Raw genomic sequence first — 102,068 nt, 5'->3', positions numbered from 1 at the left:
AGTTTGGCCAAACTCATGCCAGTCGCTTCGAGAACACTGTCCAACCATCTTATCCTCTGTCGCCCCCTTCTCCTTGTGCCCTCCATCTTTCCCAACATCAGGGTCTTATCCAAGGAGTCTTCTCTTCTCATGAGGTGGCCAAAGTATTGGAGCCTCGGCTTCAGGATCTGTCCTTCCAGTGAGCACTCAAGGCTGATTTCCTTCAGAATGGATAGCTTTGATCTTCTTGCACTCCATGGGACTCTCAAGAGTCTCCTCCAGCACCATAATTCAGAAGCATCAATTCTTCGGCAATCAGCCTTCTTTATGGTCTAGCTCTCACTTCCATACATCACTACTGGGAAAACCATAGCTTTAACTATACAGACCTTTGTCCACCAGGAATACTAGTCTGTTTTGGGCACAAGTGCTGGTTGTGAACTATATGTGACTTATGTCCAAGCTACCTGAATGACTGTGTTCCCTCATTTGAAACTGCCCAGGTTCTGAGGTCTACAAGGGAGGCCCTTCTCTCACTCCCACCAACCTCACAGGCCTGCTTGGAGAGGGCCTTCTCAGTGATTGCTCCCAGACTTTGGAACTCCCTTCCTGGAGAAGTTAGACTGGCTCCCTCCTCCTTGTCCTTCTGGAGGCAGGCAAAGACTTTCCAGCAGGCTTTTGGGAAGTGCTGTTTTAATGAAAGGGCTGCCGCCATACTGTTTTTATTGCAATTATTTGTTTGGTTTTAATGGATGTGCTAGATGTACACACACTATCAGTGTTTATTTTTTTAAAAAATAATAGTTTTTCCTATGTTTTTAGTGATTCTTAATATTATCTGTAAGCTGCCTTGAGTCCCATCAATGAAATGATGATGATGATGATGATGATGATGATGATGATTTTGTTGTGATATTATTACAAACTGAGCTGCAAGAAGCGAGGTCACTTGACTATGAGTCATGTTTTCATCCTGTGGGAAATCCACCAGCCTTACTAGCTTCCCACACATGTGATGTTATTGTAATGTACTGTTGTATCCTTACTTTCTGTTCTGGCTCAGAGATGCTGGACGTATTATGCACAGCTCTGAATATCTGAGCTGGCACGCAGAGACATACTCTGCACTTTATCTACAATAAAGTAGGTTTTAGCCTACAAGGCTTGTGTGTGTTGTTCTTGCAAGCTGGGAACAATCACATATTATCGATGTGCCCCTGGACTCCAGTAGCCAGGAGTGCACAGAGGCTTCGTCCCGCCCTGGGGGTCAGTCTCACAACGTGCCCCCGCGGGAAGTCTCATAACAGATTTCACTTCTGGAAATGTAGCAGAATGCAGTGAAAGTTTATGGTGGGACTGCCCAGAGGTATTTAAATTGTGGGAAGTGATTTGTGAAGAAATTGCCAAAAATACTCCAATACAGTGGTACCTTGGTTTACAACCATAATCCGTTCTGGAGGTCCGGTTGTAAACCAAAACAGGTTGTAAACCCAAGGCGCGCTTTCGCCAATGGGGCCTCCAAAAAAAAGGGAGGGGGATGTAATCCAAAAAAAGGGACACACATTTCCGGGCTTGACGTGGTTGTAATCCAAAACAGTTGTAATCCAAAACGGTTGCAAACCAAGGTAACGCTGTATCCCATACCAACTTTACCACAGATTTGTTTACGAAATCTATGGCACGATCAGCTCCCAGGGACTTTCAATGTGGATGCTTCTGACGGCCAGAATTTCATTTGGACACGCTTATGGGACTGGCAACTTTTAATTTGGTGTGAAGTTTAGCGCTAACTGGAAAAAATAACACACGTGTAAATTACGTATTGCCAACGGCTCTGAGGGTCCTGCATGGTTTGGTGTGATTTTTATCATGCATACAACAAATACAGATACACAGGACTCCATCTCTAGAAGATTGGCTTTTCTCATAGCCCTAACCTGATTTAAGTCTCTTCCAGATATACTGCGCTGCTTTTCTTTGTATTAGCACTTCCATTATTTTTATTGTGTCGTATTTGTTTGGCTTCCATAATAATCATAATAAATCCGTACCTGTACAATATCCACTTCACAGACACAACTAAGGAACTTTTAACAGCAAGAGGAAGAGGAGCAATCCAAGCTTAGCTACCAGACAAATAGGAAAAGTGGATTCCAGAAGGAAAAAAGCTGGGGAGAACAGGGGTGCACACTATATATTGGGGGGGGCAGACAAACACAGGGGTGAAACTAGGCTTTCTTTCACACGGGTCAAAGACTCAGTTCAACACCCCAACCCCACCGATGTTCTTTTGCAAACACAAAAGTGTTCCATGTACCCATTCACACCGCTAAACAAATTCGTTCTTAAAGGGCATAAAAAGTAGGCAATGTATTATTCGAGTTCAAATGTTTTATTTTTTAAAAAATAATGTTTTTTTGATCTCCAGCATAACAAAATATCCCAATATAACATATATATATTTTAAAAAATTAATTTTTCATTTTCACCTTTTACAAATATTTCAACAAGAAAAACAAAATATTTTTATTCTGCATATCCAGTTCAGATATATTTACTAATTTCCTCTTATCTTCCCCTTAATCATCTCTTACTGCACATGTTTATATCAGTCCCGCTAATGTTTCAATTTGTTTCTCCCCTGTGTGTGTTCTGTAATGTATAGTAATCTGCATTGGCCATCAGAAGCTCTTTTAACACTCCATGTACTTTAAGTGGCTTCTCCCCGGTGTGTGTTCTTGTAATGCCTGTCTAGGTGTGATTCACATCTAAATATTTTCCCACACATGAGACACACGACTCTTCGTGACCCCATGGACCAGAGCACGCCAGGCACCCCTATCCTCCACTGCCTCCCGCAGTTTGGCCATGCCAGTCGCTTCGAGAACACTGTCCAACCATCTCATCCTCTGTCGACCCCTTCTCCTTGTGCCCTCCATCTTTCCCAACATCAGGGTCTTTTCCAGGGGGTCTTCTCTTCTCATGAGGTGGCCAAAGTACTGGAGCCTCAACTTCAGGATCTGCCCTTCCAGTGAGCACTCAGGGCTGATTTCTTTAAGGATGGATAAGTTTGATATTTTTGCAGTCCATGGGACTCTCAAGAGTCTCCTCCAGCACCATAATTCAAAAGCATCAATTCTTCAGTGATCAGTTGTCTTTATGGTCCAGCTCTCACTTCCATACATTACTACTGGGAAAACCATAGCTTTAACTATACGGACCTTTGTCGGCAAGGTGATGTCTCTGCTTTTTAAGATGCTGTCTAGGTTTGTCATTGCTTTCCTCCCAAGAAGCAGGCGTCTTTTAATTTCATGACTGCTGTCACCATCTGCAGTGATCATGGAGCCCAAGAAAGTAAAATCTCTCACTGCCTCCATTTCTCCCCCTTCTATTTGCCAGGAGGTGATGGGACCAGTGGCCATGATCTTAGTTTTTTTGATGTTGAGCCTCAGACCATATTTTGTGCTCTCCTCTTTCACCCTCATTAAAAGGTTCTTTATTTCCTCACTTTCTGCCATCAAGGTTGTGTCATCAGCATATCTGAGGTTGTTCATATTTCTTCCGGCAATCTTAATTCCAGTTTGGGATTCATCCAGTCCAGCCTTTCGCATGATGAATTCTGCATATAAGTTAAATAAGCAGGGAGACAATATACAGCCTTGTCGTACTCCTTTCCCAATTTTGAACCAATCAGTTGTTCCATATCCAGTTCTAACTGTAGCTTCTTGTCCCACATAGAGATTTCTCAGGAGACAAATGAGGTGATCAGGCACTCCCATTTCTTTAAGAACTTGCCATAGTTTGCTGTGGTTGACACAGTCAAATGCTTTTGCGTAGTCAATGAAGCAGAAGTAGATGTTTTTCTGGAACTCTCTAGCTTTCTCCATAATCCAGCGCATGTTTGCAATTTGGTCTCTGGTTCCTCTGCCCCTTCGAAATCCAGCTTGCACTTCTGGGAGTTCTCGGTCCACATACTGCTTAAGCCTGCCTTGTAGAATTTTAAGCATAACCTTGCTAGCATCTTAGTGCACTCTAAAACCATTGCTAAAACTAAGAGCACAATTAAGAGTGTAATCTCCGTTATAATCCCAACAAGACGTGGAAGCCCCTGCAGCTGGTTGCTGCAAAATGCAAGTGTGCACCTTGCTGAGAAGGAGTCTTTTCAGTCCCTCACCTGCCAATGGTGGCAGCCGCCAGCCAGCCTCCAGGCCCCCATCAAGGTATTCCCTTCTGAGCTCCTGTTTTACGTTTATTACACTCTTATTAGTATGCTTGAGGAGCAAGAGCTCCTTTGCCATTATCAGACAGACGCCACTGGCAATACTGACCAGTGAAGCTTCCCTCACCCAATAAAGCCTTTTGGTGGCAGCTGAGACAGTCATGAACTCATGGCTATTCTGAAAACCAAGCCTGAGAGCAGTTACAGCGAGCTGTCTTTATACATCTGCAGGGCAGAAATGGGCCAAAGCTAAAGGCCAACCAAGTGCCAAGTTCCTAACATCTGGCACTGCTGCTTAGTTCTAATTTGCCAACATCTTCGGGGGGGGGGGAGAGCAAAGAATATTTTTTAATAATAGCAAACTCTCCCTGGTGGCATCTTTCTCTCTCCCTGTTTCTAAATAAACACATTATAATATTAATTCCAGAATGACCATTCATTCTGACGTGATTGTGGGCCTTTGACGTGCTCCGTCTAGTGGGGGGTGGGACTGATTTAACATCCCATCTAAGCTCTTACCAAGAAAGAAAGCTAGCAATGTGTCAAACCAATCCTGGTTGAACCATAAAATCGTAGAGTTGGAAGGGACCATGAGGGTCATCTAGTCCAACCCCCCTGCAATGCAGGAATCTTTTGTCCAAAGTAGGGCTACCAACTAGGCTGTGGAAGCCTCCTTATCTGTGGAGCTCCCACTCACAGGTTCCATTGTAAAAGTGGGGTGTCTTCCTCCGGAACCCCACCAAAGAAGGAGGAGTCCTGCCTGAAAAAGAATCTTCTTCGCATCACCATTAAAAGCATTTCCTTTCCTTTACTGTCTATCTTTAATCTTTGCCAGGCTGGAGTTCTGGCCCTGCAGCCTTCCTCATTTTCTTGCCAGGGGAGCTTCCTCCCTCCCAGCATCCTTCTGAGGATCGTGGGAGGGAACGCTTGGAGGTGGTGGGGAGAGATGCAGGTTCCTGGGAGGGAGGAAAGGGCAAAGGGAGCCTCAAAGCCCCTGCAGGCATTTTCCTGCCCTAGATATTTTGTTGGTGAATGATAAGCCTGCCTAGGTGTGGAGATCCCACTGTTTCCATGATAAAAGAGGAACGCCCCCCTCCTGAACCCTACCATGTCAGGACAGTGGAGTCATGCCTGAAAGAAGATCTTTTCCCCACCACCATTAAAAACACCCCTTTCCTTTTCTGTCTGCCATCCTGGAGCTGTAACAGGGCTGCCTCCCTTCCATTCTTCCTCCTGTCTTTCCCCTCACTGGCAGTGTGTGTTCAGGGTTTCAGCCAGAGGACATTCCCCCAGCCCTGATGTGTGCCTCAATCCTTAGAACATCCGACTCTTAATCTCTGGGTCAGGGGGTTTGAGCCCCATGTTGGGCCAAAATTCCCTGCATTGCAGGGGGTTGAACTAGATGACCCTCAAGGTCCCTTCCAACTAGGCAATGCTATGATGCTACCTGGAGACCCCAGGAGGTGAGCCAGAGACTTTCTCTACATGCAGAGCACAGGCTCCGCCAGTCCTTTCCTTATGCGAGCTGTTGTTGTTGTTCAGTCGTGTCCGACTCTTCGTGACCCCATGAACCAGAGCACGCCAGGCACGCCTATCCTTCACTGCCTCCCGCAGTGTGGCCAAACTCATGTTGGTAGCTTCGAGAACACTGTCCAACCATCTCATCCTCTGTCGTCCCCTTCTCCTTGTGCCCTCCATCTTTCCCAACACCAGGGTCTTTTCCAGGGAGTCTTCCCTTCTCATGAGGTGGCCAAAGTACTGGAGCCTCAACTTCAGGGTCTGTCCTTCCAGTGAGCACTCAGGGCTGATTTCTTTAAGGATGCGAGCTAGCAGGACCAAATCCTGCGTGGTCTCCTGCCCCCCCCCCCCGCAGCACAGCCCCCCTCATTTCCCAACCAGCACCTGCCTTCCTCCTCCCAGAGCCATCCTGCCTCGCCTTCCCTCGGCTGCACATCCTCCTGCGCCTTCCCTCCCAAATCCGCTTCTCCAGCCTCGCCTTCTTGCCCTGCTCCTCGTTTCCTGGGGAGCCGCTGCATGACCATCCTTCGCACCCATTGCAACTTTCTTTGAGCTGATTTTTTTGGGATGGTTCCATGCATCTCCCCCCCCCCCACCAGATCCCTTTTCTGGAACCATCCCTTTCCTTTCTCTCTTTTCCTAACCTTGGGGGGGGGGGGAAACAGCATCTCTTGCCCGCACCAAAATCGCATTCTTCCCAGTTTTTCAAATGGAGGAGAAGGGAATGCACGCTTTTTGTCATTTCTGCCCTCCCTCGGAAGTCCCCTCTTAAGACTGCAAAGAGGAAGGGGAGGGGACCTAGAAGGGGAGATTCTAAGAGTTTATTTAGGGATTCCCTCTGTTGTGCAAAGAGACAACTAAAAGCAGGGAACTGCATGGATTCCGTGATCTCCTTAATAATGCAGGGATGGGTCCTACTCCTTTGTCACCCATCTACAAGTTGCAAGGAGAATGTGGGGCACCGTTGGAACAAAGAAAAGGGATGCACAATCACTAAAAACATTTCTAAATCAATTTCTAAACCAATGCCATGAATCCTAGTGTACTAGAAATGACCAAGGGTCTGCGTAAAGGAGCCATCAAAAAATCCACACAGGAGAGAAATAATATAGATGTTTGGAGTGCGGAAGGAGCTTTGCCCATGGAATTAGCCTTGCTTTACCCAAGAGAACCCATATAAATGCCTGGAATGTGGAAAGAGTTTCCGTCAGAGTGCACATCTCGGCTCACATCGGAGAACTCATGTTGGTGAAAAGCCATATACAGTAAATGTTTGGAATCTGGAAAGAGCTTCAGCAAAGCTTGGGCTGCTTGACGTCAATTGCCCCTCCTTCTCCTGCCCGCCCCATCTTCCACTCCCATTTTTATTGCACCTTTCCATTCTCTTACGCCCCCCCCCCCCAGGCTCCTTCACTCCACTTCCCATAAATATCTCTGTGATGTTTTCTTTTCTTCAAAAGCCAGAGAGCAAGCAAGTAAGAAACGTTTGCATTTTGGAAATCCCCCAGGTTCCCCAAGGCTCAGTTAGAGGGGACTTCCGGGGAGGGGCAGGGGAGAGAGAGAGGGAGAGAGGGAAAGAGAGATAAGGCTCAGTTAGAGGGGACTTCCGGGGAGGGGCAGGAGAGAGAGAGAGAGAGAGAGATAAGGCTCAGTTAAAGGGGACTTCCGGGGAGGGGCAGAAGAGAGAAGGCTCAGTGAGAGGGGACTTCCGGGGAGGGGCAGAAGAGAGAGAGAGAGAGAGAAGGCTCAGGGCTCAGTGAGAGGGGACTTCCGGGGAGGGGCAGAAGAGAGAGAGAAGGCTCAGTGAGAGGGGACTTCCGGGGAGGGGCAGAAGAGAGAGAGAAGGCTCAGGGAGAGGGGACTTCCGGGGAGGGGCAGAAGAGAGAGAGAAGGCTCAGTTAGAGGGGACTTCCGGGGAGGGGCAGAAGAGAGAGAAGGCTCAGGGAGAGGGGACTTCCGGGGAGGGGCAGAAGAGAGAGAGAAGGCTCAGGGAGAGGGGACTTCCGGGGAGGGGCAGAAGAGAGAGAGAAGGCTCAGGGAGAGGGGACTTCCGGGGAGGGGCAGAAGAGAGAGAGAAGGCTCAGGGAGAGGGGACTTCCGGGGAGGGGCAGAAGAGAGAGAGAAGGCTCAGGGAGAGGGGACTTCCGGGGAGGGGCAGGGGAGAGAGAGAGAGAAGATATATTGAGCGGAAAAACGCCTGCCGGCTCTGAGGCTCCCTATGCTTCTCCCTCCCTCCCAGGAACCTGCAGCTTCTGAGCTCCTCAGGAAGGATGGAAGAGGCTGATCCTGCAAACCTAGCGAGGATGGAAGGAGGAAGGTGGACGGTTGACCTCGTCAGGCTGCCTCTTGCATCCCTCCCCACAACCTCCAATCGATCTCTCCCAGGACCCTCAGAGAGATCTGGTGAGTTCCAGGGAATGGAGATGTGGGACCCGGGGAGATGCTGGGAGTGAGGAAGCTCCTCTGGTAGTAAAACGAGGAAGGTTGCAGGGCCAGAACTCCAGGTTGGCAGAGGTAAAAGGTAGAAAGAAAGGAAAGTTTTTAATGGTGATGTGTAGAAGATTCATTTTCAGGCATGACTCCTTCTTTCTTCTCTGGTGGGGTTGAGGAGGAAGACAGCCCTCTTTTTAGCATGGAAACCGTGAGTGGGAGCTCCACACATGGGGAGGCTTCCACAGCCTAGTTGGTAGCCCCACCTTGGGCAAAAAGATTCCTGCATTGCAGTGGGTTGGACTAGATGACCCTCATGGTCCCTTCCAACTCTACGATTTTATAATTCATCCAGGATTGGTTTGACCCATGGGGGGGGGAGAATTTGGGTGCATTTTCACAGCATCTCTCTCCTCCTAGATTTCTTTCTTTGTAAGAGCTAATATGGGGTGTTAAATCAGTCCCAACCCCCCCCCCAACCCCCATTAGATGGAACACGTCAAAGGCCCACAATCATCTCAGAATTAATGGGCATTCTGGAAATAATATTATACTGTATTTATTAGAAACAGTGAGAGAGAAAGATGTCACTGGGGAGAGTTTGCCATTATGAAAAAGCATCCCTTTGCTTTGTCCTTTGGCAGATGAGGGACTCCTTCTCAGCAAGGCACACAGTTGCATTTTGCAGCAACCAGCTGTGAGGGGCTTCCAAGTCTAGTTGGGATTGTAATGGGGATTACACTCTTAATTGGGATATTATTATTATTATTATTATTACTGGTGATATTGAAAAAATAGGAATATTTTGTATGCATTCTGAATAATTTCTCAAGAGTTCAGAGCTAACCGGTACATCATAATATAATTTTTTTAAAAGAAAAATTGCTGAGGACCAAGTCCAAGATAAATGACCCCCTTGTTGCTCCTTCCACCTTCTGGGAAATGAAATTGTTGGAGAGGCGATGGGGGAAATTGTTGGAAGGATGAGAGAGAGAGAGAGAGAGAGAGAGAGAGAGAGAGAGAGATTGAGATTTCAGAGGGGGCATCCTGTTAGGCTGCAATAGATTGTAATGGATTGCTTTGAAATAACTTCGGCAACAGATGGGGGGGGGGAGGAATCACCCCCAGCCGCCCTGTATTTTGTCAGAACAAAAGCAGCAACCCTACTTTATGGGGTCTCGTGAACCAGAATCTGCAATGACCCCAGCACCTTATAAGTTTTTCTTGGGGGGGGGGAGATACTGGCTCTTCAAGGGTTAAAGGCAGCGATGATATTACTACAGAGGACTTCCTGGGGGAGGGAGAAAGCGCCACTTCCTCCTGCATTTGTCACATTTGAAAAGCTGCAGAGCTGAACACTGAGGGGTTTTTTTTGACGGGGAGGGGCTCCCATGTCAGAGCAGCTGCTTTGCAGGAGAGAAGCCCTCCTGGAGAGGGCAGTTTTGCAAAGGGGCAGCAGTGGGGGGGGGGAATGTGTGGGGTTGCACCCCCAATTCAGTCCCAAAAGAGCTGTGATGTGTGCAAAAGGCTTTAAGGGGGGCAGGGGTGCCCCAGGATGAGAGCAAGGCAAGAAGACTAGGTGGGGGGGGAGGCAGTTTTAGGGTGGGGCAGGAAAGCCCCCAAAGGAAAGGAGGCAGGATGTTTTGGAGAAAGAGGGGTCAATGCTGGGTAGAGGGGGCAGGATTAGGCCACAGGGGATGCCGCTGGGGCTTGAATAGTGGCATTTCTGCCTATTGAGATGCTCTGCCCTAGAGCTACAGCCCCTTCCTCTAATGTGGGGTTGGGGGAGGAGGAGGAACGGAGTTCGAAGCTGGCAGAGAGGAAAGGAAAGGGATGTTTTTAATGGTGGTGGGAGGAAGATCCTCTTTCAGGCTTGACTCCACTTTCCGCGCATGGTGAGGTTCAGGAGGGGGGCACTTTGCTTTTACCAAGAAAACTGCAAGTGGGAGCTCCACACCTAGGGGGGATTATCGTTCACCAACTGAATATCTTGCACAGAAAAATACTTGCAGGGCTTCTGAGGCTCCCTTTGCTTCTTCCTCCCTCTCAAGAACCTGCAGCTTCTGAGCTCCTGGGGAGGTTGACAGAGGCTGGTCCTGCAAACTTAGCGAGGATGGAAGGAGGAAGATGGACGGTTGACCTGGTCAGGCTGTCTCCCACAACCTCTGACCGTTCCCCTCCAGGACCCTCAGAGAGATCTGGTGAGTTGCAGAGAATGGAGATGGGGACATGGATGGATGCTGGGAGTGAGGAAGCTCCCTTGGCAAGAAAACTAGGAAGACCGCAGGGCCAGACCTCTGGACTGGCAGAGATTAAAGATAGGCAGGAAATAAATGTTTTGAATGGTGAATTGGGCATAGCCAGGATTTTGGGGCTGCTGTCTACCAGCTACATCTGGTACACAGACTGTTGTACATGCTATGGTTATCGCCCGCTTGGCTTGCTACAATCAGGGCCGTCTTAAAGAGATTGGCCGCTGTGGCACGACGATCCCTCGGCGCCCCCGGTGGGCCGCCTCTCCGCCCACCTCGCTCCCACGCTGGCCGCCCCTTGGGAGGGGGGTGGGCAAGCGGGGGATGAGGGGCGTGGCGCTGCAAGCCGGCCGCCCTCCGGAGCCCCAGCTGGAGTACTGGGAAGGGCGCGCAAAGCCCCGCGCCGCTCCAGCGCCACGCCCCTCATCCCCAGAGGGGCGACCAGCGCGGGAGGGAGGTGGGCGAGTGGGGGATGAGGGGCGTGGCGCTGGAGCGGCGCAGGGCTTTGCGCGCCCTTCCCAGCGCTCCAGCTGGTGCTCTGGAGGGCGGGCGGCTTGCAGCTTGCCCGCCGGCGCGCAAGCGCCCGCCCGCCCATGGGGGCGGTCGCAGGTTGGGGAGGGGGCGCCCGGTATGCCAGCGGGCTTGCGGGGGCGCCCCTGGGGGGCCTGGCGCCCTGGTGCGCCGCGCCACCCAGCCCCTATGACGAGACGGCCCTGGCTACAATTCACTCTAGGTGGGGCTCCCTTTGAAGGTGACTTGGAAACTACAGTTAGGTAATCCAGAATGTGGCAGCTCAACTGGTGACTGGGAGCAGTTGTCAGGAGCATATAAAACCAGTCTTAAAGGATCTGCATTGGCTCAGAGTATGTTTCTGAGCACTGTTCAAAGTGCTGGTGCTGACCTTTAAAGCTCTAAACAGCCTCGACCCTGTAGACCTGAAGGAGCGTCTCCAACCCCAGACCCTGAGGTCCAGCTCTGAGGGGCTTCTGCTGGTTCCCTCATTGCCAGAAGTGAAGTTACAGAAAACCAGGCAGAGGCCCTTCTCAGTGGTGGCACCCTTCAGTTGTCAAGGAGATAAAGAACTATGTAACTTTTAGAAGAAGGCAGCCCTGTATTGGGCAGTTTTTAATGTTGATGGTTTATATATGCTGTAAGCTGCCCAGCGTGGCTCTGGAAACCCAGTCAGATGAATGGGGTATAAATCACAAAATCATCACCATCATCATCAGATGTTACATAAAGTCTCACTAGGATTGTGATTTGCATTACATTTTTAATTGTTATCTTCCCTTATCTTTAGCAGGTGATGAACACGACAGTCATCGCTCTCGGGTCTCATCAGAAAGAATCAAGCATGAAGTCAAAGGAAAGACCTTTCAAGATCAAGAGGAAACAAGTTCAGAAGAGAAAAACCAAGAAAAGGATGGGAGGAATAAAGGTCTTCCTGTGCAGACTGATAACAGCCATAGAACCCCTGTGCAGAAAAAACATTACAAGGGGAAGAGATCGAACGATAGCTCTTTATGTGGCAAAACATTCAAAGGTAAATCTAGCCTCAACTCCCACTGCAGAATCCACACAGAGGAGAAACCGTGTAAATGCTTGGTGTGTGGAAAGAGCTTCAGTGACAGCTCAGTCCTAAAATCACATGAAAGAATTCACGCAGGACAGGAATCCTACAAATGCTTGCAATGTGGAAAGAGTTTCAGTCGTTACTCAAACCTTAGAAAACATCAAGAAGTCCACAGCAAGGAGAAACCGCTTAGCTGCTTTGAGTGTGGAAAGACCTTCAGTCGCAACAGAAGCCTTACAGAACATCAAAAAAATCACACAGGGGAGAAACCGTATAAATGTTTTGACTGTGGAAAGAGTTTCCGTCACAGCTCAAACCTTGCATCGCATCAAAAAATACATACAGGGGAGAAACAATATAAATGTTTGGAGTGCGGAATAAGCTTCGCTCACAGCTCAGGCCTTACATCTCATCAAAAAATTCACACCGGAGAGAAATCTTATAAATGTTTGGAGTGCGGAATGAGCTTCGCTCACAGCTCAGGCCTTACATCTCATCAAAAAATTCACACCGGAGAGAAATCATATAGCTGTTTGGAGTGCGGAAGAAACTTTGCCCATCTAATTAGCCTTACTTTACACAAGAGAACCCACACAGGTGAGAAACCATATAAATGCTTGCAATGTGGAAAGAGTTTCCGTCAGAGTCCACATCTCATTTCACATCAGAGAACTCATACTGGTGAGAAGCCATATAAATGCTCAGAGTGCGGAAAGAGCTTCAGTCAGAGTTCACACCTCACTGTGCATGTACGATACCATACAGGAGAAAAACCATATAAGTGTGTGACGTGTGGAAAGAGTTTCTGTACTAATACAGAACTTATTTGCCATCACAGGATCCATACAGGGGAGAAGCCATACAAGTGCTTTGAGTGTGGAAAGAGCTTCAGCCAGGGTATTAGCCTTCATATACATAAAAAAATTCACAGCGGAGAAAGACCGTATGCATGTTTTGAATGTGGAAAGAGCTTTGGCCAGAGTTCAAGCCTTAGCACACATCAGAGAATTCACAGAGGGGAAAAGCCTTATTCTTGTTTTGAATGTGGAAAGACCTTTACTTGCAGCTCAGCCCTTCGTTCTCATCATAAAACGCACGCAGGAAAGAAACCATAAAAATGATTGCAATATGGTGGAAAATTCAAAGATTCATAGAAGCAAGAAGCCACAACAAACTCAGGCCAAGTTAAAAGTATTCATATTTTTCTCTGAATATATAAGAGGGTGTTCTGTTCTAGCCAGCAGCAAAGCTCAAGACCTGTTTCTTTCATTCTTGGGTGTCTGTAGTGCATCTCAAAAGCCCCCACAGGCCATTGTGACAACATTTCAAATCCTGTGAGTCGTTCTTTTCTCAAAAGTGGAATTAAAGAAGCTGAGCGAGTCACAGAAAAGAACTGGGGGATGTTGACTGTAAGGAACAGCTTTGAATATACAGTAGACGAAAGGAAGGACTAATATTTTCAAACTCTTTATGAAAGCATCTAATCTGGAAAAAGAACATGGACAGTCCTAAACATTCATGTGCTGCTTGTCAACTCCAGCAGGCTTTTGGCTGGTGTTCCTGGAGACAAGATGGCTGCTTCTCAAAGACCCTTGGTCGTTTCCAGTGAACTAGTTCATTAAGTAAAGAGGGCCAGGATTTATTGATTTGTTTTGTAATAGCCAGGTAGTTTAGAAATGTTTTCAATGATTGTGCATTCCAACAGTGTCCCACATTCTCCTTGCACCTTGTAGATGGATGACAAAGGAGTAGGACTTATTCCTGTATTATTAAGGGGATCACGGAATCCATAGAGTTCCCCGCTTTGCAGATTCAACTGGTCTAACTCTGATCTTCAAACACGTTAAGATGTTTCAGGGCTTCTCAAAATTTTAGTTGTTTCTTTGTTCAACCGAGGGGTCCGTAAATAAACTCTTAGAACCGCCCCTTCCATTTTAGCCAGGGTTCTTTGAAGCATACAAATCTTCAGGATAAACTTTGGTAGGAGAAGGAGGCCACATGCCTGGAGTTCATTACAGGCACAGTTAGTGCTAACTAATTTAGATTTACCCAATCGGCAGCTGTCTGCTCTATGCGATGCGTTAAAATATATCTAACACAGATGGATTATCACAGGAAGGAAGGGGGAAATCCAGTTCAATAAGTGTTTTCATTTTGGAAATTTTAACCCACTTCTGGTCATACAATCGGATGCCTCTGGTTTTTAGGCCAGGGAAGAATTCAAGCAGTGCATGGCTCCATTTTGAGGACTGGATTTGGTGTTCATCCCAGAGTGAAGAAAAGTTAGTTAAAAGGTGTGTGTGTGTGTTAAAATTTTGAAATACAGTAGACACTAATAGTTAAAGAAATAAAGGATTTTCCATAATAAGCAATCATTGTATACCTGTGCATATTTGGGGACAGGGAAGGAGGTTACTTGAAGGAAGGACTAGGAGTCTCATGGAAAATAGCTGTTCCCTCCAGAGCTCAGACAGAAGGATAAGCAGCTCAGTCTACACAGAAGGGCAACATGGAAAGAGGAGCTGTATTGAAGTCAGCAGCTTTGCTGGGTAGATTGGGACCACTGTTGTTTATTTTGAATATTTAATACTTCTCCTTTCAGTCCAATGATTTCAACACCAGTCGGATGGCTGGTGCTTTAAGGGAGCCTCTTGATGGCTATGCAAAGGGGATAAATTGAGTATCTCCTTCGCTGAGGAAGCAATCTGGATTCTCTCTTGCAGTCTGCCACAATATGGATATACGTTGACTATTCCATCTCCCTTACCAGGACAATCCGCACTGCCTCTCGGTCTGAGGGATTGTCTGTGGTGTTTTGACCAGAGAGAGCAGCGATTGGGTTGAGGGCACCATGCTGCACCTCAGCTCCCCTCACTGAGCTGAGGGATGTGGTGGTGTTGGAGAACCCTCCCACAACGGTGTTTGGGGTGGCGTCCATGCTGAGGCCTGTGTGGGACTTAATGGCTTTCTCGACATCCCTTGGGCTGTCTCAGGATCCCAGTGGCCCAACACATGTGGCTAAACCAGGGCTTTTTTCAGCTGGAACTCACAGGAACTCAGTGCCGGCCCTTCTCAGGTAGGTGCCATTGCCATTATAAGAGAACGAGGGAGGCGTTCACGGTGAGTTCCGGTGCCTCTTTTTCTGGAAAAATAGCATAGGCCTAAACCACAGAGCCTAGGGCTTGCCGATCAGAAGGTCGGCGGTTCGAATCCCCATGACGGGGTGAGCTCCCGTTGCTCGGTCCCTGCTCCTGCCCAGCTGGCAGTTATGAAAGCACGTCAAAGTGCAAGTAGATAAACAGGTACCGCTCCAACGGGAAGGTAAACGCGTTTCCGTGCGCTGCTCTGGTTCACCAGAAGCGGCTTAGTCATGCTGGCCACGTGACCCAGAAGCTCTACGCCGGCTCCCTCCGCCAATAAAGCGAGATGAGCGCCGCAACCCCAGAGTCGGACACAAATGGACCTAATGGTCAGGGGTCCCTTTACCTTTTTTAACAAGTGCTCAATTTGTCGTCCTCCCACAAAAAGAGTGGATTGGAAGCCACCTAGAGTGGCTGGAGGAACACAGTCAGATAGGCAACATTTAAATAATAAAATTATTATTATTATATAGAAAATATAGAAATATTCCGTATGCATTCTGAATAATTTCTCAAGAGTTCAGTGCTAACCAGTACATCATATTATAATTTTTTTAAAAGAAAAATTGGTGAGGACCAAGTCCAAGATAAATGATCCCCTTGTTGGTCCTTCCACGTTCTGGGAAATGAAATTGTTGGAGAGGCGGTGGGGGAAATGGTTGGAAGGATGAGAGAGAGAGAGAGAATTTCAGAGGGGGCATCCTGTTAGGCTGCAATAGATTGTAATGGATTGCTTTGAAATAACTTCAGCAACAAATGATGGGGGGGAAGGAATCACCCGCAGCCGCCCTGTATTTTGTCAGAACAAAGGCAGCAACCCTGCTTTATGGGGTCTCATGAACCAGAATCTGCAATGACCCCAGCACCTTATAAGTTTTTTTTTTTGGGGGGGGGGGGGAGGAGATACTGGCTCTTCAAGGGTTAAAGGCAGCGATGATATTACTACAGAGGACCTCCTGGGGGAGGGAGAAAGCGTCACTTCCTCCTGCATTTGTCACATTTGAAAAGCTGCGAGGGAGGAGATTCGGCAGAGCGGAAGACTGCCTTTTGCAAGGTAGGAAAAGGGGGGTGTTTTTTTGGGGGGGGGTCTCCCGTGTCAGAGCAGCTCCTTTGCGGGAGAGGAGCATGCATGGGGTTGCACCCCACAATTGAGCCCCGAAAGAGCTGTGGGGAGAGCAGAGGGGCTCGGGGGCTGCAGGGACGCCCCAGGAGGAGAGCATGGAGGCAGTTGTGGGGTGGAGTAGGAAACCCCCCCAAAGGAAAGGGAGGGAGGCATCGATGTTTTGGAGAGAAAGGGGTCGGTGCTGGGTAGAGGGGGAAGGATTAGGCCACGGGGGATGAATCTGGGGCATTTCTGCCTGCTGAGGAGATGCTCTGCCCTTGAGCTACAGCCCCTTCCCCTAATGTGGGGTGACTGCCTTTTTTGGGGGGGCTCCCGTGTCAGTGCAGCTGCTTTGCAGGAGAGGGCAGTTTTGCAAAGGGGCAGCGGTGGGAGGGAGCATGCGTGGGGTTGCACCCCCAATGCAGCCCCCAAAGAGCTGTATGAGTGCAAAAGGCTTTAAGGGGTGCAGGGGCGCCCCAGGACGAGAGCAAGGCAAGAAGACTAGGCAGGGAGGGAGGCAGTTTTAGGGTGGGGCAGGAAAACCCCCAAAGGAAAGGAGGCGAGAGGGCTCTGGGAAGAGGAGGAAGGAGGCATTGCTGTTTGGGAGAAAGAGGGGTCGATGCTGGGTAAAGGGGGCAGGATTAAGCCACGGGGGGGGGTGCTGCTGGGGCATTTCTGCCTGTTGAGGAGATGCTCTGCCCTAGAGCTAAAGCCCCTTCCCCTAATGTGGGGTTGGGGGGAGGAGGAGAAACAGAGGGAGGCAGCCCTGTCACAGCTCCAGGCTGGGAAAAAAAGGAAAGGGATGTTTTTAATGGTGGTGGGAGGAAGATCCTCTTTCAGGTTCACTTTCCTGGCATGGTGGGGTTCAGGAGGGGGGCACGTCTCTTTTACTGCAAGTGGGATCTCCACTCCTAGGCAGGCTTATCATTCACCAATAAAATATCTTCGGCTGGGAAATGCCTGCAGGGCTTCTGAGGCTCCCGTTGCTTCTCCCTCCCTCCCACCCAGGAACCTGCAGCTTCTGAGCTCCTCAGGACGGATGGAAGAGGCTGATCCTGCAAACCTAGAGAGGATGGAAGGAGGAAGATGGACGGTTGACCTGGTCAGGCTGTCTCCCACAACCGCTGGCTGTTCCCCTCCAGGACCCTCAGAGAGATCTGGTGAGTGGCAGGGAATGGAGATGGGGGGATGGAGGGATGGAGAATGGAAACAAGGGAAATCCCTTCAGGCTCCCTTTGCTTCTCCCTCCCTCCCTCCCTCCCTCCCAGGAACCTGTAGCTTGTTTATACTTCTGAGTTCTGCAAAATAGTTTCAAAGAGGCGGGATCTGTGATCCTAGAAATGAACTGAGTTGGGGCTCCCCACCTCCAGCACCATCTGAGTCTGGGGGAGGTCAGCTGAGTTCCAGGAGGTTGGGGGGGGGATGGATGGATGGGAGGGAGGGAACCCCCCACCCAAGTGAGCAGAAAAGACACAGGGAAGAAAAAGCAAGAAGGTCTTGATTGGAAGAAGGGAGGGGAAGAGGAGCAATGTGTTTCTGGGTGTCAGAATAGGGAGAATATGCACAGCCGTCCATTGCAGATTTACTCCTAAGTAAGCTCCACTGAGTTCAATGGGATCTACTTTCAGGTCACTACTTAGCGTACCATGCCCACCTTAAGAAAGGATAGAGAAAGCAGGCAGATTAATTTGGAATCACAAAAACATGTTTAAAACCTGTTGGGGAACTGTTGCAGAGGGTATGCCCAGGGGCAGGAGAATATCTAGGGCAGGAGAATCCCTGCAGGGTCTCTGAGGGTCACTTTGCTTCTTTTTCCATCTGAGCTCCTCAGGAAGGATGAAAGAGTCTGATTCTGCATACCAAGCTAGGATGGAAGGAGGAAGATGGACGGTTGACCTGGTCAGGCTGTCTCCCACAACCTCTGACTGTTCCCCTCCAGGACCCTCAGAGAGATCTGGTGAGTTCCAGGGAATGGAGATGGGGACCTGGGAAGATTTGACATCTTCCCGCAGGGCCTGCAAGACGGAGCTGTTCCACCAGGCCTTTGGGCAGGATGCAGTTTGACTTACTTTCCTTTGTATAAATCAAGCCCGAAGGAGGCCCCAATCCACTCACAGTTCCTTGTAGGATCAGTGGAAACAGTTGGTCCTGGCAAGTATTAACCACTCTCAACTCCAACCTGATAATTGCCACCTGCTTAGATTTTATCTTGTCTGAATTAATTTTAAGATGCATTTTAATTAATTGATGTTTGTTTTTTATGCATATTGTGTTTTTATGATGTTAGCCACTCTGGGCTATTATTATTATTATTATCATCATCATCCTGCAGACCTAGCGAGGATGGAAGGGGGAAGATGGACGGTTGACCTGGTCAGGCTGTCTCCCACAACCGCTGGCTGTTCCCCTACAGGACCCTCAGAGAGATCTGGTGAGTGGCAGGGAATGGAGATGGGGGGATGGAGGGATGTTTGGGGGTGAGGAAGCCCCCCTGGCAAGAAAACATGGAAGGTTGCAGGGCAAGAGTTCTGGGCTGTGAGAGATAAAAGGTAGAAAAGGAAAGGAATGTTTTTCAAGGCTGGAATGGGTGCAGGATTTCTGTTGGGGGGCAGGACTTTTGTTAGGGGGGCAGAACCGGCTTGATTGGTCAGTTAAGTATTTCTAATGTTTTGCTTGATCTTGGGGGCTGCCCCCCCCCCTTGGCTAGGCCTATGAATGGTGGTGTGAAGATAATTCTTTTTCAGCGAGTTCCATAGTATAACGTCGTTTCATTTGCAACATGCATTTGGAATATTTTGTATACATTCCGAATAATTTCTTAGGAGTTCGGTGCTAACCGGTGCATCATTTTATAATTTTTTTTAAAAAAGAAAAATTGGTCAGGATCAGGCTCCTTCCACCTTTGTTGCTCCTTCCACCTTCTGGGAACTGAAAATGTTGGAGAGGCGATGGAGGAAATTGTTGAAATGATGATGATGAGAGAGAGAGAGAAATCCCAGAGGGGGCATCCTGTTAGGCTGCAATGGTTTGATCTGGATTGATTTGAAATTGATTGTAAGGGATTGCTTTGACACACAACTTTAGCAGGGGTTACCTTTCGGTGATAGTGTGTAAAGCCAAAATCACATATAGTTGGGACTAACGCCTTGGATGGCGGCTAACAGATTGAGGTTGAATCCTGACAAGACAGAAGTACTGCTTTGGGGGGACAGGGGGTGGATTGGTGTGGTGACTCCCTGGTCCTAAACAGTGTGTCTGTGCCCTTGAAGAACCAGGTGCACAGCCTGGGTGTCATTGTGTCCATGGAGGTGCGGGTCAATTCTGTGTCCAGGGCAGCTGTCTACCAGCTCCATCTGGGACACAGGCTGAGACCCTACCTGCCCATAGACTGTCTCTCCAGAGTGCTGCATGCTCTAGTTATCTCCCACTTGGACTACTGCAGTGCGCTCTATGTGGGGCTACCTTTGAAGGTGACTCAGAAACTACAATTTATCCAGAATGCGGCCGCTAGACTGGTGACTGGGAGCAGTTGCCAGGAGCATATAACACCGGTCTTAAACATTGACTCCCAGTACGTTTCCAAGCACAATTCAAAGTATTGGTGCTAACTTGTAAAGCCCTAAATGGCCTTGGCGCATTTCCACCCCCATTGCTGAACTGCGGGATATGAACGCACTGAACCCGAAAATACCGGAACGTGTTATTTCCGGGTTTTGGCACTTGCGCAGAAGCGCTAAATCGTGCTTCACACATGTGTAGAAGCGCTGATTCGCAACCATCACCTGCGCAGACATATCTGAAGAAGATACGCAGTATCTGAAGAAGTGTGCATGCACACAAAAGCTCATACCAAGAACAAACTTAGCTGGTCTCTAAGGTGCTACTGGAAGGAATTTATTTATTTTTTTATTTTGTTTTGACTACGGCAGACCAACACAGCTACCTACCTGTAACTGTATAAATGCTGTAAGCTGCCTTCGCGTGGGATGTAAATAATAAAATCATCATCATATTTTGCAGAAAGTCTCACTGAGATTCTGATTTGCATTACATTTTTAATTGTGATTTCCCCTTAACTTTAGCAGGTGATGAACACAACAGTCATCGTTCTCAGGTCTCATCAGAAAGAACCAAGCGTGAAGTCAAGGGAAAGTTCAAAGGTAAATCTAGCCTCAACTCACACTGCAGAATCCACACAGAGGAGAAACAGTGTAAATGCTTGGCGTGTGGAAAGAACTTCAGTGACAGCTCTGGCCTAAAATCACATGAAAGAATTCACACAGGACAGGAATTCTACGAATGCCTAGAATGTGGAAAGAGATTCAATCGCCGTTTCAACCTTAAAATTCATCAAGAAGTCCACAGCGAGGAGAAACCACATAGCTGCTTTGAGTGTGGAAAGAGCTTCAGTCGCAGCAGATGCCTTAAATCGCATGAAAAAATTCACAGGGGGGTGAAACCATATACCTGTTTTGACTGTGGAAAGAGTTTCCATTACAGCTCAGGTCTTCAAACTCATCTAAGAATTCACACAGGGGAGAAACAATATAAATGTTTGGAGTGCGGAATGAGCTTTGCTTACAATTTGAGCCTTACATCTCATCAAAGAATTCACACTGGGGAGAAGCCGTATAAGTGTTTGGAGTGCGGAAGGAGCTTTGCTCACAGTTGTAGCCTTACTTCACATAAGAGAACCCACACAGGGGAGAAACCATATAAATGCTTGGAATGTGGAAAGAGCTTCAGTCAGCGTGCACACCTTACTTCACATAAGAGAACCCACACTGGTGAGAAGCCATATAAATGCTTTGAGTGTGGGAACAGCTTCAGTCAGAGTTCACACCTTACTGTGCATGAGCGAATCCATACAGGGGAAAAACCATATAAATGTGTGACATGTGGAATGAGCTTTAGTAACTGCACATACCTTGTTTGCCATCGCAGAATCCATACAGGAGAGAAGCCATATAAGTGCTTTGAGTGTGGAAAGAGCTTCAGCCAGGATGCAGGCCTTCGTATACATCAAAGAAATCACAGAGGTGAAAAACCATATACCTGTTTTGAGTGTGGGAAGAACTTCATTCACAGCTCAAGCCTTACATCACATCAAAGAATTCACACAGGGGAGAAACCATATAAATGTTTGGAGTGTGGAAAGAGATTTGCACATGGATCTAGCCTTACTTATCATAGAAGAACTCACATGGGATAAACCCTATATATGCTTGGAATGTGGGAACAGATTTGGTCAGATTTCACAACTCATTTTGCATAAGTAAATCAAGAGGAAAGAAATATTTAGATGCTTGTAATGCGGAAAGCATTTTAATTAGAGCACCGCTGTTGCTAAACTTCATGAAATTCGTAGAGAATTCTCATGGTACAAATCATATACACTTGCTGTCACGAGGGTGCCGTTGTGCCGAACCTCCACTTCAGATTCTCCCCTCGTTACTAAGTGAATTTTTAATCAGGTGTTCTGGGTCAAATTACAATGCACCCCACCTGTCCCTCTGAGGTCCGTCTGTTATTTCACTTCCCTTTTATTAATAATCTGGGAATTTCTTAGTAACGGGTGTTTTCCTGTCCAGCGGCCGTGGCCGGTTATATCTTCTGCTCTGGGCTTCAGAGGTTAACCTCTCCTTTGCCTACAGTTCAGGGTCTCTCTTTATTAGATCCCCTCACTATATCAGTTAGCTAAGCCCTCTTAGCAACTCTGTGGCAATACCAGGGTTTCCGCCCGCTAGCCCCTCCTGAGGGAACTCCAAGACACAAACTACCGGTATCACCCTTTAGTTTAGTTTTGTCCTTTCCCTGAGTTCACCTCCTCAAGAGCCTATATAACTCACTGGACCAAATGAACGACGATATTTTCTTAGCTTAACAATAAGAGGTCTTTATTTCTTACAGAACATAGTGATGGTTCATAAGCTTCGTTTCATAACAGTGTAAACTCTTTCAGCAACATAAACACATCTTCAACGATCCTAACCTAATCTAACCTAAACCTAACCTGGCCCCACACCCTCCTTCCAGTCACCACTCTCCCCACACTAACGGCTCTTCCCTCCTTTTAAAGAGCGGAATGTCCCGCCTCCCAAGGGGTATCTGCCACTCAAAGTGGGGTGCCCATGAACTCCTAAAACACCGTGGGTTTCTGAACATCCCCTAACTTAGATCTGATTCATTACAGCCGTCAACTGCTCACCGGGCTAGCTGCCTAGTGATATCAGTGGTGCAGAGAGTTTCTTTCACTACTTTCATTTAAATCAACAAAAAAACAAACAAACACAGAAACATGGAATGTACACCCTCAGAAACCTGAGCTGTTGCCTAGAGTGCCTGTTCCACCACCAGCAGTTACTTCCTGGCATTGAGACCCTTCCTGCTCTCTACGGTGGCCGCTAAGAGAATCCCTCTGTGTCTGTTTGGCTTTCTGCTCTGTGACACAAAGGGCATGCCTGGTTGTAGGGGAAGGTGGTGATTGTAGCATACCAGAGGCATCATGTCACTTGGCTGCTGTGATATTTCTAACACAACAGATTCCTGTCTCTATTCAGGGCTGGAGCATCTGCTATCTAGCTCCTGTTGTTCCACTATTTCCCAGCTCCTGGGATGTGTCCCATCTCAAACCACCGCAATCCTAGGTCCATATTCCCTTCCTATTCCCCCTCTCTGAAGCATATTGGAGTGGTGGTCTCCATCACTCCTGCTCATCTCATCTTTGAAAACAGACAAAAGGACAGGCTAATATGGTCACACTCTTCTCAAAGAAGCATGTTGTGCGGGAAAAGCAGGGACAGGCATGAACATCATGTGAACTCCTGCAAGTTTCTGGCTGGTGCTCTTGAATACGAGATGGTGCCCTTCCATGGACCTTGGGCCAGATCCTGCACAGCAGTTATTGAAAGAGGGCCAGGATTCCTTGCTTTCGTTTTGAAGTAGTTGGGTAATTTGATTGTAATTAGTAATGAGGCATTTCCATTCTTTGCTCCAGGTGTGTCCCACCTTTTTCTTGTAACTTCTAGATGGATTATTAAAGCATGATCTTTGAGCAATATTATGGGGGTCAGAGTAATACATTTTGTTACATGGGTGCTGTTGTAGTTACCTTTCAGTGGAAAGGTGGAATATAATCAGGTATAAATGCACATGCACAAACACACATGCATACTCAGAAATAATAAAATTCATTCTTATAAACCTCCGGAGGAGGAAGCAACATGCCTTGAATTAATTCCAACATATTGTTCATTACAAGCAGAAGTAAGGGCAACTAATTCAGATTAACACCATCAGCTTCTGTCTCCCTGCCTTTTTAGAATGAGTAAGAATGCTATATTCTAAAACATATTGGATTATCAATTTTTATTTTTAAAGGAAGGAGGAAATTTGAGTTCCCATAAGTGTTTCCATTTTCAAAATTTTAATGCACTTCTGGTCATACAAATTCTTCATGGCATTTTTGAAAGCTCTAATGGAAACAGGCTGTCCCTATTTTTGGAACAGGGCAGAATTAAAGCTGTGAAGAGCTTCATTTTAGGAAGAAAGTGAAGAAAATTGAATTTAAAAAACCAGCTATTTCTTGAATGTTGACTATATGCAGAATGGTAAAAAGTACAAAAATGCAGATACTATAGACGTTAACGGTTAAAGGAATAAATTCACAATAAACAATCCCTGTGTACCTGTGTGTGTATATGGGGAGGGAGGAAGGAGGGGAGGCAAGTGTGTCTGAAGGAAGGGCTCATGGTCTCAATAATTGTGATTATTCAGCCTGGAATTTACCAGAGCCTGGGGCTCTTTGTGAGTATTGTGATGGGTGGGCAATTTTCTGCTGATGTTTGGGCTGAATGTGGCTACTTCATTGGGAAGGGTTTCCCTCCTAATATTTCCCCTTTGTAGTTTTAACTTGAACGTGAGAGTCACCCAAGCCCTTTCTAGTTCCACGAGTCATTTTCTGTGTCTTGTGAAATCCTCTTTGCTAAATGACCCAAACGGAAGATGGAACCCTAAATGTTTCTGCATCTGTTTTCATAAGCGAACATCAGACTTCCTGGGTTCAACCTCTACCCCTTTGGCACCTAATGAGATTTCATGCCCAATATTTTAAATAGCTTTTGTACATGTCCACCAAACGTGATAAAATATCCCTTTATGTTCCTTTCATTCCCAACATGCATTTGGAATACTTTGTATACATTCTGAATAATTTCTCAGGTGTTCAAGGCTAAGGGTGCATCATTTTATATATTTTTCAAAATAAGAATTGGTGAGGATCAGGGGCAAGGTAGACGATCCCCTTGTTGCTCCTTGTTGCTCCTTCCACCTTCTGGGAAATGAAAATTTGGGGGAGGCAATGGAGGAAATGGTTGGAAGGATGAGAGAGAGAAATTCCGGAGGGGGAATCATGTTAGGCTGCAATAGATTGTAATGGATTGCTTCGAAGTCGATTCTGCAACAAGGGGGCGAGGAGGGTGAAAGGTTGTTTTCTGCTGCTCCAGAGAAGCGGACACGGGGCAATGGATTCAAACTACATAAAATAAGATTCCACCTAAACATTAGGAAGAACTTCCTGACAGTAAGAGCTGTCCGACAGTGGGATTTGCTGCCAAGGAGTGTGGTGGAGTCTCCTTCTTTGGAGGTCTTTAAGCGGAGGCTTGACAGCCATCTGTCAGGAATGCTTTGATGGTGTTTCCTGCTTGGCAGGGGGTTGGACTGGATGGCCCTTGGGGTCTCTTCCAACTCGATGATTCTAGGAGGAATCACCCCCCCAACCGCACTGAATTTTGCCAGAACAGTTTGGGTGCAGGTGGGTGGTTGGGAGAAATACTGGCTCTTCAAGGGTTAAAGGCAGCGATGATATTACTACAGAGGACCTCCTGGGGGAGGGGGGATGCGTCACTTCCTCCTCCGTTTGTCCCATTTGATAAACTGCGAGGGAGGAGATTCGGCAGAGCGGAAGACTGCCTTTTGCAAGGTAGGAAAAGGGGGGGGGGTGTTTTTTTTTTTTGGGGGGGGTCTCCCGTGTCAGAGCAGCTGCTTTGCGGGAGAGGAGCATGCATGGGGGTTGCACCCCACAATTGAGCCCCGAAGGAGCTGTGGGGAGAGCAAAGGACCTCGGGGGCTGCAGGGACGCCCCAGGGGGAGAGCATGAAGGCAGTTGGGGGGTGGAGTAGGAAACCCCCCCAAAGGAAAGGGAGGGAGGCATGGGTGTTTTGGAGAGAAAGGGGTCAGTGCTGGGTAGAGGGGGCAGGATTAGGCCACGGGGGGTGAATCTGGGGCATTTCTGCCTGCTGAGGAGATGCTCTGCCCTAGAGCTACAGCCCCTTCCCCTAATGTGGGTTGGGGGAGGAGGAGGAACGGAGGGAGACAGCCCTGTCACAGCTCCAGGCTGGGGAAAAAGGAAAGGGATGTTTTTAATGGTAGTGGGAAGAAGATCCTCTTTCAGATCCACTTTCCTGGCATGGTGGGGTTCAGGGGGGGGACGACGTCTCTTTTACCGCAAGTGGGAGCTGCACTCCTAGGCAGGCTTATCATTCACCAACAAAATATCTTGGGCAGGAAAATACCTGCAGGGGCTCTGAGGCTCCCGTTGCTTCTCCCTCCCTCCCTCCCTCCCTCCCTCCCTCCCTCCCTCCCTCCCTCCCTCCCTCCCTCCTAGGAACCTGCAGCTTCTGAGCTCCTCAGGAAGGATGGAAGAGGCTGATCCTGCAAACCTAGCGAGGATGGAAGGAGGAAGGTGGACGGTTGACCTGGTCAGGCTGCCTCCCACAACCTATGACCGTTCCCCTGCAGAACCCTCAGAGAGATCTGGTGAGTGGCAGGGAATGGAGATGGGGGGATGGAGGGATGGAGAGTGGAAACAAGGAAAATCCCTTCAGGCTCCCTGTGCTTCTGCCTCCCTCCCAGGAACCCGCAGCTTGTTGAAACCCCTGAGTTCTGCAAAATAGTTTCAAAGAGGCGGCGGGATCCAAGAAATGACCTGAGCTGGGGCTCCCCATGTCCAGCACCATCTGAGGCTGGGGGAGGTCAGCTGAGTTCCAGGAAGTTGGGGGGGGTGGATGGATGGGGGGAGGGAACCGCCCACCCACCCAAGTGAGCAGAAAAGACACAGTGAAGAAAAGGCAAGAAGGTCTTGATTGGAAGAAGGGAGGGGAAGAGGAGCAAAGTGTTTCTGGGTGTCAGAATAGGGAGAATATGCACAGCAGTCCATTGCAGATTTACTCATGAGTAAGCTCCACGGGTGCTGTGGCAGGTGACGCGGATGTGGGTGGTGCTGTGAGTTAAACCACAGAGCCTAGGGTTTGCTGATCAGAAGATCAGTGGTTCGAATCCCCGCGACGATGTGAGCTCCTGTTGCTCGGTCCCAGCTCCTGTCCACCTAGCAGTTCGAAAGCACGTCAAAGTGCAAGTAGATAAATAGGTACCATTCCAGCAGGAAGGTAAATGGCGTTTCCGTGTGCTGCTCTGGTTCACCAGAAGCGGCTTAGTCAAGCTGGCCGCATGACTCGGAAGCTGTACGCCAGCTCCCTCGGCCAGTAACATGAAATGAGCACCGCAACCCCAGGGTCAGCCACGACTGGACCTAATGGTCAGGGGTCCCTTTACCTTTACCTGTAAGCTCCACTGAGGGACGCGGGTGGTGCTGTGGTCTAAACTACAGAACCTAGGGTTTGCTGATCGGAAGGTCAGAGGTTCGAATACCCGCAACGGGGTGAGTTCCCGTTGCTTGTTCCTAGCTCCTGCCCACCCAGCAGTTTGAAAGTACGTCAAAGTGCAAGTAGATAAATAGGTACCACTCCAGCGGGACGGTAAATGGCGTTTCCCTGTGCTGCTGTGGTTCGCCAGAAGCGGCTTAGTCATGCTGGCCACATGACCTGGAAGCTGTACGCCGGCTCCTTCAGCCAATAAAGTGAGATGAGCGCCACAGCCCCAGTCGTCTGTGACTGGACCTAATGGTCAGGGGTCCCTTTACCTTTATGAAAAACAATACACTGATTTAATAATAAATGATGAGGACAGATGGTATGCACATACAAAAGGGGGTGAGACAGGGCTGACCTCTATGCCCTCTATTATTCATTTTTCATTAGAAACACTAATTACAGAAATCAGAAAAGATGAAGAAATCAAAGGAATAACATTGGGGAAGAGACCATATAAAATAAAGGCTTTTGCGGATGATGTAATATTAACATTAGAGGAACCGTTAGAGACTATTCCCAAAGCCTTAGAAAAAATAAAAACTTTTGGAGAGGTCAAAACAAAATTAAAAAAATCCTTCCTGTAGCACCTTAGAGACCAACTAATTTTGTTCTTGGTATGAGCTTTCATATGCATGCACACTTCCTCAGATACACTGAAACAGAAGTCACCAGACCCTTATATATAGTGAGAGGGTGGGGAGGGGTATTACTCAGAAGGGTGGTGGGAATGGGTGATATGCTGATAGGTGTGGAAAACCTGTTGGTGACTGTTAACAACTGCAATTGGTCTTACAGGCTAAAAATATATCGTGTATAAGAATCCAGTGTCTCTATTCAGACCAGGTCTCGCCATGGTTTTAAGTTTGGTAATAAGTTGCAATTCAGCAACTTCTCTTTCCAGTCTATTTCTGAAATTCTTTTGTAATAAGACAGCTACTTTGAGATCTTGTATAGAATGTCCTGGGAGATTGAAGTGTTCTACTGGTTTCTGTGTCTTGTGATTCCTGATGTCAGATTTATGTCCATTTATCCTTTGGAGGAGGCTTTAGCCTGTTTGTCCAATATAGAGAGCTGAAGGGCACTGTTGGCATTTGATAGCATACACAATGGTAGAAGATGAGCAATTGAATAGTCCTGAGATGGTATGTTTGATGTTGTTTGGGCCATTAATGGTGTTGTCCGGGTGTATGTGGCTGCAAAGTTGGCATCTTGGTTTATTGTACCAGTGTTCATGTTAAGTCTGGTTGTTTATATTACTGTGGGTGAGGAGTTGTTTAAGAGGATCATGCTTTTTATTTTACAAAGAGAAAAGGGAGTGTTGAATGGACCCCGCTCAGCAGCTGATCAGCAAGAGATCGGGAGAGAGATAAGAGTCCCAGCTCCCTTTCAGCCCCACCCTCCATTGTTGAATGTGCTGCAGAGGGAGGTTGTTTGTTTCCCCAGCGACATGTGACTGGCTGATTAGGTTATCTGTCTGGAAACTGTAGAAAAGGCTCCCTTTCCTTTAGAAGCTGCAGAAATGTGAGTTGAACCCCATAAAAATTGGGCTTTCCCTCTTTGCTTTTCCCCCTTTGCAAAAGGAGCTTTGCTTTTCCCCCTTTGCAAAAAAAGTGCAAAAAATTTAGCTGATCCTCAGAAAACCAGGGCTTTTCCCTTTGCAAAAAAGCTGCAAAACTTTTAGCTGATCCTCAAAAAAACCAGGGCTTTTAGAAGAGGAAAACCAGAAAAATATTTTTTTTCTTGTTTCCTCCTCTAAAAACGAGGTGCGCCCTATGGAGCGAAAAATACGGTAACTGTCCACGGGTCCTTTACCTTTACCTGTATATATGCTGTAAGCTGCCCCGCGTGGCTGAGGAAACCCAGCTAGATGGGTGGGGTATAAATAATAAAATCATCATCATCATATGTTAAAGAAAGTCTCACTAGGATTGTGATTTGCATTACATTTTTAATTGTGATTTTTCCTTAACTTTAGCAGGTGATGAACACAACAGTCATTGTTCTTGGGACTCAATAGAAAGAACCAAGCATGAAGTCAAAGGAAAGACCTTTCAAAATCAAGAGGAAACAAGTATACAAGAGAAAAACCAAGAAGAGATTGGGAGGAATAAAGGTCTTCTTAAACAGACTGATAACGGCCATCAAATCCCAGTCCATAAAAAACATCACAAGGGGAAGAGAAAAAACCATAGCTCTTTATGTGGCAAAACATTCAAAGGTAAATCTACCCTCAACTCGCACTGCAGAATCCACACAGAGGAGAAACCGTGTAAATGCTTGGTGTGCGGAAAGAACTTCAGTGACAGCCCAGGCCTAAAATCACATGAAAGAATTCATGCAGGACAGAAATCCTATGAATGCCTAGAATGTGGAAAGGGTTTCAGTTGTTACTCAAACCTTAGAAAACATCAAGAAGTCCACAGTGAGGAGAAACCATATAACTGCTTTGAGTGTGGAAAGAGCTTCAGTCGCAACAGAAGCCTTACAGAACATCAAAAAATTCACACAGGAGAGAAACCGTATACCTGTTTTGACTGTGGAAAGAGTTTCCATCACAGCTCAGGTCTTAAATCGCATCAAAAAATTCACAGCGGGGAGAAACTATATACCTGTTTTGACTGTGGAAAAAGTTTCCACCACAGCTCAGGTCTTCAAACTCATCTAAGAATTCACACAGGGGAGAAACAATATAAATGTTTGGAGTGCGGAATGAGCTTTGCTTACAATTTGAGCCTTACATCTCATCAAAGAATTCACACTGGGGAGAAATCTTATAAATGTTCAGAGTGTGGAAGATGTTTTGCTCATAGAGCTAACCTTACTTCACATAAGAGAACCCACACAGGGGAGAAACCATATAAATGCCTGGAATGTGGAAAGAGCTTCAGACAGAGTTCACACCTTACTTCACATAAGAGAACCCACACTGGTGAGAAACCATATAAATGCTTTGAGTGTGGGAACAGCTTCAGTCAGAGTTCACACCTTACTGTGCATGAGCGAATCCATACAGGGGGAAAACCATATAAATGTGTGATATGTGGAAGGAGCTTTAGTAACTGCACATACCTTGTTAGCCATCGCAGAATCCATACAGGAGAGAAGCCATATAAGTGCTTTGAGTGTGGAAAGAGCTTCAGCCAGGATGCAGGCCTTCGTATACATCAAAGAAATCACAGAGGTGAAAAACCATATACCTGTTTTGAGTGTGGGAAGAACTTCATTCACAGCACAAGCCTTACATCACATCAAAGAATACATACAGGGGAGAAACCATATAAATGTCTGGACTGTGGAAAGAGATTTGCACATGGATCTAGCCTTGCTTATCATAGAAGAACTCACATGGGATAAACCCTATATATGCTTGGAATGTGGGAACAGATTTCGTCAGATTTCCCAACTCATTTTGCATAAGTGAATCAAGTGGCAAGAAATATTTAGATGCCTGTAATGAGGAAAGCACTTTAATTGGAGCACCGTTGTTGCTAAACTTCATGGAACTCATACAGTAATTCACATGGGAGAAATCATACACCAGCTGTCACGAGGGTGCTGTCAACAGCTTACTGGCCTAGCTGCCTAGTGAAATCAGTGGTGCAGAGAGTGTCTTTTACTACTTTCATTTAAATCAACAAAAAACCACAGAAACATGGAATGTGCGCCCTCAAAAACCTGTGCTGTTGCCTAGAGTGCCTGTTCCATCCCCGACAGTTACTTCCTGGCATTGAGACCCTTCCTGCTCTCTATGGTGGCCGCTAAGGAAATCCCTCTGTGTCTGTTTGGCTTTCTGCTCTGTGACACAAAGGGCAGGCCTGGTTGTAGGGGAAGGAGGGGAATCTAGCATACTAGAGGCATCATGTCACTTGACTGATGTGATATTTCTAACACAACATATTCCTGTGTCTATTCAGGGCTGGAGCACCTGCTATCTAGCTCCTGTTGTTCCATTGTTTCCCAGCTCCTTCCTTGTTCTGGGGTGTGTCCTGTCTCAAACCACCGCAATCCTAGGTCCATATTCCCTTCCTCTTCCCCCTCTCTGAAGCATATTGGAGTGGTGGTCTCCACCACTCCTGCTCATCTCATCTTTGAAAACAGACAAAAGGACGGGCCAATATGGTCACACTCTTATCTAAGGAAGCATGTTGTGTGGGAGAACCAGGGAAAGGCCTGAACATGTGCTGCTGGTGAACTCCTGCAAGTTTCTGGCTGGTGCTCTCAAATATGCGATGGTGCCCTTCCATGGACCTTGGGCCAGATCCTGCAAAGCAGTTATTGAAAGAGGGTCAGGATTTGTTGCTTTTGTTTTGAAGTAGTTGGGTAATTTGATTGTAGTTGGTAATGAGGCATTTCCTTTCTTTGCTCCAGGTGTGTCCCGCCTTTTCCTTGTAAATTCTAGATGGATTATTAAAGCATTATCTTCGAGCATTATTATGGGGGTCAGAGTAATACATTTTGTTACATGGGTGCTGTTGTAGTTACCTTTCAGTGGAAAGGTGGAATATAATCATGTATAAATGCACATGCGCAAACACACATGCATACTCAGAAATAATAAAATTCATTCTTATAAACCTCTGGAGGAGGAAGCAACATGCCTTGAATTAATTCCATCATATTGTTCATTACAAGCAGAAGTAAGGGCAACTACAGTGGTACCTCGGGTTACAGATGCTTCAGGTTACATACTCCGCTAACCCAGAAATAACGCTTCAGGTTAAGAAATTTCCTTCAGGATAAGAACAGAAATTGTGCTCTGGCAGTGCAGCGGCAGCGGGAGGTCCCATTAGCTAAAGTGGTGCTTCAGGTTAAGAACAGTTTTAGGTTAAGAACGGATCTCCAGAACGAATTAAGTTCTTAACCCTCCCCTCTGCCCCCCAAAAAGAAAGTGGATTGGAAGCCACCTAGAGTGGCTGGGGGAACCAAGTCAGATAGGAGGCATGTAAATAAATTATTATTACTGGGGGGGGGGCTCTTTTTGAGTATTGTGATGGGTGGAGAATTTTCTGCTGATGTTGGGGCTGAATATGGCTACTCCACTGGGTAGCATTTTACTCCTATTTGCGGTCACACGTGCAAATCCCTGCCCATGGTGCCCACCCCTTCACCAAAAACATGGGACGAGACCAAGGTATGGGCTCAAATTGGCCACAACTTTATTAATTTCAGAAGTGGGAGAACTTGGCATAGGCCTTGGCAGGCAACCCTCTCAGCCCGTGAGCTGAGGATATGCAGGATGTAGAGGCACAGCGGGTGGGGACTGCAAAGCACACACTTAACACAGCATGCCCACCCACTAGCCTCGGTCCGGGAGTTTGACCTGTGTGCTGCTGCCTTGAGGTCAGGGACTCCCGAATTTTGCCCTCTAACGGGCCCCGCACGCGCCGCCGCTTGGGAAGAGGAGCATGGCCGCTCCCTTCCCCCAGATGATAGACTAAAGGCAGCCTTGCCAAGGCCTAACTCCGCCAAAGTTGTGACGAAATGCTGCGGGGGCGGCAAAACCTGCCAATGCAGGGGAAATTCCTTCCCAGTCCCGAATACGGCAACCATCTAAGACCACAGCATCGCCCGCTGACCTGTAACGCAAGAAGTTAACCTGCAAACAAAAGAATTATTGACTTGATGACCGCAACCTACCGCACCCACTATAAAGAGAAAGTTGAGTTAATTAGAGGGAAGGGGAGCGGGTGAACCTGCGGGAGGGAAACCGAAAGGAGGGAAAGCTGGGCGGCTGTGCCGCTTTTACCTGGCCCTTGACCCTGCCCCCGGCCTCTGTCCTTTTGTCCCATCCTGGCCGGAGGCAGGCCAAGGGCACACCTGAGCCGGGGGGGGGGGGGAGGGGAACCTGACCAGGCGATCCTGCCCGCTTTTGGCACCTAATGTGATTTCATGCCCAATATTTTAAATAGCTTTTTTTACATATCCACCAAACGTGATAAAATATCCATTTATGTTCCTTTCATTTCCAACATGCATTTGGAATATTTTGTATACATTCTCAGGAGTTCAAGGCTAACTATGCATCATCTTTTAATTTTTTTTAAAAAAATAAGAATTGGTGAGGCCCAAGATAAATGATCCCTTTGTTGCTCCTTCCACCTTCTGGGAAATGAAAATTTTGGAGGAAATTGTTGGAAATGATGATAGAGAGAAATTCCGGAGTGGGCATCATGTTAGGCTGCAATAGATTGTAATGGATTGCTTCGAAGTCGATTCAGCGAAAAAGGGGGCGAGGAGGAATCACCCCCAACCGCACTGTATTTTGCCAGAACAAAGGTAGCAACCCAATTTAATGGGGTCCCCCTGAAGCAGAATCCACAATGTCCCCAGCACCTTACAGTTTGGGTGTGGGTAGGAGGGTGGGTGAGAAATTCTGGCTCTTCAAGGGTTAAAGGCAGCGATTATATTCTGAGAGAGAGGACTTCCTGGGGGAGGGAGAACGCGTCACTTCCTCCTCCGTTTGCCCCATTTGATAAGCTGCGAGGGAGGAGATTCGGCAGAGCGGAAGGCTGCCTTTTGCAAGGTAGGAAAAGGGGGTGGGGTTTGGGGGTCTCCCGTGTCAGAGCAGCTGCTTTGCGGGAGAGGAGCATGCATGGGGTCAATTGAGCCCCTAAAGAGCTGTGGGGAGAGCAGATGGGCTCGAGGGGTGCAGGGACGCCCCAGGAGGAGAGCATGGAGGCAGTTGGGGGGGGGTGGAGTAGGAAACCCCCCAAAGGAAAGGGAGGGAGGCATGGATGTTTCGGAGAGAAAGGGGTCGGTGCTGGGTAGAGGGGGCAGGATTAAGCCACGGGGGGAGGGTGCTGCTGGGGCATTTCTGCCTGTTGAGGAGATGCTCTGCCCTAGAGCTACAGCCCCTTCCCCTAATGTGGGGTGACTCTGCCTTTTGCAAGGTAGGGAAAAGGGGGGGATATTTTTTTGGGGGGGGGGGCTCCCGTGTCAGTGCAGCTGCTTTGCAGGAGAGGGCAGTTTCGCAAAGGGGCAGCGGCGGGAGGGAGCATGCGTGGGGTTGCACCCCCAATTCAGCCCCCAAAGAGCTGCGATGAGTGCAAAAGGCTTTAAGGGGTGCAGGGGCGCCCCAGGACGAGAGCAAGGCAAGAAGACTAGGCAGGGAGGGAGGCAGTTTTAGGGTGGGGAAGGAAACCCCCCCAAAGGAAAGGAGGCGGGAGGGCTCTGGGAAGAGGAGGAAGGAGGCATTGCTGTTTTGGAGAAAGAGGGGTCGGTGCTGGGTAGAGGGGGCAGGATTAGGCCATGGGGGATGAATCTGGGGCATTTCTGCCTGCTGAGATGCTCTGCCCTTGAGCTACAGCCCCTTCCCCTAATGTGGGGTGGGGGGGGGGGAGGAGGAACGGAGGGAGGCAGTCCGGTCACAGCTCCAGGCTGGGAAGAAAGGAAAGGGATGTTTTTAATGGTGGTGGGAGGAAGATCCTCTTTCAGGTTCACTTTCCTGGCATGGTGGGGTTCAGAAGGGGGCCACGTCTCTTTTACTGCAAGTGGGATCTCCACTCCTAGGCAGGCTTATCATTCACCAATAAAATATCTTCGGCCGGAAAATAGCTGCAGGGCTTCTGAGGCTCCCTTTGCTTCTCCCTCCCTCCCAGGAACCTGCAGCTTCTGAGCTCCTCAGGAAGGATGGAAGAGGCTGATCCTGCAAACCAAGCTAGGATGGAAGGAGGAAGATGGACGGTTGACCTGGTCAGGATGTCTCCCACAACCGCTGTCTGTTCCCCTCCAGGACCCTCAGAGAGATCTGGTGAGTGGCAGGGAATAGAGATGGGGGCATGGAGGGATGGAGAGTGGAAACAAGGAAAATCCCAGAAACCTGCAGGTTGTTTAAACTTATGAGTTCTGCAAAATAGTTTCAAGGAGGCAGGATCCTAGAAAGGACCGGCTCCCTACCTCCAGCACCATCTGAGGCTAGGGGAGGGAACCCCCCAACACAGTGAGCAGAAAAGACATAGGGAAGAAAAGGCAAGAAGGTCTTGATTGTAAGAAGGGAGGGGAAGAGGAACGATGTGTTTCTGGGTGTCAGAAGAGGGAGAATATGCACAGCAGTCCATTGCAGATTTACTCATGAGTAAGCTCCACTGAGTTCAATGGGTATCTACTTTCAGGTCACTACTTAGCGTACCATGCCCACCTTAAGAAAGGATACAGAAAGCAGAGATTAATTTGGAACCACAAAACATGTTTAAAACCTGTTGGGGACTGTTGCAGAGGGGATGGCCAGGGGCAGGAGAATAACTAGGGCAGGAGAATCCCTGCAGGGCCTCTGAGGGTCACTTTGCTTCTTTTCCCATCTGAGCTCCTCAGGAAGGATGACAGAGTCTGATTCTGCAAACCTAGCAAGGATGGAAGGAGGAAGATGGACGGTTGACCTGGTCAGGCTGTCTCCCACAACCTCTGACTGTTCTCTCTCAGGACCCTCAGAGAGATCTGGTGAGTTCCAGGGAATGGAGATGGGGACCTGGGGGTTGTTGAGGGTCAGAAAGCTCCCCTGGCAAAAAAAATAAGGAAGGCTGCAGGGCCAGACCGCTGGACTGGCAGAGATTAAGGACAGGCAGGAATGGAATATTTTTTAATGGTGACTTGGGCACAGCCAGGGTTTGGGGGCTGCTGTCTGGTACACAGGCTGAGACCCCACCTGCACACAGACAGTGGTACATGCTCTGCTTATCTCCCGCTTGGATTGCTACAATGTGCTCTAGGTGGGGCTGCCTTTGAAGGTGACTTGGAAACTACAATTAATCCAGAATGCGGCAGCTAGACTGGTGACTGGGAGCAGTTGCCAGGAGCATATAAAACCGGTCTTAAAGGATCTACATGGCCTCGACCCCATAGACCTGAAGGAGCATCTCCAACCCCAGACACTGAGGTCCAGCTCTGAGGGACTTCCGAGAGCCAGTGTGGTGTAGTGGTTAAGGGCAGTAGACTCGTAATCTGCGGAACCGGGTTTGTGTCTCCGCTCCTCCACATGCAGCTGCTGGGTGACCTTGGGCTAGTCACACTTCTCTGAAGTCTCTCAGCCCCACTCACCTCACAGAGTGTTTGTTGTGGGGGAGGAAGGGAAAGGAGAATGTGAGCCGCTTTGAGACTCCTTAGGGTAGTGAAAAGCGGGATATCAAATCCAAACTACTCCTCTTCTTCATTGCCAGAAGTGAAGTTACAGGGAACTAGGCAGAGGGCCTTCTCAGTAGTGGCACCCTTCAGTTGACAACGATGTAAAGAGCTATGTAACTTTTAGAAGGCATCTGAAGGCAGCCCTGTATTGGGGAGCTTTTAATGTTTGATGGTTTATATATTTTGTAAGCTGCCCAGCGTGGCTGGGGAGACCCAGCCAGATCGGTGGAGTATAAAAAACAAAATTATCACCATTATCATCATCACCACCACCTCCACCACCATCAGATGTTACAGAAGGTCTCACTAGGATTGTAATTTTCACTACATTTTAAATTGTCATCTTCCCTTAATTTTAGCAGGTGATGAACAGGACAGTCATCGTTCTCGGGTGTCATCAGAAAGAACCAAGCATGAAGTCAAAGGAAAGACCTTTCAAGATCAACAAGAAACAAAACCACAAGAGAACAACCAAGAAGAGATCGGGAGGAATAATGGTTTTATTACGCAGACTGATAACGGCCATTGAATCCCAGTCCAGAAAAAAACATCACAAGGGGAAGAGATCAAATGATAGCTCTTTATCTGGCAAAACATTCAAAGGTAAATCTAGCCTCAACTCACACTGCATAATTCACACAGAGGAGAAACTGTGTAAATGCTTGGTGTGTGGAAAGAGTTGCAGTGACAGCTCAGGCCTAAAATCACATGAAAGAATTCACGCAGGACAGGAATCCTATGAATGTGGAAAGAGTTTCAATCGCCACTCAAGCCTTAAAACGCATCAGGAAGTCCACAGCGAGGAGAAACCACATAGATGCTTTGAGTGTGGAAAGAGATTCAGTCGCAACAGAAGCCTTACAGAACACCAAAAAATTCACACAGGGGAGAAAGCATATAAATGTCTGGAGTGTGGAAGGAGATTTGCACATGGATCTAGCCTTACTTATCATAGAAGAACTCACATGGGATAAACCATATGTATACTTGGAATGTGGGAACAGATTTGGTCAGATTTCACAACTCATTTTGCGTAAGTGAATCAAGAGGAGAAAAATATTTAGATTCTTGTAATGAGGAAGGCACTTTAATTTAATTAGAACACCACTGTTGCTAAATTTCATGGAATTCATACAATAATTCACATGGGAGAAATCGTACACCTGTTGTCACGAGGGTGGAGAATTATAAAAAGTAAAAAAAATGCAGATGCTGTAGATGTTAATGGTTAAAGGAATAAATTTACAATAAACAATCCCTGTGTGCCTGTGTGTGTTTCTGGGGAGAGAGGAAGGCCTTGTGGTCTCAAGGAATCTGCTGACATGGCATTCACCATTCACCCAGAAGCCATATGTGGTCCAAGTGGTTGAACAAGGGTTTAGGATTTATATCAGAGGTAGATTTAACCCCAGCAAGTAATCTGGGCCCATGGAAGTTTCTGAGTCATCTTTAAGGGAAGCTCCAAATAGAAGACATTGCAGTAACCCAGCCTGGAAGTTACCAGAGCCTGGAGTGCAGCTGCCAAGTCACCTCTGTCCAAAATAGGATCCAGTCGGAGAGCCAGCAGGAGCTGGAAAGAGTAAATGGGACAACCAGTGGCTGAGAGAAGGAGAGGTCTTGGAAGGAAGAAAGATCTTGGGAGGGAGGGGACTGAACTGGATTGCAAGGAAACAAGTATATAAATTGGAAATGTTTCTTCAAATCCAAGCACAGATGTGATGGATAATATGACTGAATGCCGGTTGCTGAAGAGGGCGAGGGGGAGCAGTTACTGCCCATTTCTGAGAGAAATCTAGTTTGTGAGGCTCCTGGCAAAATATAAAATTCCTTCCAGTAGCACCTTAGAGACAACTAAGTTTGTTCTTGGTATGAGCTTTCGTGTGTATGCACACTTCTTCAGATACACTGAAATGGAAGTCACTATAGTAAGAGAGTGAGGAGGGGTATTACTCAGAAGGGTGGTGGGAATGGGTGATTGGCTGATGGGTGTGGAAAACCTGTTGATGACTGTTAACGACTGTAATTAGTCCTAAAGGAAAAACAAGTGCATACTGAGAACTGCAACCAACAGATTGAAAAACCAATGTGATGGATGTCAGAGTAGGTTAAATTTACATGAGATTTTCCTATTAATTGTTACACAAAAAATAAGCATGTTGAAACACATTAAACATTCTGAGGTGTATTCTGTTTATATGTAGGAACTGGGGGAGAGGAAGATCAGTCTCAAATTTTTGTACTGGGCTTTCAGGTTGTTGTTCAGTCGTTCAGTCGTGTCCGACTCTTCGTGACCCCACGGGCCAGAGCACGCCAGGCACGCCTATCCTTCACTGCCTCTCGCAGTTTGGCCAAACTCATGTTAGTAGCTTCGAGAACACTGTCCAACCATCTCATCCTCTGTCGTCCCCTTCTCCTTGTGCCCTCCATCTTTCCCAACATCAGGGTCTTTTCCAGGGAGTCTTCTCTTCTCATGAGGTGGCCAAAGTACTGGAGCCTCAACTTCAGGATCTGTCCTTCCAGTGAGCACTCAGGGCTGATTTCTTTAAGAATGGATAGGTTTGATCTTCTTGCAGTCTATGGGACTCTCAAGAGTCTCCTCCAGCACCATCAGGTAGGGGAACTCAGATTGCTAATGAGCTATATAGCACAAAGTTGGGAGATAAGGAATAATGGATGTTCTAAAGGGCACTGAGCAAAATCACTTCCTTAAGTTCCAAGTGCCCAGAAGTGAGGGGTGGTAGTAACTGGGAAGATAATCTTTCCTGCTTGGCAGGGGGTTGGACTGGATGGCCCCTGTGGTCTCTTCCAACTATGATTCTATGATTCTAACCTGCATATCAATAAACATAAATAAATAAATGAAAAATACATACCCAATAAATTGTCCTCTCAGGTAAAAATAACGACTATGGATCAGTTCTCACTAGCAAGTGTAGCAAACTCATACTGATAGACAGGAAGGCATCAAAGAAAAAAATAACCCATGCCGTGTATTGTAGTGTTGAACTGAGTTTCCAGCTAATCCTGTCCTCTCTACCCTTATTTTTCCAAAACATCAATGCCTCTCTTTCAGGACCAGGGAGTCCTCCACACCAGCCTGCCCCCTGTCCCCCCAAAACAATACTTCTGTCTTATCAGGATTCAACCTCAATCTGTTAGCCACTATCCAAGGCATTTGTCCAAACGATATGCAATGTTGGCTTTACACACTATCACCGAAATGTAATCCCTGAAAAAGCTGTGTGTCGAACTGTACAACCCATGTAATAGTTTATTGTCACCACCAGTTGGGAGGGAACTAAGGGTCTCCTAACAACTCTCAGCACCCTTAACCAGCAAAACAAGGTCCCAGAAATCTTAGGTGATTTCATGGGGGATATGTGCTGTGAATGTGGCAGAACAGATTTGTGGTTTTTTTTTTGTGTGTGTGTGTGTCACTCTCTGTCCTAGTATATTCACAGCCCTATTCTAAAGAGTTTCTATATGAAGTGGGAGTGGGGAATAAAAGGAGGGAAACAACCCCTTGAAGAGTGGAGTAGCCACATTCAGTGCAAACGTCACCAGGAAACGGACCGTCTACAAAGACCCACAATGGACCCCCACACCCCCCAAGCAACACAATATTACCAATCTGCTTTGTGTCAAAAACCAGGCTGAGCCGTGATGTACTGAGATCGCCCCACAGTTGCCATGCATGACAAACACAACTCCTGACATTACTTCTGCTGGTTCGTTCTGGTTGTCGTTTCCTTGCTGTAGCAAGAGCTGGCTGAAGGCGCGTCTGCAATGGCCTTGGAGGGCTAACATAAGTTTTTTGAATGAGCCAAGATGCAATACAAGCAACAGTATGAGTTTTGCTTCAAGCTGGGAGAGAGAGACGCTGTAAAGATGGGTGCCACGATGAACTTTTTACTATGGTCAAAACAAAATAAAAAATTCCTTCCAGTAGCACATTAGAGACCAACCAAGTTTCTTTTTGGTATGAGCTTTCGTGTGCATGCACACTTCTTCAGATACATGTAACTTTTTACTATGGTTTATTTCTATGGATCACGGCATCGAGACAGTTGGCATAATTTGATCTAAAAAGAGATCCCCGTGATGACCTATTTGGACCCTGGTGCTAGTTCTTAGCTTTATTATTATCATTATTATTAAACATGTCCTGGAAGTTAGGAGTAAATATTCTCACATCCTCATGCAGAACAGTAATCTTGCATTTGAAGCAAACTTTATTGGCTAGAAACTACCACATGTACACTCAGGAACCAAGTCGGATAACAATTTTTACTAGGGTTACTTCCTTTTAACTACCAACTAGTTTACTAAAGGTAAACAAAAATGGGATACAGAAGGTACTTACAGGAAACAAACAATGTTACAGAGGCGTAAAGGTACTAGGGAAGAAATAATATCACCTTATAATAATTATTATTAATATTCTGTTGGGAAACACCAAGAGTGGCTGGGGAAATCTAGCCAGATGGGTGGGGTATAAATAAATTATTATTGTTGTTATTATTAATCTTTCATCCCAAATACCCCTCCACTCTCCATTGGAATACACTGGCTCCAAACAGTATATAATGTTTTTCAGTGGTTGCCAGCTCACCAAGTCCCCAAAGGATGCCCTCTATACTTTTCATGCATCTCAAGGAACAGCTTTATGCTTCCCTGGACGATTGACGAGCAAGATGTGAGTTGCAAGTAAACCTCCTTCCACATTCAAAACATGCACGAGGTTTCTCCCCACTGTGAATTTTTTAAATGTGTACTAAAGCTTGAACTCTGGCTGAAGGTTTTTCCACACACAAAGCACTTCTATGGCTTCTCCCTTGTATGGACCCTGTGATGGTAAGTAAGTTATGTGTTAGTACAGAAACTCTTCCCACATGTCAAACAATTAACTGGTTGTTTCACTTATGGATTTGCTTATGCACAGTAAGGTGTGCACTCTGAATGAAGCTCTTTCCACATTCCAAGCATTTATATGGTTTCTCCCCTGTGTGGGTTCTCTTATGTGGAATAAGGCTAGCACTGTGAGCAAACCTTTTTCCACACTCAGAACAGGTATACGGTTTCTCCCCTGTGTGAATTTTTAGATGCGATGTAAGGCCTGGGCTGCGAGTGAAGCTTTTTCCACACTCAGAACAGGTATACGGTTTCTCCCCTGTGTGAATTTTTAGATGCGATGTAAGGCCTGGGCTGTAACTGAAGCTCTTTCCACACTCAAAACATGTATACGGTTTTTCACCTCTGTGAATTTTTTGATGTAGACGAAGGCCTGTATCCTGCCTGAAGCTCTTTCCACACTCAAAGCACTTATATGGCTTCTCTTCTGTATGGATTCTGCGATGGCTAACAAGGTATGTGTGGTTACTAAAGCTCTTTCCACATGTCACACATTTATATGGTTTTTCCCCTGTATGGATTCGCTCATGCACAGTAAGGTGTGAACTCTGACTGAAGCTGTTCCCACACTCAAAACATTTATATGGCTTCTCACCAGTGTGAGTTCTCTTATGTGAAGCAAGGTGTGCATGCTGACTGAAGCTCTTTCCACATTCCAGGCATTTATATGGTTTCTCCCCTGTGTGTGTTCTCTTATGTGAAGTAAGGCTAGCACTGTGAGCAAAGCTTCTTCCGCACTCCAAACATTTATAAGATTTCTCCCCAGTGTGAATTCTTTGGTGCGTTGTAAGGTTTGTGCTGTAACGAAATCTCATTCCGCACTCCCAACATTTATACGGCTTCTCCCCTGTGTGAATTCTTTGATGTGATGTAAAGCTTGAGCTGTGATTGAAGTTTTTTCCACACTCAAAACAGGTATACGGCTTCTCCTCATTGTGGACTTTGTGATGTTTTTTAAGGTATGAGTAACAACTGAAACTCTTTCCACATTCTAGGCATTCATAGGATTCCTGTCCTGCGTGAATTCTTTCATGTGATTTTAGGCCTGAGCTGTCACTGAAGTTCTTTCCACACACCAAGCATTTACACGGTTTCTCCTCTGTGTGGTTTCTGCAGTGTGAGTTCAAGCTAGATTTACCTTTGAATGTTTTGCCACATAAAGGGCTATCATTTGTTCTCTTCCCCTTGTGATGTTTTTTCTGGACGGTGATTTGATGGCTGTTATTAGTCTGCATTAGAAGGCCTTTATTCCTCCCATTTTCTTCTAGGCTTTTCATCTGTGATCTTGTTTCCTCTTGATCTTGAAAGGTCCTTCCTTTGACTTCATGCTTGGTTCTTTCTGATGAGCCCGAAGAACGATGACTGTCCTGTTCATCACCTGCTAAAATTAAGGGAAGATTACAATTAACAGTGTAATCCAAATTACAATCCTAGTGATACTTTCTGTAACACCTGATGATGATGATAATAATAATAATACTAATAATATTCGTATCCTGCACATCTGACTGGGTTTTCGCAGTCACTCTGGGCTGCTTACAGCATATTTATAACACAGTAAAACATCAAACATTACAAACATCCTGGTACAGGGCTGCCTTCGGATGCCTTCTAAAAGTTATGTTGTTCTTTATCTCCTTGACATCTGAAGGCAGGGCGTTCCATAGGGACATAGAATATTCATTCCCCTGTGTGCAGTCATGGGTTTATTGTTTTTCACATGACTGGGTATGTGTTTTGATTCCACAGAGTGGGAAGTGACGTAGACAGGATGTTTTGTCTTACTGTGTTTCCCTGAAGTGGGACTATTGTCCTTTGTTCTTTCTCTTTGCTGTCTGATGCTAGAGAGAGAGGGAGCCATGTTGAAGTCCTCTGACTGTGTATAATATGCAATAACGTAGGTTAGCCAACATGCTGAGTTGCTGTGGTCTGCCTGATATGACAACCACAATTCCCTAGGAGTGGGGGGGGGCTGGGACTAACTACCTGTGTCGTGTGCCTCTTACCCAGCCTGCGCCTCCTCCCACATCATACCTCCGCCTACCCAGAACCACTGAAAATGGGCCTCCTCCTGCTCCTCCCCTCCCAGGCGCATCCCACAAAATGCCCTTATAACTGTTAAAAACAGTTTAAACACTAAAAGCAAACAAACCCAATTGAAAAGCATATTAAAAACAGGCTCTCAGCAGTGTAGTATCTTTTATCTCTGAGAGCCCAGATCAGGGGTAGGCAACCTAAGGCCCGTGGGCCTGATGCGGCCCCATCACCTTCTCAATCCAGTCTGTGGATGGTCTGGGAATCAGCGTGGTTTTTACGAGAGTAGAATGTGTCCTTTTATTTAAAATACAGCTCTGGGTTATTTGTGGGGCATAGGAATTTGTTCACCCCCCCAAATAAATAGTCCGGCCCACCACATGGTCTGAGGGACGGTGGACTGGCCCGCGGCTGAAAAAAGCTGCTGACCCCTGGCCCAAAGCTCTGGCCCTTTTCTTGCCAGAGTGCTTTCCCACTGTCAACATCCCTCCATGTCCCCCTCTCCATTCCCTGGAACACACCAGATCTCTCTGAGGGTCCTGGGAGAGAACGATTGGAGGTTGTGGGGAGGAATGCAGGAGGCAGCCTGACTAGGTCAACTGTCCATCTTTGTCCTTCCATCCTCGCTAGGTTTGCAGGATCAGCCTCTTCCATCCTTCCTGATGAGCTCAGTAGATGCAGGTTCCTGGGAGGGAGGAAGAAGCAAAGGGAGCCTCAGAGGCACTGCAGGCATTTTCCTGCCCAAGACAATTTGCTGGTGAATGATAACCTAGCCTAGGTGTGGAGCTCCCACCTTCCTTGGTAAAAGAAGGGCACCTTCCTCCTGGACCCCACCATGCGAGGAAAGTGGAGTCACGCCCGAAAGAGGATCTTCTTCCCACCACCATTAAAAACATCCCTTTCCTTTTTTGCCAGGCTAAAGCTGTGACACGGCTGCCTCCCTCTGTTCCTCCTCATGCTGCAACCCCACTTTAAGGGAAGGGCCTGTATTTCGAGGGCAGAGCAAACTAGCAAAGATGTATAAGTCTGATAATAAATGTTGGAAATGTAAGGAAAAAGTCGGTACCTTTTATCATGTGGTGGGAGTGTAAGAAGGTAAGGGCATACTGGGACATGATATATCATGAACTGAGAAAAATGCTGAAATATACTTTTGTTAAAAAACCTGAAGCCTTTTTACTAGGTATCATAGGTAGAGACATTAAAAAGCAGGATATTAAACTTTTCCAATATGCAGTGACTGCAGCTAGGATTTTGCTAGCACAAAGGTGGAAACAAGAAGAAATACCGACAAAAGAGGATTGGACAGTGAAACTAATGGAATATGCAGAACTGGACAAAATGACGGGAAGAATCCGGGAACAGCGGGACCAGAAATTCATCATCGACTGGTTAAAGTTTACAAACTATTTGATTAACAATTCGCAGTTGAATACGTTAATAGGACTTCAAGAAGCTTTGTAGTTAATGTGTAGAAATATTATTGCAATTATGGTAGTTAGAGTGAGTAGGAGACCTATGATAGTATAAGCAACGGTAGATTAAAGAAGTATAATATTAAGATACAAATCTGAATGCCATGTGGAAGGTCTGAGGGAAGTCACGGCTATGATAGCCAAAATGGATAAATGAATGTGAATGCATATTTTATTTTTTTGTAGTAATTTAGTATAAAATAATAATAAAAATTAAAAAAGTAGTTCGAGCATCTCCTCAGCAGACAGAAAGCCTTCCCCAGGCAGGGCCGAGACTCCGCGCCTGAAAAGCCCTTGCTCAGGGGGAGCAAGGCTATTTGTAGGCAGCTCACTGGGCTTGGACCCCCCAGCTCTGTTGCAGCAGTTCATTTTACAGCTAATGGTTCTCTTCTTCCCATCCTTAAAGTCTTCCCTCCTTCATCTCTCCCAACACCTTGGTGCGTTCCTAGGGCTGGTCTGCTATAGAGAGAGACTGCGCCCTCCTTGGGTGCCTTCCTTCTTAACCCCAAAGGCATCGAACAAAAAAAGAGTCCATGCCTTGTATGTGTTGAAATGAGTTTACAGCTGATCCTGCCGTCTCTACCTCTTTCTCCAAAACATCAATGCCTCCCTCCTCCTCTTCCCAGAGCCATACTGCCTCCTATCCTTTGGGGGGGGGGGTTTCCTGCCCCACCCTAAAACTGCCTCTTCCCACGCCTTTCCTTCTTGCCTTGCTCTCCTCCTGGGGCTCCCCTGCACCCCCTTAAAGCCTTTTTGCACGCATCGCAGTGTCAGTATTGTAATGTCTCATTCTCACACGCAGCTCTTGGGGGGCTGATTTGGGTGTTGCAACCCCACGCATGCTCCCTCCCACCGCTGCCCCTTTGCAAAACTGCCCTCTCCAGGAGGGCTTCTCTCCTGCAAAGCAGCTGCTCTGACAAGGGAACCCCCCAATATATATATATATATCCCCCTTTCCCCCACCTTGCAAAAGGCACAGTCTTCCGCGCTGCAGAATCTCCTCCCTTGCAGCTTTTCAAATGCAGGAGGATGTGACGAACGGAGGAGGAAGTGACGCTTCCCCCCTCTCCCAGGAAGTCCTCTGCCATAATATAATCGCTGCCTTTAACCCTTGAAGAGCCAGCGCCTCTCCTACCCCAACACACGAACTGTATGGTGCTGGGGACATTGCGGATTCCGCCTATGGGACCCCATAAAGCGCCCCCCTCTTTGCCAGAGTCCCTTGGAGGGAACGCTCTCTTTTTCTTCCTGCATTTTCTTTTCTTTTCTTTTCTAATTTTTTTATTGCATGGTTTTAATAAATAATAATAATAATAATAATAATAATAATAATAATAATAATAATAATAATAATAATAATAATAATAATAATAATTTACAATTTGTACCCCGCCCGTCTGGCTGGGTCTCCCCAGCCACTCTGGGTGGCTTCCAACAAATATTAAAATACAATACAAAGTCGTTAACAACACAAGATTACACGATAAGATTACAAACTTCCAACCATTAATCAAATCTTTTTCAAAAACAAAAATAAATGTGATTACATACAAACGTATTTGGTTGTTTGTGTGTTTTGATTTCACTATTTTGCATATAATACAATCATTACCATAAATAAGTAAATAAAAAATAGGAAAATAATAATGATGATTTTCAGGGCGGTGGGATTTGCATTCTGCAGAGGGTCCGCTCCAAGGTTAAAGTGAGACAGCTGTGTGTCATAGTGGTTAGAGTTACCCCTCTTGATATTAAGGTGGGACATTTCATAGCCCTGATATGTTACAGCAGAATGCAAAAGAATTCTTTCTCAGTCCCTGGTAAAGAAAAAAAAAAGCACCCCATCCCAGACCTTTCTGCCATTTCAAAACCATGGTGCTGGGAAAACCATCTGAAAGCCATGCCCACCTTGCAAGGTTACTGAGAAGATAAAGGGGGGGGGAGGGCACAGACAAACCCTATGAACCATCCGGCTGCTGGTTCCAGAAGGTAAGGATGGCCATATGGTAATAATAATAATAATAATAATAATAATAATAATAATAATAATGAAAAATTATTTATACCTCGCCCATTTGGCTGGGCTTCCCCAGCCACTTTACGCTGCTTCCAACAAAATATTAAAATACAATAATCTATTAAACATTAAAAGCTTCCCTAAACAGGGCTGCCTTCAGATGTCTTCTAAAAGTCAGGTAGTTGTTTCCTAGACATCTGGTGGGAGGACATTCCACAGGGCAGGCGCCACTACTGAAAAGGCTCTGGTTCCCAGTAGCTTCACTTCTCGCAGTGAAGGAGCTGCCAGAAGGCCCTCGGAGCTGGACCTCAGTGTCTGGGCTAAACAATGGGGATGGAGACGCTCCTTCAGGTATACTTGGCCGAGGCCATTTAGGGCTTTAATGGTCAGCACCAACACTTTGAATTGTGCTTGGAAACGTACTGGGAATTATTGTAGGTTTTTCATGACCATTGTTATATCGTCTTGGCGTTCACTCCCAGTCACCAGTCTAGCTGGCTGCCACAATCTGTATTAATTGTAGTTTCTAGGTCACCTTCAAAGGTAGCCCCATGTAGAGCACATTGCAGTAGTTGAAGCTGGAGATAACCAGAACATGCACCACTCTGGGCAGGCAGGGTCTGAGCCTGCGTACCAGATGGAGCTGGTAAACAGCTGCCCCGGACACAGAATGGACCTGCGCCTCCGTGGACAGCTGTGAGTCCAAAATGACTCCCTGTCTGCACAACTGGTCCTTCAGGGGCACAGACAGAGGCGTCTTTCCTGTTGGGCTCACTGGCGCCTTGCCCCAGGGCGCTTGCCTCTCAGGGGCACCCCAGTGAGTGGGGGAGCTACACGGCTTTGCCAGCGGCCTCCCCTTTCCCTGCACCCGCCAGCTGCGCCTCGCCAATCATATGTCTTCCGGGCATGCAGCTTGCCTCCCAAGCCTCCGCAGGACGAGAGCGATCCCTGCAGAGGCTTAGGATGGAAGCTGTGCCCCCCCCCCAAACTATATGGCTGGCTGGCGTGCAGCGCTCTTTCCCTCTCTCTCTCTCTCTTTTGCCCACCTGCCCTGTGGGAGGATTTAGGGTTAGGGTTAATGTTATTATTATTAATCACTCATCCGAAATACCCCTCCACTCTCCATTGGAATACACTGGCCCCAAATAGTATATAATGGTTTTCAGTGGTTGCCAGCTCACCAAGTCCCCAAAGGACCCCCTCTATACTTTTCATGGATCTCGAGGAACAGCTTTTTTGGTTCCCTGGAGGATGGACCAAGAAATGGGTGGGAGAGGTGGTGTAGCCTTGGTGTCACAGGTTATTGATGGGGAGTTCTCAAGCAAAACACACAGCTCTCTGGATCTCGTTTCATTTAAGATAGGTATTCCCTTCCCCTCTCTTTCTTACTTTTAGTGTGAGTCTGTTGCCAAGTTGTCACACCAACTCGATCTTCAGGCTTTTGGAATCGAAAGGGATTCTTTAACTCATTAGATTAAGGTGCCCATTTTTTCCCCTTTATTCCCCTTGGGGCATAGGATTAAGGGTGAACAAATAGTCAGAACAGACACACTTCCTAATTCCAGAAAAAGACCCTGATGATGATGATGATGATGATGATGATGATAATTTATTATTTATACCCCAACAGAATTAAAAGCACAATAAAACATCAAACATTAAAAACTTCCCAGAACAGGGTTGCCTTCAGATGTCTTCTAAAAGTCAGGTAGTTGTTTATTTCCTTGACATCTGATGGGAGGACGTTCCACCTCTAAGTAGTGGGTGTATGTGGGAATACACTTCGTGGGTTCCTTTGAACCCGTGGTTATTTGCTTTAAGTTAATGTTATTTATGCACTATTTTATGTATCCTTCCGTTTAAAAGTGAAAGCAAAAGTAAGGCTCAGTGGGCATCTTGCCACTGAGATTACTCCGCCTAATAGTTTAGTTCCAGAGGTTTGAATTTGTCAATGATCGTTTATTCTGGAGGCTGGGAAAAGTTGTATGGATGCTGTTCAGAGAAATATTTTGGAGATATGATCCCACTAATGAGGAAGTCTCCTGGCCGGTAATAATTGTTTGCTTCATTTTCTTCCCTGACCAGATTCAAGGGGCATTTTGTCTTTAGGTGCCCAAAGACTCCATGGGGCATCAGCAGGAGTAGTAGTAGTAGTAGCAGCAGCAGCAGCAGCAGCAGGGATCTCATTCTGGCTCTGCTTCCTACACGTTTCTTGTGAGTGGATCCTCTCACCTCCCAAACTAGCTAATCAGAAGAATACAGAAAGTCTTGCAAGACCAAAGCTGCACCACCGATATGGGTGGTGTTCAGCTGTGGCTTCAGAGCCATTGGACTCCACGTAGTATTCCCCACATCCCTTCTGCCCGTTCTCACTCAATGTATCTCTGACACAGGAGATGTTCTGTATATCATACTACCAAGGCGTAGTAAGTAACATCACACCGATCTTGATTCTGATGTTTAGACAGTTTCCCAAAAATGTCTCTTGAGCTTTGGCAAGAATGAGGATAGATCACTATGATTTTCATAATGATAAGGGGAATAAGGTTCACTTCTGTAATATACTGGAGCCCTTGTGTGGCTTGAGGGGCAGGTGCAGAGGTGTAGAAAAACATGTCTGCAAGAAAGCACAGGTGTTTATCCAAAATTTATCATGAGTTGAAGGTGGGGGGAGTTGGCCTGGACTTTGATGATGGGAATCTGGACATTCTGATGGAGGTCCATCTAATTTGGTATTCTGCTTCCCACAGTAGCCAAGACCCCTAGATCCTTTTTACACATACACTTGGTAAGCCAGGTGTCTCCCATTTGTCCCTATTGAAATTCATTTTGTTAGCTTGGGCCTAGTTCTCCAATCTGTTAAGGTCATCTTGAATCCCGATTCTGTCTTCTGTGGCATAGGTACCCTTGCCCTACTCTTAAATTCCTGAATCACATTGGAGCCTTATTTCCCCCTACGGGTTCCCACGGTTGCGCCTGGTGAGAAAACATGGAAGCAGAAAAGACACCTGAGGCTGCTGGCTTCAGAGAGAGAAAGATTTATTTTCTGCATGCAGAGGTACCTGCGTTGTTTTGTACAGCCAAGCAAGTACAAAAAAGTCAATTTTCAGACCGTTCTTATGGACAGTTCCCTGGCTCATCTTCCCACCCCAGGAGTCTTGTCCATATAAGGAACATTTCCTGTTGTACATTTCCTGTTGTACATATAAGGCAAAAGGACATTTAGCCCTGAGTTGGTTCATGCGCACTCCAGCAAGGCCATCCTATCTGTGACCTAGACAATTCCTCTCTGTGCAAGGACAGTTACTCTCTGTGCAAGGTCGACCTTCTACTGTTATCTCCAGATTCTTAGTCATAGCTTGCCAGAAAGAAGTGCAATGCAGATCAAAGTTCACAGCTTTACAGAGAGGTTTCATAAAGAAAAGCTTAACAGAGGCACTTTTATACTTCTGGACTAACAATACATTCAGGTAAATATATACAGGTTAGCTAATTAACCCTTTCAACATCTCCTCTTGGGTCTGCAGATGAGGTTCTACCAATAATTTGCAGAATAATGGACTCTTTCTTGCATACAAGTATCAATCAATCTTTATTATTACCATCACAGATCAGCCACTAAGTTACAATACGATTTACAATTTGCAATTTTCAGGCCAGGAGAAGACCATAAGGCAATTTTCAGGCCAGGAGAAGACCACCAGGAATTAAAATCAAAGGAATTAAAATTAAAAAGACAAGGATATATGTGGGCATTGGTACACATTCACATTCAATTCATAGTTAGAACAGATTGCTGAGTGCTAGTATGGTTGTAAGGAGATTTAACCATTCAATTCCCAGTTTTCCATTATGATGCATGTAATTTAGCCACTCGAGGGTGCAAGTTTGACAAAAGGAGGGAGTGATACAAAATTATCATATCTGTCTAGGAATTTTGTTCAGACGGGTGTAATATATAAGGAGTGAATGTCTTCATAGTATGAATAGTATAGTACTATGTGCTCAACCATTTCCACGCCCAATTAACAAGAGCCGGCATGTTAGTTAAAGAGTGTGCGTGTGAACATCTCCCATCCAAAGAGCACATGGAAAGATATCAAAGTGGGCCTAAGACAAATTCCAAAGCATAATCTGCTGGGACAAAGCTTTTGCTACAATTTCCCTGAGTCATACACCGTAAAAGGATAGAGCGAATCTGACTCAGATGAGGATTAGCAGTATAAAAGCCAACGTAGCTAGTCAGGTATCTAGTGGGAATCAGGGAGTGACAAAGCAGTTATTATACATTCATTTTCATTATTCATAATTTATGCAAAACAAAGAGAGCTATATGGAGCTATAATCTGAAGACTACATGCCCACAGTGCTACCCATTGTCAACCTGGAATGTTTCAAGCATTAGATGTCATCTTAAATTTCTCTTGTCAGGTGTTGCTTTGTATTCAGATCAGGTCTCAGTATAATGATGTAGCACTTGGGAAGGAAGATGCAGCCCAGAAGCCCAGCACTGGAAGCCAACATAGAGAAGACCTGCACGGCTACCATGTACTTCCCCTTGGTGCTCAGGTAGGTGGGCACAAAGGACACCCAAACACTGCAGAAGACCAGCATGCTGAAGGTGATCAGCTTGGCTTCATTGAAGGCCCCAGGTAGCTTCCTGGCTAGGAAAGCCACCGTGAAGCAAATGGCAGCCAGGAAGCCCATGTAGCCAAGGGCAATGTAAAACATGGCCACAGACCCTTCATTGCATAGAAGGATGATCTCTGCAGCTTGGGAATGCATGTCAGAATCTGGGAATGAGGGAGAGTTACCTAGCCAGATGATGCAGAGGAGAACTTGGACATTGGAACAGGAAATGACAATGGAATTGGCGAGACTCCTCCCTAGCCATCTCCTTGCCCTGTTCCCTGGCTTTGTGGCCTGGAAGGCCAGAACCACAGTGATGGTTTTTGCCAAAACAGAAGAGACGGCAACCGAGAAGATGATGCTGAAGGCTGTTTGTCGGAGAAGGCAGGTCACTTTCCTTGGCCTCCCAATAAAGAGGAAGGAGGAGAAAAAGGAAAGCAGAAGGGAGAAGAGGAGGATATAGGAGAGGTCTCGGTTGTTGGCTTTCACTATGGGAGTCTCCTTGTATTTAACAAGGATTCCTAACACAATGCCTGTTGTTAAAGACAAGAATATGGTAACAGAAGTTAAGATGATCCCCAATTGTTCTTTGTAATCTAGGAAAGTGATAAACTTGGGGACACATTGGTCTCTGTTATTGTTTGGATGCTGATCTTCTGGGCATTTGGTGCAACGTTCTGCATCTAAGGAAGAGAAAAAGAGCAAGAATGAAGACACACCTCTTTACATTGACCTGTGACAGTTTATTATTATTTGATTATTTATTTTTGCAGTAATCCACTACCTTTCCTCCAAAGGGCTCAAGGTAGTGTACATGAATATCCTCCTGCCCTCTTTATATTTACAACAAACCTGTGAGGCACGTTAGGCTGAGAGAGACTTGTCTAATGAACAATTTGCAATGGTGTTGTTTTAAAAAAAAAAAGTGTAAATGATAAATTTATCCAACATCTCAGGTAATTTTTATGTTAGCCGGACTGGAAGGAGATTGTTATAAGTAACTGCCTTCTCAAATTTCACTTTTTCTGTATGGTTTTTTTGTTATATCTCCACCCCCATCGATCTATCCGGACACTGAGGTCCAGTGCCGAGGGCCTTCTGGCGGTTCCCTCACTGCGAGAAGCCAAGTTACAGGAGACCAGGCAGAGGGCCTTCTCGGTAGTGGCGCCTGCCCTGTGGAACGCCCTCCCATCAGATGTCAATGAAATAAACAACTATTGGACTTTTAGAAGACATCTTAAGGCAGCCCTGTTTAGGGAAGCTTTTAATGTTTGATGGATTATTGTATTTTAACATTCTGTTGGAAGCCGCCCAGAGTGGCTGGGGAAGCCCGGCCAGATGGGCGGGGTATAAATAATAAATTATTATTATTATAGCTAATGCAAACGATTTCCTCTTCTGTGCAATGCTCCTAGTAGTCAGATCAAAATCGTCCATCACTTGTTTTGCAATCATGTTCATATAATGCACCATATATTTTGTGTTTGTGTTTCTGCTTTGCTGTTTTAAATATTTCCTTTTAAAAATTATTCCCCCTTTGTCTTCTGTTACTTGCACACACACACACACACACACACACACACACACACAAATTTCCTTTATTGTGTGATTTGGTTTCTTTGATCATTGAGAGCACAGCTGAAAATAGCCAAAGACTATGTATACTAAGCTGTCTCCCTGTTACCCACATTGGTCTGCAATGATTGCTTCCTTACTTTCAGCTTAATTCCTGGAAGAAAGGGCGGTGATTAAAAACAGAGAAGCCAATAAAACACCTATGTTCAAAAATGCATTATTGCTCTGCACATAGTGTTTCTGGGTGACTCTTTGCCCTATTTCTATTCTCCCAATTTATATATTTGACGTTATACTTTGTTTTTAAATGCCAACCAGAGTGACTGGGGAAACCCATCCAGATAGGCGGGGGCGGGGTATAAATAATAACATTATTATTATTATTATTATTATTATTATTATTATTATTATTATTACACCGAGTGTTTCTTTAAAAAGGTACTACAATAAACAGCCCAAGTCAAAAGATGTGTTCAGCCCATGCGGTGTGATTGTATTGAGAAGATGAATCACTTTTATGGTGATTGCTACCAACTTAGATGGTTTTGAAAAAGAATCTTAGGATCAGAGGCTCCTGACTGTCAATTGCTGTGGGATCTTTTGCAACCAGGGCTTTCAGTTTTCTGTCAGCAAAGTTCAGTCCAAACTCCCCCCCCCATACTTTGAAGCCACATCTGCGATTTCTCACAAACACATTTTTTTCTCCAGCAATACACCTGCTCCTCAAGCCACACAGAGTCTCCAGGATATTGAAGGGATGAGTTTCCTTGCCTTTATAATTATTACAATCATAGAAATTATAATTTCAGAAGCTTGGGAGGCATTGCTGGAGGTTTCCTACACATTAGGATCAAAGGCAGCCTGAGGTTAATTTTTGCACTGCGCCTTGGGAGGGGAAAAGTCGGAACCCGGAATATCTCTTGCATCAGAGACAGACTGAGTCAAGATTTAGAGCAGGTGAAAGGGTGGGTGGGTGGGTGAGGAAGGCTTGCATAAATTTATTGCCACTGCAGCTTTGGTCTCCCAATAGCTTTTGGGGAGAGGAAGGTGCAGAAGGCAGAATGATCTCTCTCGTGGTTCTGTTTCTACTTTTGCTGCTGATGCCTCATGGAATCTGTGGACACCTGAAGACAAAATGCCCCTTGAATCTGATCAGGGATCAAAACAATGCAAGCAGTTACTACCGCCCTGGAGACTTCCTCATCGGTGGAAACACATCTCCAAATAAAATCCTTCTACACCCATACAAATTTTCCCAACCCCCATTAATGAAGGTTAAGCGGTAAGTTAGTAGGTGCAGGTGGATGCCTTTGTTTCTGTATCCTCTGCTCCGGTTGTTCCTATTTAGAAGGGAAACAGTTCCTATTTCAGCATTGCTACCTAATACAAAGATTGCAAGTGTGATTGAATGTGTGCAGACCCTCCAGGTGTCTCTGTTTTCCAGGGAAAGTCCTGGATTTACAGAAGACGTCTCAGTTTCTGTTTTGATCCAGGAGTGTCCCACTTTTACTTGTTGTTGTTGTTCAGTCGTTCAGTCGTGTCCGACTCTTCGTGACCCCATGGACCAGAGCACGCCAGGCACGCCTATCCTTCACTGCCTCCCGCAGTTTGGCCAAACTCATGCCAGTAGCTTCGAGAACACTGTCCAACCATCTCATCCTCTGTCGTCCCCTTCTCCTTGTGCCCTCCATCTTTCCCAACATCAGGGTCTTTTCCAGGGAGTCTTCTCTTCTCATGAGGTGGCCAAAGTACTGGAGCCTCAACTTCAGGATCTGTCCTTCCAGTGAGCACTCAGGGCTGATTTCCTTCATAATGGATAGGTTTGATCTTCTTGCAGTCCATGGGACTCTCAAGAGTCTCCTCCAGCACCATAATTCAAAAGCATCAATTCTTCGGCGATCAGCCTTCTTGATGGTCCAGCTCTCACTTCCATACATTACTACTGGGAAAACCATAGCTTTAACTATACGGACCTTTGTCGGCAAGGTGATGTCTTTGCTTTTTAAGATGCTGTCTAGGTTTTCCTTAGGTTTTCCTTAGGATGTCCCAATTTTCATCGGAGAAATGCAAGAGGGTATGGAATTATCCGACCCCCGAGCCAAGGAGATAAGTAACTATACATACACATACATACATACATTCTTTTATTCGACTGTCGGTCAGAAAGAATACATTTGTACAGAATTAAAAACCTCTGAAGGAACTTTGAAGAAAAAAGAAAAAGAAAACAAAACCCACAATGGAATGGAGCTAAACAGATAGCCCCATATCAGAAATAAGTAACTATACAACCTCTAGAAGACATCTGAAGGCAGTCCTGTATTGGAAAGTTTTTAAACTTTTGCCGTGTTTTTATATAGGTTGAAAGCTGCCCAGAGTAGCTGGGGCAACCCAGTCATATAATAATAATAATACAAATAATAATAATAATAATAATAATAATAATAATAATAATAATTGTCCCTATTTTCATTGGAGAAATGTTTAAGGTGTATGTGTGTGGATTATATGTATTCTATAGCAAGAAGATCTGCATGCATCGTACAAATGAGCATTTGGAGAAAGGGGAAGGGAGCGTGAGAGCTCGGCCGGTGCTCATTGATGTGTTAGTTACAAAGTATTTTGTACTGATAATGTGGGAAGGGGATGTGGGTTTTGTTTTTGTTTTCTTAAAAATGTTCCTCAGTCTGAAATAAAGTCCTGGATCAGCCAATGGTGGCCCATATATTCCAGTATCCTGCTCTCACAATAGACATCCAGATGTGAGCAACCAGAAAGCAGGATTTGAGCAGAAGACCCCCTTCCTCCATTAATTTGTCTAATTCCCTTTTAAAGCCACCCAGGTTGGTGTGTGTTCCATAGCTTATCTATGTGTGTTGCATAAAGTTTTCTCCCTCCACGGATCTCTCCGTTATAGCTGGGTGCAATGTCAGTTTGAGAGAACATTTCTTTCCCCAGTGCATGCTTTGTTGTTGTTCAGTCGTTCAGTCGTGTCCGACTCTTCGTGACCCCATGGACCAGAGCACGCCCTCTGTCGCCCCCTTCTCCTTGTGCCCTCCATCTTTCCCAACATCAGGGTCTTTTCCAGGGAGTCTTCCCTTCTCATGAGGTGGCCAAAGTACTGGAGCCTCAACTTCAGGATCTGCCCTTCCAGTGAGCACTCAGGGCTGATTTCTTTAAGGATGGATAAGTTTGATCTTTTTGCAATCCATGGGACTCTCAAGTGTCTCCTCCAGCACCATAATTCAAAAGCATCAATTCTTCATCGATCAGCCTTCTTTATGGTCCAGCTCTCACTTCCGTACATTACTACTGGGAAAACCATAGCTTTAACTAGACGGACCATTGTCGGCAAGGTGATGTCTTTGCTTTTTAAGATGCTGTTTAGGTTTGTCATTGCTTTCCTCCCAAGAAGCCGGCGTCTTCTAATTTCGTGACTGCTGTCACCATCTGCAGTGATCATGGAGCCCAAGAAAGTGAAATCTCTCACTGCCTCCATTTCTTCCCCTTCTATTTGCCAGGAGGTGATGGGACCAGTGGCCATGATTTTAGTTTTTTTGATGTTGAGCTTCAGACCATATTTTGCGCTCTCTTCTTTCACCCTCATTAAAAGGTTCTTTAATTCCTCCTCACTTTCTGCCATCAAGGTAGTATCGTCAGCATATCTGAGGTTGTTGATATTTTTTCCGGCAATCTTAATTCCGGTTTGGGATTCATCCAGCTCAGCCTTTCGCATGATGAATTCTGCATATAAGTTAAATAAGCAGGGAGACAATATACAGCCTTGTCGTACTCCTTTCCCAATTTTGAACCAATCAGTTATTCCATATCCAGTTCTAACTGTAGCTTCTTGTCCCACATAGAGATTTCTCAGGAGACAAATGAGGTGATCCGGCACTCCCATTTCTTTAAGTGCATGCTTAGGCAAGTGCAATGCATCTGGTGAATATATTTGGGTCTGAGTATCAACCCACTTTCTGCTTACTGCTGACTTCACTTGCGCAAGGGGGACTCAAAGAAAGAGAAATAGAAAGTCATTCTGGCCTCGTGATATCTTTTTTATTTTTAAACTGAAGGACTCAACCGCCCACAATTTGCTGGGCTGAGAGTGATATTTACTGACATACAGTGCAATCCAACGCATGAAAAATAATTCTGAATGATTGAACAGGGTTTCCTGCCAGGCAAGTGGGTTTGGGATTGCATCCTTATTCCCTTTCTAGAACACAAACTGAGCACTCAAAGGGGCATTTTTGTGTCCACATTGTTCAGAGATATATATTGCCCAGAAAAGTCCTTAGATTGATAAAAGAAAGGATGTGACATTTTCTTTTTAATGTACTGGCAAATAGCAGCTTTAAACATTTCAACGTATCTTTTTATTACAGTGCAACGAAAAAGTTCTACTGGCACATCTTGTCCTTCTTGTTCACCATCCAGGAGATCAACAGTGATCCCAGGCCCTTACCCAACATCACCCTAGGCTACAAACTCTATGATAACTATTTTGATGGAAGGATCACTTCTGATGCCATGCTAGACCTGGTTGCAGGCAGAGAAAGCAATATTCCCAACTACCACTGTGGAAGACATAATAACCTTTTGGCCGTTCTTGAAGGGGGCAATTCCGTAAACTCAAAACAGATTTCAGCCTTGTCAGGCGCCTACAAAATCCCACAGGTATGAAGGGTGGGGCCTGGAGGGGCAGAGGAGAAGTTCAACTGCAGAAAATTCCACTTTCTTTCCAGTGAAGTCGAGACAGAATCCCCCAAAGTAGATAATGCTTAGCTATTTGTTGTTGTTGTTTTTCAGTCGTTCAGTCATGTCCGACTCTCCATGACCCCATGGACCAGAGCACGCCAGGCACGCCTATCTTTCACTGCCTCCCGCAGTTTGGCCAAACTCATGTTAGTAGCTTCGAGAACACTGTCCAACCATCTCATCCTCTGTCGTCCCCTTCTCCTTGTGCCCTCCATCTTTCCCAACATCAGGGTCTTTTCTAGGGAAGAAGAAGAAGAAGAAGAGTTTGGATTTGATATCCCGCTTTTCACTACCCGAAGGAGTCTCAAAGCGGCTAACATTCTCCTTTCCCTTCCTCCCCCACAACAAACACTCTGTGAGGTGAGTGAGGCTGAGAGACTTCAGAGAAGTGTGACTAGCCCAAGGTCACCCAGCAGCTGCATGTGGAGGAGTGGAGACGCGAACCCGGTTCCCCAGATAACGAGTCTACCGCTCTTAACCACTACACCACACTGGCTCTCCAGGGAGTCTTCTCTTCTCATGAGGTGGCCAAAGTACTGGAGCCTCAACTTCAGAATCTGCCCTTCCAGTGAGCAGTGAGGGCTGATTTCTTTAAGGATGGATAAGTTTGATCTTTTTGCAGTCCATGGGACTCTCAAGAGTCTCCTCCAGCACCAGTAGGTTTTCGCATACTGCATAGCAATTAGTAACAACTTGTAAGGTTGGCGGATAGGCATTGGTTATATTTGGTTGCTGGAGGGGTCAAAATTGATTGTGGCTGCCCCTCCAATGCTGCTGCTGCTGCGCGGGGAATTCCGTTAAAGGAATCCAAGGGCTCGACATGCTTTCGTCCGTATCCCCCGGTCAGGGGCCAGGGCCACGCAAGAGCCCCTGGGAGCATTTGGGGAGAGGCGAGGGTCAGACCCCCGGCTCCCATTCTCTCCCCAAAGTGTTTTCTCTTTACTGACAAATGTCAGTTCTGTCCCCAGCAGGACAGATAGTCGGAACCAATGCCTAAGCAACCACTCACATAATTTGTATTTTAATAAAGTTGTGGCCTAAATAATGCCAAAAACCTTAAACTTAAATTTATGTCTGAAGTGTGATTTATTTGAGGGGTGGTTTGGGGACCTCGACACGCAATGTTAGCAATTTTGAGACTCCTTCAGGTAGTGATAAAGTTGGATATCAAATCCAAACTCTTCTTCTTAGACTTCCCTCTGCCCCTCCATGGTTTTCATGGAGGTATCAATGTACATTACAATCCTGTCAAAGTTTTTAGTTGTGTACAGTTTTCTCTGAAGTAACATATTTCCCCCCCCCCCATTCCTTATTAAAGTTTCTATCTTCCTGGTTTCTGTTTTTCCTGGTCATTTTCACCATTTCCACATACAGTAGTCCATCATCTTCATCAACCACTCGTCTCTGGTCGGGACTTTATCTTCTTTCCATCTCTGGGCCAATAGTATCCATGCTGCTGTCGTCACATACATAAATAATCATTTCTGCTCCTTTGGTATCTCTGCACCTAAAATTCCTAGTAAAAAAGCTTCTGGTTTTTCCCCACAAACGTTCTTTTAAACACCCCCCACTCATTATATATCATTTCCCAGAATGCTTTTGTTATTTTGCATGTCCAAATATTTCAGCCTACAACTCCAGCCAGTCCAACCAGGACAAATTGTGTATTACAATGACAATAATAATTTCAAGTTAATAAATATCTGTTCATTATCCTGGACCAACCTCTTCCTTTCCTCACTAGATCAGTTATGGCTTGGCTACTCAACGTCTTGATGATAAAACAGAGTTCCCGTTTCTCTACCGGATGCTCCCCAGAGAAGAAACTCAGTACTGGGGGATTGTCAAGTTCCTCCTCTATTTTGGATGGACGTGGATTGGCCTCTTCGTTTCAGACAATGATAATGGTGAAAGGTTCTTGAGAGCTTTGACTCCTCTGCTGATCACCCATGAAATTTGCATTGCCTTATTAAAGAGACTACCAGAAAAGTATACATCAGACATGCTCATCCAGAGTGCACCCTTTGCCAAATGGAGACAAGTAAATGTATTTGTTTACTATGAAAACACTCACTTGGCATGGCTAACCATCATAATAATACAAAGACAACTGGAAGAACAAATTGGGGCAAAAGTCTGGATCTCAACAAATTTTCAGGACATTAATTTGAATTTTTCTCTTCCTCCTGATTACTTCCAGTACATTCATGGCTCTTTCGCCTTTGTCATGAAGCCTCCAATAAGGAAAGAATACCAACACTACAAACCAAATTCTGTCCTTCTTAAACAGTTTTGGAGTGAAGCATTCCATTGTTTCTATTCAAAGCATTTGTTAGCTGTAAAAGGTTGGACGATATGCACAGAGAATGAGAAACTGGAGATGGTGCCTGCAGAGGAGGTGGAGAGAGTCCTGTCTCAAGACAGCTACATCACTTACTTCAGTGTCCAAGCTGTGGCTCAGGCCTTAAATGCCGCATATTCACCCAGATCAAAGTTCATGCTGATGGTGAGTGGAGGAGACAGGATGGAACATCTAAGGCTGCAGCCATGGCAGGTATTACCTTTCCTTTTTTGTTTCCTTTGTTTCCCACTGCAATCCATTTCCCCAACAAATATATAAAAGGAGGGAGAAAGGTTGTTTTCTGCTGCTCCAGAGAAGCGGAAACGGGGCAATGGATTCAAACTATAAGAAAGAAGATTCCACCTAAACATTGACAGTGGAATTTGCTGCCAAGGAGTGTGGTGGAGTCTCCTTCTTTGGAGGTCTTTAAGCGGAGGCTTGACAGCCATCTGTCAGGAATGCTTTGATGGAGTTTCCTGCTTGGCAGGGGGTTGGACTGGATGGCCCTTGTGGTCTCTTCCAACTCTATGATTCTATGATTCTATCTCTGGAATCAAATTTGGTAGCGAGATATTCCTTTTGTTTTGTTGAAAGGGTTAATTAGCTAACCTGTATATATTTACCTGAATGTATTGTTAGTCCAGAAGTATAAAAGAACTTTTTAAGCTTTTCTTTATGAAACCTCTCTGTAAAGCTGTGAACTCTGATCTGCATTGTACTTCTTTCTGGCAAGCTATGACTAAGAGTCTGGAGATAACAGTAGAAGGCTGACCTTGCACAGAGGCACAGAGAGGAACTGTGTAGGTCACAGACAGGATGGCCTTGCTGAATTGCGCATGAACCAACTCAGGGCTACCGTATTTTTCGGTCCATAAGGCGCTCCGGACCACAAGACGCACTTGTTTTTTAAAGGGGAAAAACCAGGGAAAAAATATTTTCCTGGTTTTCCTCCTCTAAAAAACACGGAGGGGAGTGCTGGAGGGGAAGCCCCTTCTCCCTTCACAGCGGCTCATCCCCGCTTCCTTAAAGGGACATGGGGACGAGGGGAGAAGATTTCTCCCCTCCTCCCCATGTCCCTTTAAAGCAACAGGGGATAAGCCTGCTTTTGGCGTCGGGGCACAGGGTGGTGGAGAAAGCAGCAGCATCCCCGCTGTTTCCTCCACCATCCCATGCCTTGCACCGATCCCAAAAGCCTGCTTTTGGGATTGGCGGGCAGCGCGTGGGGTGGTGGAGGAAATCCTCTACCAACCTCCCTGCCGCCCACCGATCCCAAAAGCAGACATCGCAGCTGCCTCCCCCCACCTCCCGCCGAATACGGCGGGGGATGGGGGGAGGCAGCAGAGATGTTGGTGGTTCGTGCCAGCAGCTCCGTTCACGGAGCTGCTGGCACGATCCACCAACATCCCTTTCGCTTCTTGCCACCTCCCCCCATCCCCCGTCGCGTTCGGCGGGACGTGGGGGGAGGCGGCGGAGGTGTTGGTGGATCGTGCTAGCAGCTCCGTTCACGGAGCTGCTGGCACGATCCACCAACATCCCCTTCGCTTCTTGCCGCCTCCCCCCATCCCCCGTCGCGTTCAGCGGGACGTGGGGGGAGGCGGCGGAGGTGTTGGTGGATCGTGCTAGCAGCTCCGTGAACGGAGCTGCTGGCACGATCCACCAACATCCCCTTTGCTCCCCGCCGCCTCCCCACATCCCCCGCCGCGTTCAGCGGGACGTGGGGGGAGGCGGCGGAGGTGTTGGTGGATCGTGCTAGCAGCTCCGTTCACGGAGCTGCTGGCACGATCCACCAACATCCCCTTCGCTTCTTGCCGCCTCCCCCCACCCCCCGTCGCGTTCGGCGGGACGTGGGGGGAGGCGGCGGAGGTGTTGGTGGATCGTGCTAGCAGCTCCGTGAACGGAGCTGCTGGCACGATCCACCAACATCCCCTTTGCTCCCCGCCGCCTCCCCACATCCCCCGCCGCGTTCGGCGGGACGTGGGGGGAGGTGGCGGAGGTGTTGGTGGATCGTGCTAGCAGCTCCGTTCACGGAGCTGCTGGCACGATCCACCAACATCCCCTTCGCTTCTTGCCGCCTCCCCACATCCCCCGCCGCGTTCAGCGGGACGTGGGGGGAGGCGGCGGAGGTGTTGGTGGATCGTGCTAGCAGCTCCGTGAACGGAGCTGCTGGCACGATCCACCAACATCCCCTTTGCTCCCCGCCGCCTCCCCACATCCCCCGCCGCGTTCAGCGGGACGTGGGGGGAGGCGGCGGAGGTGTTGGTGGATCGTGCTAGCAGCTCCGTTCACGGAGCTGCTGGCACGATCCACCAACATCCCCTTCGCTTCTTGCCGCCTCCCCCCACCCCCCGTCGCGTTCGGCGGGACGTGGGGGGAGGCGGCGGAGGTGTTGGTGGATCGTGCTAGCAGCTCCGTGAACGGAGCTGCTGGCACGATCCACCAACATCCCCTTTGCTCCCGCCGCCTCCCCCCATCCCCCGTCGCGTTCGGCGGGACGTGGGGGGAGGCGGCGGAGGTGTTGGTGGATCGTGCTAGCAGCTCCGTTCACGGAGCTGCTGGCACGATCCACCAACATCCCCTTCGCTTCTTGCCGCCTCCCCCCATCCCCCGTCGCGTTCGGCGGGACGTGGGGGGAGGCGGCGGAGGTGTTGGTGGATCGTGCTAGCAGCTCCGTGAACGGAGCTGCTGGCACGATCCACCAACATCCCCTTTGCTCCCGCCGCCTCCCCCCATCCCCCGTCGCGTTCGGCGGGACGTGGGGGGAGGCGGCGGAGGTGTTGGTGGATCGTGCTAGCAGCTCCGTTCACGGAGCTGCTAGCACGATCCACCAACATCCCCTTCGCTTCTTGCCGCCTCCCCACATCCCCCGCCGCGTTCGGCGGGACGTGGGGGGAGGCGGCGGAGGTGTTGGTGGATCGTGCTAGCAGCTCCGTTCACGGAGCTGCTGGCACGATCCACCAACATCCCCTTCGCTTCTTGCCGCCTCCCCACATCCCCCGCCGCGTTCGGCGGGACGTGGGGGGAGGTGGCGGAGGTGTTGGTGGATCGTGCTAGCAGCTCCGTTCACGGAGCTGCTGGCACGATCCACCAACATCCCCTTCGCTTCTTGCCGCCTCCCCACATCCCCCGCCGCGTTCAGCGGGACGTGGGGGGAGGCGGCGGAGGTGTTGGTGGATCGTGCTAGCAGCTCCGTGAACGGAGCTGCTGGCACGATCCACCAACATCCCCTTTGCTCCCCGCCGCCTCCCCACATCCCCCGCCGCGTTCAGCGGGACGTGGGGGGAGGCGGCGGAGGTGTTGGTGGATCGTGCTAGCAGCTCCGTTCACGGAGCTGCTGGCACGATCCACCAACATCCCCTTCGCTTCCCACCGCCTCCCCCCATCCCCCGTCGCGTTCGGCGGGAGGTCGGGGGAAGCGGCGGAGATGTTGCTGGATCGTGCTAGCAGCTCCGCTCGCCGAAAGAAGCTTCTTTCGGTGAACGGAGGTGCTGGCATGATCCAGCAACATCGCTGCTGCCTCCCCCCACCTTCCGCCGAACGCGACGGGGGATGGGGGGAGGCAGTGGGAGCGAAGCCTTCGCTCCATAAGACGCACAGCGATTTTCCCTTCCATTTTAGGAGGGAAAAAGTGCGTCTTATGGAGCGTAAAATACGGTAAATGTCCTTTTGCCTTGTATGTACAACAGGAAATGTTCCTTATATGGACAAGAGGAAGATTTCTGGGGTGGGAAGAGAGCCAGAGAACTGTCTATAAGAACTGTCTGAAAATTGACTTTTTTGTACTTGCTTGGCTGTCTGAACACCGCAGGTACCTCTGCATGCAGAAAATAAATCTTTTTCTCTCTGAAGCTAGCAGCCTCAGGTGTCTTTTCTGCTTCCATGTTTTCTCACCGGGCGCAACCGTGGGAACCCGTAGGGGCAAATAAGGCTCCATTTCGTGGAGGCCCATTCAGGATTCTTACGTTCCCCGGCCTGAGAAAACAGGAAGTCTGAGGCGTCACCGCACAGCGAAGAGGCTCTCCCAGTCTGGCGTTTGCTGGCCCCAAGCGCGCTTCCTGCCTGTTTGTGCGAAGGGACTGGCTCACCCCGGAGGGAGAGCCAAATCGCACCGCAGGCAGCGGGAGAAAGAGACAAGCGGCCGCAGGGGGGAAGGGAAGTAAGATCTGCAGAGGACAGGTAAGCTCCACAGGGGGAGCAGCTTCCCAGGGAAGGGGGAGCGCAGGATGTGATCGATCCTGCAACGGCAGTGAGCAGTGATGCCGCCGTTATGGCAATGAGCCATAGAGGGCCGCCGTTAGCCTGGCAGTGAGCAGAAGTGCCGCCAGGGGGCCAGCAGAGAGCACTGGGTGCCGTTGGTCTTTGGGAAGGAAAAAGGGGGGAGGTTTAATTTGTGCATGGTGAATGGTGTATGGGGACACTCCACTGAATGTATTGAGTGAATGAGACGCAGGGACTCAGTGTCCCTAGCAAAGCGGAGTGTGTGTGCATGAAAAAAGTCTGGTTAGGTGGAAGGAGTGTCCCATGTCAAAAAGGGGGGAAAGCAGGTAACCTGAGGTAGCTGAGACGGGGAATTGGAATTTTTGTTGCTGTGTAAAAAATTTATGACTTGTAATCATTTTATGATATTGTGAATATTTTTCCTTCAGTATGTGTGTGTGTTGTGTGCCTGTCTGTGTCTGCAGTGATCGTGCTGTGTGATTTTTGTGAGTTTGTCTGTGTCTGCAGTGATCAGCCATGCCTTGTGAAGTGAACTTTTTGTATGTGTGGGCCTGGGTGAATTTCTGTTGCCTGTGTGTGTTGGTCCCTGTTTGAGGCTTGCATTTATTCTGGAAAGGTGGTGCAGAAAGCAGCCCTAATCTGTGTGGTAAGGGAACTCTGTGTTCCCAAATTGTTTCATTTCTTGCTGCATTGCCAACGAAGTCTGTGAAGTCTGTTTTTCTTTCTTTCTCTCTTTGCCTTAACACAACTGTGTTTTGTGTCAAAGCAAGAGCCTCGGGTCCTGGCGAGATGGGATAGAGGAGAGGAGACTTGGCCCTTCTTGTAGGAGTTTGATATGTGGTTGCACAATGGCAGTCCTCTTGTATTTGTTGTTTTGTTTTGTTGCCCAAGGAATCTGTTTGAACCCCAGGGTTGAGTGAGTGTGTTTTGCAAATTGTTTGTGTGCCAAGGTATGTATCTCCAATAGAAAGGGCTGAAAAAGTATTTCTCTGAAAGGTTTAGGTGAATGTAAAAGTTTTCTTAGCATTGAAAGGAGGGCTGCTCTTGCAATCAGGAAAGTTTGTTAGTTTGTTTTTAAAGCTAATACAGTCTTATTTTGTTTCTTAATTGACCTTTGTTAAACAATGAGAGCGGGGAGACGGACAGAAACAGAGAGAAGCCTTAGTTTAAACAGCAAGGATTTTTCTCTTTGCAGCAGTGAACCTTGGAAAGGAAGGGAATTTGCCTCCCACAAGGGGGGGGGGAGAGGTGATTATGTCTTCTGAGCAGATTGATGATCTCCAACAAAAGTTGATTAGAGGAAAAGTTTTATATCCCAGGTCTTAAGTTTTTCAGGGAAGGTTTTGAAGCAGAATGTATTTGGGAATGTAGATGTTGGTTTGTGGGATGTGTAATGAAGAAGAAGGGAATGTTGAAGCAAAATGGGAAGGGCTCATGGCTAGCAACAGGAGACCTGACAGTGCAAGTTAGGATTTGGAGGAATTTACTCCATTGTAAGTTTGAACCTCAGGAGGAAAAGGGGGCAGAAATTTTGGAGTGATTGGAAGAAAAAAATGATGATAAAGTGAAGGTATACATATCATAGAATCATAGAGTTGGAAGAGACCACAAGGGTCATCTAGTCCAACCCCCTGCCAAGCAGGAAACAATATTGAAGGCAATACACCGCCCTCCATGCCAAGGTTGCAGAGCACATCTGGCGGGGTGAATCCATTGTCCAAACCATGGAGAGGAGCTGGCGGCCCGCCAGGTTGTTGCCATGGAAGCATGAGACGATGAGAGAGGCCTGAAGATGGCTCTGATTCAGAGGTGGTAGATATAGTAAGCCCTTCAAAGATTGTTTTAAAAAGGCCAGGGGCTCTCCTTATTGCCCTGTCCATAATTTGTTGTTACCTAAAAGAAACCTGAAAATTGTCACTCTTTGAATGAGCACATTGAGGGTTCAACTCCATTGTCCAAATGAAACACCGTTGTGAGGAGTTAGCAATCTTGCTAAGCTGGCCGCCACGCGTGAGATGATGAGAGCGACCTACCAATGGCTCTGAAGCGAGATAAATAGGCCAAGTTCTGTTCTGTCTGACAACCCAACTCTGTCAGAATTTGTTCCCTACTGCCCTGTTCCCACCTTAAGTCCTCCTGAGGGTCAAAAATAGGTTGGTGGTGGTGAGTTAATTCTTGGACACAAGGTCCTGATAGGCTTGGTGAGGTGGTAAGTAGAAAATTAGGTACTGAGGATCAATGGCTGGTGCTTGGATGCAGGAAAAAGAAGAGGAGGGAAAGTTAGTCTCTGATATGGCTGTTGGAACTGGTAATATAATTGGGATGGAGAAATGGAACATCAGAAAAGAGAAGAAGACAGTAAGGAGAAAATAGCTATACCCAAACACCCTAGATCACTTGTACAATGTTATATTGGAGCGGATTAGTTGCTATGTAAAAGTTTTCTTAAAAGGAGAATGTTCTGAAGGATGTCCAGATAGTGAGAATTGCAATGGCTCCAGTAGTGTGTCTGAAGGTGATGTTGAAGAAATGGATCTTATTTGGGAAAAATTGTACCTTTCTGCTCCCTGACATTAGCAGAGTTTTATGTTAAATTGGTCTGAAATTGTGGTAATGGTGATGATGATGATGATGATGTTACCTTACAGTGTATGGATATGGATATCTAATAAAGGTGAATATCCAGTATTACAAATTTTGGTATTATGGGATGGAATCAACCCCCTGGGGGATGACTGAAGGGTTAGCGTATAGTTAAGAAGATATATTCTTATATTTATATATCAATCTGATGTGCAGGAGTTGGAGTTATTAATGCTATGGATTTAAAAGTTCTGGATAATAAGTTGGCATCTTTAGGTGGTCATTTTGAAATGATAAATATTACAGGAAGATATTAATAGATAGAAGACTTATTATCTTCAATATCAATATAAATTGGAAATTGTTTAAAATATTTGGTATTGTGTATTTGTGTGTATTCTAAGTTTAGAGTGTTTGCATAGATTGGAAAAATGAACTAAATTATTGCTCTGGGCCAAAGAGTAGACCATGTAAGATCAAGGGGTGGAGCTATGGGATAATCATTGCGGAAGAATATTGTATTTCGAGGAGATAGTGATCCGGCATGGTCAGTAATACCTTGTGAGTGTATGGGAGGCCGTCCTTATTTGGTTGGGTTATTCTAGCTTACCTCAAACAGGTAGGAGGACTGAGGTGTGATCATTATTGATACCTCCTTCCATTGTGGTTAATCTGTGAGGCCAAAAGAAAGGCAGGAGGGGCCCAAGACACCACCCTCCAAGCGCAGATATAATCTCTGTAACTATCTCCTATTCTTTTAGCAGGTGCGCCCTCTAATGCCGTGTAGCTTTGCTAAGACAGTTTTATCCCTATGCAGCGATTCTGAAACCTAAGTGGCAAGGATCCTACACAGTCTTTATGGCAACACTGCCAGTGGTGAAAGTGGCTGGTGTCCGCCTCCTCATGTGGAGACAGGACTTGCCACAGCATGCCGAAACATCCCTTGAAGCTGGAGATCCAGCGAAGCAACAAAGGCCAAGAAGCAACAAAGGCCTGCTGCCAATGCACCATTGGCCCTGCGCACGCCTATAGAAGAAAGGGAAGGAAAAGAACATTGAATGGGAGGACTGAATGATCATATTGCCTTAATTTATGTTGACCAGTTACCAGATAATGTGACCAATTGAACAGTTTCTGTAATTAGTGTTAGGAATATTCGAAGTAAAGGATCCTTAGTTGAACCTGTTGATATTGTATCCCCCATTGTTATTTTGCTTCTATGCCTCTGTATTCTCTGCTTAATGCAATGCATGCATATGATGATTTATAAAGTTGTGTCACGGATTCTTCAGCTCATTGCCCTTGCTAGAGAATATCAGTCATTTCCCAGGGATGCGCTGGAGAAGTCCAGCGGTCCGGGAGAAGAGGAGGGAATGAAAGGGTTAATTAGCTAACCTGTAGATATTTACCTGAATGTATTGTTAGTCCAGAAGTATAAAAGAACTTTTTAAGCTTTTCTTTATGAAACCTCTCTGTAAAGCTGTGAACTCTGATCTGCATTGTACATCTTTCTGGCAAGCTATGACTAAGAGTCTGGAGATAACAGTAGAAGGCTGACCTTGCACAGAGGCACAGAGAGGAACTGTGTAGGTTACAGATAGGATGGCCTTGCTGAATTGCGCATGAACCAACTCAGGGCTAAATGTCCTTTTGCCTTATATGTACAACAGGAAATGTACAACAGGAAATGTTCCTTATATGGACAAGAGGAAGATTTCTGGGGTGGGAAAAGAGCCAGAGAACTGTCTATAAGAACTGTCTGAAAATTGACTTTTTTGTACTTGCTTGGCTGTCTGAACACCGCAGGTACCTCTGCATGCAGAAAATAAATCTTTCTCTCTCTGAAGCTAGCAGCCTCAGGTGTCTTTTCTGCTTCCATGTTTTCTCACCGGGCGCAACCGTGGGAACCCGTAGGGGCAAATAAGTCTCCATTGTTTCACCCATTTTGGACGAAAATCTAAATAGTGACACTCGTGGTGAAGGCAAACCTTTCTGCCTATTCTGGTTATGACAGAACACCCCCCTACCATCTAGGTCTTGTTCTCTGGTGCCCTGAGAGAGATGCAAGTCATAAACGGCCTCAGCCTAGTATACCTGAAGGAGCATCTTCACTCCCATTGTGAGATCCTGCACCAAGGGCCTTCTGGTGGTTCCCTCACTGCGAGAAGTGAAGCTACAGGGAACCAAGCAGAGGGCCTTTTTGGTAGTGGCACCCACTCTGTGGAATGCCCTCCCATCAGATGCCAAGGAAATGAGTAACCTTAAGAAACACGAAGGCAGTTCTGTATAGCAAAATTTAACGTGTAATTTTTAAAATGTTTTTATGTTTTTATCTATGTTGGAAGTTCCCCAGAGTGGCTAGGGCATCCCAGTCAGGTGGGATTGTGAGAGTGTGTGAGCTTTTAGGGTTAAAAACTCAGCAATGTGTCCTACATCACAGGTTGACGTTGCACACATCCGAGAACTATGTACGGGTCTTCTGTGTAACGTGATATGTGTTCAGTCTGTTTTCGGCTTCCAGGCAAGATGGGAGTGTTCTCTCCTGGCTGGGAGCCCTTAACAATAAATCTTCCTCTTTTTTATGAGCCGGAGTTGCTGTGTCTAATTGCCAGAGCTAAATACAGATGCTAGCTGCTGTTTCCGCTTTCCGCTTTGAAACTCTGCTTTGAAGAAGAGAGAAAAAAGACTTTTAAACACACTGCGGAAGTGTGCTGGACTCATGGTGTGTCGCAGCTAAAATGTCGGTGGCCATGAAGGACTTTTGCATCTCATGACTCTGCGACGCTGCGATGTTAACTAGAATGTTAAGACTGAACATAAATAATAAGATTTTTTATTATGTAGCCTTTGTATGTGACAGTCTACAGGGCTGAGATATTCAACACAGTTTCCTATTTCCCTAATGCTGGTGTTTCCCCTGCTATTTCAGCTTCATCATTTCTTAAGAGAAATCCAGTTTTTGAACACTTCCATGGGCAGCCTCCGACTTGACGAGAATGGGGAGCTGCCAGGCAACTATGATATTGAGAACTGGGTGGTGCTTCCCAATAAGTCTCGTTTTAGAGTGAAAGTTGGGAGTATAGAGAAAGAGTCATCTACTTATTTCAAGCTCACAATTAATTCAGAAGCCACTGTGTGGCCCAAGGGTAGAAACAAGGTAGGAGACAATTGAAGCCACATGGTAAGTGTTGAGCTTGAATAACCTGTCAAGTAGTTCCAAGGGATCTTCAACTGCAACCCGTGGCACAGTTATCCGGGCGTAAGTCCTTTCGAATAGGTAGAGCAGTGGTTGGAACCTGCAGGCCCCTCATATAGCAAATCAGAATTCTTTTGTATAACAACAACAACAACAACAACAACAATAATTCAGAAGGCATTTTAAAGTCAACTTCTTCAGGTGTTGGCTTGTTTAGTTGCTGCTCTTCGTAAGTGTGTTTGGTTATTGCAGTTACAGGTAGGTAGCCGTGTTGGTCTGCCATAGTCAAAACAAAAGAAAAAATTAAAAAAAAATCATTCCAGTAGCACCTTAGAGACCAACTAAGTATGTTCTTGGTATGAGCTTTCGTGTGCATGCACACTTTTCAGATACACTGAAACAGAAGTCACCAGACCCTTAAATATAGTGAGGGAGTGGGGAGGGGTATTACTCAGAAGGGTGGTGGGAATGGGTGATGGAAATCGGGACACTTGGAGTTTGTGATGGAAAGGTCAGATATATAATTTTGGAACAAGCAAGCAAACACATCCAGGAGGTTTCCCTACCATGTCATTCTGCACCAAAAGTGCTTCCCAGGCCGAGGGCCTTCTTGGTAGTGGCACCTGCCCTGTGGAACACCCTCCCACCAGATGTCAAAGAGAAAACCAACTACCAGACTTTTAGGAGACATCTGAAAGCAGCCCTGTTTAGGGAAGCTTTTAATGTTTAATAGATTATTGTATTTTAACATTCTGCTGGGGAAACCCAGCCAGATGGATGGGGTATAAATAAATTATTATTATTATTATTATTATTATTATTATTATTATTATTATTCCTGAAAAAAGTGCATGTGATAAGAAGGACAAGAGATCCTGTAGGGTCATTTCCAAACTCTGTAAGTGAACTCTGTAGACACAAATACTCCCGTTACTGTCCCTTTGATGCAGCATCTTCTCTTCATGATTAGACCAGGCCTCGCTCCAGGTGCACTGAAAGCTGTCGCCCGGGATACGCCAAGGTAGTTCAAGAAGGAGAGGCAGTTTGCTGCTATGGTTGTGCTCCATGTGTGGAAGGGACCATCTCCACTTGGGAAGGTGGGTGACTCCAAGGGAGAACTAGAAAGAGGCCAGCGGTTAATTCAGAGGCATTTTCTGATGGAGATATTTTTGAATGCGGACCCTTTCTTGACGTCTCTATTTTTAATCACCTTCATAAATTACAGGAAGTAGGTTGAAACAAATGACGTCAAGGAAGCGAACTGTGGGCTACAAACTGGTGATCATGGAGAGGGCATGGAGGGCCAGATATATAATTTATATTAAATAAATCTATTTCAGGTGGAACGGGGCAGTATAACTTCAGTAGAACAGTTCCGCCCACAAAACAAAACACCATAATTGTCAAGGGTCAAGGTAAATAGGTGTGTCTTCAGCATTTGCAAAAGCTGTACAGTCAAGACACCAGAAGCATCTCTGGGGGACAGTCACTGCCTTTCATCTTTATCTACACCACAAGGAATTTCTGGCAATAAAATTTGAGGAAAAAATTATGCGCCACCTCTGTCACCTGAGGGGAAAGGAATGGTACAAGGGTAAACAGTAAATATGTAAATGAAGAAATCAATGTTGTCCATTCCTTCTTACACATTCTTACCTCCTGACTTCAGCATATTTTTTTCCAAAATGCAATAGACAAAGATAGTAATGGATGAAAATGATGCTAAGGCACCCTTTTTCTCCCCCTCAGATGCAAAACATTGCACCAGATGTCCAGAAGATCAGCATGCAAACAAGGGTCAAGTTCAATGTGTTCCCAAAGTTATCACTTTCCTGGCCTATGAAGAATCTTTGGGGCTCCTCCTGGCTTCCTTTGCCTTCTTCTTTTCCATAACCACAGGCTGTGTACTAGGAATCTTCCTTAAATTCCTAGAAACTCCGATAGTCAAAGCCAACAACCGAGACCTCTCTTTCATCCTCCTTGTATCCCTCCTGCTTTCCTTTTTGTCATCCTTCCTGTTCATTGGCCAGCCAAGGAAAGTGACCTGCTTTCTCCAACAAATAGCCTTCAGCATCATCTTCTCAGTTGCTGTCTCTTCTGTGCTAGCCAAAACCATCACTGTGGTGCTGGCCTTCCTGGCCACAAAGCCAGGGAACAAGGCGAGGAGATGGCTGGGGAAGAGTTTGGCCAACTCCATTGTCCTATCCTGTTCCAGTGTCCAAGTGATCATCTGTGCCATCTGGTTGGGAATCTCTCCCCCATTCCCAGACTCAGACATGAGGTCCCAACCTGGGCACATCATCCTGAAATGTAATGAAGGGTCTGTTGCCATGTTTTATGTTTCCCTTGGCTACATGGGCTTCCTGTCTGCCATCTGCTTCACAGTGGCTTTCCTGGCCAGGAAGCTTCCAGGGTCCTTCAATGAAGCCAAGCTGATCACCTTCAGTATGTTGGTCTTCTGTAGTGTATGGGTGTCCTTTGTTCCCACCTACCTGAGCACCAAGGGGAAATACATGGTGGCTGTGCAGATCTTCTCTATGTTGGCCTCCAGTGCTGGGCTTCTGGGCTGCATCTTCCTTCCCAAGTGCTACATTATTGTGCTGAGGCCTGATCTAAATACAAAGGAGCATCTGATAACAAAAACCAAACAGTGAAACAAAATGCCAGGAGGTTTTATTTCATTCAGCCACTCTTTTGCAAGTGACACCTGTTGAGGGGCAAACAGTGCATGAGGGAATCTTAGGAAACAGGGTTGACGCTGCAGGTGAGAGAACTCCCCAGAACCTTATTGATCCCCCAGATACATTACACCTGCCTTACCATGCAATTGCCAATACCAGCTGGGTATCTGGGATCTGGTGGGTAATTGGGGATTTTTTTGTGTATTTCAAGTTGGGAATGTTCTCTCAAACTAACATTGCACCCAGTTATAAAGCAGAGACAAGGAGTTTCTGCCATTAATTATCCTACCTGTGCAATCAGTTCTCTCCTCAATTTCATTGCAATGACAACTGCAGTTTGTGGAATAACTAGTCACATATAACTGACCCAAACACTTTGTTCATCATCTGAGGCCATTCTTTGTTTGCCCCCTCTACAAGAAATCCGGTAGTTGGCAGCATGAGAACGGGTCTTTTCTGCAGTGACTCCCCATTTGTAGAATGCTGTCCTCAGGGAGGTTTGCCTGGTGCCATCATTATATGTCTTTACGTTCCAGGCAAAAACTTTCCACTATAACCAGGCCTCTTTTCTTTAACTATCTGCGGCCTTTTAGATGTCGGTCGGATGTTTTAATGCATTTCTTTTTCCTCTCGGTTTTAATGTATTTATGGGGGGTTTCTCCCCTCGTTTGTTTGGTTGTAAGTCGTTTTGGGTTGTCCTGAGCAAGATAAATTGACTAACAAATTTAATAAATAATAAAAATCGTAAAAATCTCAATACTGGCTGTGGTTGCAATCCAAATCTACCACCAGCATCATAGCCCCTCCTGGTCTTCTCTTCCGAATGGTTCAGCTCAATGGTGAGCCAGTGTGGTGTAGTGGTTAAGAGCGGTAGACTCGTAATCTGGTGAAGCGGGTTCGCTTCCCCGCTCCTCCACATGCAGCTGCTGGGTGACCTTGGGCTAGTCACACTTCTTTGAAGTCTCTCAGCCCCACTCACCTCACAGAGTGTTTGTTGTGGGGGAGGAAGGGAAAGGAGAATGTTAGCCGCTTTGAGACTCCTTCGGGTAGTGATAAAGCGGGATATCAAATCCAAACTCTTCAGCTTGCTCAGAGCTAACCATCAATTCTGGTACACTATGAACCACTGATGCAGTTGCTGTGGATACTGGCATATTTTGTATCAGATCCTGGCCACACTCTGAACACAAGTCTTCCATAACAATAGGATGGCTGCATCCTCCAAGTCACACCAGAACACTTCTGATTCTCCCCTTTCCTGCATTCAGCGCCATATCCATTGGATTTCCTAATGTGCTTCAGTGGAGACCCAAGGTGGGCAGGTGGGCTGAAGGGCCTGTGGAGACCATATTGCATTGGGGCCTTTTTAATTTTTTTTTTTAATAAAAATGCTTTATTTTAATGTTTCAAATTATAATACATACACATATTTCCGACAAAACATACACAACCTACATACATTTTTCAACATCTTAAAAACCAAACACTCCATCATACTTTCCTTATCTTCATCACACTCTACCCACCACCTTTGGGGCCTTTTTAAAATTGGGGCAGCAATTGGGGTAGAGGAGGGGTCTGGGCTGTCACAGGCACCACAGTGGAAGAGAGTGAGGAAAGGGACCAACTCCTCTTTGTATAATTTCCTGCTTCTCTTCATCTTGTCCTGCAATCCAGACCTTTGGAGGACAAGGGCAGGGTGGGTTCTGGTGTGCCTCAAGCTATCATCCCAAATACAGGAGGTACTTTCCAAGTTCAGGTGGAAAAGTTAGAGGCAGAAGTCAGCATCGCTTCTAGGAACCAAAGGTGGCGCTTTCCCCTGCCCAACCCAAGAGCCAGCTGTCCCCTCTGCCACAATCGCATTCCCACCTTGTAATCCCAAATGTGATTTGTAGGGTCACCACCAAAGATGAGGTGGAAACCGGGAGATTTTTCAGTCAGACCTAACAGTGCATGTCTATGCTAGTTAGTAAATGAAAGGGTTAAGGACCACAGAGCTGTAAATTTATAGAGGAGGCATGGCCTGGACACCCCCCTCTCCATTGGGGAGGGAGGGAGGCATTAGAGTGGTACCTTGGTTCCCAAACAGCTTTGATCCTGAATAAATCGGCCCCCGAACACTGCAAACCTGGAAGTAAGTGTTCCTGTTTGCGAATGATTTCTGGAAGTCGGACTCAGTTTCGGCTGTCTGCATTGTTTCCAGGGCCAATCAGAAGCCACGCCTTGGTTTGCAAATGGATTGAGTTTGAGAACCAATGTACCACTGTATTTGTTTCCTGTTCCTATCTTTTTCTTTCTAGTAGCACCTTAGAGACCAACTGAGTTTGTTCCTGGTATGAGCTTTCGTGTGCATGCACACTTCTTCAGATACACTGAAACAGAAGTCACCAGATCCAAGGTATTTCAGTGTTTCAGTGTATCTGAAGAAGTGTGCATGCACACGAAAGCTCATACCAGGAACAAACTCAGTTGGTCTCTAAGGTGCTACTAGAAAGAATTTTCGATTTGGTTTTGACTATGGCAGACCAACACGGCTACCCACCTGTATCTTTTTCTTCTTTTTGACCCATGTAAGCTGAGCAGGCATCTGAGGCAGGGGCTCCAGACACCAGACTCAGACCAACTTCTGTATTTTGCAGCCAAATTATCTTGTTGTTTCTGCTGTAGCATTGAACAATGCATGAGTGAGACTTCTGATTACTGTAAGTAAAGCATTTAAATTTACTTAGGTTTGTGGTCTATTTACTTCGAGAGGGGTAGAGACATGGGGAGAGCATTGTGAGTGATTAATACCAAGGTATTTAAAAGCCCAACAACCCATGTTTTCCACACTTTCCAAAAGCTGCATATATTTCATGTGGATGTCATATAGAGGAGGGAGAAAGGTTGTTTTCTGCTGCTCCAGAGAAGCGGACACGGGGCAATGGATTCAAACTACAAGAAAGAAGATTCCACCTAAACATTAGGAAGAACTTCCTGACAGTAAGAGCTGTTCAACAGTGGAATTTGCTGCCAAGGAGTGTGGTGGAGTCTCCTTCTTTGGAGGTCTTTAAGCGGAGGCTTGACAGCCATCTGTCAGGAATGCTTTGATGGTGTTTCCTGCTTGGCAGGGGGTTGGACTGGATGGCCCTTGTGGTCTCTTCCAACTCTATGATTCTATGATTCTATGATTTCAGCCTTAATCTCCACTAGGGGCTCTTTTAGTTAGAGAATGAGTCAAGCCCAATGCAGCCATTTTTTCTTTTGTATCCCAACAGAAACTGCAGCTAGTATAGATTGTTGCTGAAATATTTTTAACTGAGACAGCTCACTGTGAAGACTGCTCACCAAAATCACCAGATGGTTTCTGGTGCTGATATCTAAGACCCTGTAAAGTAGTGGGTGGACATATCAGACGACACAGCAATTCCCCGACAGTTCTTGTTTATTCTTTGGCTGGAACAGAAGTGAGCTGAAGGGCTCAGCAGCCTGCTTATATATAACTCAGCTACAAGCAACAGTAACAACTTTCTGTAGTTACCCAATCCACGAACGTCACTTTCAACCCCTCATTTGCATGTGCGGACCTGAGTGAGAACTGCAGCAGAATGAACTATACACAAACACACACCCCTAGTGGCCTAGGATGAGAACTTCAATACATAACAGACCCTATAAAGCTTAAATCCAAGACTTGAAGTAGTGAGTTCTTTAGGGCTGGCTAAGACCCCTGATTGTGGGGTTCCTATATGTGTTTGCTTGGGCAATGTGAGAAGAGGATGCTGGACTAGAATCATAGAATCATAGAGTTGGAAGAGACCACAAGGGCCATCCAGTCCAACCCCCTGCCAAGCAGGAAACACCATCAAAGCATTCCTGACAGATGGCTGTCATCTGACTAGATGAGTCAGTGGCAAGATCCAGTTACAGGTAGGGTAGCCGTGTTGGTCTGCCATAGTCAAAACAAAATAAAATAAAAAATTCCTTCCAGTAGCACCTTAGAGACCAACTAAGTTTGTTCTTGGTATGAGCTTTCATGTGCATGCACACTTCTTCAGATACACTGAAGCGGAAGTCACCAGACCCTTAAATATAAGAGCCAGAAAACACCTTTTTTTGGCAAAGATGACCTGCAAGCATCATTTGCTAACCTTTGCTGCTCATATTGACAGCAGGACCTCTGCTCACTTTACTATAGGGTGGATGAGGAGACACTGCGCACTCTTGGCACCAACTAGAACTTGGGTGAGCTTCAGGACTGGCTTCCTGACCAAGCTATACATGGCAGAGAGCTGCTATTCTCTGTGAGTGGGAATAAGAGAGTGAAGTTATGCAAGCCTTGGTAGGTCTTCTCAGAAGACTTATTGAATAAGAATCACCCGCATTTCTTTCTTGAGCACCCCTTGAAAAGAAATGTCAAGTGTAGGGTTGTTGGAACGACACAGATTGACCATAACAGCCATACAGGTCAAAAGGGGAGGGGGATCTGGTGGGCCTAATCCGGCCTATAGAACAGGGTTTCCTCCCCACTGTCTGAAAAGCAAATGTTGGTCCTGACTTTTGCGAATGTGTTTTTCCACAAAGTTTAGATATGTTCAGCTGCCACTTCCCTTCACCATCTTAGAGTCTAGAGTGACATCTGCGGGCTTTTGCAAAACATGTTTTTCTCCAGCCCTGCACCTGAGCATGGAGCCATGTAAAGAGTGCAGGATGTTGCAGAGCTTATTTTAGGGCAGGTGAGATTTTAGATTTAGGGCAGGTGAGTCAGAATATGTGATCATGAGCTTGTCTTCTATACCTTCAGATGTGAAGTCTTGCTTGGAGTTCATCAGCTTTACAAGAATTTTTTATTTTATAATTGAATTTTTATTGTATAATTGAATTTATATCTGTAGTGAAGTTGATGGTTTGTATTGTTGTTACCAAAGAAAAGTCCAGACCTTGAAGAAACCGTTGGTGAAACGGGAAGCTTGAAGCTAGCCACCCGTCGGGAGAACACACCCACATGTTGGAGGGATTCTGAATAACCTTCCCCAACATTGTGAGGATGGACCTACGCGTCTGATAGACATTTGTTATACCATCTTCATCATTATATTGAACATTTATGGCACTTTGTATTTTTGCACTTTGCAATTGCACTTTGTACTAGCACTTTGATGATTTAAAGCATATATAGGTTTGCCTCTGATGAAATATTTATAAATGCCCTTTGCATTATGATATTGTCAGTTTAGTTTCATATTTATGCAATTCTTCCAGTGATATACACGGTTTTGTATTTTTTCTGAGTTACAAGAAGGGTTTGGCTTCATTTAAAAAACTGCGGGGAGCATTCACAAGGGAGAGGGCTGTTCCAGGCAATCCCAGAATGATGGTGAATTTTCTTCTTCTTGTTCTTCTTCTTCTGCTGCTATTGCCTTATGCAGACTGTGAGATGCAGAAGGCAAAATGCTCCTTAACTCTGGAGAGGAGTCAGATAGACCCATTCAATTATTACAGGCCAGGAGACCACCTCATTAGTGGAATCATCTCTCCCACAAAAGCTATATTTCATGAACAAACCTTCAACAGGACTCCCTCTACCAGCTTTAAACAGTAAGACATTTTGTGGGGATGGAGTTATTGCTTGACAGCCATCTGTCAGAAATGCTTTGATGGTGTTTCCTGCTTGGCAGGGGGTTGGACTGGATGGCCCTTGTGGTCTCTTCCAACTCTATGATTCTATGATTCTAAATCTGCTACTTCACTGAACTGCAGGATGACGACACAATCTGTATATTTTTTCAGGAAAGGACACACAAAGTACTGGGAAGTGCTCTCCTTCTTGCTTGCCATTCAAGAGTTCAGCCGGAATGACAGGCTCTTATTCAACATCACCCTGGGCTACAGCATCCATGAGAACTTTTTTGATGGAAGGGTGACCTACGATGCTTTGCTAGACCTGCTGTCTACTGGGAAGGCAAATATTCCAAACTACAAATGTGGAAGATGGAATGATTTACTGACTGTTCTGGAAATGGCTGACTCTCAAAACTCCATCTTGCTTTCAGGCACATTGGGCATCTATAAAATCCCACAGGTAGGAAAGGAGAGGGATATGGCATTTTCTGGCTGAGCCTCATTGCAGAGAACTAAAAGAGGGGGTAAAAGTGATGTGCAAAGTGAGACCGAAGAGTGATTTGGGAGGGATTTCTCTTGGTGGACAGACACATATCTTGATTCTCTCAGATGATCATCTCTTCTCAAAGCAGTTTTTTTTCACAACGCTGACTTTATTAAAATGAACAAGATGATATCCCATTGATGATAGTTGTTCTGCAGACTCCACTGGAGAGCCAGTGTGGTGCAGTGGTGAAGAGTGGTAGACTCGTAATCTAGGGAACCGGGTTCGTGTCTCCACTCCTCCACATGCAGCTGCTGGGTGACCTTGGGCTAGTCACACTTCTCTGAAGTCTCTCAGCCCCACTCACCTCACAGAGTGTTTGTTGTGGGGGAGAAAGGGAAAGGAGAGTGTTAGCCGCTTTGAGACTCCTTCGGGTAGTGAAAAGCGGGATATCAAATCCAAACTCTTCTTCTTCTTCTTCTTCTTCTTCTTCTTCTTCTTCTTCTTCTTCTTCTTCTTCTTCTTCTTCTTCTTCTTCCTTTGGAGACAATCCTCTTCAGTGGCTTTGAAGTTCCTGCTACATTTATTTCCTCTCTGCGTATCTATTAAAAATGAAGCTACAAGACAATCAGTCTCATTAGATTGAATTATTATGGGTTCCTTGGGCCCCATTAAAGGCTTAGATATATTAAATGCAACTTTTACTTCAAATCAAAATCATAGGTATAGTTTTAATGATTCTTTTCTATGTTTTTAGCTGTTCTTATTTTATCTGGAAGGGACGAGGGTGGCGCTGTGGGTTAAACCACAGAGCCTAGGGCTTGCTGATCAGAAGGTCGGTGGTTCGAATCCCCGCAATGGGGTGAGCTCCTGTTGCTTGGTCCCTGCTCCTGCCAAACCCAGCAGTTTGAAAGCACGCAGTGCAAGTAGATAAATAGGTACCGCTCCGTCACAGGTACCGCTCTGTGCACAGCTCTGGTTCGCCAGAAGCGGCTTAGTCATGCTGGCCACATGACCTGGAAGCTGTACACCGGCTCCCTCGGCCAGTAAAGCGAGATGAGCACCACAACCCCAGTCGTTCGCGACTGGACCTAACGGTGAGGGGTCCCTTTACCTTTACCTATTTTATCTGGAAACCACCTTAAGTTCTCATCAGTGAAACATGGATAATTTTGCACAAAGGGGTGCTTCCCCCTTATGCTGGAGGGGCGGTCAGAACATTATAACCTAGTGGCATACGTGGCAGGATTGCTCCAGTTAAAAGAGTTCTGGACAAAAGTATTTTCTGAGATCTCTTTAACTAGACAAATGGTTCACCCCACCGCTTCTCTGGGTCTTCTGAACTTGTTTGCAGATTCAGATGGATACCTGAATAGCAAGTAATTTCTTCTGTATGTGTAAAAGTGGAATACGATGGAAACATTGTGGTACAGGTGTCTGTGTATCTAAATACTAAGGAAAGTGGACTGGCTTCCTGTGAGTGAAACACTGATTTTTTTTATTTAAAACTTTTTATAATCCACTTCATATTTTAAAAAATATCTATGTGTTGCACAACATCAAAACGGTAACAATATCATTAAATTAAAAATGCAAGATGAAAGTAGTATAAAAGCATATAAAAACAGAAATTCAAGAAATCCATACAGGCAAAAGCAGGCTTCTGTATTCTGGGTGTGGGGAGATATATCTCTACAAGGGAAGTGTTTGTTATCTGGGGTAAGAAATATGTGAATATATAGAAGAATTTTACTTGATTAAACACACTAAAGTGCAACGTGCATGTCAAAGCCTGGAGATAACTTATAGACAAACAGTCAACTAATGGCACAACTCTGCCAATAATCTATATATATAAAACGCAAGTGTCTCTGCATCCAGTCCCTGTGTCTCTGGGTTTGCGCTACTGAGCATGTGCCCCACGGACACAGGGATTGGAGCAGAGAGACAATCGGTCCGGGAGCAGCGGCGGCAGTTGAAGCGGTGGTTGAAATGGAACGCTGGCACTCCAGAGGCTGAAGGGCGGCCGAGAAGGGAGGACACACTGCCACTCTCGCCGCTGGGCAGAAGGAGGAGGAGAACCGGGGGGGGGGGAAGCCTCCCGGGAGATGATGCCGCCGCCTCCGCCGCCGCCTCACCCCCCTCGCTTCCCCACCCACCGCCCCACACTCCGAAAGGGGCTGGGAGCCCCACACATCCGGAAGGAAACCTGTTCTACCTTCGTGCAGTAAGTATGTTTAGGACAGGAACAATAAAAGGAAACACGCCGTCATTTCTCCCTCAGGAATCTTAACGCCGTGTAGGGAGCGCATGGTTTGCCCTGCTCCCTGCACTTCAGGACTTTGGGTTTTGTGTCAGAAATGTTCTAGCGCCTGTTATTTTAACGGGTTTAAACCACTAGTGTATATAATAATAATAATGTCAAAGCGCAGTGCAAACACGCAAATTTTCCTGCAGATAGTTATTTCTTGATGTATCGTGTTAAGTATATAGTATTGTGAACTGAAGAAGCTGTTGCGAAACCTGCTTATCATCCGGAGTACAGGTCCTCTGATCTACTGTACTGCTTTTGCTGAGGAACGGTGAGGAGGTGTTCCTCTGTGTCCGCCACTCACGCATAACCCGTGCCTCTACACATGGCTATGTGAACAATCCTTTCCTGTGACCGGAACATGACTTTGCGCTTCTAATAGGGAACTATCTGCAGGAAAATTTGTGTGTTTGCACTGCGCTTTGACATTATTATATACATTATTGGCAGAGTTGTGCCTTTAGTGTGTTTAATCAAGTAAAATTGTTCCACTACACCAGTGTGGTGTAGTGGTTAAGAGCGGTAGACTCGTAATCTGGTGGACCGTGTTCGCGTCTCCGCTCCTCCACATGCAGCTGCTGGGTGACCTTGGGCTAGTCACACTACTTTGAAGTCTCTCAGCCCCACTCACCTCACAGAGTGTTTGTTGCGGGGGAGGAAGGAAAAGGAGAATGTTAGCTACTTTGAGACTCCTTAGGGTAGTGATGAAGCGGGATATGAAATCCAAATTCTTGTTCTTCTTCTTTATATTTGCAAGCCATGTTGGTGTTTTGGTCTTGGTGTGTCATAATCGGTTTAACACTTGATTCTTTCTTTGTATGTTGTTGTTGTTCAGTCGTTCAGTTGTGTCCGACTCTTCGTGAACCCATGGACCAGAGCACGCCAGGCACGCCTATCCTTCACTGCCTCCCGCAGTTTGGCCAAACTCATGCTAGTTGCTTCGAGAACACTGTCCAACCATCTCATCCTCTGTCGTCCCCTTCTCCTTGTGCCCTCCATCTTTCCCAACATCAGGGTCTTTTCCAGGGAGTCTTCCCTTCTCATGAGGTGGCCAAAGTACTGGAGCCTCAACTTCAGGATCTTCCCTTCCAGTGAGCACTCAGGGCTGATTTCTTTAAGAATGGATAGGTTTGATCTTCTTGCAGTCCATGGGACTCTCAAGAGTCTCCTCCAGCACCATATTTCTTTGTATACCTTGTAAGAAATATGTGGGCTTTGAGCCAAAACAAGCCAACAATCTTTCTTTCCTTGCCAGGTCAGCTATGCTTTTGTCTCTCATGGTGTGAATGATAAGAGGCATTTCCCTTTTTTCTACCGGATGGTCCCCAAAGAAGAAGCTCTGTACCCAGGGATTGTCAAGCTGCTCCAGCACTTCAGATGGACATTCATCGGTCTCCTTGTGCCAGAAACTGACAACGGAGAAAGCTTCAAGAAGACCTTGATGCCTGTTCTCATTGAGAGTGGGATTTGTGTTGCCATCTTGCAAAATATCCCACTAGGGAATAGGAATGATGCAGTGATCAATTATCATTCCTTCTTCAAGTGGAGACAAGTCCATGTATTTGTTTTTTACGTGGACACGAATTATATCTTAATTGGAATACAAATGATACAATTTGTATTTGGCATGTTAATAAAACCTCTTGCAGGGAAAGTCTTGATCACAACAGCTATGGGGGAACTCACTTTGGACTTAATGCACAGTAGCATATCTTTCCAACATATCCATGGTTTTCTTTCCTTCCCTATTATGATAAAGGAATGGAGAAACTACGATATTTTCCCTCACCTTTTCCCTGTTATTGAAAAGATTGTGGAGACAGATTATAATTGTTTCTATTTAAGGCATGCATCATCAGTGAAAGGCTGGACCAGATGCAGAGAGAGAAAGAAACTGGAAATATTGCCACAAGATTTTTTGCGAAGAATCCTCTCTCTAGACAGCGGCAAGATTTACAACACTGTCCAAACTGTGGCACATGCCTTAAATGCTGCATATTCTCAGCAGAGGGCGATGAAGCTGGAAGCTCAAAGGCTACAGCCATGGCAGGTACCGTATTTTTTGCTCCATAGGGCGCACTGAACCATAGGGCGCACCTTGTTCTTAGAGGAGGTAACAAGAAAAAAATATTTTTTCCGGTTTTCCTCCTCTAAAAGCCCTGGGTTTTTTTGAGGATCAACTAAAAGTTTTGCAGCTTTTTTGCAAAGGGGGAAAAGCAAAGCTCCTTTTGCAAAGGGGGAAAAGCAAAGAGGAAAAGCCCCGTTTTTATGGGGTTCAACTCACATTTCTGCAGCTTCTAAAGGAAAGGGAGCCTTTTCTACAATTTCCAGACAGATAATCTAATCAGCCAGTCACATGTCACTGGGGAAACAAACAACCTCCCTCTGCAGCACATTCAACAATGGAGGCTTGGGCAAGAGGGCAGGGTGAAAGGGAGCCGGGGACTCTTATCTCTCTCCCGATCTCTTGCTGATCAGCTGCTGAGCGGGGTCCTTTAAACACCCCCCTTTCTCTTTGTAAAATAAGAAGCATGATCCTCTTTTGGCCCCATGGCAATTCAGCTCCAGGGACCACCATTCGCTCCATAAGACGCACAGATATATTCCATTACTTTTTAGGAGAAAAAAAAGGGCGTCTTATGGAGCGAAAAATACGGTATTCCCTTTTCCAACAGACAATTGTCACTTTTTTTTCCAAGATGACAAGGAGCCATTAGTGAGCTCTCTTTCATACAGTCAGTCAACCAGCTCTAATCACACCTAACAGTTAGCTCAGCCAGCCCACATTTATACTGAAGGAATGAAGACAATGGTGTCTTGCTGTGTAATAAAATTACATGTTTTCCTTCACTACTTACGTAGGTCTAGCAAAACGTCATTTTAGGTTCAGTGATATATGTTCGCGGATAAGCATATACAGGATGGCAGCCTTAGTCTTTCTTACCTGTATGTTCCCTTGAATTAATGTAGCCAACTTTTTAAGGACACACAACTCTCAGCCACTGGTCAAAGGAGAGCCAAGCAAGAAATGGGCGAAATGGAGTAGCCAAGGTGGGTTCCTGTCTTCCAAATGCTGGTGTTCTCTTTGCCATTCTAGCTCCACCCTTTCATGGGAAACTCCCAGTTCTACAATTCTTCCATGGACAGAGTGTACTTGGATGAGAATGGCGAGTTGGCAGCTGACTTGGACATTGTGAACTGGATGAAGTCTACCAATAAGTCCATTTCTAAACTGAAGCTTGGGAGTATCAGTAGACAGGGATTCACCATCAACCAGAATGCCATTGCATGGCTCAAATGGAACAATAAGGTAGGAGAAACCATCTATTTCATTCCATAGTATTTCCTGTCCCTCAAGGCCTAATAAGTGCACCAGGTTGTGTGTGGGGGCTTCCTTCCAATGCCAACAACAACAACAAGTTTTTTTTTTTTTAAAAAAAGAATTTATTAAATTTCAAACAATAAAAAAACACAAGCATTACAAATAAACACTACAAACACTAACAAAAAAATACGAAAAACACGATACAAAAAAGAAAAATATAAAAATTACAGTATACATCTTATTTCTTAACATTGTTAATTGACTTCCTCACATCCTCTCCTTCTGCGTTCACTGTATATCATCATTAGTAATTTCTTAACATTATAAAATAATCATTTATATCTAATCTTATTCTTAATCTATATTTTCATTATCATATCTTTCTTTCTTTGTCTTATATACTTTCCATATCTGTAGCCTATCTAGTCTTCCAGTTCAATTCTTAAATACTAATCTTAGCATGAATTTTCAAATATTCTTTAAATTTCTTCCAATCTTGCCATACCATCTCTTCCCTCTGGTCTCGGAGTTTCCCGGTCAGTTCTGCGAGTTCCATATAGTCCATCATTTTCATTTGCCATTCTTCTACCATTGGTATAACTTCAGTCTTCCAGTTCTTAGCCAATAGAACCCTTGCAGCTGTTGTGGCATACATAAATATTGTCCTGTCTTCGTTGGGGATTTCATGATTTACAATGCCCAGTAAAAAGGCCTCTGGTTTCTTAAAACAAGTTTTTTATTTATAGCCCTCCCATCTGGTTGGGTTTCCACAGAAACTCTAGGCAGCTTTCGGCAACAAGATGACATGCAGTATAAAATTAGACACAGGAGAATCAACAGGGAAAAAAGACGTGGACACAGGAGTGAAAGGGATTAGTAGTATTATTTATTATACTTTTAGCTTGTCCTTCCTTAGAAGTCCCACATCCAGGATGCCACAGCAGACAAGGCCCTGTTAGCATGAAGATTGTTCTGCTAGTCTGTGGGACTACAAGCAAGGCTTCTCTGTTTAATCCGTGGGGGTTAAACAACAGTCTTGACTTTACAGCATTTTTATAATTTATATTATGCTTATATACGGCCTGTAATTCTATCAGTACACTGTCTTTTAAAACTACCTCAGCTGAATTGAGTGTCTGTAGATGTGGTCCTGTCTCTAACTGTGTAGTAGATCACACCTTAATTTCCATTTATAAGTTGCAAACAGAGCTAGCCAGTCAGACACACTCGGTACACTTTGACCATAAAACTAAGAAACGACAGGTAGGCTGTCTCTGTTTGCTACATGAATTGCCATATAATTCACTATAATTTTTTATGTATATTCTTGCATATGATAAATCACAGATAAACTTTCTCTGGATGTCGGAATGCTTGTTATATAATTGTCTTGATAGAAATGACTAAATAGAAAATAATGATAGAAGTTTAATTTGAAACACTTTATTGTTCCAGCTGATGAAGAATAAATGAAACAGGGCCTTGTCCTGGAGTTAAAAATCGTTACAACTGGAATTTGTTTCATACAAATAGAGGAAACCATTTTTTTATTGCCGTCCTGTCCTGAGTCCTTGCAAACTTTCTATTTGATTTTCTGAATTCCCTAAGGACTCCTATTTTATTTGTTCCATACTAAACAAGCGACCAATACAGCTCTTTGAGCACTGGGGCCATGTGACCCCGTTGCTGCCCTGCACTGAACAGACCTCAAGTGGCAATGTAGTTGTTATAGTTTTGCACACTTACAAGCTTATAGGTAAACCATGGTTGTAGAGTCCGCATTGAATCCCTCCCAACCCTGTGCCTTATTTCAATAGATAAATTAGCTCTAACACAATTCCCTTGGCATTGCTTGTCTTTATGCCTAGCCCCTGCCGCCTTCCAGGTGTGTGGAAAGATGCCACCCTGGGTTCATCAGGATGGTTCAGGAAGGAAAGCCACTTTGCTGCTATGACTGCATTCCCTGCCCAGAAGGGACCATCTCCACTCAAGAAGGTGGGTGACTTCAATGGAAAGGACCACCATTCAGGAAGAGGGCATAGGTTTGAAGTTACTTACCGCATTTTTCGCTCCATAGGACGCACCTCATTTTTAGAGGAGGAAACAAGGGGAAAAAAAAATATTTTTCAGGTTTTCCTCCTCTAAAAGCCCTGTTTTTTTGAGGATCAGCTAAAAGTTTTGCAGCTTTTTTTTGCAAAGGGAAAAGCCCTGGTTTTTTGAGGCTCAGCTAAAAGTTTTGCAGCTTTTTTGCAAAGGGAAAAGCCCTGTTTTTTTTTTTTTTAGGATCAGCTAAAAGTTTTGCAGCTTTTTCTGCAAAGGGGGACAATCAAAGCTCCTTTTGCAAAGGGGGAAAAGCAAAGAGGAAAAGCCCCATTTTTATGGGGTTCAACTCACATTTCTGAAAAATCTTAAGGAAAGGGAGCAGTTTCTACTGTTTCCAGACAGATAATCTAATCAGCCAGTCACATGTCCTGGGGAAACAAACAACCTCCCTCTGCAGCATATTCAACAAAGGAGGGCGGGGCTGAAAGGGAGCTGGGACTTATGTCTGATCTCTTGCTGATCAGCTGCTGAGCGGGGTCCTTTCAACACCCCCTTTTCTCTTTGTAAAATAAAAAGCACAATCTGCTTTTGGCCCCTGGGCAATTTAGCTCCAGGGACCACCATTGGCTCCATAAGATGCACAGGTATTTCCCCTTACTTTTTAGGAGGAAAAAAGTGTGTCTTATGGAGCGAAAAATACGTTATCTCTCTTTATTTCAATAGTCTGAGTAGGATTAACATTGGATATCCACCATCTATCGAAAGAGTTTTCTTGATTTCTAAAATGGCCTCATGGACTTGGGTTGCAGTCCACTTCTATACAGATTAGTATTTTATTTGTTTGCTAATCTTGCAATCTGCTTGAAAAGCAGGATAGAAACACACAAATCAACAAATGCCTTCCCACCGAGGAGCAGGAATGAATGCATAACTTCACAAAAGCCTGTTTCTCACTGTAAATCACCTGATGGAGTTACTGTAAGGTATGCAGAAGAACCCTCTCAATCGTGACACCATGTAGCATGCCCTCCCCCCGAGATTTCCTTCTTTAAAGTAAAAGAGGTCCCGTTAGATATAAAGCTGTTATTAGTCTTGTTCTTTGCAGATGCAAAGCGTTGTGTCAAATGTCCAAACGATCAACATCCAAACAAGGCCCGAGATCAATGTGTCCACAAGATTGTCACCTTCTTGACTTATGAAGAAAACATGGGAATTGCTCTATCTTTCTTTGCCCTCTTCTTATCCTTAACCATAGGCTTTGTGTTAGGGATCTTCATAAAATACCAGGAAACTCCCATAGTGAAAGCCAACAACCGGAACCTCTCCTACATCCTCCTTCTCTCACTCCTGCTTTCCTTTTTGTCATCCTTCCTGTTCATTGGCCGGCCAAGGAAAGTGACTTGCTTTCTCCAACAAACTGCCTTCAGCATCATTTTCTCAGTTGCCGTCTCTTCTGTGTTGGCCAAAACCATCACTGTGGTGCTGGCGTTTCTGGTCACAAAGCCAGGGAACAAGGTGAGGAGATGGCTGAGGAAAAGTCTGGCCAACTCCATTGTCATTTCCTGTTCCAGTGTCCAAGTGATCATCTGCGTCATCTGGTTGGGAATCTTTCCCCCATTCCCAGACTCTGACATGAGCTCCCAACCTGGGCACATCATCCTGAAATGTAATGAAGGGTCTGTTGCCATGTTTTATGGTTCCCTTGGCTACATGGGCTTCCTGGCTGCCATCTGCTTCATGGTGGCTTTCCTAGCCAGGAAGCTTCCTGGGTCCTTCAACGAAGCCAAGCTGATCACCTTCAGCATGCTGGTCTTCTGCAGTGTTTGGGTGTCCTTTGTGCCTACTTACCTGAGCACCAAGGGGAAATACATGGTAGCCGTGCAGGTCTTCTCTATGTTGGCCTCCAGTGCTGGGCTTCTGGGATGCATGTTCCTGCCAAAATGCTATATTATTGTATTGAGGCCTGATCTGAATACAAAAGATTACCTGACAAGAATATCTAAAGATGGCACCTGATTCTGAAAGTATTCAGTTTTAACCCTTTATGTTTAGCATAGTAGTGATAAAGCTCACATACTTGTCCAGAGTCAGACAAAAGATAAAATACATTGGAAATATTCATTTAGATGAAAGCATAGAAATAATGACACCAGAAATCTTCCTGCTGGGACGTATGGATATATAATTAGGAAAAGACTATGGAACTTGGTTGTAATATATGATTATGTCTGCACAAAGATAGAAGGACACATCATAACCAACAATGGAAGAATGGCTATTAAAACTAACAAACTTAATCTGAGATGGTAAACTGACATGTTTAATCAGAGGAAAATTACTGTTAACAGTGGTTAAATATTGGTAACCTCTCATAGACTTTTTGCGTGAAAAAAAGACATTTGGATTTGAGGATTGAAGATAATGTTTGTTTATAAAAAATGGCTTTGTGGGGTTTATAGTCTATTGGACGAAGTAAATATTGTTTTGTATGATGAAGAGATGAAGAATCAGAAGTTTTCTTTCCGAATCTTATTCATCGAACTTTCTTTTTTAACTTCTTTTCTATTCTTTAAACATATCTTTCTTTTCCCTTCTTTATTCCTCCCCCTTTCTGTGTCTTTATCGTATTTATATAAAAGTCTTGGTTTGGTTAAGAAATTTGAAAATATATCAGGTTTTGTATTTTCTTTTATAAACCTTAATGCATTATAGGTGGTACTTAACTCCCGTGAAACTTCCGAGCATGTATAAATTGAAATCTAACCTTTGTTGGAGATGCAAGAAAGAAGTGGGGACGCTATTGCACATGTGGTGGCTATGCGAGGATAAAAAAAAAAATTGGTCAATGGTACATACAGAAATGACAAAAATGATGAAAATAGTAAAGAAACCGGAGGCATATTTGCTAGGCTTACTAGATGAGCAAATACGAACTGGAAAGAAAAGTGTATTTCTGTATGCTGGCACGGCCGCCAGAATGGTGATAGCAGCTAAATGGAAAACACAACAGGTCCCAACAAAGGAGGAGTGGATAGGCAAGTTAAATGAGTATTTGTTAATGGCAAATCTGACAGCAGCAATAAGAAACCAAACAAACCAAAATTTGAAGGAACAATGGAAATGTTATGAAGAGTATATGGAGAAACATTGCTCAAAGAAAGAAGTGCTAATATGCTTGGAGTAAGAGGTATGAAGGAATTGTAGAATAATAAATTAATATAACGAATTAAAGATGATTATAGTAGTATATATGATTGTACAAATAGTGAACAAATAGCTTATAAGGGAAGTCGAAGGAGTGATGGAGGGAAGTCAGAGGGGTGGGTGGGTGTGAGGATGGAAAAATGGGAAAGGTATGATAAAAATGATATTGTATGTTACTGTGAGAATGTATTGGATATATTGTGTTTTTAATCAATAAAGTCTTTATTTAAAAAAAAAAAATTAAAAAATAAAATGCTTTCCACATTACATCTAAATAATTCTTTCCACTTGATTCACTTATGCAAAATGAGTTGTGAAATCTGACCAAATCTTTCCCCACATTCCAAGCATATATATGGTTTATCCCATGTGGGTTATTTTATGAAAAGTAAGGCTAGACCCATGTGCAAATCTCTTTCCACACTCCAAACATTTATAAGGTTTCTCCCCTGTGTGAATTCTTTGATGTGTTGTAAGGCTAGTGCTGACAGTGAAGCTCTTTCCACACTCAAAACAGGTATATGGTTTCACCCCTGTGTGAATTCTTTGATGATATGCAAGGCTTGAGCTTTGGGTGAAGCTCTTTCCACACTCCAAACATGCATACAGTTTTTCACCTCTGTGAATTTTTTGATGTATATGAAGGCTTGAACCCTGGCTGAAGCTCTTTCCACACTCAAAGCACTTATATGGCTTCTCTCTTGTATGGATTCTGCGATGGCAAACAAGGTATGTACAGTTACTAAAGCTCTTTCCACATGTCACACATTTATATGGCTTTTTCCCTGTATGGATTCGCTCATGTACAGTAAGGTGTGAACTCTGACTGAAGCTCCTCCCACACTCAAAACATTTATATGGCTTCTCACCAGTGTGGGTTCTCTTATGTGAACTAAGGTGTGAACTCTGACTGAAGCTCTTTCCACATTCCAAGCATTTATATGGTTTCTCCCCTGTGTGGGTTCTCATATGTGAAGTAAGGCTACAACTGTGAGCGAAGCTCATTCCGCACTCCGAACACTTATAAGATTTCTCTCCTGTGTGAATTCTTTGGTGCGATATAAGGCTTGAGCTGTGAGCGAAGCTCATTCCACACTCGAAGCATTTATAATGTTTCTCCCCTGAGTGTATTTTTTGATGCGATGTAAGGCTTGTGCTGTGACGGAAGGTCTTTCCACAGTCAAAACAGGTATACGATTTCTCCCCTGTGTGAATTTTATGATGTTCTGTAAGGTTTCTGTTGCAACGGAATCTCTTTCCACACTCAAGACAGGTGTATTGTTTCTCCTCAGTGTGGACTTTGTGATGTATTTTAAGGTTTGAGTAACGACTGAAACCCTTTCCACATTGTAAGCATTTGTAGGATTCCTGTCCTGCGTGAATTCTTTCATGTGATTTTAGGCCTGAGCTGTCACTGAAGCTCTTTCCACACACCAGGCATTCACACGGTTTCTCCTCTGTGTGGATTCTGCAGTGTGAGTTGAGGCTAGATTTACCTTTGAATGTTTTTTCACATAAAGAGCTATCATTTGTTCTCTTCCCTTTGTGATGTTTTTTCTGGATGGGGATTAGATGGCCGTCATCAGTCTGCGTAAGAAGACCTTTATTCCTCCCAATCTCTTCTTGGTTTTTCTCTTGTGGTCTTGTTTCCTCTTGATCTTGAAAGGTCTTTCCTTTGACTTCATGCTTGGTTCTTTCTATTGAGTCCCAAGAACAATGACTGTTGTGTTCATCACCTGCTAAAGTTAAGGAAAAATCACAATTAAAAATGTAATGCAAATCACAATCCTAGTGAGACTTTCTGTAACATATGATGATGATGATTTTATTATTTATAGCCCACCCATCTGGCTGGGTTTCCACAGCCACACGGGGCAGCTTACAGCATATATACAGGTAAAGGTAAAGGACCCATGGACAGTTAAGTCCAGTGAAAGGTGACTATGGAGATGCGGCGCTCATTTTGCTTTCAGGCCGAGGGAGCTGGTGTTTGTCCACAGACAGCTTTTTGGGACATGTGGCCAGCATGACTAAACTGCTTCTGGTGCAGCAGAACACCGTGACAGAAACCAGAGCGCATGGAAACGCTGTTCACAGGGGCGTAGCAAGGTAAATTGGTACCCGGGGGCAAAAAAATTTGTCCCCCCCCCCCCGAGGCGTGGGAAGGTCAGGTGGTACCTGGTGCAGAAAATTTCTTGTCAACCCCCCCATTGATCCCCCCCCCCGCAAAAATGGTTTTACATTATTTCATATTTTGGAGGTGATATTTTACTGCATTTTAATATCTGTTGGAAGGAATAACAAGTAATAATAATAAAAAACTTTTATTTCTATCCCGCCCTCTCCGGCCGAAGTCGGGCTCAGGGTGGCTAACATCAGATACATCGTAAAAAAAGTTGGAGTTCTTATTGCCAAATACACTAAAAAGAATCCAAATAAGAACTCTGGCCAAAAGTTTTAACCAAAACAACATACGTTTACTCGTGAGTAAATTCAAATGTAATATCAATTCTGTAAAGAATTACAGTCTTAAATCAAAAGTGGTTTCATATTGGAATTTTTCCTAAAGTCTTTTAGAAATTGATGTCAGAGCTTCTCCGATGCGTGTCAGATGTAAACCAGGGATACCAGGACAGGGCCCTGTTTCGGCATGGATGCCTTCTTCAGCTTGTTTTATATGACAGAAGTGTATGAAATGTATATGCTGTCTATTTCTTTGATTCCTAAAGAGGATATAGCGTCTTAGAAGAAGTTTCCTGTGTTTTCTGGCGTTTCCTGGTTTACATCTGACACGCATCGGAGAAGCTCTGACATCAATTTCTAAAAGACTCTTTAGGAAAAATTCCAATATGAAACCACTTTTGATTTAAGACTGTAATTCTTTACAGAATTGATATTACATTTGAATTTACTCACGAGTAAACATATGTTGTTTTGGTTAAAACTTTTGGCCAGAGTTCTTATTTGGATTCTTTTTAACATCAGATACATAACATTGGTATAAAATCAAACAATAACTAAATTATCTCCTTAAAAACATGTCAAAATCAAATTAAAGTCTAATTAGATTGCTTTCCACAGGGTTAGGGTTGGGAACAGTAAGTGCTCCACTGAACTGAAATTTCAGCCTTCATGCCATAGGAAAACAGCCAAGTAAACAACTATTTAGGTGGAAGAGGGTCAAGATATTAACTGATATGCATGAAATTTCATATATAGCTATATAATCCCTAGTATAGTAAGTTAAGACCTTCGGAGCAGGCATTTAAAAAAAATGTCAAAAATATATATTTTTTTAAAAATTGTTCGTTGATAATTTGTCACCCCCTCCATTATGGAAACTGGGGTGGCCCGCCCCCTCGCTACGCCACTGGCTGTTCACCTTCCCACCATAGCGGTACCTATTTATCTACTCGCACTGGAGTGCTTTCTCTTTTTTAAATTTAGAAACAAGAGAAAGTCTAACAATCATATACATATACAAAAAGAAAACAAGTAACTTATGACTCTACACAAACATATTCAGAAATTAGAAAGTAAGATTACACCCCCTTACCCACCTAGTGTGCCTTCCCTCCACCAGTGCTCACCTGTCTTTTAAGACTTATATTACAATTTACGTTGCATATATTCTAGTTCAAGTCCATGTTAATTTACCAGTTTCCCCTTCATTATTATCATTTAGCACAAATTATTATCACAGTTAGTCTTGCTAGTTCTACATATTCTGATAACTTATTTAGCCAATCGTCTTTCGTAGGTATATGGGCACTTTTCCAATTTTTTGCAATCAGCAGCCTGTTTAGGGAAGTTTTTAACCTGTGATATTTTACTGCATTTTAATATCTGTTGGAAGCCGCCCAGAGTGGCTGGGGAGACCCAGCTGGATGGGTGGGGTACAAATAATAAATTATTATTATTATTATTATTATTACTACTACTACTACTACTAGCTGACCCGGCCACGTGTTGCTGTGGTTTTTTATGGTTTTGTTTTATGATTGTTTTGATTTAGTGAAATTGAAGAAGTTCCCCTGTTCAACTTCCATCTGCCCCTTCTCTCCTCCCTGTTTTCAATTACCCTCTTTTCTGTCCCCACCTTCAATTGGCCTAGGGTCACTTGGAGAGCTTAGTAGCGAGATTTGAACCCTGGTCTCTCTCTTAAATGCCCCTTTAACAGAATTAAACCCTTGCCCTAGATTTACCATCTCTCTCCCCCCCCCCGGAAACCTGATACATGGTACAGTCCGCTCTGGCATTGAGCCTGGGGTCAGAAGGGACCATAACGATGCAAGGAGGGGGGATGGGGAACTGGTAGGGTCCTTATACATTTGTGTGCTGCGCTTTTTCCTCTTCTGATAACTGGAGTTTCGTTTGTAAAGCAATACAGCAGTGCAGAAAGGATTGTGTGTGGAGACAGGATAGGGAGCGAAGCATAGTTGCTGAGCTTTCTCATCCTACACCCCCCCACCATAAGGAATGGTATGGCCCGGGCCTAAAAACCTTTTCCTGCCTGGAGCTGAAACTACTAAGAAGAGTTTAGGCCTTCCTCTTAACTGGGTTTTTTTTGGCGGTAAGGCCCTTGGCAGAGGCTGGGGCTAGGGAGATTAATAGGGGGTTGTCCCTGCTGTCTGAAAATGGCTGACTGAGGTGAAGGAGGTTTCTTTTTCGGCACACAGTCTGTGACACTGCCCTGCAATGAGCCTTTCTATTGGTTGTTGTTCAAAGTCTTCAGTTCTGTTGCTGGTGACACGTAATGTGTGTGCCATTTTTTTGGCCTTTATTCTATATTTTAGGCATGACAGGTGTGGGTTTTTCAAATTTTTATTATGCCAGATCCTTCATCAATGGTCATGTTACGCTTTGTCCTCATTTGATGCCGTTTGGTGCAGCGGTTACGGAGCAAGGTGGTGTCACACACGCACGCAATGGGAACATTTATATATATATATATATATATATATAGATTGGCACGGCTGTTGCGTAGAGCTGTGAATTTCTCTTATCTTGCGGGATCTCTTTGCCCAGTAAGCTTAACAGATACATTTCTGGGTTGTTTTTTTTCTAATGAGATTCCTAACATTTTTTTGAGTTCTTCAATGTACCGTACCCCAGAACACTTTCATTCTCCCACATCTCCACCACATATGAATGAGTATACCCTCAGCATCTTTACATTTCCAGCAATTTGATTTATGTATCTTGGCAAGTTTTGCGGGTGTTATATGCCATCTATAGAACATTTTCCTAATGTTCTCTAACTGCATTGAATGCTGTGAATCTGATATCAAACTTAAACAACATTTCCCACTGTTCGAGCTGAATTGCGGCCCAATATCTTGTGCCCATCTTATTTTCACTTCCTTTATTGCCTCATCTTGCAAGTTCCATTCTAACAATAGGTTGTAAACTTTTGACAATAGTTTATTATTATTTCTTAATAGGACTATTTGTAATTTTGAATCCTCTTTTGTAAAGCTTAATTTTTTATCTGAGGTTAAGGCATTATTTAATTGATGATATTGTAGCCAGTCATTAAGGTATTGTCTTAATTCAGTTACAGGTGGGTAGCCGTGTTGGTCCACCATAGTCGAAACAAAATAGAAAATTCTTTCCAGTAGCACCTTAGGGACCAACTGAGTTTGTTCTTGGTATGAGCTTTCGTGTGCATGCACACTTCTTCAGATACACTGAAACAGAAGTCACCAGATCCTTAAATACAGTGGTGCCCTGCTAGACGAAAATAATTCGTCCTGCAAAAATTTTCGTCTAGCGGGTTTTTCGTTTAGCGAAGCAGCAATGACAGCCGCGCTTTTGCTAAACAAAAAGGAAAAAAAAAAAGACAGACATTTTTCGTCTTGCGAGGCAGCCCCATAGACTTTTTCGTCTAGCGGGGCAGCCTCCTGCTAGACGAATGCCTTCGTCTAGCGAGTTTTTCGTCTAGCGAGGCATTCGTCTTGCGGGGCACCACTGTATAGTGAGAAACACTGAAACAGAAGTCACCAAATCCTTAAATATACCCCTCCCCACTCCCTCACTATATTTAAGGATCTGGTGACTTCTGTTTCAGTGTATCTGAAGAAGTGTGCATGCACACGAAAGCTCATACCAAGAACAAACTCAGTTGGTCTCTAAGGTGCTACTGGAAAGAATTTTCTATTTTGTCTTAATTCAGCGTATGGTTTTAACTTTAATTCGCTTCTGTCCTCTTTTACCGGTAATAGTTGGCTGTAGGTTCCCCTGCTCCCTGCCATATTTAGATTTTTCACTGCAAAGGCTTCCAGTGGTGATAACCCCCATGGTGTATGAGTTTCAAGCAGCAGCTGGTATTCTTTCCAGACCTTATACAGCGATCCTTTGATTACATGATTTGTAAAACCTTTATGCGCTTTGATTTGTTGTAACCCAGATAGGGGTTCCAGCCAAATCTGTTGTCAATAAATAATAATAATAATAATAACAACTTATTATTATTATTAATTATTCCCTAAACAGGGCTGCCTTCAGGTATTTTCTGAATGTCAAGTAGTTGCTTATCTGTTTGACCTCTGATGGGAGGGCGTTCCACAGGGCGGGCGCCACCACCGAGAAGGCCCTCTGCCTGGTTCCCTGTAACTTCACTTCTCGCAGGGAGGGAACCGCCAGAAGGCCCTTAGTGCTGAATCTCAGTGTCCGGGCTGAACGATGGGGGTGGAGACGCTCCTTCAGGTATACTGGGCCAAGGCCGTTTAGGGCTTTAAAGGTGCGCACCAACACTTTGAATTGTGCTCGGAAACATACTGGGAGCCAATGTAGATCAAAGCTTTCCAGATCGAAGACATCTAGGTTTTCCAGGGTTATCCATTGCTTTATCCAAATTATACATTCTGCGTAGTAATATAGTTTTAAGTTGGGGAGCGCAAATCCCACTCTGGCTTTTGTCTGTTAAAACTTATATTTTATACAAGGTTTTCCCCCCTGCCATATGAATTTTTAAAGAATTTGTTTCCACTCTTCAAAAAAATATTTTTTATATAATAATTGGGATCATTTGGAATAGGAATAAAAACCTGGGGAATATACCGTAGTTTGTTTATTGCAGCGATCCTTCCCCATAGTGATAGCTTAAGGACCAGGTTTCAAGATGTCTCTTAATTTCATTCCTGAGCTTTTTATAATTGTCCTCGTACAAATTTAGAATCTTCATCGTTATATCTATTCCTAAATATTTTGCTTTTTTTTAACAATCTCTAATCCTGTCTTCTCCATCAGCTCTATTTTCTCTTCTTGCTGGATATTTTTCACCTTAATTTTGGTCTTTGATTTATTAAGTTTGAAGCCTGACACCTCTCCAAAAGTCCCCCCCCCCCAAGGCTTTGGGAATAGTCTCTAACGGTTCTTCCAATGTTAATATTACATCATCCGCGAAACCCTTTATTTTATACGATCTCTTCCCCAATGTCATTCCTTTGATTTCTTCATTTCTTCATTTTTTCTTATTTCTCTAATTACCGTTTCAAATGTAAAAATGAATAATTAGGAAGAGCTTCCTGACAGTGAGAGCTGTTCAGCAGTGTAATCTGCTGCCAAGGAGTGTGGTGGAGTCTCCTTCTTTGGAGGTCTTTAAGCGGAAGCTTGACAGCCATCTGTCAGGAATGCTTTGATGGTGTTTCCTGCTTGGCAGGGGGTTGGACTGGATGGCCCTTGTGGTCTCTTCCAATCTATCATTCTATGAGTCCAAAATGACTCCCAGGCTGTGCACCTGGTTCTTCAAGGGCACAAATACCCCGTTCAGGACCAGGGAGTCACCCACCAATCCACCCCCTGTCCCCCAAAAGCAGTACTTCTGTCTTGTCAGGATTCAACCTCAATCCATTAGCCACCATCAATTGACCTGCACTGACAGAAAGTCTCAGGTGCCAAGGAACAATCAGCAGTGCACTTTCAGGCTCCTGATACATATCCTTTGCAGTCACATCTTCAGCCGTCCCACCCCTGAGGCCACATATGTAGGGCAGCAGGACACGGTTTGAGGGAAATGGTTTCGTGGGCTAGAGAGGGGCTGCTGCCATGACCCACAAGTCTCCCACAGCTGACCTGGCAGCTTGGCTGCTGCAAACCGAAAAAATCTGTTTCTGAGATGGAGCCCATCCAGTCCCTCATCTGGCAATTGCTGCAGCTACTAGCGAGTGTCAGAATCAGAACCCAACACGACGTTATACTATGGAACTTGCTGGAAAAGGATTTTCTTCACACCACCATTCATGGGCATAGCCAAGAAGGGGTGGGGTGGGGCAGCCCCCCAGACCAAGTAAAACATTAAAGGTAAAGGTAAAGGTAAAGGGACCCCTGACCATTAGGTCCAGTCGCAGATGACTCTGGGTTGTGGCACTCATCTCACTTTATTGGCCAACGGAGCCAGCATGACCAAGTTGCTTAATTAGAAATATTTAACTGACCAATTACGCTGGTTCTGCCCCCCTAACAAGAGTCCTGCCCCCCAACAGAAATCCTGCACCCATTCCAGCATTGAAAAACATTCCTTTCCTTTTCTACCTTTTATTTCTCACAGCCCAGAACTCTTGCCCTGCAACCTTCCTCGTTTTCTTGCCACGGGCGCTTCCTCATCTCCTCAGGTCCCCATCTCCATTCCCTGCAACTCACCAGATCCCACTGAGGATCCTGGGAGGGAACATTCAAAGGTTGTGGGAGACAGCCTGACCAGGTCAACCGTCCATCTTCCCCCTTCCATCCTCGCTAGATCTGCAAGAGAATAATAATAATAATAATAATAATAATAATAATAATAATAATAATAATATTTGTATCCCGCCCTCTCTGGCTGAGGCCGGACCCAGTGTGGCTAACATCATAAAAACAACACAATATGCACAGAAACAGACATTAATTAATTTAAAATGTAACTTAAAATTAATTCAGACAAATTAAAATCTAAGCAGGTGGCAATTATCAGGCTGGAATTGAGAGTGGTTAATACTTGCCAGGACCAACTGTTTCCACTGATCCTACAAGGACCTGTGAGAGGGTTGGGGGCCTCCTTGGGGCTTGTTTTATACAAAGGAAAGTAAGTCAAACTGCATCCTGCCCAAAGGCCTGGCGGAACAGCTCCGTCTTGCAGGCCCTGCGGGAAGATGTCAAATCCCGCAGGGCCCTGGTCTTTTGTGGGAGAGCGTTCCATCAGGCCGGGGCCACGGCCCAAAAGGCCCTGTTTCTAGTCAAGGCCAGTCTAATTTCCACGGGGCCCGGGATCTTCAAGGTGTTGTTGTTAGTAGAAAGAGGGTGAAAGAGGATTGGCCTCTTTCATCCTTCCTGAGGAGCTCAGAAGCCCAAACAAGCTGCAGGTTCCTTGGGAGGGAGGGAGGGAGGGAGGGAGGGAGAAGTAAAAGGAGCCTCAGAGAAGCTGCAGGGATTCCTCTGCCCTAGATATTCTCCTGCCCCTGCAGAAGCCCAAATGTGGCATATATAAAATTTATATCCCCCAATATGGTTGGCTTCTCACAGCCACCCTGTGCGGCTAACAGAATATATGAAATCACAACATCAAACATAAAAAAACAGAATATCCTATACAGGCAACAAAGAAATCAACAATAACAGTAACAACAGCAGTAATAAACGGTTTACAGTTATACCCAAAATAACCACTAACCCCAAATAAACATTTAACCAACACCAACTCGATGAAAACAAAACAGAGGAACCAAAACGAGAACTGTTTTAAACATTATAAAACATTTTTGTCATTCGCCCCCAATCCAAAAAATGTTGCAGCAATGTCCCTGTGGCCTCCCAGGAGCCTCTTTTGGCTCTTCAAGGTGAGTCTAGACTCCGCCCCCTAGGCCAGGTGGAAATGGGCCTTACAGCAGAGCTCAGGTCTTCCTTCCAGTTTCCATGGCAAAAGTGGGGAGCCTTCCTCCTGAACCCCACCAGAGAAGGATCTTCTTCACAGCACCATTAAAAACATTTCCTTTTCTGTCTACCTTTTATCTCTGCCAACCCGGAGCTCCAGCCCTGCAGCCTTCCTCGCTTTCTTGCCAGGGGAGCGTCCTGACCCCCCAACATCTTCCCAGGTCCCCCCATCTCCATTCCCTGGAACTCACCAGATCTCTCTGAGGGTCCTGGAGGGGAACGGTCAGAGGTTGTGGGAGACAGCCTGACCAGGTCAACCGTCCATCTTCCTCCTTCCATCCTAGCTAGGTTTGCAGGATCAGACTCTGTCATCCTTCCTGAGGAGTTCAGATGGAAAAAGAAGCAAAGTGACCCTCAGAGGACCTGCAGGGATTCTCCTGCCCTAGATATTCTCCTGCCCCTGGGCATCCCCTCTGCAACAGTCCCCAACAGGTTTTAGACATGTCTTTGTGATTCCAAAGTAATCTGTCTGCTTTCTCTATCCTTTCTTAGGGCAGGCATGGTATGATCAGTAGTTACATGAAATTAGATCCCATTGAACTCAGTGGAGCTTACTTATGAGTAAATCTGCAATGGACTGCTGTGCATATTCTCCCGCTTCTGACACCCAGAAACACATTGCTCCTTTCCCCCTTCTTTCTTCCAATCAAGACCTTCTTGCCTTTTCTGCTCACTTGGGTGCGGGGTTCCCTCCCCCCCCATCCATCCATTTCTCCCCCCCCCCAACCCCCTGGAACTCAGCTGACCTCCCCCAGCCTCAGATGGTGCTGGAGGTGGGGAGCCCCAGCTCAGGTCATTTCTAGGATCCCGCCTCTTTGAAACTATTTTGCAGAACTCCAAAGTTTAAACAAGCTACAGGTTTCTGGGAGGGAGGCAGAAGCAAAGGGGGTCTTAAGGGATTTTCCTTGTTTCCACTCTCCATCCCCCCATCTCCATTCCCTGCCACTCACCAGAGCACTCTGAGGGTCCTGGAGGGGAACAGTCAGCGGTTGTGGGAGACAGCCTCACCAGGTCAACCGTCCATCTTCCTCCTCCTTCCATCCTCATTCGGTTTGCAGGATCAGCCTCTTCCATCCTTCCTAAGGAGCTCAGAAGCTGCAGGTTCCTGGGAGGGAGGGAGAAGCAAAGGGAGCCTCAGAAGCCCTGCAGGTATTTTCCTGCCGAAGATATTTTATTGGTGAATGATAAGCTCCCACTTGCAGTAAAAGAGACGTGCCCCCCCTCCTGAACCCCAGCATGCCAGGAAAGTGGATCTGAAAGAGGATCTTCCTCCCACCACCATTAAAAACATCCCTTTCCTTTTCCCCCCAGCCTGGACCTGTGACCGGACTGCCTCCCTCCGTTCCTCCTCCCCCCCCAACCCCACATTAGGGGAAGGGGCTGTAGCTCTAGGGCAGAGCATCTCCTCAACAGGCAGAAATGCCCCAGCAGCACCCCCCCCCGGTAGCTTAATCCTGCCCCCTTTACCTAGCATCGACCCCTCTTTCTCCCAAACAGCAATGCCTCCTTCCTCCTCTTCCCAGAGCCCTCTCGCTTCCTTTCCTTGGGGGGGGGGGGTTCCTTCCCCACCCTAAAACTGCCTCCCTCCCTGCCTAGTCTTCTTGCCTTGCTCTCGTCCTGGGGCGCCCCTGCACCCCTTAAAGCCTTTTGCACTCATCGCAGCTCTTTGGGGGATAAATTGGGGGTGCAACCCCACGCATGCTCCCTCACACTGCTGCCTCTTTGCAAAACAGCCCTCTCCAGGGGGGTTTCTCTCCTGCAAAGCAGCTGCTCTGACACGGGAGCGCCCCCCCCAAAATACCCCCCCTTTTCCCTACCTTGCAAAAGGCAGAGTCACCCCACATTAGGGGAAGGGGCTGTAGCTCTAGGGCAGAGCATCTCCTCAGCAGGCAGAAATGCCCCAGATTCATTCCCCCGTGGCCTAATCCTGCCCCCTCTACCCAACACCGACCCCTTTCTCTCCAAAACATCCATGCCTCCCTCCCTTTCCTTTGGGGGGTTTCCTACTCCACCCCCCAACTGCCTCCATGCTCTCCTCCTGGGGCGTCCCTGCAGCCCTCGAGCCCCTTTGCTCTCCCCACAGCTCCTTCGGGGCTCAATTGTGGGGTGCAACCCCCATGCATGCTCCTCTCCCGCAAAGCAGCTGCTCTGACACGGGAGACCCCCACCCCCCAAACCCCACCCCCTTTTCCTACCTTGCAAAAGGCAGTCTTCCGCTCTGCCGAATCTCCTCCCTCCCTCGCAGCTTTTCAAATGGGGCAAACGGAGGAGGAAGTGACGCATTCCCCCTCCCCCTCCCCAGGAAGTCCTCTCTCAGAATATAATCGCTGCCTTTAACCCTTGACGAGCCACGGGCCGTTTGCACTTTCTCGGTAGCTCTTGAGCTGGTTTTATTTATTTCCTCGACTAATTTTGTTTTCAGTTTATAAATAGGTCTCTTAAATTTCATTCTTACAGTTCATTCTGTTCTGTTCAAAACAATATCTCAGCCCTTGCTGAGTTTCCATCACGTCCATGCTTTGATTTAAAAGAAATGTTTCCATTTTATTGACTCCTTTCCAATCGAGATCAGCCCCTGGCCTCTCAAGATCTTCCCTGGAAAACTTCGGAGGGGCTCCTTCTCCACTCCCACTGTTTGCCCCCCATGGCTTTTCTCACCTTTTGAACAGAGATGACTTGGCACTCTGGGCTCTGGTAATTTCCAGGCTGAATAACAGCAATGTCTTCTATATGG

The 102,068-nt window shown here is 45.7% G+C and overlaps 3 protein-coding genes and 2 long non-coding RNA genes across 11 annotated transcripts; 4 read left to right on the top strand and 1 right to left on the bottom strand.

Moving 5' to 3' along the window:
* Positions 1–8,082: 8,082 nt before the first annotated feature.
* Positions 8,083–11,829, top strand: LOC117042861. Its single transcript, XR_004426090.1, has 3 exons — positions 8,083–8,119; positions 10,198–10,347; positions 11,699–11,829. It is a non-coding gene; the product is annotated as an uncharacterized LOC117042861 (long non-coding RNA).
* A 57-nt stretch (positions 11,830–11,886) lies between these two features.
* Positions 11,887–31,496, top strand: LOC117042566 (zinc finger protein 850-like; the record flags this gene model as incomplete). Its single annotated transcript, XM_033142106.1, has 3 exons — positions 11,887–13,084; positions 20,299–21,216; positions 30,152–31,496. Coding segments are annotated over 3 exons (2,241 nt in total), but the record flags the coding sequence as incomplete, so codon positions are not given.
* Positions 25,135–30,147, top strand: LOC117042993 (zinc finger protein 501-like; the record flags this gene model as incomplete). Its single annotated transcript, XM_033142615.1, has 3 exons — positions 25,135–25,193; positions 25,878–26,029; positions 28,901–30,147. Coding segments are annotated over exons 2-3 (1,368 nt in total), but the record flags the coding sequence as incomplete, so codon positions are not given.
* Positions 31,497–34,587: 3,091 nt separating the features above from the next.
* LOC117042855 lies at positions 34,588–37,152 on the top strand. 2 transcript variants are annotated; one of them, XR_004426082.1, is made up of 3 exons: positions 34,588–34,672; positions 35,233–35,358; positions 36,399–37,152. It is a non-coding gene; the product is annotated as an uncharacterized LOC117042855 (long non-coding RNA). The 2 variants fall into 2 exon arrangements; XR_004426083.1 differs by having other exon boundaries at positions 34,658–34,672; positions 35,225–35,358.
* A 3,650-nt stretch (positions 37,153–40,802) lies between these two features.
* LOC117042706 (zinc finger protein 501-like) lies at positions 40,803–100,376 on the bottom strand. 6 transcript variants are annotated; one of them, XM_033142313.1, is made up of 4 exons: positions 100,285–100,376; positions 99,526–99,651; positions 98,069–98,167; positions 40,803–42,331 (listed from the first exon to the last, which is right to left on the bottom strand). In XM_033142313.1, exons 1-4 carry the CDS (start codon positions 100,373–100,375, stop codon positions 40,956–40,958), a joined length of 1,692 nt encoding a protein of 563 aa, XP_032998204.1. In that variant the 5' UTR covers position 100,376; the 3' UTR covers positions 40,803–40,955. The 6 variants fall into 6 exon arrangements, with proteins under 6 accessions (XP_032998204.1, XP_032998206.1, XP_032998208.1 ...); XM_033142311.1 differs by lacking the exon at positions 40,803–42,331 and adding an exon at positions 89,677–91,164; XM_033142312.1 differs by lacking the exon at positions 40,803–42,331 and adding an exon at positions 89,677–91,161.
* Positions 100,377–102,068: the final 1,692 nt, after the last annotated feature.

This window comes from Lacerta agilis, chromosome 2 (genome assembly GCF_009819535.1).
Source record: "Lacerta agilis isolate rLacAgi1 chromosome 2, rLacAgi1.pri, whole genome shotgun sequence".
NCBI classification, from domain to species: Eukaryota; Metazoa; Chordata; class Lepidosauria; order Squamata; family Lacertidae; genus Lacerta; species Lacerta agilis.
The sequence above is the reverse complement of the archived record's forward strand: the minus strand, read 5'-3'. Positions and strand labels throughout refer to the sequence as shown.

Excerpts from the sequence above, each read along its gene's own strand:
- LOC117042706 (XM_033142311.1), bottom strand. The coding sequence starts at position 100,375 with ATGGAAGGAGGAGGAAGATGGACGGTTGACCTGGTGAGGCTGTCTCCC. Across the intron at positions 98,168-99,525 it reads AGGACCCTCAGAGAGATCTG|ATCTAGCGAGGATGGAAGGG; the intron begins GTGAGTTCCAGG and ends ATTCTCTTGCAG. Across the intron at positions 91,165-98,068 it reads AGGATCCTCAGTGGGATCTG|CAGGTGATGAACACAACAGT; the intron begins GTGAGTTGCAGG and ends CCTTAACTTTAG.